The 144179-nt window shown below is 37.3% G+C and overlaps 1 protein-coding gene across 5 annotated transcripts; it reads left to right on the top strand.

Annotated features, from left to right (window-relative positions):
• Positions 1–32538: 32538 nt before the first annotated feature.
• On the top strand, positions 32539–137534 carry TET1 (tet methylcytosine dioxygenase 1). 5 transcript variants are annotated; one of them, XM_054572433.1, is made up of 12 exons: positions 32539–34422; positions 58272–58325; positions 97408–99733; positions 103468–103558; positions 104098–104191; positions 118688–118899; positions 122793–122943; positions 123276–123362; positions 127035–127124; positions 128543–128680; positions 131662–132010; positions 136525–137534. In XM_054572433.1, exons 1-12 carry the CDS (start codon positions 32539–32541, stop codon positions 137532–137534), a joined length of 6486 nt encoding a protein of 2161 aa, XP_054428408.1. The 5 variants fall into 5 exon arrangements, with proteins under 5 accessions (XP_054428408.1, XP_054428411.1, XP_054428412.1 ...); XM_054572436.1 differs by lacking the exon at positions 58272–58325; XM_054572437.1 differs by lacking the exon at positions 123276–123362.
• The last annotated feature ends 6645 nt before the right edge of the window (positions 137535–144179 follow it).

The raw sequence follows: 144179 nt of genomic DNA, 5'->3' as shown, positions 1-144179 counted from the left end.
AAGGTTATATTATGAATACCTTTAAACTTGATCTAAAAGAGTTTATACTTAATTCAATGGATAATAAGGAGCTGGTGACAGCTGTGTTTTAGAAAAATTAATCTGGGAGAGATGAATAGGACAATTGGGAAATCAGACACTGACAGATCTGACAACAAGAAAGCCAGTCATGAAGTTTTAACAACAATCCACACAAGAGGGCTGGTGAGAACAGGAAAACATAGTCATCAGAAAGGAAATGGATGGAGATAGCCCCCGGTGGACTCACTAAGGAATTAGATGTGGAGGGGAAGGCAGAGGAAAATCCAAAGTCGCTGTAAAGTTTTTTGACATGGTGGTTAAGAGACTTGATTATAGTGTTAATGGAATAGGAAAGATGGAAAGAACAGGTTTACGGCACAGAAAGGGTTTAGGGATGTTGACACAAACTGTAAAGATGATGAAAACATACAAAAGCACAAAGAAAAAAGGTTTGGCAAAGGTGTTTTGTTTTTTTTTTTTTTAATATAGAGACTATGTGAATACTGTGTAGACCATATTTAATAATATCTACCTAAAAAGCCTTCATTGAAAGCTTCCCCGAACCCCACACATACCCTGACATTTCATTAAACAGAGAGGAATCAGTGTGCGATTTTAACATACATATCATGGACCTCTGATATCTTGAAGTCTTCCATTATTAGGGGGACCTCTTTTAGACCACAGATTATTAAATTCATTTACTTACATTTATAAGGAATAAGCATCATATATCACAAATGCTTTATTATTGAAATAAAATGTTTTGCTATTTATTTTTACAATTTATAATTCTAAAGGCTTAACTTCTTTGTTGGTATGACAGCTTTATTACTTCAAATCAAGACATTACATATTATAGTCCATTATGATGATGCAACATTTCACTGTTCTTTGCAGCTGGAACTCAGTAATTTGTTTCACCCAACATTTCCTATGACGTTCTTTGGACTCCAGTCCCTCCAGCTTGGCCATGATATGTTCTGTTTGAAACTTGCTATAAAATGATTTCGCAGTCCTCCCATCTCTTCAACACATTAATCAAAAGGATGGTCTCATGTTCAGCATATTATTGTTGTTGTTCTTCTTGCTGCTGGGTCAGACAAGCTGGGCATAGAGAGAGCTCTCTGACAACCTAGTTGCCCTACATGCCTCATGATAAAACCTTTCTTTAGAACTCAGACCACTAAGTTGATCACAGAACCATTCTACCTCACACGCTTGTCTTCTGGCTCACAATCCTCTGAATCATCAGGAAGCACAATGTTCAAGGTAGCATTCTTGTCCAAATATATCTCTTATGATTTAAGAATATACTCCAGGCCTGGTTTAGTTTCCTACTCCTGGGCTTTTCCCTCAATACCCTTGTTGTACAGTCTGGTCACGACCCTTCATTTACCAAGGGCATTTGCTCAGGGGACCTCTCCAGCTCTGCATCCTGCCACCAGCGCACATCACACCGGATGGCTTCATTGACTTTGTTAAACTGGGCCCATCAGACAGCAGACGGAAAGGCCCCCTCGGGGTAGCTATCCTCTCTCTGAATCCTTTTTCATATACTCTCTCTGTGGAGTAGTCTTCTGAGGGTTGTCAAGTACACTCCTACTTTCAGAGGAACTCTGTAAAATCCCATTTTGCTGAACCTGCTGAAATTCAGCTAGAGTCCATTTTGTTCTCATTCCCACCCCCAACCCCCCGCCCGAAGCCACTATAGAGCCAGAATTGTTCTGGATTATAGCACACAGGGAATATGTCTTTGGTTAGGTATAGTGGGCAAAGGTGATTGAGGTATAAGAAAGTCTGAATACTCATTGGGCACCACTGAGCATAGAAAAGACAGATTTCCATGTCTGCATCCTGCTCCAGGAATAGAGAATGGATTATAGTCAGGATTTTGGTACCAGAAATGTCGGCAATTCTGCTGGGCCTTCCTTCCATGTAGTACAAGGGTCATTTTCTAGGCTGGTCTAGTTTGAAGCTTGCAACTGGGAGAGTCTACAGTGGTGTATGTCAATTTGCTTCTGACCTGACCTCTGCAACCTGGAGTGTCTATAGTACCATCTTATTAATTTCAATAATTTTGTAATCATATATAATTTAACTCCTAGCCCTGAACTGTGTGTCTCAGTTGGCTGGGCATCATCCTGCTAAGAGAAAGCTTGTTGGTTCAATCCCTGGTCAGGGTACTTGCTCAGGTTGGGGATTCAGTCCCCAGTCAGGGCACGTGCAAGAGGCAGCTGATCGATGTTTCTCTCTTACATCAACTGTTTCTCTCTCTCTTTCTCCATCCCTTCCCCTCTCTCTAAAACTAAAAACTGAGCTACTCAGCCAGCTTTTGCTACATTAAATTGTTAGTCCACAGATATATCTGAAATTCATAATTATATAGATATATTTTTCATCTTTTTTAAAAAATTATATTTATTTTTAGAAAGAGGGGAAGGGAGGGAGAAGGAGAGGGAGAGAAACATCAATATGCAAGAGAAACATTGATTCACCACCTCCTGTATGCCCCCAGCCAGGGACTTGGCCTGCAACCCAGGCATGTACCCTGATTAGGAATCAAACTGGTGACCCTTTGGTTCGTGGGCTGATGCTCAATCCACTGAACCACACCAGTCAGGACTATTTTTCATCTTTTAAAATTTATGAATTCACAACATTATAAAGTGAGCAAGTGCAAGTAATTATTAAGAGGGGAAACCACTGCATTTTAAAGAATTATTAGTATTTAATTATTCAAAGCATTCTTCCAGTGCAAACTATACAGTCTCCTTTCAATTCTAATGTAGCTGCTATGTTTGGGCTTTACATTATACTACATTAAGCTAAAGAGAGTCAAAGCTTTATTTTATTTTAAGATCTTTTTAAAAAAATTTTATTTATTTACTTTTAGAGGGAGGAAGGGAAGGAGAAAGAGAGGAAGAGAAACATTGATGTACAATAGATACATCAATAGGTTGTCTCTCACAGGTCCCCAGCCAGGTGCCTGGCCCGCAACCCAGGCATGTGCCCTGACCAGAAATCGAACCAGTGATCTCTCAGTTTACAACACAATGCTCAACCCACTGAGCCACACTGGCCAGGGCATAGCTTTATTTTTAAGATAATTTGAAGTTTCCCTTCTATGTGGGAAGAATAGTTAGATTAAAATATAAAGGCAGGAGAAAAAAATAATTTGTAACGCAAGTTGTTTTCTTGGAAACAGTTTTTACAAGTTTGCACCCAAGGATGACTTTGTTACTTTATAACACAGCTTCCCATAAGAAAAATCCACTTAGCTCAAACAAAAAAAATTTTCTACTGCTACAATCATTACCTTAGAAATTAACAAATATCCAACTGAAACCACAAATCCTGATATCCTTAGGTTCCAGGACTGAAGTCAAATGAAATAGTCTCCAACAGCAATGACAAGAGAAATCAAGGTGATCTTGGGCCATGGAGAAAAGCAGAGCTGAGAAGAGGAGAGGTGATGTATCATGAGGTGAGGCCATCAGCCCCTTTCCCCACAAATATCTCTAAGGCTGGCCAGGTCCCCAGTAGGGGGCACTTGAGAGGCAACCACACACTGATGTTTCTGTCCCTCTCTTTCTCCCCCGCCCCCTTTCTAAAAATAAAAAAAATATTTTTAAAAAAATCTCTAAGGCAGCAGAGATCTGTTGCACACGCTGACTTGCTTCTCTCCTCTTGTTCCCTCACTCCGCTCCATAAAACTCTTTCAGACATCATCTACTTCCTCCAGAACTAACTGGGACTTCAGGAGACAAGTGGGGTATAAGTTGAGGGAGTCTGGCCTCAAACAAATATCCCTGAAAGTCACAACTTCTAAGTGGCAGAGCTGGGATTTGAATCTAGGCACCATGACTCTTAACCCTGCTTTGCAGGCAGGGCTCAGGGGACCCTCAGACATCTTTTTGTGATGTTTGCAGTGAGCACTGCAAAGTTCTGCCCATCGTCTTTGAAGTCGGAAGACATGGTGACTACTGAAGTGACAAGCCCAGCCTGGGGCCCAGGTTGGGTCAGGGGTCAAGCAGGATAGGGAAACACAGTGTAGAGACCCTGGGAGCTACCCCCTTACAGTTCTATTTTTACTTTTTTATCTTCAGTTTTTAATCTTTAAAGCGTCCCCAGATATGATGTGAACATCAAATAATATCATTTGGGCATAGTACCTACCACTGTGCTCAGTACACAGTAGGTGCTACATTTCTCTCACTTCCTTAGTATGTGTACCCATAGACTTGCAAAACAGATCATTATTTTTCAAAATACTTTATTTATTTCTAGAGAGAGGGGAAGAGAAGGAGAAAGAAAGGGAGAGAAGCATAGATATTAGAAAAACATTGATCAGAAACATCAATCAGTTGCCTCTTGCACACACCCCCACTGGGGACCCGACCCACAACCCAGGCAGGCGTGTGTCCTGACCAGGAATTAAACCAGCAACACTTGGACTTTGTGGGACTATGCTCAACCAACTGAGCCACTCCAGCCAAGACCAGAACATATCATTATTCATTCAGTCCATAAACATTTACTACCTACTATGTGTCAGACATTATGTTAGTCAAAATATAAAAATAAAAATGAATATAATAGCCCTGGTCAAGTAATTTAGAGTATCATCCCCACATGCCAAAGTTGTGGGTTTGATCCCCAATCAGGGCACATACAAGAATCAACCAATGAATACATAAATAAGTGGAACAACAAATATCTGTCTCTCTCCCTGCCCCTGCTTTAAAAATCAATACATTTAAAAAATGAATATGATAAAATTCCAGTAAAAACTTTTGTAAAAGAGCAAGAAGCTACTAAAGAGTAAGTGCCACTTATCAGTTATCTATCCTGTTCGGTGTGTGCATGGAGTACTGTAAAGTGCAAAGGGGGAGACACCAGTCCTTTGGGAGGGCTTGAGAGTTTAGAAAAAGCTCAAGATTTGAGCTGAACCTTAACATATGAGTAAGAATTTTCCAGGCAGTTGTAGGAGAAAGAATGTTTCAGAAGAGGAATTGCATTACCTCAATGTAGTTAAAATTAGATATAGCAATGAACTAAAAATTTAGAGAATTGACCTAATTTGTTCTTTCATTTGTCCAATAGGTATTTCTTTCTCAGAGATACAATAGTAAATAAAAACGTAGTCCCAGCCTTTTAGGGAGCTTATATTCTAGTGAGAGAGACAGATCTTAATTGTGTACAATTGAAACTGGGCAAGCACTTCTGAGAGGAGGCTTTGTGCACAATGATGTAAGACCATAAAACAGGCATGTGACCTACACAAGGTTAGAGAAGGCTTCCTTAAGGAAGTGGTGATTGAACCCAAAGGTGAAGGACAACTAAGCCTTACCTGAGGAAAGGAGAAAGAAAAAGCACTCCAGGAAAAGGAAATAGCACCTATGGTGAGCGAGTTCAGCTTCTTCAATGGTTTGGTCATAACCTAGGGTGCCTTACCACACTCAGTCATTCAAGGCTCAAGAATTCTTCCAGGGATCAGGCAGGTCACTTACATTGAAAATTGTGTAGGACAATAGAGGGAGCTACTAGATCGAAGAACTATACAAGTTCTTGACTGTCTAAAATGGAACTTGTCTGCAAATCAAACTCATTGGTTTACAAGAGCAGAATTATTGGTTTGCAAGTACAGAAAAAAGCCACTGTGGCTAGAGTGGGAAGAACTAGGCTTGTGATACGAGATAGAGAAATAGGTCAAACCTTACAGTCAGTGATAGCCACTGTAGAAGTCTTCCCATTTTCCTAAAAGTAACAGGAAACCAGAGTGTGAAGGTGTGGCTGTCATGGTCAGGTATGTTTCAAAAAGGTCATTGTATTTATGGTTTGGATAATGGAATAGGGACAAAAGTGAACATGAGTAGACTATTGTAAAATGTGGCACTTGGTTTAGAGCAAAGACCATGGAAATGGAGGGAAATTGATGGATTTGTGACACACCGAAGGGATAAAATGGATTGGACTTGGTAATGGATTCCATAAGGGGGCAGGAGAGACTCCCTAGGTTCCTGGTTAACATAACTGGATGGATTCACTGAGGCAGGGATCCTGGAAGAGGATTAGCTTTTTGGTTCATTTACGATGAGGTGGAGACACAGGAGAGAGGATGAGTGGTTGGTTGGGACATACTGAATATGCAGAGGCCTTGGAGACATCCATTAGGAGATAGTATAGATGGAACATATGAGAAGCAGCCCGGGCTGAAGAGACCGTGTATAACATTACTAAATCAAAGCTAAGGAGAGAGAAGCTAGAACTCTGCCTTGAGCGTCTGCAATACTAAATGGTTAGTTAGAGAATGATGAGCTGGCAAAGGAGACAGAGAGGGGTGGCTAGAGATGTAGGGGAAACAGGAGCTATAAAAGCCAATTTAAAAAAAAAAAAGAGTGTTTTAAGAATAAGGTGGCATCAGAAATTTTAAGTTTAAAAGGTCTGTAAAGGATCTAAGCTGAAATAGTATGGAGCTCAAAAATGGGCTTTAGGCTAGAGAGAAAACTTGGAAGTTTGGAGTATTTAAGTTGCAACTCAAGCCGTACTTAATGTATAAAGATGGTACTCAATCAACAGTAGCAATTATTATTCACAGAGGAACAATAACAACACTGATAGATTTACTTAGCATTTTTCTCCCAGAAGACAACATTTTGGAAGCCTGACCAGGTAGCTCAGTTGATTAGAGTGTCATCCTGATACACCAAGGTTGCTGGTTCCATCCCCAGTCAGGGCACATACAAGGAGCAACCAATGAATGCATAAATAAGTGGACCAACAAATCCATGTCTCTCTCTTTTTTCACCCCCCCCCGTTAATACATTTTAAAAAATTAAAAGAAAATAATATTTTGGAGATATTATCCAATTGTATTTGTCAATATTTGGACTGCCATCAATATTTATTGAGGATATTGCAGTATGTGGTCCCATAGAAAGATGCAAAAGAAATAGAAGCCCTGGCTGGCATGGTTCAGTTGGTTGGACCATTGGCCCATAACTAAAAGGTTGCAGGTTCAATTTCAGGTCAGGGCACACACCTAGGTTATGGGTTTGGTCCCCATCTGGGTGCATGCAATCCCTGGTCCTGGCGCACACAAAGGTACCAGTTGCTGTACGCACAGTGGAGCCAACCAATGGATGCTTCTCTCTCACATTGACATTCCTCTCTCTCCATCCCTCTCTCTAAAAAAGCAATGAGAAAATGTCCTGGGGTGAGGATTTTTAAAAAAATTTTAATAGAAATATGTCTTATCTTAAAGCTTTCAATAAAACATGGACAGATGTAATACCAATAAATCATGTCAAAATTACGTATCAGTGGGTACAAATTAATAAAGTTCAATGGTATTTTTTCATGAATGCTGAAAGAGGGGTGATAATTCAGAGCTTATCTACACTTGGTGGGGTTGTTCAAGAACAATTTCCTGGAGGAACTGAGTCATCAGTGGATTCCAGAGATAGTAAAGGCCCTAGAAACCTTTAAATCAATGACAAATATTTTTCAAATTATTCTTAAATATTAGGGAAGGGGATTGAAAATGGATCAAGAGCCCCTGGGTAAGCCTATAGCAGGTGCTTTACATTTGTTATGTTTAAAGTACTGTGATACTGTAAAGTTTACCAAGAAATTAAACTCATTTGTACAAACATTGAATTGCATAACTGTGGTTTTATTGTTTAGTTAGGACCTCAGAGAGGCATTTAACAAAAATTTCTTGAGTTATTAGGTGTCTCCTCTGTGCCAAGTTCTGAATTAAGCCCTGGGAATATAAAAATGAAAAATAAGCCTTTTGAGGGACGTGGGATTTGGTAACTGTTACAGAAACAGCCCCACTCTACCACTGATGGTCTTGTTACTTACAATGCTTTTTTATGCCCACCCCCCCAATTAAGAACTGTGGCTTTTAATGCCAGATTTTGGTAAAAAGGAAAGGAATTATTTATTTAAAAGTAATATAGCTTCAGAGTAATGGCAGAATGTTGCTGTTAAATTCCAAAGTTCTTTTAAAACACCCACAAACACACACAGCCCTGCCTTTCCTTGCCAAACCAGGCCTGTCAGGGGTACCATATCTCAAAAAAAGAAATAGAAGTCTGTAACTTGGCTAGACTCCCATTCTTAATTCAAAACCATATCCTCGTGGTGGGCTGGTGGGAGTCCTTCAGCATTCTTTCAAACCGTATGGCAAAGAAAGAGAGCTCCATGTAGCAACTACATCCTTCTTTCCTGCTTCTTTCTAAGCTGCATGGTCAAGAGAGCCCCCTCTTCACTCTCAAACCATGTGGTTAAGCCCTATCATGGTTGCTGTGCCTGGGTTTAAATCTCGGCATGGATTTTCCTTGGTAACCCCATTTCTGTCTTCTCCCACACTGGGTGACATCTGCCAGCAGTATGGTTCTTTCTGTCTTTCTTGGCCGTCATTGTTAGTCCAGGTAAGCTTGGCTCCATGAAGCAGAGGCCACCTCCAAGCCACTCTCAAAGGTGCAGGAAGTCCCTCCAGCTACATTGCCTCATGGGTTAGAGTCATACCTATCTCCCTGGCTCTGCGCAGGCACAGGTTTTAATATTATTAAAATACCAGCTAACACCCTGGCTGGTGTGGCTCAGTGGATTGAATGCCACCTGTGAACCAAAGGGTCGGCTGCTTCGATTCCCAGTCAGGGCACATGCCTGGGTTGCAGGCCATGTACCCAGTAGGGGGCACATGAGAGGCAACTACATATTGATGTTTCTCTGTCTCTTTCTCCCTCCCTTCCCCACTCTCTAAAAAATTTAATAAATAAAATCTTAAAAAACAACCCAGCCAAGTTCTTTAGATATGCAAAGTAGCTCTCGATGTCCCTGATCCCCTTCCCTCTTTCCCCAAATGATACCTATGGGGGTTTTCTCCACTTTGGGGACCTTCAGCTCAGTACCCCATTACAATCCCTCCTCTTAGGTTAAATCCTTTATAATCTTATAAAGGAGAGTGGGTGAAGATCTTATCATCTTTTTGCAGTTACTTCCTGCTGAACATGGCTGCTGTCCTACCTACCCTTGGGTCCGGGGGCCCCTAAGAAAGTGGGGAGATGTGGTGTAGAGGGTGGCCTTCCTGTAAGGGGAAGGACCTAGCAGAGTCCAGATCAGTTGGCTGTTACCGGGGAGTGGCAGTGATGTCCAAAGGCTGTCATTACTGGATGGTTGGCATCCTTGCTGTATTCTGGAGGTGACAGATTTGGCAAGAGGGTTAGAAGGCACAATTAAACTATAACCACTGAAGGACAAAGGCAGGGATTAATTCTTCAATGTCTTACATTAGGCAAAGACCAGTTTATCTGGAAGAAGGTATGCAAGGCACCCTGCACCTGCCCAAAGCCCTTTTGCCCACTATACTTAGCTTGGGCTGTGAGAGAGTATTTTAGGATTTCCTCTCTTTCAGATTTCTGGGCCCTGTGTGTCCGAGCCATCAAGGCAGAAAAGGAAAACCAGTTTTAAAGCGAAACCCACAGACTGCCCCCAAAACTTCACCAATCCAACCACTTAGTTCAGCCAAACCTTTGAGTCTCACGGGTGATGATGAAGATAGGTTCCTTAAGTGAGGTGTAATATTGCAACCACTCACTCAGGTAATGAGGTCATAGGCATTGGTCCTATGAAAACAGAAGGAAGAACATACATGTTAATTCACACAACAACCCACAAACCAGTCTTTGTGCCTGTGAGACTGTCCTTTGGGAAGACATCCATTTGCAATGTCTTTGCTGAAGTGTCTTTGCATGAACACACCAAGAGCAGACATGGACCATACATGATTTTTAAGTCTGCTTTGCTAGAGTTAAAGCAAGAAACCTTTGGACTGACTTCCTAGTCCGCCCTTCAGGGCGCAGAAGCTGAGCCACACGCCTGCCATCTCGCTTTGCCTGTACCAGTTGTTTCACTCAAGTCTTTGAGGCTCCATTGCCTTCAGGTTCCTTTTTAGCCATTTTCCTGACAAGCAACCTTTGTTCCTTCCCTGGAAAGGCAGCCATGAACCACACAACCTACCAAGGTACCAGGCTATTTCTTGTGGACTTTTGCTAGTTTTGCAAGTCAATCCCAGTTCCTCAGGACTTTCTGGTGACACCAAGAACCCAGGCATGCCTCCTTCAGGCGTGACATTTCAGTTAGAATCTTGGTTGGCAAAACCAACATTAACCACTGGTCTTATGGGTTTTATGCAAAGAAACCTTATGTCATTACTTCTTCAGAATGCCAAATTCTTGAGGGATTAGGCAGGGAGAAAAATACAAAGTGCGAAGGAAAATCCTTGTCTTTCTGATATTCACTAAGATTGCATTTCTATGTCTTATACTTTCCCTGGTTCACCATCCTGAATAGCGTGAAGTTTTAATTTTCCCTGGGAAAATGCAATGGCTTTTCTGAGTAGATACAGAGCAAAATTCAAAACACAGACAGCATTCTGGAGGAACAATACTCAGGTAGAGGCATTCTCTTCCACCTGTGTGTCCATTGGTCTGCTGGCAGAGACGTGCCCTTTTAAATCTGTTTAGAGGCACTTTCTTACCTCCACCAGAGTGTCCACTTACCTCCTGGCAGAGAGGTGTCCTTTCAGCGTGAGGCAAATAGAGAGACCCTTTTGCCTCATGCCGAAATACTCATTAGCCCTGAAAGGCTGTTCCTGGGTCCCAGGCGGCAAAGGCATGTTGCCCAACCAGTTACAGGTGACCTTTCCTAGGTCTTCAGATACAGAGGATCTCCAATCAGAAACAGAGCAAACTTGAAATCACACACGCATAAAATCAGAAAAACAAGTAGTTGAGGTTTTCTTTTCTCCAGGTTTGAAACTTCCATACCCTTTCCATACATTTTTAAAACTTTCCACAGACTTCTGCATATTTTTACCCATTGAGATTTAAGTATAATACACTTTCAATCCTTGTTCTTTCCTACTGGGAAGGATCGAACTTAAACCTATCTTGACATAAATAAGTTTACTAAAATTTAGTACCTGGCAGCTAAGAGTCCATATCTTTACAGCCACTTGCATCTTCCACTAAATATCCCGATATGCAGGGGCATTCTGCAGCTTTCTGAAGCCTAGACCTTGCAAACACCCTGAAACTCAGACGGTCACCCTTGGATCCCAGCTCATGACCTTCAGAACCAGTGCCATTGCTATCAGAACTAGTTGCACAGAGAGCCCCGCTGGCGCAGTGCCCACCTAGCAGCAACACAAAGCACATGATCCCAAGAGCACCCTTAGCCCACCACCTGGCCCAGGTCCAAGATGGCGGAACGCCCACATGACCCATTAGCCAGATGGCAGAGGGGCCACGTGCCACATCCAACATGGCGGCACCCACACGTGCTGAGTCGTCCAAGACGGCAGAGCCCCTGGACGCCGCCGCCTCCTCCACGGTGGAGCCCTCATGTGACTCATCCTCCATTTTACCCCAAAGGGCAGTGCACCCACGTGGCTTGCGGTAAAGTCCCCGACGTGCTTGCAGGCTCAACTTACAGAGCCTAGGGCTTCCCTACCCCCACCAAGCTGCTCCTTTACATCATTCTGGCATTCCTGGCGACTGGCTGGCTGGCGCCTGGAGCAGGGTGCAGGGCAGATGCCTGAGACTGAAGTTTGCCCCGGGTGGTTGGAACCTCAGTACAGGTGCCTTTAGTCCCATCTGGGCTCCCCAAAACTGTGGGTGCGCAGACCAGAGCAACCTGGAAGCAGCATGTTAATCAAACTATTATTCACGACTCCATTATTCCAAATCAATGCTTAGAAACAAATTTTCGGCCACACCTAACTTCTCCAATCCCGTCCCAGATCCATGTCTTATGTACATACCAGGTGTGTTTTGGTGGTCCATGCCCTCAGGAGGGGTGCGGAGACAGGGAAATTCCACAGCCTTACTCTGCCACTCCTTAGGGAGTGGGTCTGCCACAGGCAATTCTCAGCCCGGCCATTGGGCGCCAGGTACTATTACAGAAACATGCCCTCCTGCCCTTGGGGGTCTTGTGGAAACCAGAAAAGCCAGTGTTCCTGCGGCCTACCAGACCCACCTACCAGGCCCAAAAAGCAGAGACAAGGATTGAATCCTCACGGGCGCTTTATTCAGATGGCTTTCTACCTGAGAAGATGGCGGGTTTGTACCCTAATAAACCATCTTAAGTTTCATTTTAAACTGGCTCTTTTTTTATAAGGAGAAGAAAAGTATAGGTAAAGGGATTAGAATTCCAGGGGAAAAGGTAATCAGATAAAAGCTGCAGCATTCTTTCATCTGTGCCCTGGGCGGTGGTCTTTATCTGTGTCCTGGGCTGCGGGTGGTGGTGGTTGGCGCCTCGCCCTGGAGTACAATGGCTCAGATACCATCTTGATGGCTTGCAGTCCTCAGGCACAAAGGTGGAACTGCTTTTGGTCTCCTGGAGTCAGGGTGGGTCCTACCTTCAGTTCCTGAAACAATAGCTTTTTACATACATTGATTACTAAGCTTATTAGCTAGTACCTGAAATTAAAATTTTTCCAACATTTGAGTTCCCCATCATTCCTCCACTGTTAGTTTAAACTATCTTATTTCTATTAAATCAGTTTCATACGGAAGTACTCATTTTGTTGTTGAGCATGTATCTTAGCATTAGACAGTCTGGCGGGGGGCTTAGGAATACATTTAATTGCAGATCCACATAAGGGGGCACATTGTATGCAACAACAAGCTATGATAAAGTACAAAACAGTGTTTAGCACAATTGACAAAAGTTGCACACTCTCCAGCCAGGGCTACATTAGTGACTTTTAAGGAAAACATTTCTCTGTCCTTAAGAATTACCACAGGTTCCCAATTATAAACATCAGAGTAGGTTATTTTCTATTATTTCTATTATTTTCTATTATATTAATTGATATGCTTTAACAAAGTATAATTTCAAAGGCTTTCCAGGGGAGTGCAAACACCCGTAAGACAAGCAGTGAAAGTTTGTTCAACATAAGTTCCTCCTGCAAGACAAAGTTCAGAGATGTTTAGAACATTTTTACTAAATATATCCAAATACTTTTATCTCATTTGCAAGGAACAGATTCTCCATAACATGGGGTTAAATAAAAGTGATGAAAAGAATATAAGTCATTGTTTTCAAAAGATGACTTTCAGGTCTTCTTGAGGCTTGGTGGCCCATTGTTCCTTCAGTGATTTCTTTACTCTGGTATGGTGGCTCCCAGATTTTATTTCTTCCAGTTTCACCACAGTGGAGGTGGTGAGGAGTACACCCCAAGGTTCAGTCCACTTTTGCTCTAGTTGGCTTTCTGGAGATGCTATCACCCAAGTCTTGAATACACCTTATCTCCAGGCTCAAAGGAATGCAGCAAACCTGTAGAGGGGAGGTCTCTAATACAAGCAAGGGCGTTCATTACAGCTAAGGTCTGACTTAACTGTGGTACATTTTCTTTTTCTTTACCTTCACTTTTTGATCTATATATATATAGATCACACCCCAATCATACCCTGAAATGGTTGCCCATACACAATTTGATAAGGATTCAGTTGAATCCCACTTTGCGGAGCCACCCTTATCCTGAGCAGGGCAATAGGTAAAACTTGTTCCCAATGGAGATGAGTTTCTTGGCACAGCTTTGCTATATTTTTCTTCAAGTTGTGATTCATCTTCTCTACCTTCCCAGAAATCTGAGGTCTCCATGACATGTGGATTTTCCACTTGATTCCTAAAAATTTACTAACCGTCTATGTAATTTCTGAAACAAAAGTGGTCAATTATTGCACTGGATATTGCTGGGTAGGCCAAAGCGAGGAATTATTTCTTTCAGTAAGTCTTTTACTACTTCAAGGATTTCTCTGATCTAGGAGGATAGGCTTCTACTCATCCTGAAAAGGCGTCAACAAAGACTAGCAAATATTTCCACACTTGAACCCTTAGCATCTGGGTAAATTCTATTTGCCAATCCTCAAATGGCCTCTGTCCTTAGTATTGTTTCCCTACTTTCCTCTGATGAGGATCTGTCTTGGAGTTGTTCTTTTGGCACCTAACACATCTAGCAATTACTATTTGTATGGCTTTAGAAATGCCAGGACCTGTGAGCCACAGTTTAATATATGCAGTTTATTTTTAGAGAGAGGGGAAGGGAAAGAGAAAAAGAGGGAGAGAAACATCAATGTGTGAGAGATACATGGATTGGTTGCCTCTCGCACGCCCCATCTGGGGACCTGGCCTGCAACCCAGGCATGTGCCCTGACTAGAAATTAATTGAACCAGCAACCTTTCCGATCTCAGGCCAGCACTCAGTCCACTGAGCCACAGCAGCCAGGGCTTAAGTTAAAGTTTTGAGGGAGATGTTGGGATTGTCAGTAAGAACGTCTTGGTACCTGCCCATTCTTCCAGCAGTGAGCAACAAATTTCTCTTTTGCTCCAGCAGGCTCAATACTTGGCGGGGTGCATAAATGGTGATAGGCTGTCTTGAGGAAAATTTCTAGTTTCCTGTAAGAGCTCACAGGTGGCTGTCACAGCTCTCAAGCAGGCTGGCCACCCCTGGGCAGTTTTCTTGACAAGGATGCAGTGGGTTGTGAAATGTCACTAAACATTTGGGTGAGGACACCTGGGGCGATGCCCTGCCTTTCATGAACACATCACTGAGAGAACTTGAGTAGGTTTGGAGGCTCCAAAGCTAGTGTGGAAACCAGGTGCACCTTCAGGGACTCAAAAGCCTGGGCACACTCCTTCGTCCATTCTAAAGGGAGATACTCTGGTCCTTCCAGAGTTTCTCCGGTTTAACAAGATCTGATGTAGAAAACGCAGCATCAATAATATCCAGCAGGCTGGCCTTCTGGCCCTACTCCCACTGGAAGCTTTTGCAAAGGATATTGCCCTGCCCTGGTAGGGGTTTTTCTTTCACCAAAATTGTTTTCCTAATGGGTCTGAGACAGAGAGACCAGTTCAGACTCACTTTCCCCAGTTCCCTCCGCAGGGTAAAGAGGAAGATCCCCCAGGGCTGGAGGGGCGCTGGGAATTCTGACCATGCTCGCAGCAACCATAACATCTAGATCTTCCTGGGCCCTCTCCTCTGAGCTGCTTCTGTCTTTCACAGGCAAATTCCTTTTTCTCTGGACCATTAATCTATTTCCTTTCAAGCCTGCATTCTGATTATATAAACTCATGAAAGTTTCTAGGTAAGGCATTTTGTCCCACTTCCTCAATCTCTGACAAAGCAACTCTAGGTACAGTCTAATACAGCAATTTAAAGACCCATTCAGTGGCCAGCACTCTCCTGAGTCTAGATGATACACTACCTAAGCCAAACAGTATTACAATAAAAACGACTTTCTTTTTAGTCACAGGTTTATAAGCATAGGTCGACCAATTAGGCAAAATTTGTGCCAAAGGGTTGTTTCCTGGAACGGAGGATTTTCCCCCCATTCCACCAGGCAGAGCTCTGTAATGTCACAAAAACCAGAAGGCACCTTAATTAAACCAGAAGACACCTTTCCAGCTACATTACATCACGGGATAGAGTCACGCCCATCTTCCTGGCTCCTCAGGCACAGGTTTTAATATTATTAAAACACCAGCCAACTTCTTTAGATGTGCAAAGTAGCTCTCAATGGCATTGCTCTGCTTCCCTCATTCCCCAAGTGACAGTTATGGGGGTTTTCTCCATTTTGGGGGACCTTCAGCTCAGAACCCCTTTACAACTGGAGTAGAGTGTTTGAGAAGTATTCAAAACTATGGCAGAGATACGGGAATGCTGCAGAAGCAGTACTGAGAGAGCTATAAAGCTCCTGATTCTGCCTAGGTAATTATGTGAGGCTTTATAGAAAAGGAGCTCTGTGAGCTGGGTTTTGAGAAATGAGGATAAGGTTGCCAGGTTCACAAGACTGAGAGTGACACAGAGGAAAGAGGACAGAACAAGCGGAAGGAGGACATTCCAGGCAGACCTGTATCTATTCCCTCTATTCATAAATCTGGAGAAAATATGTTTGTTAGGAAAAACTCACCTGGTAGTTTAAATAGCTTTAAATGAATTCTCAATGAGGAGGAAGAAAATGTTCAGAAATAATTCAGTCAGTTGCTTTTTTCCCCCATTTTTTAGTATATTTTATTGATTATTCTATTACAATTGTCCCATTTTTCTCCCCCTTTATCCCCCTCTGCCCTGCACTCTCCCACCATCCAGCATTCCCTCCCCTCTTAGTTCATGTCCATGGGTCCTACATATAAGTTCTTTGGCTTCTCCATTTCCTATACTACTCTTAACCTCCTCCTGTCTATTTTGTACCTACCATTTATGCTTCTTATTCCCTGTACCTTTTCCCTCATTCTCCCCACTCCCTGCTGATAACCCTCCATGTGATCTTCATTTCTGTGATTTTGTTCCTGTCCTAGTTGTTTGCTTTGTTTTTAAGTTCAGTTGTTGATAGTTGTGAGTTTGTTGTCATTTTACTGCTCATAATTTTGATCTTCTTTTTCTCAGATAAGTCCCTTTAACATTTTATATAATAAAGCCTTGGTGATGATGAACTCCTTTAACTTGACCTTATCGGGAAAGCACTTTATCTGCTCTGCCCTTCTAAATAAAAGCTTTGCTGGACAGAGTAAACTTGGCTGTAGGTCCTTGGCTTTCATGACTTTGAATACTTCTTGCCAGTCCCTTCTTGCCTGCAAGGTTTCTTTAGAGAAATCAGCTGACAGTCATACGGGAACTCCTTGTAGGTAACAGGGTTGTTTTTTTTTTTTGTTTTTTGTTTTTTTGCTGCTCTTAAGCATTCTCTCCTTATCTTTAATCTTGGGTAATGTAATTATGATGTTGCCTTGGTGTGTGCTTCCTTGGGTCCAATTCTTTGGGACTCTGAGCTTCCTGGATCTCCTGGAAGTCTATTTCCTTTGCCAGATTGGGGAAGTTCTCCATCATTTTTTCAAATAAGTTTTCAATTTTTTGCTCTTCCTCTTCTCTGCCTGGCACCCCTATGATTTGGATGTTGGATCATTTAAAGTTGTCCCAGAGGTTCCTAAGCCTCTCCTCATTTTTTTGAATTCTTGTTTCTTCATTCTGTTCCGGTTGGATGTTTATTTCTGCCTTATATTCCAAACCGTTGATTTGAGTCCATGTTTCCATCCCTTCAGTGTTGGTTCCCTGCATATTTTCCTTTATTTCATTTTGTGTAGCCTTTACTTCTTCCTCTATTTTGTGTCCATACTGTATCATTTCTGTCAGCATCCTGATTATCAGTGTTTTGAACTGTGCCTCTGATAGGTTGGCTGTCTCTTCATTGCTTAGTTTTTTTTTCTGGAGTTTTGACCTATTCTTTCATTTGAGCCATACCTCTTTGTCTCAGTGCACCTGTTACTTTGTGAAGGGCAGAGCCTTAGGTATTAGCCAGGGGAGGGCAATGCACTTCTTAGCTGTTGCATCCCTATATGTCTGGGAGGGGTCAGAGAGGGAACTGGGCCCCTTGCTCAGCTCTCTCCCAGCTTTCAGTCACTTCCCCCACTACCCACAAGTGAATTGGGCCCTTTTGGTCCTGATTCCCGGGTGGGTGGGTTTCTGTACGCTCTAGAGTTTCTTCCACCACCACAACCCCCACAGGTTCTTACAGCTAGAGTTTTGAGGCTTTAGTTTCCTGCGCCAGAACCCTGGGTTACGCAGCCTGTCTCACTCCCTATTTGTTCCTCCTGGTTTATCCACACGCAAATGCGGGTCTGCCTGCCAGCTGCCACCTTGCCCACCTGGCCCACCGCCTTGCCCTGAGTCCTCTCTGCCCCGGCTGCCCAACTCTGCCCCTCCTATCGGTCTGGATGAGTGTTTTTTCTTTAACTCCTTGGTTGTCAGACTTCCATACAGTTTTATTTTCTGGCTGTTCTGGTTGTTTTTTTGTTTTTAGATTTGTTGTTGTCCTTCTTTTGGTTGTGTGAGCAGGCAAAGTGTATCTACCTACACCTCCATCTTGGTCGGAAGTCTCAGTCAGTTGTTTTTAAAGTGCCTATTACGTGGAGGTTACCATATGTGATAGAAAAAGAAGCTTCAGACTTGAGCAGGCCCCAGCATGTCTCAGGTGAAAATGGAAAGAAACAATTCAGGAACAAAGCATATAGCTTGGGAGGCTGAAGATAATGTGCTGGAGTTATAGAGCAAAACCCTCGGGGCTGGAGACTCAGCCTTTGAAGTTTTCGGCTGAATCAAGGGGCCTGAAGTTGTTGTAGTACCAAGAGTGTTTTGAGAAGGGAGCAACCAGAAAGAGAAGACAGTAAAGGAATTCTGGTTGGATACATAGAAGGGGAACTAGGTGGCCTATAGGTGTCACAGAATTCCAGGGAGGAGGCATTTCAAAATGAAGAGGGGCCCTGGCTGGGCTGCTCAGTTGGTTGGAGCACCATCCTATAGACCTAAGGGTTGTGGGTTCGATTGCTGGTCAGGGCACATGTCTGGGTTGAGGATTTGTTCCCCATTTGGGGCATGTGAAAGAGACAGCAATTGATGTTGATGTTTCTCTCTCACATTGATGTTTCCCTCCCTACCTCTCTTCCTCCTTTCCGCTCTCTGTAAAATCAATAAGCATGTCCTCAGGTAAGGATTTAAAAAGCAAAAAAGATGAAGAGGGGAAAAAGGAGAATGAAGCTGTGCTATCAATGTAACCTCAGGGGAGTGGGTGAGTGGACTCAGGGATAAAGAGATGTTATGGGAACAAGAAAAAGCTAGAAATATAATTTGTTATAGAGAGAAATAGGGCCAAACTTAGATGGGAGAGCAAGGTCAAAAAAGGGGGTTATCTGGGTACGATAAATATAAAAGACTTTTAGACAGCAAAGAAGAAGGAACTAATGAAGAAGAGACTGAAGATGCTAGAAAGAAAATCTCATTAATGAAGTAAAAGTTGTTTAAATAAAGAAGCATGGAGGTTGTGGGCTCAAGGGTACAAGTTAATGCACAGCCATATAACAGGGAAGAAAGTTCAGGTAAAGAAGAAAACAGTACTGCTGAAGAAGGGAGGAAAAGGTAAGTAAGTTTATCACTTGAAGGTCTAGGTTATGGGCAGGTTTGTAGGTGAGCAAAATGAAAATTTAGGACAGGTCCCATGTAAGGAAGAGGCTAAGAAGCTCCCAAAGTAAGGATTGCTAAGAAGCAGTAAAGACAGGGAGGGGCGGAAGCCTCAGGCAGATTTAGGTCTTAAGATTTTGAAGCTGGTTAAGACTCCAACAGAATTCCGCTACTTGCAAGCAGTTGAGAAAATGGATAATAGATGTAGAGGTCAAATATGGGTACTTCCCAGTTGAGTTTGGGAGAGGTTGGAAATGTTACCATTGAAATTACTAGATAAGGCACAAATGGAGAGAATGGCCTAATCTTGTTATAGGAAGTGTGTGTGCCTGTGTGTTTGTGTGTGTGTGTTGGGGGTGGGGAGGGATGGAGGGACGGAGCTTGCACTGAAACAGGCTCACTTTGCATACTCAGTTCTTGATTTGGAATCTGCTCCTTTTGGAAATGGGCTATAATATAAAATACATTGTTTCATCACGATAGCTAAAAATTTATCTTCATGCTCTACAGTCATTGTGAAGATAGGCTGATTTTTCCCCTTCCTTCTAAAAACAATCATATTTTTTTTTCTCCCTTAGAATATCAATTTGATTTCCTCTTTCTTCCACCTCCTCTGAGGTATTTTTTGGTTTGTACATACCACTGTGTTGTATGTATCCTGTGTATTTTTGACAATCCTCATATTCAGTTTAGAAACCTGAGAAAAAGGTTTCAGGTCTGTGTCTGTTGGTTAATTGACCGGTAAGTGCCAATTCCTGCACACCTGCTCAGTGCAAAAATCTCTGGTAATTCCCTTGGGGTTTTAAAAAATTTTTATTTTATTGATTATGCTAGCAATGTTGTTCTTAGTTTCCCCCCTTAGTCCCCCTCCACCCAGCACCCCCTACTCCCTCAGGCAGTCCTCCCACCCTTGTTCATGCCCACGGGTCCTGCATGTAAGTTCTTTGGCTGCTCCCTTTTCTATACTGTTCTTTACATCCCCATGGCTATTCTGTAACTACCTATTTGTATTACTTAATCCCCTCACCTCTCACCCATTCTCCCATACACCCCTCCCATCTCTTTATCTTTACCCTTTGATATTTTAATTATCAAAGACGCCAGTGGGCCTCTTGGCGTCCATCTTGTTTGGGACTCCCTGTGCTTCCTGCACTTGCACATCTATTTCCTTCACCAAGTTAGGGAAGTTTTCTTTCATTATTCTTTCAAATAGATTTCCAATTTCTTGCTCTTTCTCTTCTCTTTCTGGTACCCCCATGAAGTGAATTTTGGGTTGCTTAAAGTTGACCCACAGGCTGTTTACACTATCCTCATTTTGGGGGGTCCTCTTTTCTTCTTTTTGTTCTGATTAGTTGTTGTTTTTTTTTTTTTTGCTTCCTTATGTTCCAAATCATTGGCTTGCTTCTTGGCTTTATCCATGCTCCCGTTGTTTCCCTGTAAATTGTTCTTTATTTCAATTAATGTATCCTTTGTTTCTGACTGCATCTTTTTTATGATGCTACGGTCCTCACTAAATTCCTTGAGCATCCTTATAACCAGTGTTTTGAACTCTGCATCTGATAGATTGCTTATCTCCATTTCATTTAACTCTTTTTCTGGAGTCTTGATCCGTTCTTTCATTTGGGCCATGTTTCTTTGTCTGTTCATTGTGGCAGTCTCCCTGTGTTTGTTTCTGTGTATTAGGCAGAGCTACTTTGACTCTGTGTCTTGGTAGTGTGGCCTAATGTAGTAGATGTCCTGTAGGGTCCAGTGGCACAACCTCCCCTATCACCCAACTTGGGTACTCGAGGTGTCCCCTTTGTGTGGGCTGAGTATACCTTCCTCTTATAGTTGAGACTTGGTTGCTGTTGGCAGATCAGTTGGGAAGGATTTACCCAGGCCAGTCAGCTGCAAGGACTGGTTGTGACCACTGACCACCAACCTCCACTGTCCATGGAGGATCATCTGTACAGGGACAGGGTGGTGCTGCTCTGATGTGGTTTGTAGCTGTCCACTGGGTGCACTGACGCTGGGGTTTCTCGGGGGGTGCAGGTCAAGATCAAACCCCATCTATGTTTTTCCTGGGGCCACCTTACCTGAGTTATAAAGTGATCTAAGATGGCTGCTACTAGTGCTGGTCTTGGAGTTTTCCAGGTGAAATGAAGCTGTGAATCTAGGTTGCTAGATCCGGGCCTGGTGCTCACTGAGGCCAGCTGCCGCTTGTTTGAGAGGATTTAGGTTGTTGTGAAGCTTGAGCTAACACCAGCCATTAATATGGAAAAGCAGCTTGGGTGTGGCAGAGTCTCTGGGGATCTCCAAGGCCGGTGAAATGGTGTTAGCCAGCTTGATGGAATCTGGAATAGGATACCAGTCTACTGTGTTAGTCTGGACGAATGTGGTTTCTTTAATTCCATAGTTGTCAGTCTTCCATTTAACTTGATTTATGTCAGTTCTGAGTGATGGTTGTTTTATATTTTAGTTGCACTTTTGTTGTGGTTGTGCAAAGAGGTGAGCCATGTCTGCCTATGCCACCATCATGATCAGAAGTCCTGGGTTTGTTTTTACTCTAAGTTTTTCTTGCGTTCCTAGACTACTAGCCGAAATGACAGCATTAAATATTTTCCAATACTAAACTATTACTGCAAATTTCTATTGCCCAGCCTCCCCTGTTGTCCCCCAGGACGATGCAGATTGTGCTGTGCCAGGTCACCAAGGGACAACTAATTCTTTCCTACTTACTAATATATTATCATTTTTCTACCTATCCATCTCTGATCTCCTTTTTAAACATTTTTTAAAATTACAGTTTACATTCAGTATTATTTTGTGTTAGTTTTAGGTGTACAGCATAGTGGTTAGACAAGCACACATACTTTGTAAAGTGTTCTTCTTGATATTTCTAGTGCCCACCTGTCACCATGCATAGATATTGCAATATTACAACCTCTATCTCTTTATGGAGAATGGGTCAGTGTTCCTTTGTTTTTGTACCATTTATACTTCTAGGATGTATAAGAGTTTCTCACCAATACTTAGTATTGCCAAATTTTTAAATGTTTGACAATAGAGATTATATTCTTTAGAAAATAAATACTGTGTGTGCGTGTATGTGTGTGTGTTTGAGGGGAGGATATCTACTTTTTCCTAGGGCAGTGCCCCATGTAATTAGTAAGCAGGGCAGCCAAGATAAAATTAGAGTTACATCCTTATGAAGTTTGATAAGCACTCTTCCAATACCCATGTTATGTATATTTCACATCTCTTTTCTAGACAGGTGATTGGAAATAAGACAGGAATTCTTGCTTTGTTATTAAGCAAGAAAGATAGTTGTAAGGATAGTGGGAAATTGCTTTAACATTTATTTTTTGATATTGAAGTCTGGAAAGAATTGTACTTTCCTCTCTTCTGCTTGAGTAGACACCTCATTTTATTGTTTAGTTTCCCATCACTTGTTCAAACTTTCCATTTCTATTACAAATATCAGACCCGTATTCTAACAGGTTCAGATGGACCTGATGTTGCTAGTTGCTTTGTTTAAGACTCAGATACGAAGGTGGCTTTAATTATCTACACACTGATGACTGCTGAATTTTGTTTTTCCAAGCTAAATTTTTTTTCCAGACTCCAAACTGTCCCAAATTGGCCAGTGGGAGCAATCTATCCATTTTTTACTGATGGACAGTTTCAATTTTTTACTGTTGTGAAATAGTTGTGTTGCCACAGCACAATCCTACCTTCAGGGCCTTTGCCCTTGCTCTTTTCTACGCATAGAAAACTCCCAGCTTGAGATCAACTCAAAATGTTTATTGCTATATTTAAAATTGCAACCTGCCCCAGCACTCTCGTCCCCTTTCTTGCTTTTCCCCCCTTTCCCCTAACCACAGAGATTTGACATATTTGCTGTCTTTATTTTCTGCCCCCTCATTCCCACTCCAACCACAGAGGTTTCAGTTTCTTCATTACTGTTTCCTCAGAGTTTAGAACAGTGCCTGGTACATAGCACAGACTTAATTTATATTTATGGAATGAAGAGAATGAGTATTACCAAGGACAGTTTTCTAAGTTTTTGTGTGATTTTACTATTTCAGTACTTAAAAATTGAATCATTTTAATTTATTGACATAAGCCAGGACATTGCTGTTTCATGATAGTCTTTTCCCTTTTGTTCTTTATGAAAATCAAGTTTTGACTATAACTCTCCCCACATTCTTTTCATCTAAATCCAAGGGAATTGCTTCTAACAAGGTATTTACAATCAGGCTTTTGGAAACAGTGATTGAGAAGAGTCCATTTTTTGCAGGTAAGATTTATTTCAAATGCCACATTTCTGACTTTTCCAACCAAGGTATTTATCTGACTGTAGCACTGAAAACACGGTAGTGCAGTTAGTTTGTTTTGCTTGCAAACCTGGAATGCGTGTTCCTCCCGGGTAGGAGGCAAATTTTATTTTGTGCTGTATGCCTAGTTCCTAGCTCAAGAACATATTTGGCCCTGACCAGGTAGTTCAGTTGGTTAGAGCGTCTACTCGATGATACACCAAGGTCGCAGAGTTCCATTTCTGGTCACGCCGCCGCGTATAGGAATCACCCAATGAGCCCTGGCCAGTAGAGCTCAGCTGGTGGGAGTGTCTATCCTGCAAACTGAAAAGTCGCGGGGTTCCCAGGTTGCTGGTCCAGTCAGGGGGTGGGGTGGGGGGCACGTTCTCAGGTCCTGTCGGCACATTCTAGGTAGGGTCTAGTAGGGGCAAGTTCTGGGATAGGCAACCAATCAATGTTTCTCCCCTACTTCCCTTCTCTCTAAAATCACTAAGTATATCTTTGGGTGAGGATAAATTGATGTTTCTAATCTTTCTCTCTCTCTCCTCTCCTTTCTCTTTCTAAAATCAATAATAAATATATATTTAAATGAATCAGTGACAAAGGTTGAAAATCTAGGATTTTTTTCAGAAAATTAATTAAAGGAAGTATAACCAAGAATAAAATTTATGTGCAGAATGGGGGTAAAATGATGTGGAAGGCAATGATAGAATGACTCTCTTCAGCGGAAGTTCGACCTGAGAAGAATGATAGACAGGTCTTTGAACAGAATTTTCCTTACCACTGTGACCCCATTACAGACCTGGATTCCCGTGTCTGTGTAATGACTGACTGCTTGAAGAAGCAGCAGCCATCACATGCTTCGGGAGAAATTCAGATGCTCTAGTCTTAATTTTGGCATAATGCCAGTGGCTATACCTCCTAATGCTAAAAACTTACTTCTTCCTGTACCTTAATTTCTTCATCCATAAAGACTACCGCCAAGGTACAGGGCCAAAGAACTAACAAAAATGTTATGATGACCTTTGCAGACATCCAGCGTTGAGTCAAGAGAACACAGCCTTCTTCTGGCGTCTCTCTCTTTGGTGTTGAGGGCAGTTTTCCATTGCTAGTGGCCCAGATAATTGCTCAATAGTGTCATCTCTGACCTGACACCCCTTTATATATCTACAAACATTCAGTTTAGAGACCCTGAAACTTTTCTCCCAGCCCAAGAGCCCTTCAAAAAAAGATAATGGCTAGGCACCGCTCTCCCTCTCCAATACTCTGCTTTGACCTCAAAAAAAAAAAAAAAAAAAAAAAGGGTTGGAAGAGGGGAGGAGGGCAAAAGGGAAGGGGCAGAGGAAGGGTCGAGGGGGGGAGTCCAACTCCAGTTTGGGGAAATCCAGCTCGCGTTTTGTCTCTTGCACAGCGTTGCGGGGTCCAGGGAAGGCAGAGCCCCAGCTTTTCTCCCTGAGGTCTGTCCTGGGGAGACACTACAGCTCCGGGGGGCTGACCTGGCGGGGAGGGGCCGCGCAGACCGCTCTAGCGACGCTTTGTGCGCGCAGCCGCTGGCCTCTCAGCTCCTGGGTCTGCCCCCCCGGGACGCGCCCCTGCCCCGCCCCAGTCATGCAACTCTACCTGCCTCTTCTTCACTGTGGACCTTTGGGAGGCAGTCATCCACCCCGGGGGCTCGAGCTCTGACCGTGCAGGGATCCGGTAGGTGTCCGTCCCGGCCCGCCCGCGTCCCTCGTGCCGCTCGCGCCCACCAGGGCCCCGGGCTCCAAAGTTGTGGGGACCAGCGCGAGTTGGAAAGTTTGCCCGAGGGCTGGTGCAGGGTTGGAGCTGGGGAGACGCGCGGTGCTCCCGGAGCCCGAGCCCGTCAGTGGTGAGTCGGACTCAGGCAGAGGGTAGGGGCACGCCGAGGCCGGAAGGGGGTGCGGGGGCGGCGTCCCCCTGCGCTGGACGTGGGCTGGGGCTCCGAGTCTGCGGGTCCTCTGGGGCCGTGGAGGGGGGCGGCCGGCTCCCAGCGGCGACCCCCCCACTCCTGGCCTTTTGGGGACCTTTTGTTGAGGGTGGGAAACAATGCCCCCCGAGGCCCGGCTGCGGGCCGGGTGGGGGGAGTCGGGATGCCTTGGGCTCGGACCCTGGGCTCGGACGGAAACCGGGCTGGGGCGGGGAGGGCAAGTGTGGCCTGCAGGGGTCCCTGAACTCGCTGGCAGATGAGGCGCCTAAGAGGCGAGCGGGAGGTCGGGGTGCCTCGGGGTAAGACGAGAAAAGATTTAGGGTAAGTTTCGGGTGGGCAACCCGGGGTGTCCTGTGCTCAAGCGTACCCCCGAGTAAGTTTCCTCCCTCCTCATGCCGCTATAGGGAACGAGCTCGTTGGGAAAACGTTTTGGCGCTTGCCTTCCCTCCGCGTTTCGGAGAGGGGGCTTCAGAGACAAAACTTTGGCCAGGGTTTGACCTGGAGTGCGGATCCGGGAAAAGGGAATAGGGGATGGAATTAGTGTTTTGTCAAAATGGCTTAAAAAAAAAAACCCAACTTTTTTTAAGCGCCACCTGGTCGGCGAACGCAGGGGCGTTGCCATCGCTCCGGTCCCCTCGGGCACCACCCCGGCGCGGGGCCCCCGGGGTGGAAGGTGCGCCGGGCGCTGCGACCCGCCGAGCTGCACGTGACGGCCCGTCCGGACGCACCGGGGCGGCGGCGGCGTCCTGGCTGGGACCCGGCCACATCCCTCTCTCGCTCTCCCCCTTTTCCCTTCATCCCCTTTCCCCTCTGCCCGTCCCCTCTCGCCTCCCCCTCCCCTCCGTCTCTCGCCCACCCTCCCCACCGATTTAGCTTCCTGAGCGGCTGTGTGCGGACCCTCTATTTCTACAAAAAGTGATCGGGGAGTACCTGGCGGGCGCAGTGACCGTCCCACGTGAGTGGGAGAGCGAAATTGGGCATTTCTGACCCAATAGAAATTAATAGATCACCAAGAGAACAGATGTGCTTGATCTAGGAATCTTTCCCCCGCCCCCCAACTCTTCGTCCTCTCAAATTAACCATCTCGCGTAGGTCACTCCTGTGCCTCCACCCCGTCTCCGCGGTTCCACTCTCGGGCACCGTGTGAGCTGCCTAATCCATGATCCATTTATGAAGATATGTTTGAAAAATGCTTCAAGATCTTGAACAAGGAAAAGAGGAGGTGCACAAGCTAGTGTCAGCGGGGTGCGCCGCGCCGCCGCCGCACGCGAACGGGTTGAAGGGCGGCGCTGCAGGACAGCGGCTGGGGTCGCCCGGGACCGGAGTGTGCGCATCCTCCGCCCCTCCCCCTCCCGACAATCGCCAGTGAAATAAAAGTGTTGCCTTCCTTATGCCTCGGGAGGTTAAAAGGAATATGGAAAAGGCGCTTGTTAGCCAGTTTGGGTGCGTGTTATCCAGCGCGTACTAGGAATGTCTGACTACAATTAAACGGGGCTGGAGTGCGTGCCCATACGGAGGTGCCTAGATGAGGAGGTATTTGGAGATGAGTCCGTATTCCTCCCAAGAACTGGGGACGACTCCCCAGATTAAAAAAACAAGTCCCTTGCCTCCCCTATTAAAGAACTTGAATAAGGTCGGTTGTCAATCTCTGACAGTGTTTAATGCCCCGTTTAGATTTCAGTTAAACTTCAGAATCAAGTTATGTGGGAATTAGCCTACAGTGTTCCTTTTTCATTGAGAAGACGAGGAGCTCAGACTTACAACTCGGCGTCCACCAGGGACCGTTTTAACGAGAGTTAACTCTGGCTCTCCCGCTCCGGGCTACCAGAATTGATGGGTCGGAGGTTTGGATCACCATGGTCTCTGCCCTTTGTTCCTTTTCTCTTATCTGGTTTGTCTCTCCCCTCCCCCACCCTCTTCTTTGCGTACTTAAATTTCTCTTTTCTCCATGCTTACATTTCTCTTTTCCCCCTCTGTTTTTCTACCTTTAGTCTTTAGTGTTTTGTTTTTGACCCCAGTTGTCTTTTTAATATCCTAATTTCGTGACCAAAAATTTCTTCCCCTTCCTCTGTCTTTTGGCCCTTTTTTTTTCTTTTTAGACATTTTCTTATGCTTTTCCCTCTTCTTCCTAATGTGTTTTATGCTTTTCTTGTTTCTAGAAGGGTCATTCTGCCTCCATTTTTTCCTCCCTTTCCTCTTCTGTGGTCCTTTCTGGCCTTTTTTCTTGCTCTCTGCAGGGCAGCAGGATTGTTTTACATATGGAAGGAGCCTTTGACTAAATCTGCTGGCCTTCTAGTGAGTTTCCTTGAACAGCCTTTCCATGTGCTGAAGGCTCTCACACTTCCTGTGGTAGAAAACTATCTAGGAACAGCAAGCAACCCGCCGGCCTCCTCTTCCTTTAGATGTAGAACTTAGTTACTGGAGGAAACTAAGCCAGGTGGTGCCTTTTAAAAAGAAATATTTTAAGCCTTGTGTTTCTCAGTCAAGGGCAGCAGTCTTTAAATTCCCAGTAGCTGAATGGAGTGACTATGAATCAGCCTTACTTTTGCAACTAGCTCTATGTATGCAAATACTCACCACTTTTTTGGCCGCTGCTTGTAATGAGAAGGATTGCAATATAATTTTAAATTGACGTGCGGGCTGGGTGGTTACATCATTTCAGCCATGTCCTGTCCAGGAAACTTTGGGAGTTCCAGAAGGAGGGAGGAATTTAAGCAGAAGAGGACTTTTTGGCTGGTGCTGTCAATATTGTCCTTTACAGACAACTGCTACAATTTAGGAAGTCAGTTTTTCATTGTCTAGGCAAGGTGATTACTTCAATAATTGTTAAAAAACAAAAAAAAAAAGGCTCGGTTTAGGGAAAGGCTGTGATTACTTAACCTAAATAATGTTGAGGCAAAAATCTGATCCTATTTATTTGGTTAGGTAAGTTTAAATAATGTTTCAATAATGAGCAGATCCTTGCACAGGCCATTTATATTATATTTACACTGGGGCCTGTTCTTTCCACCTCTCCAGTCTTATATTCTCTACTTTGGGCTAGCGTTATCGGTTATCCTTATTTGAAATTATGATAAACATTGTGAGTGGCTTCTTATTGCTTGGCCTATAATGTTTGGATTTCATACATTCCAGTCCCCTATTTCACAAGGACATATGAGACAAAAAACTTTTCATTGTGGGTTGGGGTCTTGGTGCCCTCTGGTACAAAAGATTGGTTAAATAAGTGATATTTTACACTCACAATCTTTTTTGTTTGTTTCATTTTGTTTCCAGAAAAATAAGAACTCAGGATAGTGTCAATTACTTAGATGCAGTTCCCTGCCATGGGCCTACTATATGAGTTTAATAACAGGGACACTATTCTCTTTTTTTCTGCTTTGATCATGTTATCCTGTAGCTATCTGTAGCACTCAGGCTCTCAAGTATATTCTGGGGTAGAATAAGACTGATTTTGGGAAATAATTGAAATGTCACTTTTCATCAGAAATGAAAAATGGAATTAGTATTCAATTGTAAATGTACTTTTTTGTAGGACTTAAAATACTCTGTAATAAATAAAAGCACCAAAAAAGGAAATAGAACATTTAATAATGTTTACAAGTTATTAAGGAGATCTGTGGGGATAATTCCATATTTAAATATGGACCTATTTAACAGAATAAACTACATTTTTTCCCCTAAAATTAAAAACAAAACAAAAACAAAAACAAAACTTGCTGCTGCTTCTCCCAGAGTTCAGCTCTGGGGATAACTTGGTTTATCATTAAAGAAGAATATGTTTCATTAGTGGAGCCAAGCGTGATAAAATTTGAATCTTATAGGAGCCCTTATTTTTGTGTCTGATCGTCTGTTTCTTTGGCTGGGTGGTACCCAGTGGTTTTTCCCCTGCAGTTGGGTTTTTCAGGGGTCATTGGCCTCTTTAATGATCTCATAAAAAGGCTGTTACCATTTAAAGAGGCCACATCTTCCAATCCATGTTGCTCATACCTTTTCCATTTCCTTGCCAGGCTCTTTTTCAGGAGATAAGGTTTGAATGGTAAACATTATCTTAATTACAAGTCTGAATATCTAAAGCACTTCAGTTTAAAAATATAAAAGAATATGTAAGAGACAAAGATTGATTTATAAAGTATTTTCAAAACCAAATTCCATGATACCCTCTGGCATATCCAGATTACTTGCCTTCATATAGGAATTTTAATTTTCATGGCTGATTACAATACCTAGATTATATATTCCTAATAATTTTTAGCAATGTGATCTTGATATAAGAGATAAAGAAAGCTAATACGGATGTTGAATTTCTAGAGAATGGAATGGATTGCTTTTCATTATCTGCAAAAAAAAAAAAGATTGCTAACTTTCTGGAGATTGCATTTGGAATGGCTTTTGTTTTCTAAAAATGTTGGTACAAAAAGCAGTGGTCTTTAGAGAAAATATCTGATAATTTTTCACAGCCAAAGAGTTAGTGTGAGCCAAAACACTTTTTTTTTTAAAGAAAAGAGAAAAACAGTAAGCTTAGATGCCAAGAACTCAAGTGAAGTATTCTCTGGCTTAGTGTTTGTATTTGGCACAGATATATCAAAATGTTATTTTTCTTGTGGTTAATGTTATTGTTACTGTCTGTTTAAAAAGTCTTTCTTACAGGCAAAATGCTTTGACTCAAATGTCATACCTTGGGATCTTACAGTGTATGGTCTGCAGTGCGTAAGGTGGGAACCAGAAACAAAAGAACTAGATTTTGCTTCGGAAGATATGGCAGACTGTGTGTTAAACTGGTTCTGTAATAATAACTACCAGTTAGCGTATTTTCTCTTACTATAATTATATTTTTTAAAGATTTTATTTATTTTTAGAGAGAGGAAGGGAGGGAGAAAGAGAAACTCAAATACTTGGGTGCCTCTTGTGCACCCTCTACTGGGGACCTGGCCCACAACCTACGCATGCACCCTGACTGGGAATTGAACCGGTGACCATTTGGTTCGCAGGCCGGTGCTCAATCCACTGAGCCACACCAGCCAAGGCTTTTTTTTTTTTTTTTTTTTTTTAAAGCTCCCATTTATTAAACACCCTGTGGTAGTAGCCTTTATAAGTAACATCTTACATTCTTATGGTAACCCAGTGAGGCCGGTACTATTATGCTTCCTATTCTATTACACATAAGAAAACTGAAGTTAAAGAGAGACCAAGGAATTTTTTTTAGAATCACATAGGTAGTAATGTTTCTGAGCTGGAAACTGAAACCAGGTCTGCATACTTCCAAAGATCTTCTTACCCTAACTTCCCCTACTCTGCCCTTTATCACAAGGGTAAAACCAGTGCCTCTCGGCTTTCCCTGTAAAAGCCCATTGATATCTCAAAGCAACTTCATTTCAGATGCAGAAATCTTGACTCAGTTTAGTGGTTTGCTGAAGGACAAAGCTGGTGATCACATGTTCAAATTCAGGGCTTTTGTGACACTGCTCTAACTACTAAACCAACCAAGTGAATCCCAGGGTTACCTGGACCAGATCGGTACAGCAAAAAAAAAAAAAAAAAAAAAAGCAAAATTTGAGAATGATAGCTGTCAAAATTTTGCTTTGCCAAGTAATAAAAAAAAAACCCCAAAAAACACAAGCCTATCCCATGCCTTTTCACAAAAGAAAGGACTTTTATTGCATTTTTAAGAAAGGACATTTCAATGGGAGAAAACAGGAAGGCATAATTTCAGAATAGAGTTGATTAGAATGAACCAATTCAACTTTATGAAAAACTTTGTACTGACTTATTTTTTCCTCTCATTTTGCCACAAACTGCTGATCACTTGGTTGCAGACCCGTTTTTGGTATCCATTCTCCTACACCATGTTTTCTCACAAATCTAACAACCTGTCACCTGTTAATGAATTATCACCTAGTCTGTTCTCAGAGTGTTGATTCTGTGATCTTTGTAGAGTCTAATGATATATTTTGTGTGGTGAGCTTCATTCTTGTCATAACTTCATCTTATTTTGGGGCAGGGTAGGCAATCTGAAGAGGAGAAGAGACAATTGAAGATGATTCTTGGTCAGCCCCTTTCATTTTCACTTTTTTGGTGTATCTTGCTTGCCTAGTATCCTTTGCTGTTCAATTATTTCATTTTCTCTTATTTTCCAATATCCTTACCTTGGCATTCATCATGAAACTTATGGGACCACTGGTAGAAGGGATTTTAGAACCAACAGTCTTTGGATTAAATCAAGTGAAAGGGAAAAGAGGGACATCATTTCTGGGTGTGGGCAGTGCCCGCTACAATGCCTTCCTTATACATAGTAGGTACTCAACAGATACTTGTTGGACCAGTGAGTCTTACTTGTAACCTATTCAGACAATGCTAACTCTTAGACTTTATGCTATTTTTGTGTGCATGGGAAAAGCTCAGAATTTGTTAGTTGGAAAAGTTTTAATAATACTAGATTTCTAAGAAGTAGAGCTTCTTGGATTATATAAGCCTCTTCTTTCTCTTGCTTTAGACCAGCTTTGCTGTCAAACAAATGATACCTCTGCCTGTGTGGTGATATGCTGAGGAAAGAGATTAAGAATTTATTTATTTATTTATTTATTTACCCTGGCTGTTGTGGCTCAGTGGACTGAATCACCAGCCTGCGAACCAAAGGGTTGCCAGTTAGATTCCCAGGGCAGGGTACATGCCTGGGTTGTGGGCCAGGTCCCCCACGGGGGCGCATGAGATACAACCACACATTGATGTTTCCCTTTATCCCTCCCTTCCCCTCTATAAATATAAATTAGTAAAATCTTTAAAAAAAAGAAATACTTTTTTAACTATCCAAATTTGTGAAGATTGGGATTTGAGCTTTAAATTCCATGTAACAACAAGAGTGGTTTCTGATGGCAAGAACCCCCTCTGCTTACTTTATTCAAAGAGCTTCATCAACTTAATCAGTTGTTACAGTAACTAAAGGAGCTTTATTGTGAATGTAGAATTTAAAGAATACTTTAGGTTTTTTCTATTTATTATATTTTTCTTTTGCAGTAAAAATTTTCAGCTCCCTAACAGTAAATAATAATTGGTGGTAAATAATTCTGTTTCAAATGAGAAAATGCACTGGAGAAAGGCTCATTTCCAATGTTTTTGTTATTATTTCAGACCAAAACCTTGTGCAAGCAAGCCCAATCATGGTGCATCCAGATTCTCCTCAAAAGTGAGACTCTCCAAAGGACCAATGACTCTGTTCTCCGTGCCCTTTCATATTTTCCTACTCTGTAGCCATGTCTCGACCCCGCCGTGCAAAGCCTTCCAGATTAGTCAGGAAGGAAGATTTAAACAAAAAGAAAAACTGCCAACTGAAGAAGACATGCAAACCAGCCAAAAAAAATGTAGCATCAGTCAAGACAATGAACCCTGGAAAATTAAAGCAATTAACCCAAGAAAGAGATGTTAAGAAGAAAACAGAACCCAAACCACCCATGCCAGTCAGAAGCCTTCTGACGAGAGCTGGAGCAGCACGAATGAATTTGGAGAGTACTGAGGTTCTTTTTCAGAACCCAGAGTCCTTAACTTGCAATGGGTTTACAATGGCTCTCCGAAGGTCCTCTCTTAGCAGGCGACTCTCCCAACCCCCTGCGGTCATAGCCAAACCCAAGAAAGTTTCAGCTCCTAAGAATTTAGAAAAGCAACGTGAGTGTGATGACAAGATACTTACTAACACGGAAGTAAAGCACTCAGCAAATGATTCTGTCCCAGCGCAAGACCCTTTAAACCCTCCTGATACAGAGAATCTAATTGGCACACAAAATACATCTTTAATTAAAAGTGAGAGCCAAGGGACAACCCAATCTCAGTCCCAAAAGGTTGAGGATTCCAAAATAAATTTTCCTACTCATAGTGACCCTGCAGCAGAGATCCTTTCTGGGGCACTGGAAGGGACACGTGGTGGTGAAGGACTACCCTCTGAAGAGATGTTAAACGATATCAGTGACTCCCCTAGAATATTTTCTCAGGACACTCTGTGTGCTCCTTTGCTCCAAAGAGCAGCTCTCAAGGTTACCTCTGAAGGAAAGAATAGCATTCAGTTAGAAGATGTGGGTTCACGAGTAGACTCTGTTAAGCTCTCTGATTCTTGCCTGAATCCTGTCAAAAGTGAACATGATTGCTGCCCCACCTCCAGCTTTAATAAGGTTATATCTGAACTGGACCTAAGAAACTATGTGTCTTTTGGTGGGTCAATATATCCTACCTCATTATTAAAATTCCTCTTGGCAGGCTCAGAACAAGGAACCATTGCTGCTAAACCAGGTGATGTAGAGGTACTCAGAGCTACCCCCGATCAGCAGGAAGTTCCTAAAAATATCCCTGTCATAGGACAGGCCTTTAGTGCTGTCCCATGTCAATGGAAAGTTCCTGGTGCTAAACCAGTTCATGGAGAAGCTCTGGGCGAGACCACAGGCCCACCTGAGACCTCTGGTGCTATTTCAGTCCAAGGACAGGTCTTTGGTGCTATCCTAAATCAGCAAATCCTTGGTAAGGGTGGTGGTACTGCCTCAGACCCACCTGTCTTTCTTCCTGCTCCTCTACACCGAATTGCTACCTATAATGCTCTCCCAAAATGGCCTGTTCCCCAGAGCACTGTTTCATATGGGCTTGAGGTCCAGGGCACTATGCAGATTCTGTCTTTGGGCTCAGGTCAGACTCCTCAACCATTAAAAAACTCAGAGATAAATTCAGTACCTCCAGTAATGGCCATAAGCAATACAGAAAATGAGAAGCAAGTTCATATAAGCTTTCTACCAGCTAACGCTCAGGGGTTCACATTAGCCCCTGAGAGAGGACTTGACCATGCTTCACAGGGAATTGTCCAACACTCCCAGGCTGGTCCCAGTAAATTGGAAGGAGGGAGCTCCCAGATCAATACCACAGTGGTGTCGAGGCCAGTGTCACTTGCCAGTACCTCCTCTTCCGCTTCCTACACAACTTTGCTACCTACTTTGGAGAAGAAGAAACGAAAACCATGTGGAGTCTGTGAGCCCTGCCAGCAGAAGACCAACTGTGGTGAATGTACTTACTGCAAGAACAGAAAGAACAGCCACCAGATCTGTAAGAAGAGGAAATGTGAGGAACTGAAAAAAAGACCACGCGTCACCGTGCCTTTGGAGGTGAGTAAATAGCCAAGGGCCCAGGAGACACCTGTGGGACTTGGTAGAGTGATCTTTGTGGGGACAGTTTGCTTCAGTATCAATCATACCCTTTTACGGTGATGTGAAATATTGCTTAAAGTTATCTGTAAGAATTTGTGGACCTACTACCTGCAATATGTCTTGTGCAGTGACACATGCACTTATTTTTAGAATTTGCCTCAGAAACTGGAACTAACAGTTTTTTCATTATATAATATGATGGAGACATAAGTAAATTGTATGAAATGTGATTTTGCAAATATTTCCATCATGCCTCATTTTGGCTAAGTGTCTTTTTGGAAGTCACAGATTTAAAAAAAATTAAGAGTGGAACAAATTCATTAACTTCCTTGCAGCTTTCCTCTCAACTTCTGGCAGGTGATTTCTGTCTCCTTTACATATCTCACAGGGTTGTTGGGATTAAATGGTAATTAGAAGTTGAGCCTGGCACAGCTGGTGTGCCTGTAATTCCAGCTTCTCTGGATGCTGAGGCAGGAGAATCTCTTGTGCCCAGGAGTGCTGGGCTATAGTGCCTGCACTAAGTTTGGCATTTTAATATGGTGACTCCCAGGCGTGGGGGACCACCACATTGCCTAAGGAGAGGTGAATCAGTCCAGGGCAGGAGTAAGTAGGTCAAAACTCTGGTGCTGCTCAGTAGTGGGATTGCACCTGTGAATAGCCACTGCACACTAGCTTGGGCAACAAAGAGGGATACGATCTCTTGCCCCTCCCTGGTTTAGGGAATCCTATATCTCCCAATATTCCTTATGATATATAAACATTAGTTCTCATAATTATATTTTGTGAACCTAGGGTAATAAAAGTATTGGTTGGCTTAGACTTTATTTAAAGAATTTGATGGAGCTTGGTTAATGCTCAAATTTGCTTTTCAGACCTTTAAAACATCTGTCAATTATGGTGTTTTATGATTTTTAGCTCACTCACTTCAAGTTAATATTTATTTTGTGTCTATTATGACTACAGGTATGGTAGAAGAGACTAAAAGCGTTAAGGATTTAAATTCAATCAGCCGTTTCTATTTCATTCTTGACTTAAACTACCTGCCCCCAAATGCTGATTTTCTAAAGTATCAAGCCTTTGCAAACAAAAGATCAGACATTTAAACCAAATGTATTGATGGGAATTTAAGGTGTTTCTAAAACACTTAGTTATTGTAAATCTTATTTGCAATGAATAATCTTCCCTTACTCAAGTAAGTTCACAGTATGAGAAGTGATCACAATGTTGCTGGTAACTTAAGGGTTTATAAACATACATCTGGAACATGTAGTAGCAATGTCTTTAGCAGAAATACCTCCCTAGTAAGCTCTTGTTTTGTATTATTGCCAGTGACATCATTGCCGGAGATAGACTATATTTCTAACAAGTATAAACACATTTGTTCTGTTCCTTTCTAAACTTGCTATTCGTGCCCTGGCCAGGTGGCTCAGTTGGTCCTGATGTACCAAGGTTGCAGGTTCAGTCCCTGGTCTGGGCACATGCAGGAAGCAACCAATGAGTGCATGGATAAGTGGAACAACAAATCCATGTTTCTCTCCCTTAAAACAAAACAAAACAAAACAAAACAGAAAACCATGGCTATTCATCTGGCAGTACATACTTGGTTCAGTGGCTTACCTATAATCACATGGTCACCCAAAATGGAAAATCTACTCATCTTTCATGCCTTCTACTCATTCTTCTAGATTTTCTTGTTCTACAAGATCTGAGCATATCTACCTCTCCATTTTCCTGGCCACTACTACAGCTGAAGTCTTTATCTCTTACTGGTACAATTTTAGTGTTCTCTTTCTTACCAGCAAGTACTTACTGCACTTCTACTCTGCATTGTGCGCTGGGGACATAGTTTTGATTGAACCAGCCAGCAGGGAAGTGAGGATGTTGAACAAGCTTTCCTTAGTACAGTTCAACCTTTTTTTCTGAAAACCTGATTCCCCTACTTAAATACACTTAGTGTTCTCCTGTATGTGTGATACATCTCATGAAAGAATACAGATCAAAACTTTTAGTGCCTTTCAATTAGAGATGAAACCCAGATTTGTTAGCATGGAGCACAAGACCTTTAAGATCTTGGCACACTGACCTCCTCTTTCTCGTTTGCTGTCACTTCTCCCCACATTGTACTTGAAATTTCAGCAGTATTTGGCTTCTTGTAGTTACACAAGCTCACCATGCATCTTCCTTCCTCAGCACGTATGCTCATGGTACATCTTTCTTTCCCTATCTAACAAGACTCCACACATTCACTCAACCCCTCACTGTGCTACAACTATATATTGGTGTTCCCCAAGGGCTCTATGTTTTTCTAGTGCCTGTTTAGGCTGGTACAATGATAAGCACTCAAATACTTGTTAGTTAAATGAAAAGAGAATATATTTGCAATTCAAATAATCAGATTTATAAATGTAAATGTTGGTATGGGGGGTTTATTTATGTAAATTTGCTCTGGCAAGCAAGGTGGCCACTGTTGTCAAGTCCTGTCAGTGTGATGGATAAACGATGTTGGCTGTTGGTAATAATCTCCCAAGCATCATGTATTTTATTTTAAAAAGATCTTTAATTTTGACATAATTCAGACATATACAAGAGAGATACAGAGTTTGGTATGTCTTTCAGCCAAATGATAACATTTTAACGTTTTACTTTATCTCTTTTTATCTCACCTCTGTCTCACTATCTCAGCTCTCTATTTTTTCAGAACCAGTTGAGAGTAAGCCAAAGACATGATTTTCCATTATCACTATATACTAAAGAGTGTATTTCTTAAAAAAAAAACAAGGATATTCTCTGAAATTATTATCAAAATTAGGAAATTAACATTGAACCATTATTGTTATCTAACCATTAATCTTTATTTGTATTTCTTCTATAAGAAAAATGTCTTCTTGGCCTCCTTGTGGAACAGTTCCTTGAATTTTAAAAACTACCCTGGCTGGTGTGGCTCAGTGGATTGAGTGCCGGGCTGTGAAACAGGGTCACAGGTTTGATTCCCAGTCGGGGCACATGCCCAGTCGGGGTTGTGGGCTGGGTCCCCAGTAGGGGGCATGCGAGAGGCAACCATACATTGATGTTTCTCTCCCTCTCTTTCTCCTTCCCTTCCCCTCTCTGGAAGTAAATAAATAAAATCTTAAAAAAAAAAACTTTATTAAGCTATAACTGGCACAGAATAAACCACATATTTAAAGTATACATTTTGATAAGTATGGCATACATATACACTGTGCAACCATTACCACAATCGTAACAGTCATAACCTATCACTTCCAAAAGTTTCTTTGTGCCTACTCGCCTCCCTGCACCCTTTTTCCTCAGGCAAACACTGTCTTTCCATCACTGTAGATCAGTTTGCATTATCTAGAGTTTGATATAAATGGAACCATACAATGTATGTTTTAATTTTTATTTCTGGCCTAAAACAGTTCCTCAGTTTTTGTCTTTTATGACTTGGCTACTTTTGTCAAGTGCAGCTTACTAATTTTGCCCCTCAACTTTCACTCCCTAATTTTAGCATTTGCTGGTGATTTTTGCCTGATGGTTGCCAATAGTAATTCTCTATTTCCATTATTGCTTTTAAATGTATTAGCTTAAGGAAAAGCTTTTCCTTCTTATTTATTTCAGTGTGAACTTGAAGGTTTTTATAATAGTAAATAGGTTATAACCCTTTATTATCATTTATTTTGTTTATTTTTTATTTTAGAAAGGGAGAGAGAGGGAGGGAAGGAGAGAGGGAAGACGGGGCGGGGGGCGCGGGTAGAGAGAGATTTGTTCCACTTATTTACGCATTCGTTAGTTATTCTTATATGTGCCCTGATCAGGATTGAACCTACAACCTTGGGGTATAGTGACAATGCTCTAATCAACTGAGCTTCCTGGCCAGGGCTATTATTTATTTTGATGCTGAAATTGTCCCAGGGAGTTCCTCAACCATTTGTTGAATAAATCTTTATTTTCTGGCAGAAGTGTTCTAGGCTCTTCTGCCTTTTTGTCCTGCCCTAGACTTAAACTCAGCTACTTACAATGCAGCTACTTATCCAAGGAAACTTGGTTCCTTTTAGTGGAGAATGATGCTTAGAAAGCAAGACCTTTTTAAAAAAGATTTTATTTATTTATTTTTAGAGAGAGGGGAAGGGAGGCAGAGAGAGAGAGAAACATCAATGTGTGGTTACCTTTCATACACCCCAATCTGGGGACCTGGCTCACAACCAAGGCATGTTCCCAGACTGGGAACTGAACTGGAAACCCTTTGATTCATAGGTCGGCACTCAATCTACTGAGCCACACCAACCAGGGCAGAAAGCACGATCTTAATGATAGATGTGATCATGGTTACTCGAAGGTCAGAGCTGTGTTCAAAAGTTACTTAAGTTAGTTCTCAGTCTCTCTCACACTCACACCATTGTCACCCTTCAAAATGGTTATGTTCTTCATATCAAATACAATTTTAATATATTTCTGTTTATTTTCTACTTCAGGGTTTCCCTATACTTGATGATAGTCATATTCTCTCTGTTTTGATCTCTCGCCCCACAAAGTTACCTTTATCATTGACAAAGTGGATTCTGAAGAATGTGCTAGGTTGTCCTTTTACTGAACTTTGACAGTAGATACGCTCATAGAGAGGCAGAGGCTAATACAGGCCCTCGGAGGGAGTTCCTTTGAGAAAGCAAGGAATAGTTGGTAGTCCTTTTTTTCCTTAATATTATGTTTATGAGATTTATCTATAATGTTGCTTATCATTGTAAATATTCATTGTCATTGCAGTATAGGATTCCATTGTATGTATATAGCACAGTACATACTGTTAATAATAGTGCTACTATGAACACTATCATAAATGTCTTTGGTGAATATATGTATGCATTCTATTGAGTATTTTCCTAGGAGTAGAATTTCCAGGTCATAGAATATGCATAGTTTAGCTTTTGTAGATGTTAGCAAACAGCTGTAGTTTGTGTTCCAATTATGACTCTCATCGAGGTTTTGAGAGTTCCATTGCTTCATATCCTTACCAACACTATTTTTTTTTTCTTGTTGTATTTTAATAATTTTGTTGGGTGTATAGTAGCATCACTATATTGTATTTCCTTGATGTCTAACGACACTGAGCTACTTCTCATATATCTGAACTATTTCGATTTCATCTTTGAAGTGCCTGTTAAGTCTTTTGTCTGTTTTTAAGCTCATTCTTCTGCCTTTTGTTTTCTTTTTAATATATTTATTTATTTATTTATTTATTTATTTTCTTTTCAAACCCTTGTGTCGAGGGCTGGCTTTCAAAAGATCACAGTGAGGGATGCCTTTTTATGTTTGATCTATGAATTCACTATGATTTATTCCTATAAATCCTTTGTTGAATATGTAATTACTGCTATCTTTACCTATTTCACTCTTAATTATGCTTTTTAATGAACAGAAATTCTTAACTTTAGTCCAATTTACCAGTCCTCTCCCTTCTGATGTCTTTTTATGTCCTGTTTAAGAAAAATTTGTCTTTTTTTGCCAATTTCAGTGTCATGAAGATGTCCTCTTTTTTTTTTTTTAATTACCTTTCATAACTTTTCACATTTAGATGCACAATATATCTGGAATTGACTTTTGTGTATGGTGTGAGGTAGGAGGCAAGATTCATTCTTTTTTATATGTATATTGACCTGACCAGTACTGTTACTGAAATTACCATCCTTTCCCTGATACTACAATGTCAACTTTGTCATAAATCAGGTGATTCATTATTTCTGGATCTGTTTCTAGATTCTGTTTCACTGATCTTTTTGCCTACTCTCATGTCTAAATTGTCTTTATTTATCAGGCTTTATAACTGGTCTTACAAACTGGTCCTCCAGCTTTATTCTTCCATATTGATTTGGAGGTTTGGTGTTTTTATTTTGGTTCTTTGCATTTTAATTAAAAATATTCAGTTTGTAAACTTCCACCAAAATACCCTGCTAAGGTATTTATTGTAATTATGTTGAATTTATGCATTAATTTGGAGAGTTTGACATTTTCACAACATTGAATCTTCCAGTTGATGACTATAGTATACATATATTTTTAAATTTTTGAATTAATTAATTAATTTTAAATTCAAGTATAGTTGATATACAAATCATGCTATATTTTTATTTATGTAAGTCTTATTTAATTTTTTTCAATAATGTTTTTTAATTTCCAAATGGAGTAATTTCATTAGTTTTATTCCTACGTATTTGATACTTTTATATCATTTTAAGAGGTTTATTTGATGCTATTATTAATGATTGAAGACCCTTTGCTTTGATACCTAAGGATATTGATAAGCAAATATATTTTATGTATTTGTTTTTCACATTAGAATTATTTTACTTATGGAGAGTTGGAGTGAGAAAGAGAAAATACACTTATAGTTTTAAAATGCTAATATTTGGTTAGTTTTTTGTTAGTGGTTAGATGAAACAGAACTCTTAGAATTTTTTTTCTGTAAAACGTACTTAGTCCCTTAAGGCATATGCCGTTTCTCAAAATGTTAACTACTAATCTCTGGGAGAAGTAAAAACAGTTTTGACTTATTTTTTGGGTCATGAATTGCATTTTTGTCTCTCATAATAAGATTGAATTTCTTTTAATTGTACAACAAGGTGCTTAGATAGTCTTTCCAGAGATATCTTTTGACCAGGAGATAAAATGTTATTTTTCTGCCAAGCTTATTTCAACGTTCTCCACATTTAGAAATGCAGATAATTAAAACACTATATAACTCCTAGTCATCTAGGAACTTGCTCTTGGCTATGTATTCCTCATGTGTATTTTTAATTTAGCATTTTGAGACATATATTACCCTATTTTTTAAGTAGTGATAGAAGTAAAGCAGGAGGGAGGTACTTTTTAAAGACATGGAGAGTAGGTCATAGGTGTTTTGACCAGGCTACACATACACAAATAATTTTTAGTATGTAATATTAGAAGAAAACAAAAATCTAGTTTTTTTGTAGCTATGCTTCTGAGGGTGAGGTATTGCGTTATATATCTTTAGGTTTATGTCTTGGTATAGTATAACACATTTAATTAACATTAATTGAATGACTAAATGAGCAGTGTGTTGCCAAAATGAAACAGCTTCTCTTATATGTATTCTAGTTAATTTGATTCCCTCCCCAAAATATTAAAGAGTTGTTATATGTTTGGGTAGGTTAAATAGCAGTGTACTAGGTAACACTGTAAAGTATGCTGTGTATTACCATGCTACTTCTTACCTAATGCAAATGCCACCTGGAAAAATAGTAGTAGCTACTTATGTTGTGCTTGGAAATCTGAAAGTAATATTATGTGACTCTCCACTATCTTATGGAAAATGTATGTGTTAACAGTCTAGTTCCAAATATGTAATTTCAGAATTGGTTGACACACCTTTTATTTTATCCATTTTAGTGGGAGTGGGGCTGGGACAAGCCTCTCCTAGCCACTGCTTTTCTTAATGTTTTCCAGCAGCCGGATCTCATTTTGGTGTATGTTGTATATGACATATGGAACAAATTTTTGCTACCAACTCCTTCAATTGAGGGCAGATGTTATATGTCCTTAAATATGCCTTTAAGGAATCTCTTTGGATACTACTGAGACTTCAGTAGCATACCTAACCACAGAGCTGACCATAAAGAAAAAAAAAAAACCTTTGGGGTCTGGGGTCTCTGCATCTTTAAATCCCAAGCATGTCAACAATAATTTATATGCTGGTGTTGATTGATTTTTACCTGTGGGTGTTAATTTCTGGAATCTTATTACTATGGTTCTAATCCTACCTTGCCATTTTATGTATTATCATTTCATTCAGGAAATAAATGTGTGAAATGGGCTAACACCTTTATCTAGCATTGGCATAATCCAAGTTATACTATTATGTAATAGTCAGCACCATAGTGTGTTACATGTTTATTTTGCTATGGAATTTAATTCCACATCTCTTTTTGCTGGTCATTCTCTTGGTTTTTCATTCCCAAGTAGTATTCAAGAGTGGTTTTCAAGCTTCAAAACTCATTTTCCGTATAAAGTAGTCAGCCATTGTAGCTCTATGATGGATGTAGCACAATTGTTACTAGGAAGGGGAGAAGGAGGGATCTTGTCTTTTTATGTTATTATCATAATAAGAGAACTAGCAAATAAGTCAAACTAATTTAGGCAATTCATATCATTACCTTGACAATGAGACTCAGTGGTCAAGTGAATATCCAGAAAGTCTTGGCAAGGTATCTGCTTTTCATGTCTGTTACGAAAGCAGCAAAAGAGAAAACTTGCTCTTTTCTGATTTAATTATGTCCCATTAACAGTGAGTCACTGTTTTTAAAAGAAGCACATAGTATTCTACAGAGAAAGCAGTAATTAGAAATGAGATGTTTCATTTGCTCCTAAAGCCCAATCCCAGGATTTACAGGATGCTAGCACATACTGTAGTCTCAACAAATGTTTGCTGAAGGAATGACTGACTGAATGTGTGAATGAAATCCGATCAAAAACATAAGATGCAGTCTATTTCCCATATACCAATGTCTCTTTAAAAAACTGTATCCCAGCTCTGGCTGGTGTGGCTCAGTGGATTGAGCCCTGGTTTGCAAACCAAAGGGCTGCTGGTTTGATTCCCAGTCAAGGCACCTGCCTGGGTTGCGGGCCATGTCCCCAGTAGGGTGTGTGTGAGAGGCAACCACACATTAATATTTCTCTCCCTCTCTTTCTACCTCCCTTCCCCTCTCTCTAAAAATAAATAAATAAATAAAAATCTTTTTTTTTAATATTAAAAAAAAATTGTATTCCAGTCCTGACGTGTCTCAGTGGTTTGGGTGTCATCCCACAAACTGAAAGGTCACTGGTTTGATTCCCAGTCAGGGCACATGCCAGGGTTGAGGGCCAGGTCCCTGTTTGGGAGATTGCGAGAGGCAAGCAGTTGCTATTTCTCTCTTATATCAATGTTTCTCTCCCTCTCTTTTTTCTTCCCTTCTTCTGTCTCTAAAAAATAAATAAATATGATCTTAAAAATATTGTATCCCATATGTAGTTAATTTTTCATCTTAGCAGCTAGTACCCTAAAACATTTTGGGGTTCAGTTTGTACATGTCATTTTCAAGTACTAAATATATTAGATCATGCGATATCTGTAATAGAAATTCAAATAGAAGATTTGAGCACAAGGTTTTAAGGAAGGTGTAGAGTACTTTAAAAATGTGTTTTAGAAAAGTTGCTGCTTATGTTGTTTAAAATTACTGTCATATGCATTTGTGATTGAGTTATCCCAAGAAGCAAAGTTTGGACAACTCAAAATTCTAAAGGAGAAGGAACATGAAAACTCTAAATTATGTATTTTTCTAATTGTAAATGGAATTTATTTAAAAAATTCTATAAAGATATCTACCAAACCAAACTGTTACAGTGTTTACCTCTGAGGATTAGATTTTTTTTTTTAATGGAGGAGGGGTGTATTAGAAAATATGTGACTTTAACTTTTTGCTTAAATTTTTCTTTTTTAAAAATTTTTATTTATTGGCTTTTAGAGAGAGAGGAAGTGTGGGGTGTGGGAGAAACATCTATATGTTGTTCACTTATTTATGCACTCATTGGTTGATTCTTTTATGTACCTTGACTGGGAATCTAACACGCAACCTTGGAATGTCTGTATGACGCTCTAGCTAACTGAGCTATGCAGGCAGGGCTTAAATTTTTCTATGTGGTTTGAATTTTTACATAAAAAAATAATGAAACATATTAAATCTAAGCAATATAATCTGCATTTTGAAAGTTTGGAAACAAGGAAAGAAAGTATAATCCTACTACCAAGAGGTAACTACTATGAATATATTGGTATATTTGTTTCCAGTATTTTTTCTGCATTAAAAAAATAATATAGTTGAAATCAATTGGGTACATTTTTTTCTTTTCCTTTTTTCATTCAGTATATCATCAGCATTTTTCTTTGTAGTAAAAAACTTGTAAGGATTTTGAAAATATGTGCATATATAAACATAACCTACTAATTTTTTTTCTGGATGCTTCAAGTTTCCTAAAATTTTTCATATCATAGTGGACTTTATTTGTATAAATCTTGGTTCCCGTTTCATATTATTTCCTTGACACTGGAATCATTAGTCTTTTATTCTAAACTAAAAGTATTAGCATAACCACATTTAGCATTTTGCTAATGAGTTACTGCCTAATGATTTCTTAATCTTGACCACTTTTAGAAACCAGATATTTTAGAAAGTCAGGTAGGTCACTTTCCTTCTTCCAAAATTAGAAACTAAACTTGCAGTTACATTCTTTTTGGTAAACACATCTTAATACTCTCTCAAAGATTGTGATTGAGCTGGCATTTTAGCACATCTTCTAATTAATGACTGGATACTGTCCCCATCAGATTAGATACTTGGTGTATTTTTAGCTGCTATGGAAAAAAACAATTTTAAATTTTCTATTATTATATGAGTACTTTAGTCTTACTAAACTTGCCACATATTTTTGGTTACCAGTCAAGAATTCTTAAGACTGGATCCCAACATTCATCTTTCATATGTTTCAGAAATCATAAAAATAGAACTTCTGCATCAGAGGGTTGTAATCTGGATGGGCTGCAGTGCTCCGTTGATCCCATCCCCTCGTAATTTATATGCAACATATTGTTTTTATATTCTTTTTTCTGGAAAGATGGTCCATAGCTGATCTCATCTCCTCAGAATTATAAGCAACATATTTTTATATGCATTTTTCTGGAGAGCTGGTCTATCGCTTGTGTTAGATTTCACGGAAATGTAAGTCAGATCTACTCTCCAAAAGAAAAACAAGGAAATTAATCACCACTTTTTGAAGATGTGGAAAGAATGAAATTGACAACTGGCTAAGTAAAAAACTGTTACACTAAAGACTTTTGGTATTCCCCGATGTGGTTATCAATATAAAAATGGGTCTGTTTGTAACATTGTGGTAATCAGACCAGTGAAGCAAGAGGGCCATGACCAGAAGAGACACCATACAGGGTCAGGCAGAGTTCCTGCTACATGGTATATACTTAAACATGGCAGTTACTGTTAACATCCTTTTAGAGATTTGCATATTACTTTTATCTGTTTCCCTCCTGCCACTTGATTCCTGTTATTTAGAGGAAAGTAACTAAAGTCCTTGGAAGTGGCCATCAAAATGCAAAAGCAGTTTTTCCTGCTGGAGAATTAAGATGCATTATTAATGAGTTTGTTCCACTGTTCCCATATCCTAAAGAATTATATTTGTGGTTTCCAGCAACACAACAATGCCAGTTATTTTCTTGTCCTTGTGTAATGAGAGGTTTCGGTGTTTCTGTTGTATTCTGCACATTTACACTATATAGCTTATTTTCATATCATATTTCATATGCGGCACCATTCTGTGGCAAATTTTCCCTTAAAAAGAGAGATAAAGGCAAGAGGAAGTGGGAGGACAAGACAGTGCAAACCCACAGTCCAAGCCATGGAATTTTGGATGGAGTTGATATATAATAGTTCAGATTTAGAGAGAAAATTGTGTGTTAGTTTCTTCAGTTGTAGGAGTAAAAAACTTATTTAGAAGTTAATACAGATTGCAGGGAGATTTGTCTACTGGACAACAGAGAAATTAAATTACCTTCTTCACCTAATTTTCTAGGGACGCTTCTAGTGTACTACGAGATATTAAACAAAAATGTATAAAATCAGGAAAACAAGATAATGTTTAATTTATCTCTCAAAGAACCGACAACCAGGAAACTATGTCTTCATTGTTAATTGAGTCCATAAACTTTTAACAAAATTTAAACTTGAACTTGAAATATAGGAATCTAGCAAAGAAAAGAAATTAATATTTAGTGTGGGTCTGCAATGGACCAGACACTGTGCTAAAGGGCTTAATGTTACCGTATTTGATTCTGACAGTGATCCATGGTGTGGAAGTAATTAGGACTCTCATTTTGCAGACTAGGAAATAGAAACCACTTAAAAAAAAAAAGAAATTTTATTTATTTATTTTTAGAGAGAGGGGAAGGAAGGGAGAAAAACAGTGATGTGAAAGAGAAACATTGATCAGTTGTCTCTCGCACATGCCCTGACCAGGGACTGAACCCACAGCTCAAGCATGTGCCTGACCTGGAATCAATTGGCAACCTTTTGCTTTGCGGGATGGCGCCCAACCCACTGAGCCATACTGGTTGGGCCAGAAACCCTCTTTTAAAAATGTGTTTAAAAGGTGAAGGGCTTAAGCAAAAATGAAACAAAACAAAACAACCTTTACAGATGCAGACAACAGCATGGTGATACCAGAGGGAAAGGGAGGTAGGGGGAGGTAAAAGAGAGTATCGGGGGGTAAATGGTGATGGACAGAGACTTGATTTGGGGTGGTGAACACATGATCCAATATACAGATGATGTGTTACAGAATTGTACACCTGAAACCTATATAATTTTATTAACCAGTGTCACCCCAATAAATTCGATTAAAAATATGGTAAAAAATTAAATACAAATGTGTTTAATTCTCCATAGCTAACAAGTAGTAGAAACACTCTTTCCACTATGATAAAGGATAATTAAACAATCTTTTCTTGAAAAATGATTTCAAATTTGATTCACATATCATAAAACACTTTTAAAAAAATAGCTTTAATTTATTTATTTTTAGAGGGAGGAGAAGGGAATGAAAAAGAGGGTGAGAAACATCGATTGGTTGCCTCCTGTACAAGCCCAAATCAGGGACTGAACCCACAGCCCAGGCATATGCCCTGACCACGGATTGAACCTGCGACCTTTCACTTTGTGGGACAATGCCCAACTGACTGAACCTCAGGGATCAGGGCATAAAACACTTTTTGAAAGTATATAGTTCAGTGGTCTTTAGTATATTATGTGGTTGTACAACCATGACCACTAATTCTAGAACATTTTCTTTTGCTTTTTGTTTTTTTGTTTTTTAATACTCATCCAAGGATGTTTTTTGATTTTAGAGTGAGAAGAAGGGAGAAGGGGGAGGGAGGAAGGGGGAGAGACAGACAGACAGACAGACAGACATAGACATTGATTAGTTGCTCCTTTACGTGCCCCTACTGGGGATCAAATCCACAGCCTATTTCGGTGTAAGGGATGATGCTCCAACTAACCAAGCCACCGGGCCAGGGCCTAGAACATTTTCATCACCCCCAAAAGAAACACAGTACGTTACGCAGCCACTCTTCGTCATTGCTCCTCTAGTTCCTGGCAACCACTAATCTGCTTTTGTATTTATGGATTTGCCTTTTCTGGACATTTCATATAAATGAAATCATACAATAATTGGTCTTTTGTGTTTGGCTTACTTAGCATAATGTTTTCAAAGCTAATCCCTGTTGTGGCATGTATCAGTACTTGGTTCAAAGTTCTGGAGTCTGGGAAGTCCAAGATCAAAATGCCAGCATGGTCAAGACTTTCTCCCATGGCCTGCTTCTCCTCACAGTGTCCTTAAGTGATGAAAGAATCTAGGGATCTGAAACTGTTTTTTATAAGGCACTAATCCCATTCAGCAGGGTTCCATCCTCATGACTTAAGCGGATTGAAAGGTCCCTCCTTATTAATAGCATTACATTGGGCGTTAGAATTTTAACATGAATTTTGGGGGGACACACTCAGACCTCAGCAAAGTCCTTTGCTCATTTCAAAATTTGGTTAAATGTCTTTTTGTTCTTTATATATTCTGGATACTAGACCCCTAACAAATGTGTTTTACAAACATTTTCTAAGAGTTGTCTTTTCACTCTTGTAATCTCCTTTAAAACAACTTTTCAATTTCAATGGATTCTGTTTTATCTATTCTTTGGTTGCTGTGTTTAATCTTTTTTTTTTTAATTTTGTTTTTCAAAGGTACAAGTGAACTTTACATTTTACTATGTATAACTTCACTGGCTTGCCTAAAGAAGCTAGAGTTGTTTTTTTTTTTCTTACCTTTCATTTCTCTTTCTATGTAGTGCCTGTCACTTGGTAGACACCAAACAAATATTGGTTGAATTGAATAATCTTGATCATCATAAATATGGAACTGGTATATAATAGACACTGACAACTGAAGGAGATAATAACAACTGTCATGTACTGAGTACTTACTTGATTACCCAGTACTGCATTAAGCACAGACATACTCATTGTCTCATTTAATCCTTACAACAATCCCATGAAATGTATATTCTTTCCCCAATGTATAAAGTAAGACAATGAGGGTTAGAGAGGCCAAGTAACTTGTCTAAGAACAAACACAGTTGATCTGGGATTAGAACCCTTGGCTTGGATGATATGCGCTCATTTTAACCACCACGTCTCAGAGCTGGGGCAAGAGCAAAATGTGAAGTACCTGAATGATGGAAGGGTGCGGGGCTAGGAGGTAGATTGAGGATAGTCATGCTAAGGTTATTGTTGCTATCTTTCATCTATGCAAAACTTGGAAAGAAATGTGTAAGAATTTTATAGGTTTGTTTTGAAAATGAATCAAATATTTAAATACACTTTTGAGTATGCCAATTTCACTGCTTCTGCATTTTAATTTCAAGGTTACATTTTTCTTTAGCCATCTTTTTAACTCTTCCTCTCTATTTTTAATTTTTACTTAAAACATCTTCACCACCCCTGGACCTCATTCTGCTCTGAATCCTGCTCTGGTAATTCTACACTATCATGGTAATTGTTCACTCTTCTATGCCTGCCTCCAAGATATTTTTATATTTTGTGTAGCTTTTCTAATTGTCTTCAGTAGGATGGTTGTTCCAAATTATTGTTTCTTGTATGACTGGAAGTGAAAATTTCATATTCTTTTTAACTAATAAATGTAAAATTATGTTATGATGATATGGTGGAAATAACATGCCCCAACTCTAGCAGGTAATATATTTATCTAGGAGAGGTTCCAATATCCCAAAATAGTGTGTGCTTGAATACCTCCACTTTTTATAGTAAATGAGTTTTAATTGCTCATTACATTGTTTATTTGTATATAGTTTTCTCAGTTATGGACAGCCATGATTCTCCATTGCTGCAATAAACCACCTGGAGGTCAGGTGCCATAACACGCTCTTTACATAGCTGTTAGAGTATTAACCTACTGTCAGCATTGTTCCTCATTGAGGCTTCCGCTGGTTGACTTGCTCAAGGTCCTACACCTATAGTTAATAACAGCATTGGAATTTGGATGCCACTGGGGACATACTGATTTTGTAGAAGATAATAACTTGATATTATATAATATACTGTATTGAGGTGGACAGGTGAAGAGGAAATAATATTTTTTCAAACATCTAAAGTAATTTTATTACAAGCATAGTTAGTGATTAAGAGAATTGTTGGGTACAGTGATTCTTCATCTTCCCAAAACCCAGGAACACTTCATTTATGGTGATGATTAGCAAAAGTAGCCCTGTAAAAATAGGGTCATATGTTCATAAAGTTAAAAACTTAATCACAGCGTTAATGAATGCAGTTTGACATATTCTCAAATGATGTGCTTGAAGGAACTGATGTTACGGGCAAGGAAAATATCAATTCATAGTTTATAAATATCTAGTAAAAAAATTTATTTATATAATTTTAAACATTAAGAGCTAAAGTCCTTACTTAATAAGTATTTGGAAGTAAGGTAAATCAAACAGATTGTGGGGAGAATTGAGTTTTATTAACCAGCCATTAAGAGCACCTATGGAAACCCCATTATAATTATTTATGCTAAAACATTTGTAATAAAGATAGGCAAGTTTTTCATTTAAACCTGAACAGTTAATAAAATTAGGAGCTTCAGCTCCTTATCTATTGATTTCTAAGAAGGACTGTGGTGAAAATAACGTTTTTGTTTTCTTGTTACAGCAAGTGTATCTCCTCCCTACCCCACAAGGTACTCCTAAAGGGCTTTCCATTTGACAGCTCAAAGGATCCCCTTCAAACACAGAAAAGTCTCTAGTTATAACATCGAGGACCATTTACCTCGATGACAGTTAATTTTAAACAAGAACTAATTTTATTTTAAACAAGAGCTAATGTGCCCATTAAATAATTATTTAGATAGCAGGAAAAGCAAATAGACTTTGGAAAAAAATTAATTGTAGGCATTCCATTATAAATGGTAGGGCTCACTGGCAAGTTAAGCCCCATGGAAAAAGAGTTATTCATTAAGTCAGAGATCCCACTGGTGTTAAGCAGTGCTTCTAATATAGTTGGTATTCTCTGTTCTTCAAGAATGAAGGAAGGAAGGGCATCCCTTACTCCAAACATAGAAGCACCTGCCCAGTACACTTACCCAGGTGAAATAGTAACTTCTTTCTGGGCAGACAAGTCTTGCTTCTCTATAGATTGTGTGAGACTCTAGTAAATGAGTTTTAAAAAAATGAGGGAATTTTATGCTTCTTGAATAATTAATGTCACCTCAACAAAAACATCTTATATACATACACGAATTCTCTGATTAGGAGATTTAGTTACTCGGGATGTTTTCTGTCTTAAAAGCAAGGCTTTTGAACCCTGGGGCAAACTTATCACCTCTCCTTAGTTCTTCCCTTGAAAAGATGGCTAATATTTATAATGGTCAGCTTAACAGGAGCATCAGTGTTAGCTTTTGAAAGGACCAAAAAAGGTAACATTTCAAACTGGAATGGTAGAGAATTAAAGGCTGATTCTATCCTCTCATATGCATGTGCAGTGAACCATACCTTCCTACCTAAGTGGTATTACGTCTGTTTGTATGCTTTTCTCCCTCGCACACCAGACTGGTCTGTGAACTCACAGTAGCCACAATGCTTCCAGTGTCCTTGCACATGTTACCTCAGTCAGGACCCCATACCTTTCTCTCTCCCTCTATATTTCACCAGCTCCTACTTACTCATCCTTAGGTTTCAGTGGAAATGTCACTTCCTCTCAGGAGCCATCTGTGTCCATTGTGGCTTTCTGGGCTCATCCCCATTCTGCAGCACATTGTGACTGTGTGTGTGTTTCTGTTTATCCTGAGACGGTAGCTTCCAGCGGACAGGCCCAGAATTATGTCTGCATGTTGGAGGTGCCCAACATTTATTAAGTTGTTGTAAGGGTTTTTGCTTATTAGTTGGGGGAGGTTCATTGTAAAGAAATGAATTAACATTTTAAGGAACAAATTTTTGGATATAGAAGAGTGTTTTAAGGTTTGTTCAATAATTTTAAGTTTGATTTTGCTAAATTTAGGAGATACCTAGATCTGACTTTCTCAGAAAGAAATTTGTGTGTGTGTGTGTGTGTGTGTGTGTAAAATACTTTGAGCTTCTCAGAGAAACAATAAATTTTTATGATGAGACCATTAAATTATCCAAGAATTGAGGGTACAATGGATATTAAATCTAAGTTTATCTGTCAGTGTTCTGGCATGAAAGACATAGAGAAGGAGTCTGAAGGTACAGAACTTTTTTTTTAAAAAGCATATTGATTATAAAATACCTGGGACAGACTAACAATAATGAGAAGTGAATTTTAATATGTTATTCACAAAAGGGGAAATTTTTCTAAACAGTGTACTCTGTGATTTCTTTGTTTTTGACAAAAGCTCATAGATGCCGTTATTGGATTTCTCTCCAAATTAATAGATATAGGCTCTAAATTGAGGGATTAGGCCTGTCAATTTCAAGTTAGTACTAAGAATTGTTTTGAAACTGGGGAGAGGTGGTATTTTAGTCCCATTAGTCTCTGGCGTTATTTATGTTTCATCTCATTGTCAATGAGTTGCACTTGGCAACTGTTGAGGATCTTCCGTTAATTGTTCCTTAACTCTTGCTCCTGAAGAGCGGTTCTTTTTACCTGCAGTAAAGCAGGACTGGTAGAGGGAGCGGGGTGGGCAGTAGGTGGACCTGGCCCCCAGGGGGCAAAGGGGCTGCTGTGGATAAGCCTTGGGGAAGAAATGGGGTGGGGAGCCAGGGAAAGGCTGTGCGAGGGGATTAGCTGCCTATCTATACCCAGCCTATGATTACCATATTTTGCCATCTATAATGTGTACAAAATTGCCCAAATTTTTGAGGAAAAAATAAGGATGCACATTATACATGGGTAGAACCTGAAATACCTTGTACCTGTTCTTATGTTTTCTAATTATTTGTTACATAAAATTTCTTGTACCATAATATGTTCAAAAATAAATGCTCAAATTCTTTTATAATACAAAAAAGCAAGTATCTAAATATAAATAATTTAAAAATTAAATTAAAAAATTAAAATGAAAGATTTTTTTTCCCCCTCAAAGTTTGGGCCAAAAATGTGGGAGCACATTATATATGGCAAAATATGGCACTTGACTAAATCAACCAGGAATATTTCTAGTGTTCGTATTCCAGGTTCCTAAATCTCAGAAGAAAAAATGTGAACTAACTTTCCGTATTCTTTTTTTTTTAGATTTATTTTTTTTTAGAGAAAAGGGAAGGGAGGGAGAGAAACATCAATGTTTGGTTGCCTCTTGTGTGCCCCCTACCTGGGACCTGGCCCACAACTCAGGCATGTGTCCTGACTGGGAATTAAACCAACGACCCTTAGGTTTGCAGGCCGGTACTCAATCCACTGAGCCACACCAGCCAGGGCTCCTTATTCTTATTGATCAGAAGTTTACAAAAGATTCTATGTAGTCTTAGAATATCTTCATGCATTTATCACCGCAAAAATCTATGACTCCTCCGCCCCGTCCACCAATAGACAAGAAGAGAAGAGAAATAGACAAGATTTCATGGGAGAGTATGGCTAATACTGGAAGAATTTTGTGCTGCAGAGATGTCAGTTTTGAGGAAGAGTGAATTATTTGAGATGAATTTAGAAGACTCCACCTAGGCACTGTTTGTATGTCTAGTTTTTTGTGTGTACATAATTTCTTATGCTTAGGAAGTAGAATTTTGAAATTATCCATAAATTTATCTCTGAAGCCACAAAACGTATTTTTTTTCAAAAGCATACCTAATGTAATGTTGATTTAAAATAACAATCTTGCCCTGACTGGTGTGGCTCAGTTGGGCAGCGTCATGCAGGGCAAAAAGTCATCAGCTCAATTCTGGGTCAGGGTACAGGTCTGGGTTGCAAGTTCATCCTGGTTGGAGTTCGGATGGGAGGCCGCCGATCAGTGTTTCTCTGTTGCATCAAAACCTTTAGGAAAAAAAGTAAAATAAAACACCAATTTTCTTACCCTGTCCCTTCTAGCTCAGTAGGTTGGGGCGTGGTCCCTTACACCAAAAGGTTGCAGTCAGGGCACATACCCAGGCTGCAGGTTTGATCCTCAGACAAGGGGCCTACTGATTGATACTTCTTACATTGATGTTTTTCTCTCTCTCCTTTCCTCTCTCTCTAAAAATCAGTAAAAACATATCCTCAGATCTTTGGGTGAGAATTAAAATAAAATACCAGTCTTCTCTATATCTGAGTTATTTCTCTATCCTAAGAATTAGGCATGTGGTTTTGAAGACTTTTTTTTAATTAAAAATTTTTTCAATTACAGTTTATATTCAATATTATTTTGTATTAGTTTCAAATGTACAACACAGTGGTTAGATAATCATATACTTTACAAAGTGTTCCCCCTAAAAACATTTCTTGTAAGATTATTTTGGGATATTTACAAATGTCTATTGTTGGGTATTGAAAATGAAGAGAAATTGTAGAGAGAACAGCTTAGATGGTTAGAACTAGGCTCAAGTCAAGTTTTAACTTGCTGTATAGCCTGAGATAATTAATATTACTTCTTTAGGGCTTAGTTTGTTTATGAAATAAAGTAGTAGTTGGACTAAATATTCTGATTTTATTAATTTCTATTATAATCATGTGATTTTTTTAAGAGAAAAGATTTCATTTTATAATATGACTCATTTTAAAGAACGTAATATACCTGTGTTATTACAAAATTGAATATCAATGCATGTAATTTAATAATCATGATCCATTGTGGGAAAAACAGATTTAAGTGACAAACATAAGTTCTGAATACGTAGGACTATAACATAAGGTTTCTTAATTTATAATTGCTCATACTTGCCACAGGATCTAGTTGTATGTACTTTACCCTAAATAATAAGAAAATGGTTTTCTTGACCTTCAATTTCTCTGCTAGAATTCTCTCCATCAAAGTTCTTTTCACCTAAACCCTGAGCTGAGACTGTCAAATCTTAAAGTATACGACAGATGGTCACAGTCAATAGAGGTTATCAATCTATTCTGTGTTCAGACAAGTGCAGAGCTTCATGGTGTAGCACCAGTTGGATATTTGGAGTTAATGTTAGTTCTGGTCATTTTCATTAATTCTCATATTTAGCTTGGATGAGTTTTGGCTTGAGGCAGGGAAAAGTGGTGGCGGGAAAATGGAGACAACTGTACTTGAACAACAATTTAAAAAGAGTTTTGGCTTTATACATTTTACGGAACACTGCACGCAGACCCTTGATGTTTGCTTAGGTTGCTAAGGGTAGTGTTGTATGGCTCCGTGAGTATCTCAAGCAATGGAAATGCCTGTTCATGAGGCTCTAAAAAATGAACTTTTCACCAATGTAGATGCTCAGGCAAACACATGGATCACTTAGGTAATAGATTAATTTTAAATATGTAAATATATCAATAGATCATGGCCACTCTGCTAAATATTGAGCAACAAACCTGGGAAAATGTTGATGCTTTTAAAAAATTATATTTAGGCCCTGGCCAGGTAGCTCCGTTGGTTAGAGCGATGTCACAACATGCCAAGGTTGGGAGTTCGATTCCCTGTCAGGGCGCATACAAGAAGCAACCAATGAATACATAGATAAGTGGAACAACAAATCTCTCTCTCTCTTCCTCTCCCTCTAAACTCAATTATTTAAAAAAAAAATTAAGAAAAAAACACTAATGAATGCATAAATAAATGGAACAATGTATTGATGTTTCTCTTTCTCCCCTCTTCTCTCTCTCTGAAGTCAATAAATAAATAAATGATGATCTAACACTTCCATTTCAAGATATATACTCAAAAAAATTTAAAGCAGGGACTCAAATAGATACTTCATCCAAGGATATGTTTATCGATTTGAGAGAGAGAAAAAAAAAAACCCCACCCTGACACGGTATTGAACCCACAGCCTAAGGTCTGTGCCCTGACCTGGAAGGAATCCGCAATCTTTAGATGTGCACGTTGCCTTTCCAACCACCTGAGCCACCTTCCAGGACTGTACACCCCTTATCATAGCAGTACTTAACAATAGCCAAAGGGTGGAAACAACTGAAATGTATATCAACGGAAGAATGGATAAATGAAATGTGGTGCATATACACCCAATGAAATATTATTCAGCCTTAAAAAAGAGTGAAATCCTGATACATCTTGCAACATAGATGAGCCTTGAAAGTATTATGCTAATGTTAAGCCAGACACAAAAGGAAAAATATTGTGTGTGATACCACTTATATGAGGTACCTAGAATAGGCAAATTGATATAGATGAAAAGTAGAATATAAGTTAGCAGTGGCTAGGAGAAGACAAATGAGGAGTTGTTTGTTGGGAAGGATAAAAAGGTTCTGGAAATGGTGAATGGTGGTAGTTGTACAACATTGTGAATGTACTTAATACTACTAAATTGTATGCTTAAAAATGGCAAAATAACAAATTTTCTGTTAGAATATTTTATCACAAAAGTAACTTCAAAGAAAAAGAAATGTAGAGTTTACACCTATTTTTAAGAAAATATCTTGCACTCATTTTCAAATCTTGTTGTGTTTGACCCTGTTTTCCTACCCATTTCGTGGTTGCTTCATTCCCTAGAGAGCTTCTTAGTGCAGGCTCAGTGTGTGCTGGTGGATGTGGTTAGGTCAGAATCCACTGGTTTTGCTACAGTCGGCTTGCTTCTTATATTTATTAAAAATTTTGAGGGTATTTATTAAAAATTTTGGGTGGGTGAGGGAGAGGTAGTTTAAAGAGAAAAACAACGCGTGTTGGAGTTCCCATTCTAAAATGGAAAACATGCTTTTGGGGCAAACTGAAAGGCTAGGAATCAAGGGTGATGAAATACAGGCTGTCTGGCCGGCCCGATTTCTGGTTGTGGGAATCTGTTCTGAATCCAAGTGCAAGCGGAAAACCCATCTTTGGCTGAGCAGCCAGGGAGACCCTCCCACCAATCCCCAAATGCGCTGCTGAAAGTTTGGTCCTGTGAGGAGGGAGCTGAGGCTGTCCTCCCAAGCTCTGTGTAACTGTCAAGGTGGCTATGATGGGGCTGAGACCTGCCTCAGTCCTGAACGTTGGCAGTGACCTTGAGACTTGCCAGCTCACAGCAGCTGTACTGGTTCTTGCTCTACTGCCACTATTGCATCGCCAGAGAGCTACAGGGAGGGAGGTAGAGTCCTCCGGGTCTGTCATTCCTAGGAACTGGCAAGTTCCAGCTATGGTGCCAAGCTCTTCCAGCACCTACCACCCACTGGGCATGGGGACAGTCCAGGTGTGTAAGTGTGGGTGGCTGTTCACCTCTGGCTCAGGTCTCAGTCCTTGGGGAGTATGTAGCTCTCTGACCATCCGCCTGGCATGCAGACCGGCTCCATGTGGGGCTAACCTGCTTAGCATCTCCATGGAGGGATGCTCAGCGACAGTTCCTCTTGGTAGACAGAGGGACCAAAGCCAAAGGTGCTTCTTTGTCCCAAAGATATGAGGGAGAGATTTCTTTGGGAAATGAAGGTCACCAGAAGTGTCCAGAGCAAGAGGGAGAGAGATTTTCTCACCAGCCAGAGTGGCAAGTGTATTTTAAAAACTCCTCCCCCGACTTCATGTCTTTATCCTGTCCTTTTTCTTTTAAGTGGCTTTATTTTTTTTTTTTAAACCCGCCTTTGTCATTGGACATTTATTGACAGAAATCAAATTGCTGTGTTTCTGGGCAAAGCGCCTGCTGCAGAGAGGTGTGGTTCCGGAGGAATGAGACACGCAGCCCAACAGCTGAGCCTACACTGTCCTCACATAACCTCCCTGCCTTAAATATCGCCAATATTTAGCCTTGCCTTATAAAGTAAAAATGCACAATACCTTCCAGAATTTCATCAAGTCCAAATACTGCCCCCGGCACCACAGCTCAGTTATATCTTCTGTATGTTGGAGGCAGTGCTGCACAGCCCCCCCTTCTCCTCCCACCGTAGACCTGCCCTCCGAGCCACCAAGAGGTTACTAATCAGGGAGACTCCGCCATCGATCCGATGGTGGAGACCTGGGGGATTTGTGTGCATTGTTTTTGCTGAAGCCTCCTGTGAATTCATTGCGACCAGATCCTCTGCAGAGAACTCCATGTCGCAGCTTGTGGCTGCCTGTGTCCTGTGGTGAGAGCAGAGCTGCACAGGAGATCCTTTGTCTAGGAAGGCTAGGCAGAGAAGATCACTTTGGAGTTGCTAAGCTCTGCATTGCCATTGGCTGCACTCTTTGTGGGGCTGTTTTTGCAAAAGGCATGCCCAGCACTTCTACAGTGCTGGCAGGCCAGGGCTGCCTTTAAACACCATGATAATAATACCAAAAAGCAGTTTGCAGAACTGTTCCACTGTAGAGGCTTCCTCTGCAGAAGCAAGCAAGATGGCTACCTCGTGGGCTTCGCCGTGAAGAATGCAGAGGCTAATTAAGACAGACTTTAAGGGGAAAAAAGGGTATTTCCCTACTTCATCTTTATGCAAGGCTTTTTTTTTTTCAGTGACTTTTAAAGTATACATTTTACATAAGCTCTTTAGGTTCTGCTTAGAAAACATGTTGATGATTTTAAATGGTATAACTAGTTTTATAGAGAAATAGCCAAAATTTTTTAGGGGGTGGGAGTTCATTTTTTTCTTAAACGGAGGTTCATTTTGCAATTTGATTTTTTTTAGGTTATAAAGGAAAACAAGAGGCCCCAGAGGGAAAAGAAGCCCCAAGTTTTAAAGGTAATCAGCTATTGATTAAATCATATTTAATTTTTTTCCATTTCATATAGTATTTTTGTCACTTAGAAGTAAATTTGGAGTACAGTGGATATGCATTTTCCCAGATATTCAGTAAATGAATTTTCACTCAAGTAAAGTGTTTTCTCTTTTTTAGATGTGCTGCACAATGTGCATGTTAGCATCCTTTATTTTCAACTCCACACAGATTGGCAGAAGGAAAAGTTTATGTGCAAAGTGCTGTGAATAAAATATATATTTTTTCGTAGCTCCCTTTGTAGCATCTGCATTTGTGGTGTTGCTCCAGTGTGTAAACTTAAGCTGTTAAGAAGAAAGAACACTATTTGAAGTTGACAGCTATGATCCATTATGATTTAAATAGACTTTCCATTAGATACTATTTTAAAATGTGTTATTTTTTTCTTTCCAAAGGAATAGGTCCTTAGAGATTTTAGTTCATTTTAAAATGTGTAAGCCATTGAAATCTTACAGCCAAATTACAATTGCTGAATCCCAAATTTTTATTATATCATCTTTAATTTTGGCATTTATAGAGCTGTAGGAATATGCATGTTTTCTTTATTTTCAATAGTTTGCCTAATGAGTATTTAGTAGTAATCTAATTTGATTATAAGCTAGCAATTCATGTTATGAGCTTTGTACAGTATATAAAAGGGTTAATTTAAAAGCATATGGCATTGCTAAAAGTTAGAGGCTAGCTTTAGTCTAGCAAATAAGTGCTTATGTGTTAAAGGTTTCAAGTGGCATATTGCTATTATAAATGTAAGCAACCTGAGCAAGCAAGCTTTCTAATTCAAGAAGATATATTAAGCAATAAAACTACTGGCCTTGAAAATTTTATTGTGTACCTATAATTTAATATTTTAACCTACAGCTCTTCTTTTGCAAAAAAAGTTTTAGCATTCAGAGAGAAACATGTTGAACTAAGAAAGTGGCAGATTTTTATTTCACATGTTTCCCAGTGTGTATCTTGAAAATGTTATTGACATGGAGAACCAAGCCTTGCATTGCTTTCTGATTTGTCTGATCTCCTCAAGTTTCTGTTTCCCCTGTGTACACAACATTGCCATGTATAATGTTCATCAACCAACAAGTATTTATTTAATATTTATCACATAGTCATCTGTGGGCTCGGCACTGTAAATGAATGTAATTGCTCGGCACAAATTCTCACTTGGCCTGGACAAATAGAATACTGATTATTTTCAGGGTAAATTAAACCTCTTCTGTTTTTTTTTTCCTGCATATTGATCTACCCACCCTCTATTACTGCCCCCCCCCCGACTATAGAAGTATATCATCTAAAGTCCTTTTTAGGTGTTTTATCTTAAAACCTTCAAGAGAGAAATAGTTTCAGTTCTGCTGTTAAAAATGTCTCCAATTTGTTGGAGACAGGGATGAGGGTGTAAGATAAAAGGATAGACCTCATGGACAAACTTGGTTGCTTAAATCACCCGCCTTTGCTAGGAAGTAGAATTGGACTTTGGGAGTATTATTTAATTCTGTATTTATTTTGTTAGTCCATAGGTGTCCTGTCACCTGAAATAAATTTCAGAAATAAATATACTGTGTGTTGCATTTTTGAATCATGGCAGTAGACTCTGACTTTTTATAAGAATAAGTGCCTGTGGGTGGTTGAATTTCATGTACCACAGCAAGCAGAACCAACTTCTTGCTCACTCTCCTCTGTAGTTATTGACTGTTGTACAAGAGTAGGAAAATACACCCAGACTGGTGTGGCTCAGTTGGATGAGCATCATCCCGCAAAGCCAAAGGTCACCGGTTCACTTCCTGGTCAGTGCACATTTCTGGGTTGCAGGATGGTCCCCAGTTGGGGTGTGTGCATGAAGCAATTAATTAATGTTTCTCTTCCTCTCTCTAAAAATAAATAAATAAAATCTTTTTTTTAAGAGTAGGAAAATGCTCTAAAATGAAAAAAAAAAACATTTCCCCCGATGTTGGCATTTCAAAACATTTTATTTAATGTCCTGTTGGACATCACATCTTTTGTTCTTCTAAGATAGCTTTATTTCTCTGCTCCTAGAGGACATGCTAAAATACTTGGAGATTTTATCTTGATTGTGAAAGAGACAGTTAGAACAAATGTAGAATATTATGTAACCCTGAAGGAGATGTTAAGAAAACTAAATCCACATAGTGAGAGAGTGGGAGAAGAGTACAGCCTGCAGTTTAAGGTTTTATGAATGAGGACTTACTATGCAGCTGGCTGCTATTCAGGGAATCAGTGATAGGATCTACAGGTTATAACTCCGTGTCCTTTCGTAATTCTCTTTTTGTCTTTGGCATTGTACCAGAGACCTAGTCTGCTTCCTCTGACTCCGGCCTCTTAAATCTTCAAATATCCTGGGTTCTTGCTCTTTGTCAGGATAGATGCTAATAAGTATCTTGACTAACTTTCATCCTCATCTAATAGGAAGTAGTTGGATAGATAAAGAGTCTGATCAAGGAAATATGGTATAGAATTGAAGCTTGTCTTATCCAATTCAACCTGCTAACAAATACTGAATCCAATTGTGGAGCTGAAATTGCCTGGTGTATCTCAAACTTTTTTTTTTTAGATTTTCTTTATTTTTAGAGAAGGGAAGGGAGGGAGGAAAAGAGGGAGGGAAACATCAATGTGTGGTTGCCTCTCACGTGCCCCCTACTGAGGACCTGGCCTGCAACCCAGGCATGTGCCCTACACTGGGAATCAAACCAGTGACCCTTTGGTTCACAGGCCGGCACTCAGTCCACTGAGCCACACCCGTTAGGATTCAAACTTCTTATCTTTGAACAATTTATTGTCTGCCAATAACCTATATTCATTCTACTATAATTCAAACTTTAAAACAATAAATAGTGATCTTAAATTTCTGACCAAAAAAGATCACTTTCCTCTAGCTGAAATGACAGTTTCTGAGAATCAAGTGATTGAGGGGTGAGGGTGGCAGGTCGACACAACTTCTGCCCCACTGGTGCTCTAGGACCAGGTTCCTGCTCCAGCCCCGTTAATGACCAGTACAGTTATTTTCCTGTGTAGTTGGCGGCTTGTTCACTGTCCTGTAATTCCTTCCATGACTCTTGAATAAGGTAAAGGTGTGAAATGATTTCAGGCCTCAATTCTTGAAATTGTACTTCTAAGTGGCATTGTTTGGGACTTCTCTTGGTAAAAACATTTATCATTTATGTAAAATCTTTACTTTGTGCGTTGGGATAAAAGGATATATTCCCTTAGAGAAAACCAATTTTGCCATGATATCACTTTGGTTAGATTTTCAGTCTTTGTCTCTAGAGAAAATCAGATTGCACAGCCAACTGGGGGTATTGAGGAAAATTTAATAAAGGGATTGTTTGAAAGGTGTGGGCAGGCTAATGGAAAAATGACAAGTCTAATGATATCAGAGAGCTATTGCCACTCCTGGGCCTGAAGGGACAGGGATTGGGAGCAGAAACCCAGGTAGCAGAGTTACAGCTGAATAGAGGGAGCAGAGGCTTTTGTTGTAGCCCTTTGGTAAAAGGATCTTTCTGCAAAGAGAAGGTCATAGAGAAGGGGGTATGGAAATAAATACCCAGCCCTTCAGTTTCCTGTGCTTTCATTGGTTGATCCCAATGCTAAGTGAAAAGGAAAGGGAGCCTACTGATGAAATATGTCTTGGTCAGCCTTCTCTGGCATGCGAGAGGGTATAGAAGATGGAGTGTGATCCTGAAGAGGCAAACAACGTTCAGCATCACTAGGGACCACAGGGATAGTATGGTGGGGTCAGAATTAGTCCAAGGATCATGATAATGTAAGAAGGTAACACCAGGCAAGGCTTGGTGAAGTATATAGAATTCTATAATAGTTTTGCACCTAGTCTGTAAATCTAAAATCATTTCAAAATAAAAAGTGGGGGCATCCCTGAGAGGTGACCCCATTTATACATTCTGTAATTATATACTCTTTCTAGGATGGTCAGGGGCATTTTCTAGCTATTGGGTGATAAAATACCTTCAGAATAGTATTTGGAAGCCTGATTGAACCAATATAAAGTAATGTCAGTGAGTATTAAACCAGGAAACTGTCTACAGTTGATTTGGAAAAGAAAAAATGAAAACCAAGTGATCTTCCCACGAGCTTCTGCATTGGCAGCCCCGGTCTTCACTGCTTCCTTCCTTCCTTGATGGTGGTGATAGAGGAGAACACGGAGTGACGGTGGAGTGATGTGGAGTAGGGGGCATGCGATGTGGGTTTCACGCAACGAGAACAGACACCGGCATGCTGTTACGTCTTTTGGAAATACGTTTTGGGTGGAGGTGGAAGAGGGCATAAGGGTGATAAATGATAATGTAAAAAGATACAATGACATATTTTAAAATGGCAATCAAATCAAACATTAATCACATTCATGCATGGTCCTGATTTGCATGACATAGTTACACTCAAAATATTTAGTACTACCATCAGTGCCTGGCACATAGGAAATGCTAAAGAAATGTTCTTTCCTGAACATCATTATTATGAAGTCATTAAATACATTTTTTAACACATACTAAATGCTGGGGCTACAATGGTTTCTGCCTTCAAGGAGACTAAATTAAAGACAAATGGGTAAATTACAAATTACATGTATTTTGTGTCCTTCAATGTGTGTGTTTATATATGCACACACATTGAAGGAAACAAAAGTGCTGAGATAGGGAAAACATCTAAGGGAATTGGTATCTCTGAGAACTATTTCCTTCATTTATACATTGTTATACATACTAATGCTATTTAAAAGTACCAAATTGGCTGCCATTGAGTTACCTTGTTTATTTTTAAAATCCATTAAACTACCAAAAATGGAAGATAACAGTTATTAAAGATGTTTCTCTGTACACTTATCTACAATTTGTTTCAGTTATTAAAAGAAATCATTGGCAAAATGATAAACTTTTCTTAACTCTGGTTATAATGTAACATTCCATGACTTGTAGCAACATGTTGCAGGTTTAAGTGATAGGTCAAAAAATGCCATTTTGATAGAATCTTTCATAGTCTTAGGCAACAAATCTCAGATTTATGAATATAACAGACCAATGGGCAGAAAAATTCAGAGTTGGTAGTGAGAGTATTTAGAACGGGACACTAGTTTAATATATGTATAATGGAAGAAGATAATACAGGATGCTCACATAAATTTAATAATTTAGACTTATGATTCAACATATGGTCCTTATTTTCCTCATTATGTCATAAACTGGCAAAATCTATCAAAGCCGTGTGTTCATCCATCAGTGTTTATTCACACGATCAAAGGCACACATGGGGCTTCTGGTTTGCATACGCACAGATTGTAAGATAGCATTTTGCCCAGAGATGATCAGACTGATTTCAGGGCTGGGTTGTCACTAATCCAGCTCACACACAGTCAAATCATTCATTTATCATAGGAACACATACATTTCCAGTGACTCAAGACTCCTTTCTGTAATTTCTAGGAATGATCCCAAATAGAGAATTAGAATGAATGAAAGCCAAGTGGTGTGAATGGGCTTGAGGAAAATTTCATTTAGGCCACAAAAAAAGTCTGTTGAATTCTTTCTAGAGTGGAAAAGAACATATGCCTTACTTCTTGAATATTTGTGCTCATCTGATAGTGTGTGTATGTTTCGGTAGTGGAGGATTCTTACTGTTTTCTGAGGTCTGTCTTCCTTACTATATAACTCTTTATATACTTAGAAAATCTTGCTAGTATCTTAGTTCATTTTCAAATTATAATTCATTTAATAATGCTTTCCAGTGTTCAAAATGTCATGAAAATAGTATTTTTAAAGATTTGATGGCAAGATTTACTGACCATGACCTATGCAAAAGAATGAGATTATAGTATTTTTAAAATCTTACTCTGATGCTTTATTTTTTTTTCTTTTTTCTATTGTAATTTTTTTCCATTACCATTATCTCCCTATACCCTCTTCGACCTCTACCCTGCCCTGCACAATCACCACACTGTTGTTTGTGACCATGAGTCCTTTTTCTGTTTTGCTCAATCCCTCTACCCCCAAACCCCCAGTCCCCAGAGCTGTCACGGCTGCTCTCCATCTATGAGTCTGTCTCTATTTTGCTTGTTAGTTCAGTTTGTTCATTAGGGTCTACATATGAGTGAAATCATATGGTATTTGTCTTTGTTTGAGTGGCTTATTGCACTTCGCATAATGTTCTCCGAGTCCATCCGTGCTGTTGCAAAGGGTAAAATTTTCTTCTTTTTAATGGCTGAGCAGTATTCCATTGTGGAAAATGTTCCTGCTGCTTCTAAGTCTTGGCAATTGTAAATAATACTGCAGTGAATATTGAGGTGCTTATTTTCTTTCAAATTAATGTTTTGGGTTTCTTTGGATAAATTCCCAGAAGTGGAATCGCTGGGTTATAAGGCAGTTCCATTTTTAATTTTTTGAGGTAACCCCATACCGCTTTCCACAGCAACTGCACCAGTCTGCATTCCCACCAGCAGTGCAAAAGGGTTCCCCTTCTTCCACCTTCTCGCTAGAAGTTGTTGTTTGTTGACTTATTGATGATAGACATTCTGACTGGTATGAGGTGATAGATATCTCATTGTGGTTTTAATTTGCATTATAGTTTTAAATACTAACTCCTTGAGTCCTTTTTGAATGGAAAATAGGTCTTTCAGTGTGTGGCTTATTTTAAGGTAAGAGATGCTACAGTTTTATCAACTACGTTTAAAATTTAGTGATGTCATACAAATTTGATTAAAGCATAGATTCTTTTCATGCTCCTAAGGAACCAGATGTTAAACAATCAGCTTATTTTAGGAACTTAGTTTTAAATAACTAAATTATTTATTTTAAGTGTTAAGTTGTGTGAATTTTAAATGTAGTATACATACACACACAGCCACATAAGATCATGGGGTTGTTATGGAGTTAAATGAATTCATTACATGTAAAGTGCACCCTGATGGGTCTAGCCCAGTGGGTTGGGCATCATCTTGCTAACTGAGAGGCCACCTGTTTAATTCCCAGTCAGGGATCATGCCTGGATTGCAGACCAGGTCCCTGGTTGGGGGCATAGGAGAGATGACCTATTGGTGTTTCTCTTCGACACTGATGTTTCTCTCCCTCTTTTTCTCCTTCCCTCCTCTTCTCTCTAAAATAAATAAATAAATATATAAAATCTTTAAAAAAGTAAATGTAAAGTACATAGGACAGTAATTAGTTATATTATTATTTCAATTAGTTATTATATTTTTCGGTATAATATATATTACTAAAAATATTAAGTGAAGCTTTCAGAAAATGTATATTAGTGTATTCATAAAGACTAGAATATCACCAGGGTGAAAAAAGTTTCACAACTGATGGTTAGTTTGCATTCTAGAGCTCACAAAGATAACAATAGATTGGGATGAACACATTTGAAACAGGATACAAGATACAGTAATGTTTTTATACCTTAACCATGATTTTCAAGATAAGAATCACATAAGAAAATTCTCAAAAAAAATCGTAAGTATCTGAAGGTTTTTTTACTATCTTAGAAATGTTTTCACTTACTATCTTGTCCATTCTAGTTTAGAAAAGGAAAATAATTCATCTAAAAACTGAGTATTTCAATTCTTGAAATAAATTTAAAGTTACTTTAGATATAAATTTCCTCTGGAAAATTATATGAAAATTTCTGAACACTTAAATTTTGATATTACAGTGCTTTGATTACTTTTCATGTTTTAATTTTAACTGTGTGTGTCTCTTTGTGATATCAGCAGTACCCAAAGGAAGGTGCATGACCTTTAATGTCACACAGTTCTGGCTTTATGCCTTGCTTCTTCTATTAACTAACCATGACTTAAAGAAATTTAACTGAACTTTTTGAGCTCTATTTTCATTATCTGTAAAAGAAGAACAATAATTAATCCACAGGGTTGTTTGGTAGATTACATAATTTAAAAAATTTTAATTTATTAATTTTTGGGGAGAGAGAGAAAGAGCGGTTTGCTGCTCCACTTAATTATGCGTTTATTAGTTGCTTCTTGTATGTGCCCTTAACTGGGGATTGAACCCATATCCTTGGTGTATCAGAATGATGCTCTAACCAACTGAGCTACCCCAGTCAGGATACATAATTTTTAATTTACTGACTTTATTCCATTTATAGTAGATGTTCAATTAATGGTATCTATCATTTTCATCATTAATGTTTTTGTTATGATTGTTAATATAAAATCCTTTGTAAAATAATAATGTGTTTAGATTTAAGTTGTTTTCATTACTCTGTAACTAGGTTGTAATACTTTGCAGTTGAGAAGAACATTCACCTTTGTTCTGCATAGTATCTTAATGTCAATATCTTGTGCATATAACTTAATAAATGTCAATTTAATGAATAATTGAATTAATACATGTCATGGCCTAACTTTAGTCAGTTAGGTCTCGAATGTATAAATTACTATAATGACATCTGAGTATACAAGGAAACCTTATATACTTTCTTAAATCATCAGGCTAGCCTTGAATAGTCTCGGTAATAAATTGCTTTGGAAACCAGGACATATATCAGGACACATTTAATTTGCCTTTTTTTTTTTCTTACTATTTGAAAAAACCTACAGAGAAGTTGAAAAAACACCTTAAACATCTCTATATATATATATATATTTTTTTTACATACTTTTTATTTTTTTGTTGGACCACATGACATTTTAACTGTAACAACTTCAGCATACCCTTCCTAAGAAAAGAATATTCTGTGTAAGCACAGTGCAGTTATCGCATTGTAGAAATCTTACATTGATTAAACCTAATCTAACCTAAGACACTCTCAATTTAAAAGTCTTTTCAATTGTTCTTCCTTCTACTCCCACCCGTCCAAAAAATCCCTTCTAGCTGTTTTCCTCTTCATCTAGCATCCAGAACAATCTTAGATTATGTCTTGAATTTGGTTGTCATACTTTTTGGTCTCCTGTTACCTGGTCTTTCCACCATTGTGTGTGTGTCTGTTTCTTGACTGATGTTTTTGAACACTACTTGTTTTTTATTATGTTTTTGTAAAATCTTTTCATTTGAAGATCAAGAAATCTGAGTAATAGTAAAATTTCAGGTTTCAGGTAGATTGTCAAATCCACATTTAGTTGTTGGGGTTTTTGTTTGGGGATTGCCCTTTGCTTCCTGGATTGAATCCTAAATTCAGAGTTGGAGGAGGTTAGGAGACTGAAAAAAAAAAATGTAGTTGAATAGACTCAAATCCAACTATCTGCTACATACACCAGTTGGTAGTAGGGCATGGAAGAGAACAGGATACCTTAATTATTGCCTCACTGAAATAAAGAAATGAAAAAAAGATGAAATAAGTGGTGTTTATAGAGCTATGGGGAAACATAAAAGTATTGTTGGCTTAAAGTAAGTGTTTTGATGGGCCCTATAAAACTCTGAAGGTTATTTGCTGATTAAAATAATTAGAACCTAAACATATTTCAAAATGTTTATTTTGTCATTCCACCCATGAAATATAGTTTATGCCCTCAGTTAATGGATGGTATAAAATAGCGAGGTGCAGCCCTGGTAGAAGTGTTGGGTAGCCTAGTTGGTTAGAGTGTTGTCCCAATACACCAAGGTTGTAGATTTGATACCCAGTCAGGGCATGTACACGAAACAACCAATGAATGCATAAATAAGTGGAAGAACAAGTTGCTGTTTCCCTCTCTCTCTCAAACCACTCATTAAAAAATTTTAGAAAAAGCTGCACTGCAGGTTAGAACATTTTATCAAAAATTTAATCCAGCTTTCCAGGGTTTGTTTAAAGTCTTTGATATTTGATCAATTCACTAAACCAAGTTAGGACCATCAGGAAGCTAAGTTTCCTGGACCACATTTTCTAAGATACTTTGCATTATGACACATAATACAGTTATATAAGGCCTGATTATAATGTCTAGGGAAACTTTTCATTGAAAAATTAAAATTAATGTCTGTGAAGATTAAGTTATGTGCTGCCCATAGTCAGAAAAAAAAGACAATATAAACAATGTGTTTTATTATTTTGACTCAGTTAAAAAATGTAGCCAGATTTATTGGTCAAGCAGTATAATATGGTCAACTGTGAAATGAGAAAATACCTTTCTACTTATTTCTTCAGGGCTTCATTAAAATTTTTTTAAAAGAAACTACAATTTTAAACAATAGAAAAGCCATATAAGAGTAGTACATGGTATTGTCATATACCACTCACCCAATTTACCCAAATGTTAACATTTTATCTTGTGTGCTTCATCTCTGTCTCTCTAAATAGATCTTCCTCCTGAATTCTTTGAGAGTAAGTTGCAGACATGATGTCAAAAAGAATGCCATAGAAACAAGTTTGTGTTTTTTTAGTGAATCATATCTAGAGGTACATCCTGTCAATTTGTTCCATTAATATGATTTTAACATTGATCACTTTGTTAAGGTGGTATCTGCCAAGATTCTGCAGTACTTTTTCATTTTGTATTTAAGTATCTTTTATGAAGCTACTTAATATAACTTCTGTTACTTCTTGATTTTTAGTATCCATTAATGATTCTTACCTGAATGATATGCTATGATGGACTCCACTTTAACTTAAATTTTCTGTGTTGTTTTGTTACCTTTAAGGCACCTTGACTTTATTTTGCATAGAAATGGCCTATGTCTTAAGTTTCAAAGATTAAATGAATAAAACTTTTCAAGTAATAATGAAATAATTTCTATGGCTCTATTTAATATCCTGTTGCACAATACAGCAAAATGGTTAACTTTGGTTGAGAAAGTTGGACTCAGGTTACTATATGGTAAAATGTGAGTATAATACTTGGATGTTGAAAGAAAAAGCAGATAATTAAGATAATGAGGCTAACTAAGCATTGAATTCCAAGGGAATGTGGCATAGACTTCATTCCTTCTTTGTCTTGTCCTTTTTGGCTTTTATCTTCTACACAACCCACTGTTGCCAAGAATTTAACACAAAAGAAAGAAGCCCAACTCAGAGAAACTCAATAGAGACAAAGTAAAATGGAATAAAATCAGTAAGAAATTACTTCCTTAATTTAGGACCAAGCAGCTTCAAAAGAAAAAGATTTGTTTATGAATCTGATAAGTAACAAATTAAATTAAATATCTTTTAGGATAAATAAAAGAAACAAAACTCACAAAATTACCTTTGGGTGAAATTTGTAACTGATCATAAGTGCAGGGAAAGTATACTACAGTCCTATGTACAATGAGCAATGTGAGGGAAACATCAAAGTGTAGTCAAAATTAGTTTTGTTAAGGAAGAAAATGCAAGCATAAATATGATTTAAAAACAAATCCAATAAACTCATTTAACAAGTTTTAAATTTTAAAAAAGCCAATCTTGAACTTCATACAAATGTATGAAGAAGAGGTAAAAGTTCTCCTGTATACTCCTATATAGTTACTCTTTCAACTTCCGTTCTCTCACATCTGAGGTACTTAAAACTTTAGTGGATATTCTTTCAATAGTCTATTTATGTACAAGTGTATCTGTAATTACATAGGTTATGTGTGTACATACAGATGTATCAACTCACTTTTTTTAGTGAGTTTAGTGATTATTTTTTGAAACATTTTATATACAGTGAAATACTCAGATTTTAAATATATCATTCAACCAGTTTTGATAAATGTATAGGAAGACACCCTTCATTTCTGTCACCCTAGCAAGCTCCCTTGTGCCTCTTCCTAGTCAGTCTTCTCCCCCTCCAAGCAACTAATGATCTTACTTCTATAACTGTAGAATACATTGCCTTTGCTATAAATTTTTACATATGGAATTTTATATAGAATATATTTTTTAAAAATTCTGGCTTTCACTCACCTGAAGACATGCTTACCAGTTCAAGAAAGTGAGAGAGAGATTGCTCGCCGCTCACACCCTGCCCCCGCCCAGCAGGCACCAATATTGCAACCTAGGCATGTTCCCTGACTGGGAATCAAACCCATGACCTTCGGGTTCACACGGGATGACACTCCAACCAACTAAGCCACAGTGGCCAGGGGTGTGTCCAACTTTTGTAGGGATTGACAAACTTTTCTAAAGTAGCTGCATTATTTTAAATTCTCACTAACAATGTGAGAGAGAATTTTTCTACATTCTGGCCAACACTTTTTATGGTCTTTCTTATTTTAACCCTCCTTGCGGGTAGGTAAAGCAGTATCTCACATGGTCAGATATACCTATGTACCTATTGGCCACTTGTATATCCTTGGAGAATGGTCTATTCATTTTCTATTTGGGTTGACATTTTATTACTGACTTGTAGTAGTACTTTATGTATTCTACCACTAGTCCTTTCTCAATTGTATGATTTACAAATACTTTCTCCCATTCTATGTGTTCTCTTTTCACTTTCTTGATGTGTCCTTTGAAACACAAACTTTTTTAATCTTTAAATTAACTTTCACCAGAGGATATGTTTATTGATTTTGAGAGAGAGAGACAGAGAGAGAGAGAAGGGCATCAATGTAAGGAACATTGATTGGTTGCTTCCTGGAACCAGGAACTGAACTCTAGGGGATCACTCTCCAACCAACTAAGCCATCTGGCCAGGGCCAAGTTTTAATTTTGATGATGTTTAGTTTATCTGTCTTTTTCTTTGATAGCTTGCACTTTTGGTGGCATCTAAAAACCCAAGTTTACAAAGATTTACATCTATCTTTTCTTCAAAGAGACTTATGGTTGAGCTTTTATTTTAGGGCCTTCATTTTGAGGTAATTTTTATAGAAGGTGTGATGTAGGATCCAACTCCATTCTTTTGCATATGGATATCCAGTTTTCCCAATACTATTTGTTGAAAAGATTATTATTTTCCCAGTGAATTATCTTGGAACTCATCATGTTTTTTTAAAAAGTATATTTTATTGATTATACTATTACAGTTGTCCCATTTTTTCCCTCCCCTTTATCCCCATCCATGCTGCACCCCCCATCTCTCCAGCATCCCCCCCGCCCCCCCGCCGCCTTAGTTCATGTGCATGGGTCGCATATATAAGTTCTTTGGCTTCCATTTCCTACACTATTCTTAACCTCCCCTTCCTATTTTGTACCTACTATTTATTCTGTTTATTCCCTGTACCTTTTCCCCCATATGCCCCGCCCCCTTCTGATCTCCATTTCTATAATTCTCTTCCTGTTCTAGTTTGCTTAGTTTGTTTTTGTTTTTTATTTAGGGTCATTTCTTAATAGTTTGGAGTTTGTTGTCATTTTACTGTTCATCGTTTTTGATCTTCTTTTTCTTAGATAAGTCCCTTTAACATTTCACATAGTAAGGCCTTGGTGATGATGAACTCCTTTAACTTTAGCTTATCTGGGAAGCACTTTATCTGCCCTTCTATTCTAAATTATATCTTTGCTGGATAGAGTAATCTTGGATGTAGGTCCTTGTCTTTCATGACTTTGAATACTTCTTGCCAGCCCCTTCTTGCCTCCAAGGTTTCTTTTGAGAAATCAGTTGATAGTCTTATGGGAACTCCTTTGTAAGTAATTGTCTCCTTTTCTCTCGTTACTTTTAAGATTCTCTATCTTTAATCTTGGATAACTTAATTATGATGTGCCTTGGTGTGTGCTTCCTTGGGTCCAACATCTTTGGGACTATGTGAGCTTCCTGGATCTCCTGAAGTCTATTTCCTTTGCCAGACTGGGGAAGTTCTCCTTCATTATTTTTATAAATTAGTTTTCAGTTTCTTGCTTTTGCTCTTCACCTTCTGGCACTCCTATGATTCAGATGTCGGAACGTTTAAAGTTTTCCCAGAGGTTCCTAATCCTCTCCTCACTTTTTTTGAACTCTTGTTTCTTCATTCTCTTCTGGTTGAATGTTATCTCTTCCTTCTGCTCCCAATCATTGATTTGAGTCCTGGTTTCCTTCCCTTCATTGTTGATTCCTGATATATTTTTCTTCATTTCACTTCATATTGCCTTTCCTTCATCCTTTATTTTGTGGCTTTACTCTTTTTCTGTGAGCATCCTGATATACCAGTGTTTTGAACTCTGCGTGTGATAGGTTGGCTATCTCCTCGTTGCTTTGTTCTTTTTCTGGAGTTTTGGTCTGTCCTTTCATTTGGGTCATACTTCTTTGTCTTGGCATACCTGTTACGTTTCAAAGGGTGGAGACTTAGATATTCACCAGGTCAGGGCAACCCACAAGCAAATCGGGCTCTTCTGGTGCTGATTCCTAGGTAGGGGGGTTTGTGTATGTTCTAGGACCCTGTGGATCCCTCCAGTGGACTCTCCTGAGAGACTGGGAGTTTCTCCTACCACTGCAACTCCCACAGGTTTGTACAACCAAAGGTTTTGAGGCTGTAGTTTCCTGCACTGGAAACCTGGGTTGCACAGTCTGTTTAGCTCCCCTGTTGTTTCTCCCCATTTATCTGCGTACAAATCTGGGACCAGCTGGTCCATGAGCTGCCATCTTGCCGTCCTCTGCACCCTTGCTTCCCATCTCCACCCCTCCTACCAGTCTGGATGAATGTTTCTTCTTTAACTCCTTGGTTGTTGGACTTACATACAGTTCAGTTTTCTGGCAGTTTTCGTTGTTTTTGTTTTTAAATTGGTTTTTGTCCTTAAATTGGTTTTTGTCCTTTTGTTTGTGCAAAGAAGCAAAGTGTATGTACCTATGCCTCCATCTGGGCCAGGAGTCAGAGTTCATCACATTTTTTAGTTTTATGTTGTTGTGTATGTCAGTCCTTTGTTCCTTTTTATTGCTGAGTAGTATTCTATTGTAAGAATATGCAACACTTTGTTTATCCATTCTGTCAAGGAGATGTAAGGATTGTTTCCAGTTCTTGGCTATTATAAATAAAGCTGCTATGAACATTCTTATACAAGGTTGTTGTTATTGTTGGTTTTTTTTTTTTAATGGGCATGCATTTTCATTTCTCTTTTATAAATAGGAATTAAATCGCTGGGTCATAGAGTAGGTATATGTTTAATATTTTAAGAATCTGACAATGTTCACCCTGACTGGTGTGGCTCAGTGGACTGAGTGCCAGCCTGCAAACCAAAGGGTCACTGGTTTAATTCCCAGTCAAGGCACATGTGTTGGTTGCAGGCCAGGTCCCCAGTAGGGGGCACGTGAGAGGCAACCACACATTGATGTTTCTCTCCCTCTCTTTCTCCCTCCCTTCTCCTCTCTCTAAAAATAAATAAATAAAGTCTTTAAGGAAAAAAGAACCTGACAGTTTTCCAAAGTGGAGTACTATTTTATAACTTCACTAGTGTTATGAGAATTTCAGTTGCTCCACATCTTCAACATTTGGTTTGAAAGTTTTTCATTTAGTCATTCTAGTGTAAGCTACATTCTTGTTAACTGTTACCTATCATATGGTTGTACAATAACTGCTTTAATTTATTTTTGAATACTATATATCTTATGTAAAAATAGTAACATCATTAAACTGCAGTAAATTTTTGGAACAATAGTATTGTTCAGGAGAATTAATTGGTTTCTAGCTTTTCTTCATTATAATTGGTATTAAAGTAAACATACTTCAGTGAACACACATTTTGAAAAATGTCATATAATCTATGCTTGTGATGTAATATTGAGCCTGTAATAACAGTATTGAAAATAATAAAATTTACAAGTGATGTGGGGTGGGTTTTATTGCTCTTATTTATTTATTATATTGTTCTAGGGTTTGGTGGTGAATTTTAGTAACCATATAGAGGAAATAATATCTGTCTTGTAGTTTTACCATTTGCCTTTAATCTTTGGATTAATGGATGATAGACCATAAAGAGGAGGAATTGAATTTCAGGATGTTTAAGAATAGTGTACAAAATCTCCTAGTTGGTCTGAAGAGAAGTTCAGCTTTGTAATTAACATAATTAACATCCCATAATATTGACAGTACTTGGAAATAAGAGCATAAATAACATCAGTGATGTTTATGATGTCATCAAGAATAAAATAGGTGCCTGGAAATTTAAATAAAGGAAAAAGCTTACTAAGCCTGTTTCTAAGTGGTCAACTTCACAAAAGAATAAACAATTTTTAAATAGTCAGTCCCTATTTAAATTTGAAAAACATACATTCTATAATAATTTGGAAAACATACATTATTTTTTTTCCATATGAATTTGGAAAAGTAAAAGAACAAATTTAGTAAGTTGGGATATTTGAATTAAAATAAGACAGTATTAAGTGCTCTGAGAAACTAAGTTGGTACTATCTGGAGAGCAGTTTGGGTAGAGTCTTGAAAGTATTTTATGTGTGCCTACTACAGTCTAAATAAAGGAAGAGAGATTTAACAGTGTATTTTCAAGTGAAAAAATAGATTACAAAATGACATATGGTGTTGATCTCATTTTTGTTTTAAAACTACAATGAACCAAATATAATGTATTTATGTACATAAAAAGGCGTGTGGTAGACTATATTCTAGTTTTGCCTGATTAGATGACTTGGAGTTTTTCCTCTGGTTTTCCTAATATGTATCTGCTGTTTTCTTTTTTTCCTGTAAAATGAATGTAATAGAATTTTTAAAAATTGTAATTAAAATAAAAACCACAAATCCTAACATTATAATTAAAGAGCATAGTGAACAGAGTACCGCACAGGGAACACAGTCAAGAATCCTGTCATAACTACGTGTGGTGCCAGGTGGGTGCTGGAAGTATCGGGGGGATCACTTTATAGAGTATTGATTGACTAACCACTATTGCTGTACACCTGAAACTAATACAGAATCATATTGAATGTAAACTGTAATTGAAAAATAAAATAATATAAAATAAAAAAAGAGAAAATGAGCAGCACACTGAACATTGTGAAAACCATTCCTTTGGTGCGAAAGTTCCAGTTAAGGCTTGGAGCGGGGGAAGGGCCTCTGGGAAAAGGGAATGGGCTCTAGGCCATGATATATATAACTTTTTATTTGGGTATCATTTTAATTATAACTTATAAAAATATTCCAAAACTAATGCAAAGAATTTACATATACAGTTAACCTAACTCCTGAAATATTAACATTCTACATAACTGTTGTACCACAATCAAAATCAGGACATTAGCATTGAAGCTATACTAATTACTATTCTAATTCAAATTTGACCAATTTTCCCACTAAAATTCTTTGGGTGGGGGGTTGTGGCGTAGGATTCCATTTAGGATCCCTCATCACATTTAGCTGCGATGTCTCCTTAGTTTCCAAAATGCAGCCACTCTTCAGCGTTTCAATAATCTTTCATGACATTTGGACTTTTTAAAAATGCCTATAAAAATTTGTTTATTATTGATAATAGAGTGAGAAAGAGAGAGAACATCAATTTGTTGTTTCACTTATTTATGCATTCATGGGTTGGCTCTTATATGTGTCCTGACTTGTATTGGGACAATGTTCTAACCAACTGAGCTGCCCAGCCAGGGCAGCACTGGCACTTTTGAAGAATCCTGGTCAGCTGTTTTGTAGACTGTCTTAAGTTGAGTTCGTTTGATGCTCCCTTATGATAAATTTAAGGTATGCATGTCTGGCAAGAATCCACAGAAGCAATATGCCCTTCTCAGTGTATCATGTCAAGTCTATAACCTAATTAACCTTGATCACTTGCCGTAAGTATCTGCTGGATTCTTGTCTATAAAATGATTGTTTTCCTTTGTGATTAACAAGTACTTTATGGAGCAATACCTGGACACTATGTAAATACCCTGTTTTCATCATATTTTACCCACCAAGTTTAGCATACATAGACAATTCTTGCAATAATTATTATTATTTTTACTTCCAATAATTATTAATGTGGTGTTTACCAAATGGTCATTTTCTATTTCTACCATTTCTCTCTATCTACTAATGGGAATTCTACTATAAGTAGATACAGCCCCTCTTCTCCTATTCTTAATTATTTATTGTATCAGTTTGGATTCACAGCTGTTTCTATTCTTTTGTGGGCTATAACCCATCACTGATAGATAATTGAAGGGTAGAGGAAGACTTGTCATGTTAGTTCCAAGGATAAAAATAGGACTGATGGGTGAGGGGTAGGAAGATACAGCAATACTAGATTGCTTGGAGGTTGTGAGATTCTTGTTACTTTCGGTACCTAAGGAAAGGTTGATGAATCACTTTCAATATGGGTAATGCAGAGATAGTTCATGCCTTGATGGCAGTAGATGGACTCAATGCTTTTGAAGGTCTTTTTTAACCTTGAGATTCTCTCAGCAGCTTACGCAGAAAACACAGATGGCCACTTCATAACTTAGCTATGAAGCTTGTATAGGAAGGGTTTTATATCAGAGCATTGTTTAGCCTCTGGTGAGTCTGAGTCATGATTGGTAAAGCTAGCTGTTAAGGTATATGCAGTTTAAATGCAAATAATCCAAAAATGCCAGACCCGACAGATTGTACCAGTTTCAGATAGCTGGGCTCTTACTTCTTAAAACTAAACATAATGATGTATAAGTTTAGCTCTAGGTGACTTTTTCTTGGGATGTGCAAAGGAGATTGTTGCATTTGCTGATATAATTGTGTTGTTTTCTAGTACCATGTACATTGCTTTATGATTTTTTGCCTACTTCTGCTTCACTTTCTTTTCGCCATTTATCCTTACAATTTCAGCCTTGATTTATTTTCCCCCTAAAATCTTCATTTTTAAAATTGAATTTTATACTTGTTTTTATTTCCATTATTCCTGAAAAGTTAGCAATGAAGCTATATAATAGTTTTGACAAAATTTTTTTATGTTTTAAACTTTATTTTCATACACCAAAAATAGCAAAGTATTTTTATTGAAACTTTTTAAAATTTTCATTTTTTAAATATTTTTTTAGATTTTATTTATTTGTTTTTTAGAAACTGTGGAAGGGAGGGAAACATAGATGTGCAAGAGAAAGGTGGATCGTTTGTCTCTTATATGCCCCCAACCAGGGACCTGGCCTGGAACCCAGGCATGTACCCTGGCCAGGAATTGAACCAATGACCTTTCATTTCACAGGCTGGCACTTAAATTCACTGAGCCATACCAGCCAGGGCTTATTGAAACATTTTTAAAATGTATTTTTTTTCATAGTGTTACTTAGGATATAATTGATATATACGATCATGCTGTAAATTTAGGGTATAGAACATGCATGATCTGATATATGTATGTACTGTGAAATGATCACTACATATTTTTGTTCTTTTAGAATGTCACTGAAATTTTATCTCCTTTTAGTGGTTTGTAGCATTGGTCTCATTTATTATGGGTCCCCAAATTTCTCATTTCTGTGTTTTACAAATAATCGTTAGAGTTAGTAGGTTTTGGATGTTGCTTGAATCTCTGCTACCCAGTACTGCTCACCCTTGGCAAGGGTCCTGCGTGTGCCATGTTTAATCCACCCTTTAGTCCCTCTATTTTTTCTCACACTGATTTATTCAGATCAGTTTGCAAGTAAAATATCAATAGGCCTTGTAGGAACTGCTTCATTATTATTGTTCAAATGTATTAACATCTGCTCAGGCTTCTTCATGTCTGAGCCTTGTGTTCTCAAAACTCAGATTCCATGGCTGCCATCTCATTTGTTAGCAAGCATCAAAATAGGTTAGAAATAGGCCACATGAGTCTACCTGGCAACTTTTCAGAGAGGCGCAGAACAGAGGGATTCTAGGGTCAGGCTGCAACTTCTGTAATTCATAAAAGAGAAGTGAGAAAAATTCAAGCCATAGCTGAAAACTCTCAGCATTCACAGATTAGAAAACCATTTTTAGGTGTTATTTTTGTTGGTTTTTATTAAAAGCCTTACAGCTATGTTAGTCTCTCCCATGCTCAGTTGTATAATATTATAATTTGGTGATTTTTTCCCCCTATATTGTTGTATAATGACAATGGGAACTGTGGAATTCAGAATCTTGTTTCTTCTTTCTGATTTCTGTTTTTATTCTTGTCTTCCTTTTCCTTCATTGGCTTTATATTCCATGATACTTAAAATGTTCATGAGGAATTAAAAAGTAATATAGTCCCAGATTTGAAATTGTCTTCTTATAACACTCAGACATTCCTCAGTGTGGGAAAGTATAGTGCCCTCTTCTGTATGTTTGCAGTGACTTAACACCTTTAATCAATTTTTTAATTCAATATAATACTTTCATTTTTATCTTGCATATTTTTATGTGTACCAGGAAAATCATGAAACAAAGGCAGCTACATATGTGTTGGTGTTTTATTTCAACTAATGTGTGACTCCAAGCAGATACCATTGTAGACACTTATTATCTCTTTCTTTATTTGTAAAATTTTTTATAGTGGACAGTTTACTTCCCCTGCCTCACCCAGATAGACCTAGTATTAATAGTTTCCCTATATTTTTTTCAGACCATTTTTATTGAATGCAAGGACATGTACAAACTGGCATCATGCTACAATTGTGTTTGCCATATTCTTTTTAAACTTCTTTAAACTTCTAATACTTAAATAAGAGTTTTGTGTAAGACATTTGTATAGTTCAGAATTATTACAAATACAATCTGACCCACCAGTGAAATGGTTAAGAAATAGAACCCTGCCAGCACTGCAGACATCTGTGGACACCCCTGTGCTATCTCATTGTCCTCCCGGCCCCCAAGAGGAAATTTCTTTCCTGAAGTAACAATAATCATTTCCTTGCTCTTCTATATAAAGTTTTACCGCTTCCGTATGCATCCTTAATAATATAGTTGCTTTTTTTTTTTTAAATCCAACCAACAGGCCTTATCTAGATTTCCCCCATTGGCCTACTTATCCTTTGTAGTTAAGAATTTTTCAGGTCCAGTGTCTAATCCAAGATCACCTGTTGCATTTCAGTTGTCATGGCTCTTCAGCTTTTCTTCTTCTGGACCAGTCTTCTTAGTCTTTGTCCTCTCAACTTTGACATTTTGAAGAGATGGGGCCAGTTATTTGTAAAATGTCCCTCCATTTGGGTTTGTGTAGATACTTCATTAGACTCAGGTTTATACATTGGTAGTAGGAATATCCCAGAAGTGATGCTGTGTTCTTCAGTTGATCCTATCATGTTACAGGTGATTGTGACTCTGTTAACTTTTATCACCAAGTACTCGACATGCCCTCCTAGTGTCTCTACCATAGTTATATTTCCCCCTTTATAATAAGGAACTGACTTGTGGGGAGATTATTTAAAGTTTTGTGAATATTTTTTTCCTTATAGTACCTTGATGGCTCTTGCCTGAATCAAATTACTGTAATGGTTGCCAGACAGTGATTTTTTTTTTTTTTTTAACCCTCACCTGGGGATATATTTATTGACTTGAGAGAGAAGAAGGGAGAGAGAGAGAGGCGCGCACGCACGCGTGCATGGGCAAACGCCCATCAGTTGCCTCTCGCATGTGCCCCAACCAGGAACTAAACCTGCAGCCTTGGTTTGTGTCCTGACTGGAGTCAAACCTGCAACTTTTTGGTGTACGGGATGACATTCCAACCTGATAGTGATTTTTTAAAAATTCTATCACTTCTATATTTATTAGTAAATATTTTACTAACTTAATTTTTTTTACTTCTGTCAATATGGATCCAGGTATTCTTATTTTATTCAGTGAGTTATAATTCATTACTGTTCTTAGTTATTTTATTGCTCAGATTGTCCCAGGTTTGGTTAGTGGGAGCCCCTTCTAGCTGGCTTCTGTGCCTGTCATTTTTTGGGCATAAGATGGTCCAGGCTTATTCTCCTGAGCTCCAGCCCTGGACTCAGCCATTTTGCTAAAGACTTCTGGTTCTTTTTAGTGGGGAATGATATTAGAACATGACATCTGGAAGCTAACTATGCTTATATCACTAAGGTTATCATTGCTCATGCCTTTTCAGTGGACAGGCTGGTGAAAATCGCCATTTCATATCATTCTTTGCTTTCACCATTTTGTATTTGTAGCTCCTTTGTCTCACCATGTGAAGCTTGGTTCCCTGAAAAATCAATATAAACTGAGCAAGGAAAATAGAGACAGACTCATAGATAGAGAGTAGGCTAACAGCCTGGGGTGGCTGGGGGGAAAGCTGAGGAGGTGGAGGGACTGAGAAATAAGAAAAAAAAGGGAACTCATGGACACACACCAGTGTGGTGATTGCGGTGGGGTGGGGGGGGTGCATAGAGATGGAAGAGGGTATGGGAGGATAAATGGTGATGAAAAAAATAAAGAAAACAACTTTAACTTTAAAAAGATGTATATAGCCCTGACCTGGCTGGTGTGGCTCAGTGGACTGAGCACTGGCCTGTGAACTGAAAGGCCATTGGTTCGATTCCTAGTCAGGGCACATGCGTGGGTTGTGGGCCAGGTCCCTGGTTGGGGGCATGCAAGGGGCAACTGATTAAAATTTCTCTTGCACATTGATGTTTCTCTCCTCTTTTTCTCCCTTCCCCTCTCTCTGAAAATAAATAAGTTACTAAGTAAGTAAGTAAATAAATAAATAAATCTCTTTTAAAAGTATATATGTGCCCTGACTGGTGTGGTTCTGTAGGTTGGGCGTCGTCCCGAGAAGCAAAAAGTTGGTTCAGTTGTGGTCAGGGCACATGCCTGGGTTTGTGGGCCAGGTCCCCGGTTGGGGGCGTTTGAGAAGCAACTGGTTAAAGTTTCTCTCTCATCTTGATATTTCTCTCCCTCTTTCTTTTCCCCTCCCTCTCTCTAAAAGTAAATGCATAAAATCTACTTTAAAAATTAAAAAGTAAATATGTATATGGCTTTGCTCAATTCTGCAATACACATAAACTTGTTTTAGAATTACTATACCCACACTATTGTTAACAATAAGCCTACTAACATATTAAGTCATTTACGTTTTCTTTATAGCTTGATTTGGTCCTTGTATCTTTAGACTGAGAGAAGTGTGAAAGTATTGTAAAATACGTGCATTCTTTCTTTTCCATGTTACTTTAATATAGTTGTTACCCACTTGGTTTATAGGTAAGTTGATTTGCTTCTGTTTGTTTCCAGCTTTGAAGTTAAAAAAATCCTTTTTGATTTAATTTTTGGCATTTCGTTATGACGTGTCTTGGTTTGGGCCTCTTTGCTTTCATGTTGTCTGAGACTCTTCTGTGCTTCCTGAAACTGGATGTTTGTTTCCTTTACCAGGTTGGGGGAGTTTTGAGCCATTAGTTCCTTAAATAGGTTTTCTGTTCTTTTTCTCTCTCTCCTGCAACCCCTATGATTCAAATGTTGGTTGTGCTGACATAGGTCCCTTAAACTATACTAATTTTTAAAAATTCCTTTTTCTTTTTGTTGTTCCAACTGGGGGTTTTTGAATACCTTGTCTTCCAAATCACTAATTGGATTCTCTGCTTCATCTAATCTGCTATTGATTCCATCTAATGTAGTCTTAATTTCTGGTTGGTTCTTTTTTATGTTTTCTATTTCCTTTTTTGTTTCCTATTTCTTTGTTAAAGTTCTCACCGAGATGCGTGAGCATCTTATAACCAGTGTTTTGAACTTTTTATCTGGTAGATTGCTTGTGTCTGTTTCATTTAGTTCTTTTTCTGGGGTTTTGTTCTGGTCGTTCATTTTGGAAATATCTCTGCTTCCTCATTTTGGCTGTCTCTCTATGCTTGTTTACATGTATTAGGTGAAACAGCAACCTCTTCTGGTCTTAAAGGCATGACCTTGTGTAGTAGCTGTCCCTTTGTGACCTGGGTGTCTTTGGTAGGCGAGCTGAAGCTAGGGCTTGTGTGGGCCACAGGGAGTGGGGAGGGGCAAGCCTGGGCCTGTTGCTGAGTGGGGACGGTGCATGCTGGAGCCTAGAGCTGAAGCTGGAGCAGGTGTGAGCTGTAGGAATTCCCACAGGTGAGCCCCTGGTCCTGTAGCTAAAGCAGCGTGGTCTGCAGGAAGTCCTGGGGGCAAGCCACAGTGGGCTGGAGCTGTACCTTGGGCTCTGCAAGCTGAGGGAAGTACGGAGGGGAACCCCTGGGGCAAGCCTGACTGCTGGAAGCTGGGGCTGGAGCAAGCTGCGGGGAGACCTGTTTCTCTGTGGTCTCTCTCTCTGTTTCTCTCTCAGTCAGCCCTCAGTTCTTTTCAGGAGGAAGTGCTGTCTGTAGGTGTAGATTTGATGTGTTGCTAGGAGGTGGTGAGTTCGGGGTCTTCCTATGCTGCCATCTTTGACCGAAGCCATAATATAGTTCTTAAGGATAAATTCCTAGGAGATTCAGTGATGAGCATGTAGTTAAAACATTTTTCCTTTTGCATGAAAACTTTTGCCTTTTATTCTGATAAAAAATAATCATGATTATTATACAAGTATTTGAGCTCATTATACAAATTAATTAAACATTACAGAATTTATGATACCAAAAGTGAAAGTAACTAACCCCATACTAAATAACATACATTGCTTTATATTCCTATGACTACACTAACATTTATTATTTTATAAAAAATTAGATTGTGCTATCTTCTTTGCAGCTTGGTTCTTTTCATATTTTACTTCTTTTTGGATCAGTATTTGTGACTCTCCATTATGATTGAGAAATATTGTTTTAAGAATACTACTTAAAGACATAAAGGGAATCAGTAGTAAATTTAAAATAGACTGTCTTTTAAATTAATAGGAAAAGAGAATAAAAAAGAAAAATGACCCATTACCAAAAAGCTGCCAGCACCAAACATTTATTATTTTGATAAATGTCTATGAAATAGTCAACATCTAAAAGAAATGCCTCAGATTGTGTAACTAAAACAAAATCTAAATTAAATATTATGTTGTCCTAAATTACATACAGTTATTTACAGGGACAGCCCTAAAGCAAAAGGAATTAAAATGCAAAGAATGGGCAACAATATTCCAGAGAAATGCAAACAAAAATAAAATGTACTTCTATATGTGACATTTGTGATTTGTTATGTGTGTATGTGTACATTGTAAAGGATTCTCATCATTGAGTTAATTAACATCCATCACCTTACATATTTACCTTTCTTTTTTTAAAGAACATTTAAATTCTACTCTTTTAGCAAATTTCAATTATACAGTACAATGTTACCAACCATATTGTCACCATGTTATATATATATATTATATCCCCAGACTTTTTTCATCTTATAATTGAAAGTTTGTATGCACCATGTTACTTACCTCTCCCTCTTTCCCTCACTCACCTAGCAATCACTTTTCTACTCTCTGGTTCTATGAGTTTGATTTATATTTATTTTTTTAGATTGAACATATAGGTGAAACCATGCAATATTTATCTTTGTCTGATATATTTTACTTATCACAATGCTCATTAGGTGCATTCATCTTGTTGCAAATGAAAAGATTTCTTTTTTTTTAAAGCTGAATAATATTCCATTATATATCACATTTTAACCCATTTTTCTGTGGCACTTAGGTTTTCTTACCTCAGCTATTGAGAATAATGCTGCTACCTCTTTAAGATAATATCTCATTATGGTTTTGATTAGCATTTTTTGATGATTAATGATAATTAGCAACTTTTCAGGTACCTTTTGTCAATTCATTACATGATATTTTAATGGCTACTTAGAATTCCATTGTTCCAGACATTTATTCTCTATTTTAATTGCCTAATCCTGTATAATATTGAAACATTTGCTGTTACAATGAAGCACAAACAAACCTTCCATAAACATTCTTGTATATATTTTTATTCCTTTTTTATTAAAGAAAACTCTAACTCTAGAAATATTTTTAAAGTCTTACTTTTAATTAAAAAGGGAAAGATAAGGAGAAATTTCCATCATTGTAGTTATCCGTGGAAATAAAGGAGGAAAAAGGACTAAATCCATCATGGTATTGCATTGGTGTGTAGTGCATCTTTGCTTCATGACTGCCTGTTAGTGCTTATCTTGATTTCTCTTCCTGATTTCCCATGATTGAGTGATGCATTAAAAGGAGTTAGATTATAAAATAAAACAAATTAAAAAAAAAAAGACCAAAGCTCTGGTTAAGGGGAGGGCTTGTTGTGGGCTACAGAGTCAGTGATACTAGGTCCTGCAGACTGTTTTGCAGGAAGCAAGAAAATAATAATTCATTTAACATAACTTTCCTAACCAATCCTTACCAAAGAGACACCTGAAAGCAAGTATTGGAAAAATTAACACTTAGGAAGGATAGGACTCTATTACTTTATTCTAAAATAAGATTTAGAAATGGATACAACAGAGTTGGGAAATTTCTCCAGATTAATTCACCACGTAAGACCTGTGTTTCTTCTTTAAAAAAAAAAAAGATTTTATGTTTTTATTTTTAGAGAAAGGGCAATGGAGGGAGAAAGAGAGGGAGAGAAACATCAATGGGAGAGAAACCTGTTGGTTGCCTCTCCTATGCGCGGGATGATGACACCCAACAAACTGAGCCACACCGGTCAGGGTGACCTGTGGTGTTGTTTTTTTTAATGTACGTGTTTATTAATTTTTTATCCCTAAGATAAACCATCAACTTTTTAAATGAAAATTTTCAAACATGAAACAAGTTGAGAGAATAATGCAATGAACACAACTATACCTGTGATCTTAATTTAATAGTTGTCTTTTTTTTCATGTATATGGACCCTAGGAGAGCTGTAAGTTATCATCATTTAAGTTTTTTGTCTCTTAATAAGACAATCAAGACCATTCTACACAATCATAACACCATTATTATAATTCCCTAATATTGTCTAATACCTAGTCTATACTTAGATTTGCTCATTTGTCCCCAAAATAAAACACACATTTGAATCTAGAAGACAACCACTAAGACCAAAGTCCAGGATGAGGAGACAACATTGCAAACAAAGTGCAGTCCATTGATAGGATGAGTATCTGTGCAGAGATAGTAAAGGAAGAAATGTTCAGTTTTATCTGAGGGAGGCTGGGGGATAAGAAATGCTTGATTCTACCACCTGGGTGATTGTTAAGAAACACTGGGTTCCACAGGTTACCTTCCTTTTCGTTCTCGGTATTTTGGGGGCAGTTGAACGACCAAAAGCCATTCTTTGTTCAAGTTGCTTCTTGAGACCAAACTGGCTGCTTAAATTAGCCTAGGGGAAGCAAGGCTGGTGTGGGAATACTATTATTGCAAGAGACATTCTGTGCAATTTGGCCAAGGCTAGGAACTGGAGGACCTGCTTGATAGACTAAAAAATGTGATTTTGCTCTGGGGATTAATGATTCCCAGGTTTCCTTACCAGGCTGCTCTTTGAAACTTTATAGAATTTTTACCTTGAGACCTAGGTATGGGTTAGTATAGAATCTTGATTTTCCAAAACCTGCCTAAAGTGATGTTGATGTTTAGCCAGGTGCAGTATGGAATACTTAGAGCAATGAGATCCGCATTTAAAAAGAACACCTTAAATAACTGCATTGTTTAATACTTGAAATGTGGGTAGTGCAACTAGAAAATGACTTTGTGATTTTAGTTTAATTAATTTAAATTTTAAAACTAAAGTAAAATGGAATATTTTTAAATTAAATACAAATTTGATTTGGTATCACTGCCTTTTACATGGTTACCATCCAAAATTTAGCTTGAACTGAGATCTATTATGTGTGAAATATACATTGAATTTTACAGACTTTACTTAAAAAGTAAAATATCTCAGATACTTTTTTATATTAATTACATATTGAAATAATATTTTCATCATGGTGGCTTAAATAGAAATATGTTAAAATTTATTTCATCAGATTCTTTTTACTTTTAACAACCATTAGAATGTGTTCTCCATAAGAGCTGGTACCTTTTCTTGCCTGTTAACCATGCCTACAGCTTGTTATGGTATCTATAAATATTTGTTGAATGAATGCACTAAGGAAGAAGCCATAGGAATAGAGAATGCAGGATGAATGGGAGGTTTTCAGAAGACTCTGCTGAAGTCGGAGGCAGAATTTGGTTCTTGCATGTATGAAGCACCTCAGAAGACTTAGGGGTTACTAGGTAGGTATTGGGGTTAAAACAGGTTTGGAGAAGTAGTAACTAGTTAACTTTTGGACATGGCTGAGTTTTAATTGCCTAGAGAAGATGTCCAGTTGGCGGATGACTGAATTTGAAGTTTAAGAGAAGGATTGAAACTGGGAAAGCCGGGGTTCGTGCTGCCTGTCACCTACCAGACCCAAGAAGCAGAGACAGGGATTGAATCTTTATGGGCACTTTATTCAAATGGCCACCCATGTGAGAAGCTGGCAGGTTAGTACCCTAATAGACCATCTTAAATTCCATTTTAAACTGACCCTTTTTGTAAGGAGAAGAAAAGTGTAGGTAAGGGGTTTGGAATTCAGGGAAAAAGGTAATCAGATAAAAGCTGCAGCATTCTTTCATCTGTGCCCTGGGCGGTGGTCTTTATCTGTGTCTTGAGCTGCGGGTTGTGGTGGTTGGCGCCTCGCTCTGGAGTACAATGGCTCAGATACCATCTTGATGGCTTGCAGTCCTGTGGCACAAAGGTGGAACTGCTTTTGGTCTCCTGGAGTCAGGGTGGGTCTTACCTTCAGTTTCTGAAACAATAGCTTTTACATGCACTTATTACTAAGCTTATTAGTTATTACCTGAAACAAAAAATTTTTCCAAGTTTGAGTCCCCCATTAAGATCTTGTCCTACTGTGGGAGTCATCAGCAAATAGGTGTAGGCTGAAGGCAATTATGTATCCTGTGGGGAAGGAGCTAGAAGGAAAAAATTTATGTCTTTAAACTTTGTTGCTAGAATACTCTGTTTCATTTATGAATGTGTACATACTTATGTGCATATCACTACCAGCTAAGTGCTGAATAAAATATTCAGTGTTCTTGGAGCTTATGTTTTTGAAAGGCTAGACGGGGAAAACTGGAACAGACTAGTAACTAACCCAAGGCCAGTGGGCAATATGGAAGGTACCTGAAAGTCCAAACCTACTTGATGTTTTGCAGGATTGTGAGTGAACTAGTTATCTATTGCCTGCTGGATGGAGTTAGGTGAGGCAAGTTCCTTGAATATTATCTTTGATCATGATGAGGCAGCATTCCAGACATGTTGGCATGATAAACAGGATTTGTCATGGAACAAATGCTCTGAAATCTTTGAGTACTTAAATGTCATTTAAGGAAAAAAAAAACAACCCTCACATATTTAGAGCTTGCTCTCTATCATGTGCCTTGATGGTATAAGTGCACATAAACCACATTTGTAAAGCTAGTGTGATTGAATCTTCTCTGATTGTATTAGACAATCTACAATTTGTTTTTTCTTCTAATTTTTTTTTTATTAATGAGGCAATTCATACAGGGGTATTATTTAACACCAGTAAATTTTCACTGAATTGCAGTCTCCTAATTATATGAAATTGAAGTTTTTGAGGAAAAAGATGAAACATATCAAGGCTATCCAGAAGTTAGGTGTGTTAAAGTCCAACGAACATTTGGAGGGAAAATGTATAGTGACTTCTGACCACATGTTCAAGAAGTAGATTTTAAATTTGGTTCTAATTTTATCCACTTTCCTTAATAACTTTGTGTAAACCCAGGCAGTGTGCATATACTGAATTTGACATGAAGCGAAAATATTTTTAATAACAATACTGAGTTGCTACAAATCACAAACAAATAAATAAAAACAGGTCATTGGGTTCGTAAAGACAATAATTCCCACAATCAGAGAAAAGAAACTACCATAGGAATTGTGTTGTTTTTGTACATTCTAAGCATCTATGGTAATCTTAGTTCAGTAAATATTAGTAACTAATGGACTTTATTATAATGTTATTACTTACTTCTTCCTCAAATTATTATTTGTAGACCACTGCCTTGGGGTTAAAATTAGGATATTATTATACCTCTGATTTGAGTCCTGGCACTGAGAGAATTGATTTGATATTGACTAACCTTTCTCAAAACTTATCAGAAAATTTCTTACCAAAAAATGGAGATATTGATGCTACTAATCTCAGTAGTTAAAGAGATAGTTCCTATAAAGTGGTCATAATGATGTCTGGCAAGTAGTAGATACTCAGTACAAAAATAATAGCTATTAATAAATATTCTTTTCTTAATTGTGGATTTGAGCATGGAATGACTAGGTTTTCGTGATATGCTGGACAGGTAGAAAGAAGCTACCTAACATGTATTTTTACCTGATGATTCTTTTCCACACATATTAAAGTCCAATAATATATGTAAATACATGGTTTCATTTATCATTACAGGAAACCTGTTCAGTAAGTGCTATTACTACTCCTGATTTATCTTAAGGAAACTGGCGCAAAGAGGTTTCACAGAGTAAGGACTTGCTCTAGGCCACATGCTTGGTAAAATATGGAGCTGAGCAAGTAGCCAAAGTTTTCTGATGCCAGTAAAGCCCATGTTCTTTTTTTTTTTTTTTTTTAAGATTTTACTTATTTTTAGAGAGAGAGAGGACAGAAGGGAGAAAAAGGAGGAGAGAAACATGGAGTGAGAGAGATACATCAGTTTTCCCTCGCATGTCCCCCAGCAGGGGACCTGGCCTACAACTCAGGCATGTGCCCCAACTGGTCATTGAACCAGTGACCCTTCGACCCTTCAGTTTGCGGGACGCCGCCCAACCCATTGGGTCAAACCAGTCAGGGCAACACATATTCTTTAAAAAAAACATGAAACAATTAAGGTACACAAAAAGTATAAGGAATTATATACTGAACTCCAGAGCTGGTTATTAACTTTAAGCATGAATAGGATCATTCATGACAAGGCAGTGGGTTTCAATTTAGAATCCTTTAAGGGGTAGGCTTGGGGACACACCTATCAAGGGGGAGGGATGATGACATGTGAGAATGAAGATCCAGGACAGACGGAGCTCACAGACATTCACACGACAATCTTGAGGATCTATAAAAGAACAGATTAAATCTATGATATTTAGGGAATGATTTGAATTTGGCAACTGCAAACTCGTAACCCCAGGAGGGTAGACATTTAAGATATCTGAGTGAGGGGGGAATTCAATAGGATGATAGATAGCTTGAGCCAGATTTGGGGTCAGAAAGGTTTTTTCTTTTTGGCTGGGCTTACTCTGCAGTGTTTCAAAACTCCAGAGAAAAAGGTCCAAAGACAAGGACACCTCTGACCAGAGAGGTTTTGCTCTCAGGTCAGCCGTGCTTTCCACACAGTTGGAACCAACCTTTAATTTATGTGTTTTGATTAATTAGAAGTGGTTCTTCCCCCTACTAACTTATAGTCCCCTCCTTTTTTTCTCCACCCCAAGTTAAAAATTTTACTTGGGTTGTAAGATGCTTTGGCCAAACGAGAGTGGAGGTTTTGTTTAAGATAGGGGTTTAAAAATTAGAATAGAAAAAGAAATCTGGATCTGCTGTGGAGAAACGGGAAACTTCTGAAATCTCTGTCATGGCTTCTGTTAGGCCCAGGCTGGACAAAGACCTGAGGCCTTATGGCACGAAGTTAGCACAGGTGGGAAAGAGTACTGACCCAGCCCCTTAGACACCCCTTCTCCCTACTTCATGCCAATCAGGTCCTGCTTTTCTATGGCCTTTGAACCCCTTGCCAGGTGGCTGTAGGCAACTGGAGAAACAGAAATCATTGGCAAACCTCAAAGACTATCAGGGCTACAAAACTTAGTAGACTACATGACTTCTTTTTTATGCCTAAAAAGAGGAAAAAGAGAATTTAACGACTAGAATTCTGGAGTAGACAATTTCTAGGAAAACAAGGTAGCTGTTTTGCAGGTCCCCCTTGAAGGCGGAATTTTTTCGAGTGTGTGTTAAAATTTTATTTTAGAATCTCTTTAGGTAGATCCTTGGTGAGCAACTGGTTCATCTCTCCTGTTGAGGTAAATTTGGTTTTATTAGCAAGCTATTGTGGTGAACATTGCACTGTGGTTGGTCACAAAGCAGGGGCTTTCCTCCATGCTTCTTGTTCTGGGATGTGGGAGGTAAAATACAGTATTGGGAGAGATCTAAACATCATATCGGGCATGATTATGTCATTATTTAAAAGATTTTATTATTTTTAGAGAGAGGGAAAGGGTGGGAGAAAGAGGGAGAAATATATCAATGTGAGAGAGAAACATCGATCAGCTGCCTCTTGCACACCTGCAACCCGGGCACGTGCCCTGACCTGGAACTGAACCAGCAACCTTTCCATTTGTGGGATGATGCCCAGCCCGCTGAGCTCCACCAGTCAGGGCAATTGTGTCACCTTAAAGATTAAGCCAACGTTAATGGACACACCAGTGGTTCTACCTAATAGTTTTTCAAGCACTCAGTTTTCAGGCTGAGAACATAGATCTGAAGGTGTCACTTCTGAGTAGGCATGAACACTTTGTGGGCTGCTCTTTTGTGTTATACATGTTACTTTTTGAAATTGTTTTTTTCTCAAATGGATAAAAATTGTTTCTTGTTGGGGGTTTGTGAAACAATCTTAGGTATTATAAGGGGGCCACAGTACATAAACAAATACTATATCTGCTGTATGAAAATTTCATGGGGAAAACTATTAGCGGGAAAATATTTTAAAAGACTGGGATAGGAGTGAAAGAAAAAAGCAGATTGAGAAACACTGATGTAAAGGTCATAGTCTTGTTGGACCTTGTCTGTGAACATGTTTTGAAAGGCTTTATTTTTCCTTGTGATCAGAGCACCTGTTTCTTGAGACAGGAAATGCAGCACGTATGGAATGTAAGTGCGTGTTGGGAGAGGCTACAATGAGATCTGTCCACAGGGCAAAATCATTTCAGAATAAAATACCTCTTTGCTCGATGCCATTTTAGCTCCTTCTGGAGTGGTATAAGAGTATCATGGTGATGGGAATGCAGAGAAATGAGAAAATGGAGGGAGCTTGGGAACTATTGGATCCAGATCTGATCTGAGTTCAATATTCCCATCGGTTCAGAATGGGCAGGAGGAACCCTGAGCGACCTATAAGTCTAAGACGAGGCAAGAGAAGACAGAGAACTAGGGGACTTTGAATTACTCACTGTCTTTTAAACTGTACTCTTGAACTCTTCGGGGCATAGTAGAGGATGGGAGTGGGAAAAAAGATGGGGATGGGGCACAGAGGACAGGAAAAAATACAAAAGTATGCAGATGGCATGAGTTTGGTGTTCCTAGAGTGTACATGGGAACTGGAGATGTAAAAAAGCCACTTTCCAATAGTCTGAAAACATTTCCTTCAGAGAATTGGCTTCTCTTTAGAGATACTAGATGTTAAATATTTTGAGATTCAAGATGGATGTTTGGGAATACGCTGTATCTAAGCAGATAATATGCCAAGAAAATCTGCAGTTTAAAAAGAATTATAATGTAGTTAGAGGAGCCTATTTCAGGTAGTAGCTGGATTCCAGTTCACTGATTGTGCACATTTCTAACCAACTTTTGCACAGGTGGTCGGTCACATCGATAGTTTACAATCCACCATGGTAGGTATATTTACACCACAAAAATTGGCCAACACTACAGGACAGGGATCCCCCCACCTCACTTCCCAGGCTGATTGTTAAACATTTATCAGCACACCACTGAGTACAGTATCTATGAGGCAAATGTTGACAGTTGTACATAGCCTTCCTGAAATATTTCAAACTAGCAAGTGTGTGTGTGTGTGTGTGTGTGTGTGTGTTTTGCATCCCTTCTTCTATGCTCTACTCTGTTTGTAATTTGATACTACATGAACTGCATTTAGCTTTTTTTCCCTCTTAATATACCCTAGAAATCTTCCCACAAAGAGCTTCATCAATTTTGGCTTAATGTTAAAGAAAAACATCAAAATATCCAAACACTATTTAGTCAGATCTAGGTCTAATGTTTCTGTAGCCTTTTCCATTTCCTTAATGTTAAGTATTGTTTCTAACTTCTTCCTACCCACCCACTTGTATTGGTTTCTTTTGTATGCTTTCTGAGATTCTGTATACAAATATGAATATATATATTATATATGTATGTATAATTTTTCCATGATTTAAAATTTTTTTTAAAGATTTATTTTTTAGAGATGGGAAGAGAGGGAGAGAAATGTCAATGTGCAAGAGAAACCTTGATTAGTTGCTTTATGCATGCTCCAAACAGGGGTACCTGGTCAGCAACCCAGGCATGTGTCCTTACCTGGAATCGAAACTGCAGCCTCTCACTTTGTGGGTTGATACCCTAGCTTTGACCCTAACCCTAACCCTAACCCTTATTCTAACTGGCAGCCTTTTGGTTCCTAGGCTGGCTTTCAATCCACTGAACCACACCAGCCCCAGGGCTCCCTATACTTATTATACAAAAACAAACATTCCATATATAGGTTCTACATCATTTTTTACAATATTTTCTGGACACCCTGCCTATTAACAATGGAATTTTCTTCCATTCTTATAGCTACAAGGTATTATGTAATTGCGTCACAACTGGATTAGCGTATAGATGGGCATTTTGATATTTTCCGTTAATTGTTAAAACATACAAAGCTGTCAAAACATATGCAATTATGTACAGGTATAACTAGAATACATTCCCAAAAGTAAAAGTGTTATATCAAAGGATAGGTTATGTTTGTAATTTTTTTAATAGTTCATATCAATTATATTTTTTTCATTACCATTTATCCGTCTTATAACCTCTTATACTTCCACACTCATGCATTTTTATAATTTTGATAATTAATGCCAGATTGCCCTCCATAGGGGCTGCACCATTTTTCAATCCAACCAGTGTTAACTGTAGGGCCTAGGTAGCCAAACTTTTTGATGTTTATTATGATAAGTAAAAAATATTATTCTAGTTTCTTTTTAATTTGCCTTTTTCTTTAAGTTGAGCACCCTTCCACAGCACAACTCACGGTCGTAGAGAGGGTTGAATGTGAATGTACTGTAAACCAGCTAACATTCTTGAATTGTTAGGTCACTCGACCTCATTATAGTCATGTTATCTCATCTATTCCCCATCACTATTTATATGATCCCTTATAAAAAGGAAACACGTAGTACCATCTCCTAGGTAACATAATTCCTCAGGATTGCTCTCCTCTCTTCCCCATCTTAGTGTTCAAGATTAACCAGAGGTAGCAATTAGGTTGGTTTCTTTTCTTTACAACACTTTTATTAAAGATACACATTTATACATTATTTAGATATATTTTTAAATAAGATGGTGTTATCTCTTTTTTTTCAGATACAAGCAAATGTTTGTTTAGAAAGTCACAGGGGAGAAGAGTGAGTTGGGCTGCTGGGGTTCAAGAAACGAGGTAGAGGGAAAGGAAGGGCCTTGGCGTGAAGGAGAGTAACAGCGAAGGGACACGCCTAGAGGAGCAATGTGTGGGCTGCTGGAGAGAGCGCTGCACTGGGTCCTTTGTAGTAAGGGCTGTTAACCTATTTTTACAACTGCTTTTTTCATTCATCTGTGCTGATTCACTTCTGTGGGGAGGCAGTAACAGCTTTCTTAAGATACATTTCACATACCGTACAATTCATGTTTTCTCAGTTCATTTTTGACATGGCTGGAACGTGGATTTTTTCCCCCAATAGTGTTTACTCTGGCACTCAGTTTCACAATGAATGGCAAGTTTCACTATGAAAACTTCAGTTCCACTATGAGCAGTAATAACAAGAGTAGCCATTTTGTTAGTGCTCATGCACATATACACACACACTATTAAAGTTAATGGGACGTATTTGCAAGAGTTCAGGGCTGATTTATGAGGATACAGAACAGAGAATATCTTATTATCCTCTAATAAAATGTAATCTGTTAAATTTTTTTCTTAAAGTCTAGGTTTAGTATTTGGCAGTGTGTAGAGCATGTTTTCATGTAATTAGAGACCTGCGTTTTTAAGAGGCCATATGAGATGTAGCTAAATAATAAAGGTCAGTTATTTTTAATTAATCTCATTAATTAATGAGAATGTCTTATGATTTTGGCACATAAATCTTAAAAAACCTCAGGATCTTTTCTGTAAAGGAATGTATACGTCAAAGTTCCAGTGTACTTGGATATGTATATCTATAATATTTCAAGCATCAATTTAAGAAAAAAACAACTGTTTCATCGTGGTAAGTGCTATGAACATTGTAGGTTTATCAATCTGACTTTTTGTAGTGCTAGACATATATTTGTATATTTAAATGAAAATAACATCACACCTGAGCTTTGTTTACTTGGGTTGGTATATGGTGGGTATCTTGCCATCCAATCACTGAACTGATAAATAGAGTAATGGCTGCATATTATTTGAAAATAGGAATATACTAAGAATTTATTCATACTTTCTCCAGTATAAATGTTATGTTGCATTATAATTTGCTTGAATACATTTCTGCTTTTTTATTTTTGCATTTTGGATAGGTGAAAAAATGATTTGCTTGTCTTCTAGTAAAGTCAAATAGGTTTTGGTCCTTTCAATTTCCACTTAAGTGAATTGCATATTCCCATTCTTTACTCACTATTATATTGAGTAATTTTCCTTTTTTTAAATTAATTTGTTGGCACTCTTTTACATGGAGAATAGAAACTCTTAAATTGACATTGAAGGAGACATGTAATAACCTTTTGTTTGATGCTGATGTTCAGTATGTTGATTGTGCTAGTGGCTGCACAACTGTGTGCATTTGTTAAAAATTATAGAATTGTGCTTGGAAAAAGGGCGATTTTATATTTTTTTATGTATTTTTTAATAGTTTATTGATGGAGGAGAGACACGCACATATTGATATGTTGTTTCACTTATTTATTCATTCACTGGTTGATTCTTATATGTGTCCTGATCAGGCATGCATTTTACATCATGATTTGGTGCACAGATACATCTAAACACATACATGAAAGATTTACATGGTAGTTATCTTCACTAAATATAGTGTACTCATTTTTTTCTATTCTATTAAAAATAACTTGCCACAAGGCACTAAATTGATATTTGGATTTATGAATTGTGATCAGCAATTTGATAAACATTATATTATGGTGTCTGTATAAGCTGGATACTTGATTGAATGGACAAAAGTAGAAGAAAAAATAAAATTGTTGATATTAGCTAGCTATCTTTTCCTTTATGTCTCTCACTTTATATGGTTGCCTTGGAAGATTTTTACCTACATTCTGAATTTTCTTCATACATCTTTTTATATTTAAATTAATATATCTGGAATTTTTGTTGCATGATATGTGATAGGGATAAACTTCCCTCTTGTCATTATTAAGAAAATGAGACTCTCTTCATTGCTTAGAAATGAACATTTGAATAATAAATTATCTAATATTCTTGAGTCTAGTATGTTAATTTATCTACCCTGTATGTTAAAAAATTATTGCTTTATATGTTAATATTTTATACAATTGGTATATGCTTTTAAAAATTGGCCATTATACATTTATTTTTTAAAAGCTAGTGAAATGTAATATACATAGATAAAAATGTGTATGTGATAATTATATTTGGATAAGTTTTAATAAACTGAAAATAGCTGTGTAACCTGTACCCCAGTCAAGAAATTAGATAAAGTGTATTTGTACTAACATTGTTTAATGCTATATTATACAATTGGCTAATACTTACATATATTATATTCTAAAAATAAGTGTTCCCCTTCTGAATTCTGATACATTCTTTTAGTGAATACTGTTGGTTTTTCGTGGGAGTCAGTTATATCATCTTCATTCAACAAGAAGTCTACTAATTTTTGATATTTATCTCGTTGGCATTGACTAGAACATCCATTGCCATGTTTAAATGTTAGTAGTGTAGTATAGAAGTTATGTTTCTAATTGCTCCTGTCATTAGTGGAAATGTGCCTACTCTCTCAATTCTTGTGGTATAATTTTGGATGAGCTGTTTCAAGGTTTCAAAAAATAAGAATAAAAGCAGAGAGTAGAGAGTGATTGCTTAATGGGTACAAGGAAGGTTTCTCTTAGGATGATGAAAGAGTTCTGTAATTAGAGTTGGGTTTTGTACAACATTGTGAATATATTAAAAACCACTGAAATGTACAATTTTAAATGGTGACATCGAATTTTATGGGAATCTGATCTAACAATTTTTTAAAAAGGATTATATGGCTACCAACTCACCAGAATGGCCAAAATGAAAAGGCAGGAAATACTAATTGTTCATAGTAACGTAGTACAATTGGACCTGTCAATTACTGGTGGGAGTGTGTATTGATAACCACTTAAAAATTTTTTTTGCTCTACCTACTAAAGCTGAAGATGTATAGGCATATTCACACACTCTATGATCCAGCATTTTCACTCCGCTCAATGTATATGTATATGTTCACCAAAAGATAACAGTAATAGCAAAAGTATAGGTGTGCCCTGACTGGTATGTTTCAGCGGATTGTGGATCATCCTGCAAAGCGAGAGGTTGCAGGTTCGATTCCTCGTTAGGGCACATGCCTGGGTTGCTGGCTAGGTTCCCAGTTGGGGGCATGTGAAAGGCAACTGATTGGTGTTTCTCTCTCACACTGATGTTTCTCTCTCTTTCTCCCTTCCTTCCCCTCTCTAAAAATAAATAAATAACATAGGCATATTTAAAACTAGTATAGGCATATAAATATAATAGCCAAAAACTAGAAATAACTGAAATGTCCATCTACATACAGCAAGATAGATAAGTACATTGTAGAATTAATGCATTGCTCATATACTTAACAACATGGGTGAATCTCACAAATATGATTTTGAGTGAAAGGAAGTCAGTTGTATAAAATTCAAAAATAAGCGAAAGAAACCAATGATAGATGTCAAAGCACTGGGTACCCTTTTGCAGTGGAGTGATGACAGGATGGGAGTCTTGGTTGGAATCTAGGCACACAGGTGTTCATTTTGTGAAAATTCAACAAGCTATGTACTTACGACTTTACATTTTCTTTGTGTATGTTTTACTTCAGTACACTTTGCATTAAAATAATTAATATTGCCCATTGCATGGAAATTGCCCATTCAATTGCCATTGAATGGAAAACCAATTTAAAATTATTTTTAAAATTTATTTGGAATAACATACCAAATATACCCAGTTATTGACTAACAGTCATGCAATTATGATAGTTTCTATTTTTTTTCCTTTCTCTCTACACACCTCTTATTGGTATTTTATGATTTCTCTGAACATGTAAAAGCAATAATATATACTCTAGGGCTTTGCATTTAATTTCTCTTAAATTTTAAAATCCCTATGAATCTTATTCAAAAATTTAAATGGATAATATGAATATTTTCTGTGTTTGTTTTACAGGCAGATTTTAACAACAAACCAGTAAATGGCCCCAAGTCAGAATCCATGGAATACAGTAGATGTGGTCAGGGGGAAGAAAAAAGATTGGAATTGAACCCACATCCCCCTGAAAATGTAACTAAAAATGAAGAAGGTATGACAGGTATTGAAGTGGAGAAGTGGACACAGAACAAGAAATCACATTTAACTGATCAAGTCAAAGGAGAGTTTAAGGCAACTGTGACAGAAGCTGAAAAATTGAAAACCTCTGAAGATGACAGGAAAAAAGTCCTACTTACTGAATTCCTTGAACCTCAAAAATTGTTTGCACAAACTGTAAGAAATGGCATTAAATATGTACACTATTTACCAACTGAAACAAGTGTGTCTTTTAAAAAATTCAACATTGAAGAATTTGGCAAGGCATTTGAAAACAATTCCTATAAACTCCTGAAAGACACTGCAAACCATAACAATGCCATGAGCTCCATTGCTACTAATGCAAGCTGTGATCATCTGAAGGGGAGAAGTGATGTTTCAGTCTTCCAGAAGCCTGACTCTAACTCCAAGACTTTTCCAGATCCTACAAACTTCAACTTAAACAGTCATACCGGTACACCCAATGAAAGTGATCAATCAAAATATCTAGAAAATTTACCAAGAAAAGAACCAAAACTTGAACCTCCAATTCAACCAAGTCTTCTATCCCTAATAAAAGACAGGAGATTAACGCTAGAGCAAGTGGTTGCTATAGAAGCTTTGACTCAGCTTTCAGAAGCCCCTTCAGAAAATTCCTCACCATCAAAGTTAGAGAAGGATAAAGAAACAGAGCAGAGTACAGCTAGTCTGCTTAATAACTGTAAAGCTATCCTCCATTCTGTAAAAAAAGACCTCCAAGAACCAAATTTACAAGGGGAGCCTCAAAACCTTCACCACTGTCCATCTTTGGAAAAGCAAAGTGCATGTAGCACGGTGCTGTTCAATGGCCAAAATATTGTTTCCAAGTTGCACAACAGCTCAGCTACTAACCAGGCATCCACAAAGTTACAGGAAGATTCAAAAGTGAAAAATTCAATATCTCTTTTTACACCAAATTCAAATTCATCTGTAACTGAAACCAATAAAAATGTTGCTCCAAGTAGAATTAATCTTGATAGTTGTTCCAAGAATTTGCATCAGTTGCCACCAACAAGTAATAAATTGGGGTACTGCAACCAGTCACAGGACAGCAGTAAAACGTCGGACTCAAAGGATGATCCATTACGTCAAGATACAGTTCATAGCAAAATAGAGGAAGATGTTGCAACACAGTTAACACAACTTGCATCAATAATTAAATACAATGACATAAAACCAGATGAAAATAATATTGAAAGTACAACAAACCCTGTTGAGTATAATGCACAGCAAAAATACAGTCAGGAGAGGGGCACAATACAACAGAAACCACCTTCCAGTATACAAAATAATCATAGCTCATCATTAACAAAGCAAAAGAACACAACCCAGAAAAAGACTAAACCTACCCCATCAAGAGATAGGCGGAAAAAGAAGCCTGCAGTGCTAAGTTATCAAGAAAATGACCAGAAGAAGCAGGAACAGTTGTCACATGAATATAGTAAGTTGCATGACATTTGGATGGCATCTAAATTTCAAAGATTTGGTCAATTTTGTCCACATGATTTTCCTATTCTGTTGGGAAAAATTCCTCCTGTGACCAAAGAATGGAAACCACTGACTCAAACAAGTTCAGCATTAGAACACAAAAAATTATTTCCTCCACTTGCTCAGATAAAATTTGAACGATATTATCCTGAATTAAAACAGGAAAAAATGATGAAGGTTGATCCATTGGATTCTCTCCCTATTCCCCAGTTTCAAACAGAATCCAGTGGACAGGCGTTTACAGAAAAAGTTTATAATTCTCAGGTACAGCCAATAGTGAATGTCAATCAGAAAGCTCATCCTTTACTCCAACCCTCCTCTCCAACTACGTGTGCTAATATGATGGCTGAAAATGACCAAACACAGTTCCAGCAAGATGTTAAAGACCAACTCATGCATCAGAAACTGCCAACATTGCCTGGGATCTCTAATGTGACCCCCTTATTGGACCCAGCACAAATTCTCAGGAATGTAAATGTAGTATGTTCAGGTGGAATTGCAGTGGTTTCTACCAAAAGTGAAGAGGACATCTGTTTATCTAGTGTTGGAGCATCAGAATTTTCCCCTGCAGACAATGCACAGAAGAGTTTTAATGATTATGCCATGAACTTCTTTACTAATCCTACAAAAAACCTGGTATCCACAACGAAAGATTCTGAATTGCCAACCTGCAACTGTCTTGGTAAGTGCATGTGTATGGTGTGTGTGTTTCTTCATTACCTGCATGAACTGCCTTATGTCATGACCAAATCAAGTTTGGGTTCGTATTACACATATGGCATTTTTGCCCAACTCATATTCTAGCTAAGATGGACTACATAATTCTATACTCATTTTCCCATGGGACCTTTATTGATTCTGCTCAGATAAGTTGGAAATTCAACTCAAAATTATGAAAGTTTCTCAAGTGGAAAATTCGCCGAATTTCTCTCGAGGCTTAATGTCTCTCCAGTTTATTGTTGTGAGAGTAAATTCTTTCAATACTTTATTATTTATTCTTCCCATATTCAAAAGAATTTTAACCTGTAAGCACTTGCTTAAAAATATTTTTATTGTTAGATATAACATGCATACAGAAAATGTAAAATATATGTACAACTTAACAAATAACCATAGAAAGTATCTGTGCAATTGATACCTCAGCCGGGAACTAGAATTGGTTTATTTCTTTTTCAGTGCCTAGTGCTTTTATGATCTGCAATATAAAGGGTGTGCCTACATATTAAAACATTTATAATTCTGGCTAGTTGAAGAATTTGCAAACCTTTTGGAGTTTTTAAATGTTAAATTGTTAAATGAATAATTGATTTACTATTTCAAACAACAATAATAAATAGATTTGTGTGAACAGCTGCATCATGGACCAATTTCTAAATAATGTGTTTTTATATTTTATGCCTTAGGAGTCACTGAAAGAGAATATTTAGGAACTAACAATTAGTAGTTTTATCAGTGTTTTAAAAGCCCTGTAGATTTTTACCTGCTGGAGTAAAGATTTTCAGGCAGGTCTTATGAGAAATTTGCTCAGTATGTGAAACATGCAAGCTTAATGTTAAGCCTGTTCATTTTAAGTGTGCCTATGGTCAAGTTTCATGTAAGTGCTCAAATATGAGAAGAAATGTATTTACTTGAGTTTAGCTAGAAAGTATGGAGATTAAAGAGATTGTGTCAATAAAGTTTGTTAGGCTGCTTGAAGCCCATTATTCCTGCTTTTATGCAACTTGTGACAGGACAGAATTTGTAAAATAATCTATTTTGAACCCAGATAAGTTTAATGATAATGGTTTTTCTTAAAATAGGCCCCAAATCACAGACCCAGGCTATTATTAGAAACAGGTAGTTTATTCCAAATTGGGTAGTTAAAGGATTGTTTGGAAGGATTAAATATATTATTCTGAATATTTTTTAGCCACTGTAGAAAAAATTATGAAGTATAACGAAGACTTTTACTTCTTGATTATCTAAAGTACAATTGATATTATGAAATGAATCCTTCCATTTCTACACTCACCATTCAACACGCCGTTTTGACAGCCTCCCTTGTGCCAGGCACCGAGGATAGGCTCCTGTGTGACAGCTCGGTCTGACAGCTCGCACAGGGCTGTCTGAGCAGCATTGAATTGGGAGAATGAGAGGTTCTGGGATCAAGGACAGAAGAGTGTAATAATGATAATGGCACCCATTCCAGGTCATGTATTGCAAGTCTGATACTGTGCCATGCCCTTGCCTTGTGTTTGCAACAATCTTACAAAGAAAAGTCTTATTGACCCCATTTTACAAATGAGGAAACTGAGTCACAGAGAACTTTTCAGTAGTAAACAACTAAGCTGCAATTCAGAGGCAGGGAATCCCAACTCCAGAGCCTATGTTTGTAACTTTCACCATCTGTTGCTTCAAAAATCTGAAGTAAAAAAGTAAAAATGATTTTCTGAATATCATTATGAATGGAAAAAACATCTCTAATTTAAAATGCCACTAAAATTTATATACCTAAGGCAGCCTGCTTATACTGTATGCATAGTTGCAATAGAATGATTGTCTAGTCCTAAGATCCTTTCCTTACACATAGTAACTTGTCACATTGTAGGAATTCAGCAGCCAGTCATTCAAAGCTATTGAGTACCTGCAGTGGACACAGAAGTGTTTTTCTGTAATCATTACATGTGAGATTATTGTGCTCATTCTATGGAATAGGAACTTAAAGAAGAAAACAAAAAACAGGTTCACTCAGAAATCATCCCAAGTGGGACCATTACATCTAAGGGTGAAGAATTTCCATGGAGGTATTATGTTCTAGCTAAATAAGGATAATTAGCCTCTAGATCAGAGTTCCTCAGATTTACTACTATCAGCATTTTAGGTGGAATAATTCTTTATTGTAGGGAGATTGTCTTATGCATTGCAGGCTGCTTAGTGGCATCCCTGGCCTCTACACACACACACATGCACACACACACATGCGCGCATGCCCCCCTGGCGCCCCCCCCCGCCGCCCCAGGCCTCACAACCAAAAATACTGTCAAATGTCCCCTCAGCAAAAATCACCCGGTTAAGAACCACGGTTCTAGATCACCAGTAGTAAGTTAAAGTCTACTCAATATATCTTGCTTAAAGACCTACAGAACTTAATTCCCCGTTATATTTGATGTCCAATCAAAATGGTTCAATAATGACCTTTTGTGTAGGTGGATACACCATGGCCAGAAGTGTATTCCACAGTGATTCAAGTTAGATCTGACTCTTAAGAGACCAAGTTAAGAAATACTGTTTTCTAAGTTATATGTAATTCACATTCACAAAAATTAAAATTCAACTGGTACAGAACTATGATGCAAACACCTTTCTACTTTGTGTTTAGAGTCTCAGTCTCTAAACACAAAACCTGTTACAGTTTTTCCATATGAATTAACATTATACTGATTGTTAAAAAGATTTTATTTATTTATTTTTAGAGAGAGGGGAAGGGAAGGAGAGAGAGGGAGAGAAACATGTGCAAGAGAAACATCGATCCGTTGCTTCTCATACACCCTGGACTGGGGACTTGGCCCGCAGCCTAGGCATGTGTTTTGACTGGGAATCAAACCTGTGACCTTCCAGTTCATAGGCTAGCACCCAGTCCATTGAGCAACACCAGCCAGGGCAATATTATACTGATTTTAATTTTGTTTCAAATTTTACAAAGTATAAGTCTTTTAAAACATACTGTTTTTGCAATTTCCTTTTTTACCTTAAGAATTCTTAAATTTTTTTAGTACACCTGAAACTAACACAAAATAATACTGAATGTCAACTGTAATTGAAAAAAATTAAAAATAAAAAATGTTTACAAATTTCTTAGATTTTTTTCAATGTTTGTAAATATCATTGTTTTAATAGCTTCAATGTCTTCCAGTATATAAACATGTCCTAATTTAACTATGACTTATTGACAGATGTTAAGGGTGTTTCTCTCTCTCTTTTTTTTTGATATTTCAAATATTTGTAATTAGAAACATTCTCATGTACATTTGTCTTATAAATATATAATTGTGTGAGCAAAGAGTAGAATAAATTTTTAGCAGTGCAACTGTTGGGCTCAATTAATAGGATTCTGACCCCATGCTTTTAAAATATATTGCTCTTGGATAAATTTTAATTTTGTACTGTAACTATTAATAGGTTTTTTAAAGCAGGAGATAAAAGAATAAATATGACCCGCATTGTAAAAAATTTTCACCTCTCTGATTTTCAGGGGCAGAAAGGAACAGGAAGAAGATAAATTTTAGGTCCTGCTGCCCTAGACTTAAATTATGAAAGCTTACCAAAACCTTGTCAAGATTCATTGTTCTGAATGGAAAAAAAATAGTAAAAATAGCTCTTCCTTGCCCCTATACAGTTCTGTAAACTTTGGGTCTAATAATCTTATTCCTTCCACAGATCGAGTTATACAAAAAGAAAAAGGCCCATATTATACACACCTTGGGGCAGGACCAAGTGTTGCTGCTGTCAGGGAAATCATGGAGAATAGGTGAGGAAAAAAATTCTTCCCTGTTAAAGTCATTCATTATTGTGGTCCAGACTCAATGCAGAGAAATTATCTCTGGGAACAAGTATGAGGTGAATGGAGACTCTTCAGGAGTATGAGTTGAATGTTTCTTAGGGCCCAGGAAAGGAATAGTTTCCTGGTGTCCCTGCTGAATCACGTACCACATGAGCCATTGGGCACTCAGCAAGACACTCACAAAGCAAGGCTGTCTCTGTTAAATTTAAAAATATTCATTTTTATATTGTTGTATAATAATGGTAGAATAGTTCAAATGACCTCTGTTAATACCGTACACATTCTTTTTATCTATCTTGGAGCCAGGCTATTTTAAAAGAGTGATCTTAAAGGAGAAGTAAACAACTAGATAACAAAATATCTGCCACAGAAATCTAAATTTTTAACAAAAATAAGTTATGGGGAATGTTTGGTTTCTGTACTTCTGTAAATATGTATCTTATGCACATTAAGATGTTAAAAGTGTGTATTGCAATTATTATTTTTTCACTGTGTTTTGTACTCAGGTATGGGCAAAAAGGAAGCGCAGTAAGGATAGAAATAGTAGTGTATACCGGAAAAGAAGGGAAAAGCTCTCATGGGTGCCCCATTGCTAAGTGGGTAAGTATTTTGTATTCTGCATTTTTCAAAATGGATTGTTCCTCATATAAAATAAATAAATAATGTATTAATAAAATACATTAAAATATATGAAAATAATAAAATACATTATTTATAAAATTTATTTATGAAGAAAATCAATTAATTCTTTTCCATGAAAATATGGACTAGAAAAATATTTAGTTCCATTATTCCCAGGGAAATAATAAGAAAGCTATCTATCTTGGCCTGGGCTTTTTATATTAAATGAACAAAAGTATATAGCCCTTCCCAGTTGTTACCCAAAGATCTTTGTCTTCCCAAGGTCACCACTTTTACCAGTTTCTTGTGTACTTTTGGAAATCATTCAATGCATTTATAATTATATAACACAAATAAATGGTACTAACCTATGCATACTACTTTTATATCTTACTTTTATCAAATAGTGTATTTTGAAATTCTTTCCAATTCAGTTTTCAAAGGGCCATCTTAATGAGGATCGTATAATATTGAAAACAAAACTGAATTTTTTACAACATTCCCAAAATTGTTCCTATGACTCCTTTGAGTTTTGTGAAAATGTAGAGCTATAAATAGTAAGAACTGGATTCAGCTTCTTTAGGGAGTTCTCAGTCAAAAAACTGTTCATGGTCAAATGTATATTCTCAGTAGGATATTCACATTCATAAGGATATTAACCAGTTTATTTGGAAATTCTTGACCATAGAATCACTTAAGATCCCTATGCTCTCATTGGTTAATGATTATTATAATAATAATAAATAATAAAAATTACTACTACCGTATATTACATATCAGGCACTATGTTAAGAACATGACATTTGCCTCAAATCCTCACAGAGGGACTGTATTGTGAATGCGGAAAAGGAAAAAGCCATTATTGTTATACTCCTTTCAGAGAGAAAACAGTAAATGCACACTGGAGATAGGCTTTGAGCCCAAGTATTCCTAAAGTAAGATAATTGCCACATCCTTACCTACTCCAGCAGACTGTGATTTGGTTACTTTTCAACTTTTGTAGGTGAAAGCATCTTGGTAAAATACAGATATACTCAAAGAACTGAGATATGCCTTATTTAGTTAGTTATCTTACATTTGGTAAAGTGTAAAAATCTGAAGTGTACATACTGAGGGGTTCTTCATATGTATAACACTGCCCAGATGCTGATGTGTGTCATTCTAGCGTCCCAGCAGGCTTCTTTGTGTCCCCTTCCAGCCAATAACTCCATATAAAGATAACTACTATGTTGACTTGTATCATTGTAAAGAAAATTAAAAAAATTAACTCCATATAACAAGAATCATAGAGGACGTACTCTTGTGTGTATCTCCTTTCCCTCAACATTTATAGGATGTGGATTTAATGGCTTGAGATCCAATAGCCATTTGGAACCACAAAGTGACTTGATAGTGGCATATTTGGACTAGGATGGTGAGAAAAAGTTAGAAGCCTGATTGTCTGATGATACCAATGAAGCTGACCTACCACCCCTGGGTCTTGCTAAGTCTGGACTTCTCTATCATGAGAGAGGTTTTTGTTTTGTTTTGTTTTGTTTTGTTTTTTAATTGTTAGAAACCTGTTACTTGGGACTCGCTTTCCTTAGTCTGAACTAAGATACTTGCCTTCAATTGTTACAATGGATAAATCTTAAGTTCTCCCAGTCATTTCACTGTGTAGATGGGAAGAAACTGGCCAAGAGTCACATCAGCCATCACAAACACACTTTGAGAACTAGGCTTGGTGCCTAACATTCAAATTATTCTCTAGTAACATACATGTTTGCTGGAGTCACTTTTTGCTTTTAATAACTAAATAATATTACCTAAAATGCTCCCCTACAAGTCTAAAACTTCCCCTAAAATTTCTGTGAATGGTTGGGTTGGGGCTAGGGGTTGATGGCTGTGAACTATCATTTCCTCAGTTTGTGTGGATCAGCTTCTTGTCCTGCTATGCACTGATGTTCACACTATTTTCAGCTCAGCTATGAAAGTTGAGTACCTCTCTCAATTTCCACAAAACACTCACTCATACAGGTCAACCTCCACAAGTAAAGAGTTTTGGTGAATCCAAGTTCAAATAGTAGCTGGAGTGGTATTCATTTTATTTTATTCACTTTTTTACAAAAAAAAAAAAGTAACACAGTTGATTGAAAATATTTTATTTTATTATTTTAAAAAAGATTTTATTTATTTATTTTTAGAGAGAGGGGAACGGAGGGAGAAAAAAAGGGAGAGAAACATCAATAACTGGTTGCCTCTCACATGCCCCCTACCAGGGACCTGGCCCACAACCCAGACATGTGCCCTGACTGGGAATCAAACCAGCGACCCTTTGGTTCACAGGCCAGCGCTCAGTCCACTAAACCACTCCAGCCTGGGCTGATTGAAAATATTTTAAAGTAAGAAATAATATATAGACACCCCATTAGTCTTCCATTGATTTTAAAGGGACTCCTTTAGGAAACTGACCATTTGTGATAAAAGTTGCAAATATATTTCCTCAGTTGTCATTCTAATATCCATGTTATTCAAATGAAGTTTAAAAGATGAAAAAGTTGTTTCATCTTTTCTTCTATGGCTTTAGTTTATCGTATCTTAATTTTAAAAAATCTTTACCACTTCTACATTATAAATAATTCTCCCATTTTCTTTTTGTAGTATTTAATGACTTCATTTTTTCCAACATTTCACTATTTTATTCATTTTGTGCATGGATTGTTAGTTAACAACTTATATTTTTCCAGTTGACTATGTAGTTATCTTGTCCATCTTTTCCCTTATCGATTTATATTTGTTTGTATTAGGAGATTTCTTATTCTGTTACACCAGTGTTACGTCTCTCCTGTATCAACATCAAATTTCTCTAATTACTTAGGTTTTATAATATATTTTGATATGCGATAGAACTAATTCCTCCTTTTAAATTTTCAGAAATTTCTTGACTATTATTGCTTTGTTTATTTTTCCATATGAGTTTATAATCATCTTATTGGTATTTTAGGTATGTTTTGGTATTTCTATTGGGATCATGTTACACAGAGAATTTGGTGAATTTGTATTTTTTTGATGTTTAGTCTTCTTGTCCTGCCTATTATGCCTTTACATTTGCCAATGCCTGTTGTCCTTCAGGGTCTTTTAAAGTTTTGTCCCCATAGGGTTTACATATTTCTTGTTTTCCAATTTATTCTTTTTGTGTATCTGAGAGGTACAATCATGTAATGCATTTTCCTTTCCAAATTTTATACTTTTAATTTCTTTCATTTAATATACTTAGTCTACCAGACTAACTCCGATTTTATATTGCTTTAAATATGGCCTCCGTATCTTGTTCCTTTCTTTACTGGGAACCTTTCAGGGTTTTCTCATGATGAATGGATCCTCAGGGAAGGCCGTTCTGGGAAAGGGACATTTAAGCTGATATGTGAGTGATAAAAAGGAACTGAGTTTGCAAAGAATACCTCCAAGATTGTAGGGAAGAGCATTCCTGAGCAAAGGTCCTGGAAGAGAGTACATTCTTTCGTAATCTAAGAGGCCTCATGAAGTTGAGGTGGTAGAGAATGGAATTAGGTGAGGGTAAAAAGGTAGGTAGAAACCAGAGCATGAATTGTTTTCATAGGTCATTGTGAGGAGTTTGGGTTTTAGTTTACAAACGACATGAAGCCTTTGACCTATTTTAATTAGGGATGTGTTTTCTACTGATTTGTGATTTAAAAAGAGCATTCTAAGGAGGTAATTGATAAAACTTGTCTTATCTGTTGCTGCTGAACAAGATACTCCAAAATTTAGTAGCTTTAAGCAACAAACATTTATTATCTCACAGAGTTTTTATGGGTCAGGAATCTGAGAGTTGCTTAGCAGGGTGCTGCTGAAAGGTCTCTCATGAAGTTGTAGTCATTAGAAAATTTGGGGAGCCTGGGATGTGACTGGAGGCCCCACCTCCCTGTCATGTTCAGAAGCCCTTAGTTCCTTGATGGCTATTTGCTAGAGGCCTGACTCCCTTAAAAGATATCTTACAGTGCTTTCTCATGTCCTGGCAGCTTGGTTTTCTCCCAGAGGGATTCAATCAAAAGATAATATGGAGGACGCCACCATGTCTTTTGTGACATTTGCCTTGGAAGTTGCTACACACATAAGCCCTATTCAGTATAGGAGGGGACTATTCAAGGGCATATAAACCAGATGGTGGTGATCACTGGGGACATCTTGGACACTGGCTATATATGTATTCTTCACTAAATATCAACATGTGAAGGACACTACATTGGCCTGGTAAAATATTTCTATCTTAGTCCTATTCAATGTGTCTCATACCTACTACATCTAATCTATCTACCTTAGGCCTAGCTTCTTTAAAGAGGAAATCCTTGAATTTGTGAATCGTCACTTACAAAATAATGCTATTAAGTTTTAACATTGTTTTTTATAGACTATATTAACAGAACAGTTCATGAAATGTAAATGTAAAAGAACAAGGTAGTTGGATTAAGTTTTGGGTGATTGTTCCTTTTTTTTCAAACCTCCTCTAATGTATTAACAGTAATTACACTTAAAGAATTTTGGTTTACACTTCTATTTTTTTTATGGAAATATGTATGAAGTCTGGAGCTTAAAGATTTTGGTGACAGCTTTTTGTTATATTTGTCTTTTGGTTCAACTCTTCTTCAAGGGTCCATAGGTAAAAGGTAGAGTATTTAGCATTTTCCATGCAGCAACTGTAGCAAAATTACTTACTTATTTTCCTTTTTGCAATATTCAGATTAAATAGAATATTTTGATATAGTGATACATATCTAGCAGTTTTCACATATAAAACATAAGGAACGAAATGAAGCACAGTTGCTAAGCAACTTACTGGACGTTTTGGTCTCTACTAATGGCAATTCAAAAGTATAAACTTGATATCAAAACCAAAAATTGTTTCTGTATGTCTGTGAAAAAGAATGAAATGGGTCTCAAATGATTACATATGTTAGAAAAATCATAATGTTAATCAAAATTTACTCTCTACAGACTCTCTAAATTATCATTTAAAATACTTATATTGTTTGTTAGTGCCTAAACTAATCCCCATAACATAGCCAATATTTAATAAGTTTTTGATGAGTGAGTGAATATGGAACTTCAATAAGAATATTTTAGAATGTTTTAAATTTGAATTGGTATCCTGAAAGAGTATTGCTATGGTATTCGCTATTAGCTTTTTTTCTGAGGCATAAAAACTTTTGAGTATTAGAAGTAATAGTCTACTAAAATTGTTCACTCCAAACTTGAACTTTTGGTAGAAGTGAAAAAGCATGAAAAGATTAGATTTATCAATAATATAAACAGTTTTTAGGACTTCAGATGCAGATTATTTTGAACACCAGAGCAATTAGTCTTACATATGGATGCTTTATGCAGGAATGAAGTAAAAAAGGGGTAAGAGGAAATTAAGATCAATTATTTTAAACTAAGGAATCTAATAAATATTCAACTAGTAGATTACATTGCCCCAAATTTACTTTTCATCTTGCATAGTGTATGTTTGCTATGTATTTAATATTATACTAACTTAAATCAAACATTGTGTGATTTTTATGTACATTTTTCCTCTCTGTGTGCAGACTTATTTTTGTTAATAGTGATTGAATTATTTTCTATTTTTTATTGCACTGCACTGCCTTTTTTTCTTGATGGAGAGATTTATTGTTTCTCTTTATATTTATTTTTATTTATTGATTGGAGAGAGAGAGAGAGAGAAGACAGCAGGGGAGGGGGAAGAGATAGATTTGTTGTTCCACTTATTTACTCATTCACTGGTTGATTCTTGAATGCCCTGACCAGGGATCAAATCTGCAACTTTGACATGTCTGGACAACACTCTAACCAAGTGAGCTAGCCTGCCAGGGCTTGATTCTCTTTTTAAATGGTCATGCACAAAATGCCTTACAGCAAATTCTGACTGGGCACCACAACTTGCTGAGCCTTTCTCACATTGTTTTGCTCTTACTCTTAACATTGTTTTATTATTTTTCTGGAAATCTTTCTTGTAATTGTCAGGGTCTAGTTATCTTGTTACTCAGATTTTGGTGGAAAGGGAGATATAGTTTCTTGGATACATTATGCCCTATTAACTCTCCTCTCCCAAGTGGAGCCTTTTGAGCAATAGTAGGAGTAGGAAGGAGAATTCAAACAGGCTGCCCTATGCCAGAGCAGTTCACACCAGCACCAGCTGATGGTTCCTTTCTGTAGGAGTATATACAGGTGAATATGTTTTAGCCTGCCCTGGTCAGGTGTTAGACCAGAATTTTGGGGGAGGTGTAAATGAAGCCAAAGTATCCAAAAAGTTTCAAATCATCTGCCTGGATTTATACAATGTAATTTTCAAAGATGTTCCTGTTTTGTTTCCTTTGCTCCAAGGTTCTGCCTAATGGCTGTCTTCCTTGTCTTTGGCCTGGACCAAGGGGCTGCTTTTTTCTGGGCCTAAATTTGGCACCTGTTGTATGTTACCATATCAGTGTAATAAGGGGAGTGGCCGGTGTCCTGGTTTACTTGTTTGGTTTAGTGGCTGTGGAATCTTGCTGATGTGAGAAAAACCATTTTATGCTTCAGTGATAACGATTAGACAAAAGCCATGAAGTTGATGCTGTCAGTTGATGTTAAACTGACTTACATTTTTCATGGCCTGTTTTTGTTATAAAACATTTTTCTTCACGTAAGCCTATTGTCTACTAACGTACCCTTAGAACTACTTTTATGTTAGCTTCGTTCATTTTTAAGGGAATTTCTACCATAATATACACAAAGAAAAGTACACAAGTCATAAATGTTCGGCTCAGTGAAGCTTTACAAAGAGAACATACCCATGTAATCACCACCCAGGTCAAGAAATACATGATTACCCTCCTGCCAAAGGATGGAGTAACCTGCCTTTAGAGCTCTCGTGGGGAATTTAAATGGGTTGTCCAATCCAGACCAGGCTACCAGAAGTAGTTTACAGTATACTTTTCAGAGTTTTTCATATATAGGCTGTTGAAGCAGAATAATTTGTGACCCAGGATAAGGGGACTCCATCATAGAAATGCTAGGAAATTTTTCCCTTGTCTTTTATTTCCACCCCTTCACGTAAAGTGCTATCCCAAGGTTCACCAATAGCTTAAGTGCTAAAGAAAATTCAGGGTTCTCATAATTTTCCTTCTGGTGTTAAAACTATTTGTATATATTCTCTCTTCTGGGAAGTTCTTTCTTTGCTGGTCTACAGCAACATAGCTTTCCCACATCACTCCTTGGCCTTTTCAGTCAGCCAGTCTGTAATATGCCTTCTTGGGTGAGCTTATTCGTCACCACCCCTTAAGCAGTCACCGACCCGCTATAGTCACTATGAAATCCAAGGACTTCCCTGCTTGAAAAGGGAATGTAGGAGCAGCAGGGAGGAAACTAAGGATAACATTTGAAACTGAGGGTCAGGTTGACCCTTGAACTTTACTTTGAAAACAAAGCAAGTATTATCTTTATGTCAGAGATACCAGAATTAGAACCAACTATATATAATAGGTTTTAAAGGGGAGGTTTATAATCACAGAAGCCATATGGTAACAATACAATGGGTGGAATTCTTCCTTAAATAACATGCATGCCTCATAGGACTTATTTTCCAAAAATCTTAGAATTACCTTTATATTATCTTTTCTTTGATTGCAAACTCTTTTTAGTCCTTTGAGAAGGACCTCCTCCACAAAGCCTTCCCATTCTCCTCACAGAGAGTCTGGCTTCATTTTGTACCCTTATTCATACAAAAGCCTTACAAATGTCTTACACAACCCTTCCCTCTTATCCATGAGGGATACGATCTAAGACCTCCTTAGTGGACATCTGAAACTGCAGACAGTATTGATCCGGTTTTATACTGTATTTCCCCCTATATATTACTATACATTCCTTTACTTAAGGGGAGCCCTTTAGGGTTCCTCTTTAGCATATCTGAATTGCTAGCAACTCTTCTCTTGTTTTTTGGGGGGCCATTATTACATAAAATAAGGGTTACTTGAACATAAACATTGCAATAACTGAGATAGATACCCAGTGACTTGATGGGTGGGGAACTTTGATAGCTTGAAAATGCTGGACAAGGGGATGATCCACAATCCAAGCTGGATTAAGCCGGAGAGCCTGAGACTTTATCATGCCTCTCAAAATGGTGTGCAATTTAAAATTTTTGCATTGTTGATTTCTGGAATTTTCTATTTAATATTTTTAGACTGATGTTGTCCATAGGTAATGGAAATTGGAAAACGAAACTGTTGATGGGGGTATGTGGCTAATGTATTCCCCCCAACAAACAATATTATGATAGAAAACTCCATTCCTAATATTTCCCTATTATTAATAATATACACTCAATTTTGTGTTTCTATAATTACACTTGCACTGTTATTTAATCAGCTTTACAGGTAATTACAAACAATTCTCAATATATCATAATCAGACAAAATGACATCTCCCTAATCTAGATAATAGTTTGGACTAGGCTGCTAATTGCTTTATCTAAGTTCACATACTTTAGTAATTCACATCAATTTACTTAGGAGGTTGTCTCCACCTTAATATACATTGAATGTTCATTATTCCACAGATTGAATTTAACTGAAAATAGATTTTTTCCCCTATATATAAATTCCCCCATTGTTTATCCTCAGGTTACACAAAGACAAATACTTTGCTCTTCTTACATCTTTTCTGACAGAGGCCTGTTTTTCAAATCATATGAGTTGGTACTTTCCATCCAAAGATCTGCCTGTAGCTTTTCTTAACATTTTTTAAAAATAATTTCAGATTTACTAAAAAGTTGCAAGAATACTACAGAGAATTTCTAATATTCTTCATTGACATTTTCCAAATTTATTTTATTTTTATAAGGTTTTATTTATTTTTAGATGGAGGGGAAGGGAGGAAAAGAGAGAGGGAAACATCCATGTGCGAAACATTGATTGGTTGCCCTCACACTCCTCCAACTGGGGACTTTGGCCCGAATGTGCCTGACCAGGAATCAAACTGACAACATTTCAGTGCTCAAGACAATGCTTAACCCACTAAACCACACCAGTCGGAGCTAATTTATTGATTTGTGAGAGATAGAGAAATAACACTGACTTGTTAGTCGACTTATTTATGCTTTAATAGGTTGATTCTTTCATTAATTGGTTCCATGAATTTTGAAAGTTTTCTTCTTTGTAGAATAAAAGACTTTTCTACGAAGAGATTTACTGCTTCTCTTCAAATTGGAGCTCAAACTATGCTTTTCTAAAATTTTGTTAATTATAAGCTACTTTTCAAAGTTGCATAAGACCAAAGAGAGCATAAGGTCTTTATTTCTCCCTGCAAATTTAATTGCAGCAGTATTTTTTCCCTGATATTTGCTCTTGCTGTTTATGTCTCTAGAAATCAATAGGAGGAAGATAAGATTAGACATCACAATATCTACCCAGAACTCTCTTATTCAAATAATTTTAAAGATAGAGTGAAATAACAGATGCAGAGTATTTCTGAGTTGTGTTTTATTGATTATGCTATTAGAGATGTCCTGATTTTTCCTTCTTTACCCCTACCTCCACCTAGTAACCCCATTCCCTCAGGCAGTCCTCCAACCATTGTTCATGCCCGTGGGTCATCCATGTAAGGTCCATTTCCTATACTGTACTTTATATCCCCATGGTTGTTCTGTTACTACCTATTTGTACTTCTTAACCCCTTCGCCCATTCACCCATTCCCCTTCCCATCTGGTAACAGTCAAAATGCTCTCTATATCCACGATCATTCTCTGTTTCTCTAGTTTGCTTAGTTAGTTTTTTAGATCCAATTGTTCATAGATTTGTATTTTTGCCATTTTCTGTTCACAGTCTGGATCTTCTTTTTCTTAAATAGGTCCTTTTAAAATTTCATATAATAATGGTTTAGTGATGATGAACGTTTTTAGTTTTTTCTTGTAAAGGAAGCTCTTTATCTGCCCTTCGATTATAAATGATAGCTTTGCTGGATACAGCAATCTTGGCTCTAGATCCCTGCCATTCATGACTTAGAATATTTCCTGCCAATCCCTTCCATACTGCAAAGTTTCTCTTGAGAAATCAGTTGGCAGTTTTATGGGAACTCCCCTGTAGTTAACTGACTTCTTTTCTCTTGCTGCTTTTAAGGTTCTTTCTTTATCTTTAACCTTTGGCATTTTAATTATAATGTGCCTTGGTGTGTTCCTCTTTGGGTCCAACTTGTTTGTGATTCTCTGTTCTTTTAGTACCTTCATGTCTATTTCTTTTTAACAAATTAGGGAAGTTTTCTTTCATAATTTTTTCAACTAGATTTCCAATTTCTTGTTCTTTCTCTTCTCCATCTGGCAACCCTATGATGCAAATGATAGAACCCTTGAAATTGTCCCAGAGGCTGCTTACATCATCCTTGATTTTTGGATTATTTTTGTTGTTGTTCTGATTGGTTGCTTCCTTACATTCCAAATCATTGATTTGATTCTTGGTTTTATCCACTCTACTGTTATTTCCTTTTAAATTGTACTTAATTCAATTAGTGTATCCTTCATTTCTTACAGGATCTTTTTTTATGATGCTGAAGTCCTCACTAAGTTCCTTGAGCATCCTTATAACCAGTGTTTTGAACTCTGCATTTGCTAGATTGATTCTCTCCATTTCATTTAGCTCTTTTTCTGGAGTTTTGATCTGTTTTCTCATTTGGATCTTTTTTTTAGGGGGGGTCCCCTCATTTTGTTAGCCTCTCTGTGTTAATTTCTATGTATTAGGTAGAGCTGCTATGACTGACTCCTTGTCTTGATAACATGTCCTAATGTAGTAGATGTCCTGAAGGGTCCAGTGGCATAGCCTCCCCTATCACCCAAGGTGCGTACTAGAGGTGCAGCCTCTGTGTGGGCTGACTACACCCTTCTCTTATAGTTGAGCCTTGGTTGCTATTGGCAGGTCAATAAGAGGGATTTACCCAGGCCAGTCAGCTGCAAGGACTGTCTGTGACCGCTGACCACCAACCTTCACACTCCGTGGAGGATCAGCCGTATAGGGTCAGGGTGGCAGTGCTTCAGTGTGGTTTGTAGCTGTCCAGAGAGTGCATAAGACTTGGGGTTTCCCAGGTGGTGCAGGCCAAAATCAGCCCCACCTGTGTTTTTCCTGGGGGCAACCTGCCTGAGCTACAAAACAATCTGAGATGATTGCTACTTGTGCTGGGCTTGGAGATTACCAGGCAAAGCCAATCTGTGAATATAGGTTGGCTGCTGCTAGTGCCAAGCCTGGGGCCACTTACCAAGAGGTATGGGTGTGGGGGCTCAGTGAGGCCAGCTGTTGTTTGTTTGAGAGGATTTAGGAAGTTGTGAAGAATGAGCTAAGAATAGCCATTCATATGAAAAAGCCACTGTTAACAGCTGTAAGTTGAGTGGTACAGATTCCTAGGGATCTCCAGGGTGGGGCAGATAGTTTTAGTCAGGTTAATGGAGTCTCATATTTGGCACCTACCAGCTGGCTCTGTGGCTCTGTGGCTCTGTGGGGGCAGGCTTCAGAAAAGGACAGTGGCCTCTTCCCGCCTTTCTTCCTAGGAGAAAGCTATCCCCATCTCTTGTCTTGATTCCAGACTCTTTTGTTCCTCCGTTTAAGCCTTTGGTACCTTTCAAGCTGCTACACTAGTGCTGGAGCTTAGAGGGCTTGTGTCTAAATAAGTCCATGTGGGGGTTCTTTAAGGGGAGCTGCTTGGGACTTCAGTATTTTCTTTCACCAACTCAATCCCCGCTGGTTTTTGCAGCCAGAAGATTCCTGGCGCTGGAACTCTGGGCTGGCGGCCCTGGTGTGGGGCTGGGACTCCTTACTCCTGAGATATCCCTCCCAAATTTTTTCTACCACACGTGGATGTGGATGTGGGACCAGTCCATTTCGCATCTCCATCCTTCCTACCAGCCTGGATCAATATGTTTTCTTTAATTCCATAGTTGTCAGACTTCCATTCAACTTGATTTTTGACAGCTCTGGGTAATGGTTGTTCTATAATTTTGTTGTCATTTTGATGTAGTTGTGCAAGGAGTTGAGCTGTGTTTATCTGTGCTGCCATCGTTTGTCCTCTGCATTTTTATATAAACAAGATTGTGAATTATCACTAACCAAAACAAACTGATAACATTTTGATTGGGATTGCATCAAATGTAGAAATCACTTTGGGGAAAATTCACATCATTATAATAAAGATTATTCTATGAACATCCATTTACTTATCTCTCTCCATTTATTTAAATCTTCTTTAATTTCTTCCAATAAACATACAGTTTTCAGAGATCTCTTTTTTTAATATTTTATTTGTTTTTTAGAGACAGGTGAAGGTGGGAGAGGAACTTCAATGAGCCAGAGACACAGCGATTGATTGGTTGCTTCTTGCACACCCCCAGTGGGGACCTGGCCTAGAACCTAGGCATGTGCCGTGATTGGGAATTGAACTGGCGACCTTTTTGTTCACAGCCTGGGGCTCAATCCACCAAGCCACACCAGCCAGAGCGTCAGAGGTCTTTTACAGATCTTTTACTCAGTTCAGACTGTAAGGGAAAAAAAAAAAGAAAAACCCAAAAACACCAACTGAGTGGCTTAGAAACAACAAAAATTTATTTGTCACAGTTATGTGTTTGGAAGTCTGAGATCAGGGTGCCAGCATAGTTGAGTGAGGACTCTCTTCTCTTTGTCTTCACATGGTTGAAGCTCTGCTAAGAAGCTGGCTTAGAAGCTCTATGGGGTCTCTTCGTATAATAACACTAATCCCACCCTGGCTGGTGTGGCTAAGTGGATTGAATGCTGGTTCAACTCCCAGTCAGGGCACATGTCTGGGTCACAGGCCAGGTCACCGGTGGAGCGGGGGTGGGGGGGTGCACATGAGAGGCAATCACACATTGGTGTGTTTCCTTGTCCTTCTCCCTCCCTTCTCCTCTGTCTAAAAATAAGTAAATAACATCTTTAAAAAAACACACACACTAATCCCACTCTTGTAAGAAATCCACCTGTGACATAATCACCTCCCAAAGACCCCACCTTGTAATGTTTACAATCACATTGGAATTTAGGACTTAAGGTGTGAGGTTTGAGTAGACATGAATATCCATGTCATAGTAACACTTAAGCAATTTATTGAACTTAGATCTGAATTTAGATACTCATTTGCTTAATTTTCTATTGTTCTCTGAAGGAAATTTGAAAAAATTCTGGCAAAAGCACAAATACGATGGATGAATAAATAGCATTTTCCATACAAAGAATGGATCAATACACTTTGCTGTAGTCCTGACAACTTGAAAATTATCTTTTATAATTTTGTTTGGTACAATATTTGTCATTCTGTATTTAAGCTTTTTTTTTTAAAGCAAATATATTCTTATTTGCCTATAAAGGACATATAAATATAGAAAAAAATTTTAATAGAAATAATTGTGTTTAGGGGAAAGGTCCTAAAACCAACTCTACTCAAGGTATGTCATGGTCGCAACGGTTGTTAACCATCTAGAGTGACAGAAGATAGTGATATTGGGTAACTTAACACCTTAAGAATTTTCGCCTCAAGTTTAGATAATATTTTAGCAAAAAAAAGTGGAATGTTATGCTATTGTTTGCTCCATTTTGGTCACAGGGCTGGACAGTTTTATCCGTTATCTATTACATACTGATTAATGCGGTCAGTCTCCCGTGTAAATTTGTAATACATGGAGGGAGTTTTAAACAGAGGTGGATGATTTCATGTTGTGCCAACATTCTTGTGTGATTTTTTTTTATAACACTAGGACCACTGAGCAGTATTTTAAATACTTTTGTAGTCTTTTCAGCACCCTATGAATATGATATAACGAATGTTAAATGGATAAATACTCAAAATGGATTGTTTTGTTTTACGTTCACCATGTCAGCTGGTCACTTTAATCTTATGATGAAATGGGTATGGTAACTCCTAGTGATGGTGTGGAAAGGAGATTGGAAACATTCCTTTAAATAATAATTATTCTATTTAGGAAACCATTCACTCAAGGAGAAGGTCCATAACTTTCCTCAAATGTTAAAATTTGATTGTTCAGGTTTATTTTTAATGTTGGAAACCCTTGGTTATTTTCATCTAGCTAGATTTGTCCTGTTGGGACATTTGTGTAAAAGCAGTTAGGCTCTTTTCCACAGGATCCTCAGTTACCTCTTTTAGAAAACTGTTTCAGCAGTGAAATAAACACAGGCTGTTTTGGCCTGCTTTTACAAATAATAACCACATACCACAGATTTCTGTTCTGCCTGTTGTTTGTTAGTCAAGTAACCTGGGAAACTGCGGTGAGTTCTGAAGAGGAAACTAACGAAAGGTCCTATAGGCTTCAACCCTTTGGGATGTTGTAATTTTAAAAGATAAAATGCAGTATCACAGAGCTCTAAAAGCAATACACATTGTATTTGACTTTAGGTTTCCTGTTTTCCATAAACGAATGCATTCTGCTTCTGCAGGTTTTAAGAAGGAGCAGCGATGAAGAGAAAGTTCTCTGTTTGGTTCGGCAGCGGACAGGCCACCACTGTCCCACAGCCGTGATGGTGGTGCTCATCATGGTATGGGATGGCATTCCTCTTCCCATGGCAGACAGATTGTATACGGAGCTTACCGAAAACCTAAAGTCATACAATGGTCATCCCACAGACCGAAGATGCACTCTCAATGAAAAGTAATCATATCTGTTTTGTACTGTTTTAACACTCAGACCTCTATTTATAATGTTGAATTGTTAATTAAGTACAAGATTTTAAATACTGTGCAACTAAGAAGAGTGACCATTTCTTTTAAGAGACATGATTTCATTGTGAGTTAAGACCATTTTAGGATCTTTACCATTAGAATGTTCTTTTACTGCTTCTTTCTTTGATATCTTATCCCACTCACCCCAAGAATCCGGAGGAGAGCATTTTTTCCATAAAGAAAAAGCCTCCACCGCGAGTGGTACCACTCTGCGTTTCCTCTAGGCATGTCAGAGGGTATCTGTTTTCCTATGGTTTTGCCAATGAATATGTTGTCAAACTTGAGTTTTTACCCATTTAATAGGTGATAAATTACATCAGTTTATATTTGATTTTGCATTTTTCATATTATGAGTGAAAAAATTTTTTCATATTGTTAAGAGCTATTTGCCCTTTTTTGTTTGTTTTTTTCATCAACCATCTGATAATTATTCCAGCCCATATTTCTAAAGGATTGTCCACTTTACAGAAATCTACTTTTATATATTGGGGCTGTAAACTCTTTGCGATATAAATAGTGAATGGTTTTAACAGTTTACCACTTGTCTTTTTTAATTTTGTAGTGTCATATTTTGCTAAAGCTTTCTTTTTTTTAAACCTATCTTTAACTGTACTTGGGTCTCAATATTGAACGGTGTTCAAGGACCTTTTTTATCTCTGAACTTATAGAGTAATTCGCCCATGTTTTCTTTTAAAACATTGAAATCATATATATTTTAAAGCACAAATCTCTCATGCATTTAAAATTTATGCTATGTGATGGTAGGAAGAGGAGATTAATTTCTATCTTTTTTTTTCCATTTATCCCAACACTACTTTCTAAAAGTACTACTTTTCTTCTTGATTTCAAATGCTACTTAACTGTATTTGAATACTGTATCTTTGTCCTGCCTTTTCAGATACTGAGTGCCACATTTCTTAAATTATAGAGGCTTCATAATATATTTTAATATTTGATAGCGCCTCACCATTTTTACTCCTTTTCAAGGCTTTCTTTCTTAATTCTCTTTTTCTTCATGCTTCCAAATAAACTTCATAATAAATTGTATTATAGTTTTAAGATAAATCTAATGATATTTCTCATGGGATTGCATTAAATTATAAATGGACATCTTTATGATATTAAGTTTACTTGTGTGTCCTTCAAGAGTAGTTTATGTAGTTTTCCTCAAATAGGGCTCTTTTTTTAAAAAAAAAGAAATGTCATTATAGAAGCTATAAAAAATATAATGTCATTTCTTCTAATCCTCATGTAAGATTTGTACATGTACCAAAACATTCATTTATACTTAAATATATTTATTTAATTATTTTTTTTACCTTTTCAATGGCAACAACTATGTGTGCATTTTTTTTTATTGATTTTAGAGAGAGAGGAAGAGAGAGGGAAACATTGATTTTTGTTCCCCTAATTTATGCATTCATTGGTTGATTCTTGTATGTGCCCCGACCAGGGTTAGAACCCCCATCTTGGCTATCTGAAAGACACTCTGACTAACTGAGCTATCCAGTCAGGACCTGTGTACATCTTTGTTTTTTGTTTGTTTTTTTTTTCAATATTAGGAAAACATCAATGTGATTTTTTGTTTTAAATCCTCACATGAGGATATATTTAGTGATGGACAAGGGGAAATGGAGAGGTGGAGCAAGAAATGTCAATTTGTTGCCTTCTATATGTACCTCCACCAGGGATCTTTTGGTGTAAGGGACAATGTTCCAGTCGGCTGAGCCACCTGAACAGGGCATTAATGTCTAATTATTTTGTTATGTTGGGTACAAAGTAAAAATAACTTCTTATATGAAGACACTGCTATAAAGGATAAACATATATTGTCTTACTTAATATTTTCAAGAATTCAGTAATTCTGTTTTACCCAATGTAGATCTAGCATTTTTTATAGAAAATATCCAAGAATGCCTTAGGGATCACTTATATAGCCCTTATGTAATTGTTAAGAGTTTATGTGTGTCTTCATACACATAGGCACACATAAACACAAATTAATATATTATTTTTATTAATACTTTTTAAGATTTTTTTTGAGCTAGTTGCATACTTTATGCATTTTTCCTCTAAATAATACATCAGAGGGTATTTCCTAAGATGTTCTCTTATATAACCTCAGGATAATGATCAAAATCAGAAAATTTAACTTTGATTTTTTAAATTAGATAAACTTATCTAATTTATAGTTCATAGTCAAATATTACCTGTTTCCCAATATTATTTTTTATAGTAATTTTCCCTCACTCTACAGTGGATGGAATAAATTGTTTTGTGTTTTAGTCTCCTAATCCTTTAATCTCAGTTCTTCGTCTTTCACAGCATTGACAGTTTTAAAGGGAAAAAATAATTTATTTTGTAGATTGTTGCTCAATTTTGGTTTGCCTGATTGTTTTGCCTGATTTGATTCAGTTCAGGAATTATTGGCAAGAAAAGTATACTGGATCCATAATATTAGGGCATATAAGTCAATTTTTCCCATTTCAGTGTTGTCGACTGTTTCAGATATTTTGTACAAGCCCTTTTAGAACTTGCAGTCTTTCAAGTTCCTGTGTGTTTAACTTTTAAATAACTGTCAATAGTTTAAATGTATTTTTCTCTGCTTCCCATGTATTATTTCCATGATGTTTTAAATAAATAAGTTTTCTGTTTGGCAACTTTAATTTCCTCTGCAATTTCAAATTAATTCCTTTTATCCCATTTGCATCCCATTTTTTTCCCTTATCAAGTCATTGCAATATCTTGCCCCTTTAAAACATACTTCATCCTTGTAAGAAGATTTAGAGGAGGTGAGAATATTTGAACCATTCCTCCTCTTTTATTTTTCTTCATAGACTCTTGAATGATCCTTTTAGTATGCTTTCTTTTTATATTCAGTGTTATATTGGGCTTTTTCATGATGTTCACAATTTAAAAATACTAACAGTTTTGATTGAAATTTTTATAGTTTTTCATATATTTTTAAAATGTATTTTTTTTTATTGAGGTAACTTTGGCTAATAACATAAATTTCAAGTGTACAACATTATAATTTGATTATCTGCATACTCTGTGGAGTACTCACTTTCAGATGTCTAGTTTCCATGTTGTTTGTACTCTTAAGGCATTGCATAAGTGCTACGTATATACTATTGCAAGTTTCAAGCATTATGCAAATAGGAACCACTGAGTGTATATTACTTGGTTTCATATCTTTGTATGTGTATTCCAATCATTGTCATCCTTACTGTAGAATTTATTTTAAGGCTTCAGAAATGCTCCACAGTGATAAAATTACCAAGTTACCAAATGAAACAGGCTTTCTGTTTTTTCTGTTGTGACATTCATAAAGGCTTTCCTTAAGATTGATGAAGTGATCTCACATACAATATATACTATCCTTTTCCGCCTCAGAGGATTGCATCAATGTCATTTTATAGAAGGAGGAGCTAAATAAAGCCTAAATAGATCATGAGATGCTGTAGTTTTTATTTCTGATAGGGAGGAGATCTAGGATATAAAATCCAAGCCCTCTCTGTTCCCTCCTGAGACCATCTTCAAATCAAACAAGGTTATGAGTATTTCTGATCTCTACCTTTTAATATCATTTATTTGAATTTTTACAGTCTTCAACAAACATTGTAGTTAAAAAATTAGTTCTATTCACATACAGTTAGTTTTGTTATTAACAGTACTTTAGATATAATAAGCCTTAAAAGAGATGTGTTAAAATCAGTTTAGTAGCCATCTATACTTCAAAAGTTACATGGTCCTGAAATGTTCTGTCTGAAGTATTGGCCTGTTTTATCAGTTCATTCCCTTGCAATTACCATCTTACAGTCGTACCTGTACATGTCAAGGAATTGATCCAGAGACTTGTGGAGCTTCATTCTCTTTTGGCTGTTCATGGAGTATGTATTTCAATGGCTGCAAATTTGGTAGAAGCCCAAGCCCTAGAAGATTTAGAATTGATCCAAGCTCTCCCTTACATGTAAGTGTTTCTTTTAACCTTTTAATTTATACAGTGAATGTATAAGTGCATTTCTTTACAATGTTTTTAAATAGTAAAAAATTAAATATTAAAAAGTAGTGACAAAACAGTAAAAATATATACTTATGTAAATAGATTAAAATTCTACATACACTAGGTGAAGTCTTTATTAACCCAAATTCCAATTGTCCCTGGCTCCTTCCTCCTTCTCCCCTCACCCCAGAGAGAATTATTGCTAAAAGAATCTAGAATTTTATACCCAGCCTAAGTAGGAAGAATAAATAAAGCCATTTGCAAACATTTCAAAGACTCAGAAAGTTTACTACCCACAGAGCTACTATGAAAGAATTACTAAAGGACGTAATCCAGAAAGAAGATATATGAGACCGGAAGCAATCTGTCCGGGACACGAGGCCATGGTGAGCAAAGAAATTAGTCAACCTTACTGTTAAGTTTAAATAAGTTGAGTACTTACATTTTAAATTAAAAATAACAACCTATAAGTATAATTCCATTCTCTTAACAACTCAAGGGTGGGTAGGTAGTGGGAGGGGGTGGGGCACCTACAAGAACTAAGTGTGGTGATGTTTTATGCTTTGTTTGGAGTGGGAAGAACTTAGATACTGATTAACCCTAAGATCAGTGTTTTTCAAACTTTGAGCTGTGACCGAGAGTAAAAATATTTTCTATTACATACCACTCTACAGATACATAGAAGTAAATAATTTAAACAAAACTATCAGGATAGAAGACTTAGCCTTAATATATGTAACAAAGAAAAAATTTAAAAAATTAAAAGTTAATATCCAATATAGTCATTGTTAAGGATCTCTAGGATGCAGTATAATATTTTTTATAAAATTTCATTTCTTTTTGAAATACTAGTTGTGACCTACTGAACAGATTTTTTGGCCAACTAATTAGTCATGACCCACAGCTTGGAAAACACTGCTCTAGTCAGAAAAACATCTTTAATAAAGTGCATGTTTAAAATTTTTTTTAGATGAATAGAAATAGAATTTATAACTTTGAACTAGTTGTGGGGGAAAATTTAAAAGCGAGCAATCCATTTACAAAATCATTGGGATACAGGATAAATAGAAAAGAAAATAAAACAACAGGAATCAATCCAACTATATCCATAATACAACAAATATAACATCTTTTGAAAAAGCTTAGAATTAAATAGATAATGATCCCTTTAAACTGGTAATTAAAATTATTTAGCATTTTCTGGAGTTTCCACCTATTGCAATAAAACAAGAAAAAGACTTGAGAGAGAGAAGTATCATTTGCAGATAATGTGTTATACTATACCATGGAAGTCTAACAAGAAATGGGTTAGACCTTTAGGGAGAAAAGTACAAAAAATCAGTAAAGGACATATAAAACACCTGATAATGGAAAGCCGCTATGTTCAAAGGTCAGAACACTTGATAATGTGATGTCAGTTCGCCCTTAAAATTAACCCATTGTGTTTTCTTTCCAAATATTACATGATGAAACTGTTAACATGTAAATATATTACTAATACTGACATGACTTAAATTTTTATTCTATAGTGATACTATTATATAATTAATAAATGTCAGATCAGCTTTTGCTCATAGTTATTATTCATAATGATTAACATTTACATAGTGCTTACGATACGGGATAAAGCATTGATCATTCCAGGAACTGAGAGGAGGCTAGTATGAAGCTCAGTAGTCAAAGGAGAGTGAGGCGCATGCAGTGTCCTTGTAAGCCTTGTCAGGATTTTGGAAGATCATTGAAGGGTGTTAAGGAGGAGAGTAATATAATTACACTTGTCTTTTAAAGAGTTCTCTATGGCTGCCTTTTGAATAATGGATTGCAGTTGGCCAAGAGTGGGTTTAGCAAAATGAGCTAGCAAGAAAATAGTCCAGCAAAGGGATAATAGTAGCTTGGATTATGGTTGTGAGAGAGGAAATGATGAGCAGTGGTTGGTCTGGGAAGATTTTTAAAAATTAGATAGTGGTGCTGTTCCTTGACAAAAGGGTACACTGAAATAGTGCCAGGTTGGTAGAGGAGAAATTATGAATTCAGTTTTTTAACAATGTGTTGGAGATTCCCTTTGGGAATTCCAAATGGGGATTATCAGGTGAATAAAAATCTGAAGCTCAGATTTTCAATAAAAAGTCTGGGGTAATCTGTGGTCCAGGTGGTAATTGTAGCCATGGATGTGGATTTGATGATCCCTGAGATCACCTATAGGGTGAGAAGAGTAGAGGGATGTTGGCTTGAGCCCCAACAGGTAAAGATCTGGTAAGAAGCGTTTATATCTGAAATATACATTTATTCTAAAGAAGCAATTAGAAAGTCAATATTTTTATAATATAAACGAACTTTACATTCATAAAATGATTCCAGTCATCAGCTCTACAATCTTTGCTTAATTTGTTTCTATTTGCCTCCCTTTTTCCCCCAACAATTCCACTCAATAAATGTAATTTTTTATAAGATGACAGTCTGATTTGTGACACTGGATATTTGATAATATTTTACTTGCAGAAAAACACAATTAAACCATGCCACCCAGTATTTCAAGTGTTATGAAACAGTAAAAATCTTTCTTAACAGGTATTTAAGTCATAATTCTAAAGTTTTCCCCAAATAAATAAAATAATTAATGTTTGTATAGACGGGATGTCTTTTTAGAGTAGGATCCTAACTTTCCTCACTGTATTTATTAAACTATATTAAGTAACAGATAATGAAATACACAGACAAAAGGAATAGAGTAATTTAGATATAGACCCTATGCACATAAATGTCATTTTCAATGGAAGCATCAACATACATCAGTATGAAACCCAAAGAATTATCACTGATTCTTTACAGTTGCCACCACTGAGGCTTGTTAGAAGCAGTCAAGAATTAACTTCTTAGGTTTACATTGCTGTATGGCTTTGGCTTTTATAATAATCTAACGTGTATCAGAGGTGATCTGACCTGTATGAAAGTCTTCTTTCTGTGTTCTTGGTTGGTATCCACCAAATTTCAAATGAGACAGGAGGCTCAAAACTTCTTAAGTTCCTCCTTCATTCTTGTTCTTTGGTCCCCTTCAATTGTCTTCCTTTGATGTGACCGATCATTTTTACCAAGTCCTTGACTTGATTTAGGATTATAATTATCTCTGAAAAACTATCACAATGGTCTTTCAACTATTGTTTTCAAAATCTTTCTTCTCTGCCTCATACCTTGTACTGCCATCAGTGATGTAACATTTTGAACATTCTTGTCATAACCCTGTTCCTTTGAAGAAGCCTATGTTTCTACAATAATATTAGTAGCAATCCAGATTCTTTTAAGAAAAAAATTCTTTACTGATTTTAGAGAGAGAGGAAAGTAGAGAGAGAGACATCAATTTGTTGTTCCACTTATTTGTGCATTCATTGGTTGATATTTGTATGTGCCCTAACCAGGCGTTGAACCAGCAACCTTGGCTTATTGGGACAATATTCCAACTAACGGAGCTACCTGGCTGGGATTAGCAATCCAGATTTTAATGTTAAGGTTCCTCACAGTCCCACAGAATCTTCCTCAATTTGTAGACTTGATGGTGTAGAAAAGACAACACTGGTTGCCTACTTACTACATTTGAAGCTCTTAGCACAGGATCTGATACATGCTGTGCACCTTCTGTGCATTGTTCTCCTATCTCTGTTATAGAAAGTTCTTGCACTGTGTCAGAATTCTTTGCTTGGACGTCTCCCTGTGCCAGCAGCAACTTTGTCTTTATTTACTTAAAGTGCCTAGTATCATTGAGTAAATACATAAAATACAGTTCTCATTTTTAGCAGCATGAACAGTTTTGCAACTTACTACTAACACCATTTAGATTTCTAATTAACTTATAACATAGAATTTTAGTTTTAAAAGACTAAATTTAAGCCTAACAATCACTAATTGTATATATTTTCTTTAAAAATAACCCATGCTATTTTCTATGGTAGCTCTTTTATCAGGGTAAGTATGAATTGTGCATCAATTACATATCATTTTCATAACCTTAAATTCACCTTACATGTCATTGTGAAACAACTTTTATGGACTGTCTTTTCCTATAGGAAAAAAACCTTGAAGAAAATTTACAGAGTTTGGCCACACAATTAGCTCCAATTTATAAGCAGTATGCTCCAGTTGCTTACCAGAACCAGGTACGTTTTGGGACTTTATGGTATTCTTAGCCATGGTTGAAATTCCTATGTAAACAAAATTACTGTTACAGAAAACCTTTCCAATTTGAACTTTGAAGTACATTTATTTTAATTAAACAGCTTTAAAATTCTATCCAGTATTTTTTAAAGTACTGTTGTTAAATGAATTAAAAACTCATGACAGAATTATGATTACTTCTAAAAATAAAACTTATAAAAACGGGAATGTGTGATTAGTTCAACACATGAAAATTAACCAATATTTAGTAATATACCGTATTAGTGTAACAAAGGACAAAAACTACATGACACTTCTATGGATGTAGAAAAAGCAGGGAGCACTCAATCTTTCCTAATAAAAACACTCAACAAACTAACAATAGTTGCCAGTAGTATGATCCTGTATGTTGAAAATACTGAGGCACGTACACATATACACAATTAGAACTAATTATTGAGTTCAGGAAGGTTTCTGGATGAAAGATCAATATGCAAAGATCATTGTACCTCTATACACTAGCAGTGGACAATCAAGAGATCTTAAATGTTACTACTACACAAAAGGATTGAAATGTCAACTAACCTTATTGTAATAATCATTTTGCAATACATACATCTATTGAACACCTTAAACTACATGATATATGTCAGTGATATCTCACTAAAATTGTGGGAGGGGGTGAATTGTTTAAAAGATAACTATAGGATGGGAGGAAATATTTACAAATCATGTATCTGACAAATTAGAGAATAACTATAGTTGTTTTTTGTTGATTTTTTAAATTTTTTTAGAGAGGGAAAGGAAAATCAATTTGTTATTCTACTATGCATTGGTTTTTGCAAAAAAAAATTTCAATTATAAACATAAGTACAGGTTCCTATTTTTTAATCTTTTTTTAATAAAAAAATAAAAATTTTAAATTTTATTTAAAAATAAAAATATTTAATATTTTTAAATCTATTTGTATTATGAATAACATGCTCTGTTAAATTCCAGCTTTTCATTTAAAAATTTTATAAATTTACTTTCTGTACTGTTTCATAAATATGTATATATATTTACTTTTCATACACATTGAAAACTCTGCATATATGATTAATGCACTGCATTAGTCTTTCTTCCTAATGGCATGATTTAGGCTACTGTACTTATTGATGTATATAACCAGTGGGTATTAATGTTCTTACTCTGCCTTCAGTCATAGTAATTATCATTTTACCCATGTATTCTCAAACTCTTTACTTGAATGTCACTAAAACTACACAGTCATTGCAATAATACACTAGTTTCTGAAATCTCTCAAATTACAAACTGTAAGTAACTTTAGAATTTTGTCATGAAGTGGTTTTTACTCTTTACTGAAATTGATTCTTTCTGTCTCTTAAACTGTGTGTAATGCTTTTTTTTTTTTTTTAAGGTGGAATATGAACATGTCGCTCGAGAATGTCGGCTTGGCAGCAAAGAAGGTCGTCCTTTCTCTGGGGTCACTGCTTGCCTAGACTTCTGTGCCCATCCCCACAGGGACATTCACAACATGAATAACGGAAGCACCGTGGTATGTACCTGTCTGGCTTTTGATTCTGAAAGTTCCATTTCTGTGTGCTTAGGCTTAGGCCGAGGTCCTTAAATATGACTTGTAACAAATCATATTGTATGTTTTGTTCATATATATATGTATATTGTTAATATAAATTATTATTGAAGTACTTCCAAAAATGTTACAGAAGCACCCTGACTGGTATGGCTCATTGGGTGGGTCGTTGTCCAGCAAACGAGGCTTACTGTTTCGATTCCTGGTTAGTGCAGACGCCTGGATTGCTGGCCAGGCCCTGGGCGTGTGGGATACAACTGACCATTGTTCTCTCACATGTAGATGTTTCTCTTTCTCCCTCAATTCCCCTCTCTAAAATTAAATAAAATTCTATGTAAAAAAATTTCCTCTAGAACTAGCCTTCAACATATATATTGACTTATATATTTAATTACGGTATGTGTGCTGGTACGTAGAAATTATGTGATTATTCAAAGCAACAATTCTATGCCATCAAACTGATAGCCAGGAAGTTAAGTAACTTAATGCTTCTTCTTCTTCTTCTTTTTTTTTTTTTTTTGCCATCTATACTTCAACGTTTTTATGAGGGAACTGTGCCAAATTAATCTATCATCTCTTTAATGCACGTTGGTTCTTAATGTTAGTGTGTATAAAGTTTCATGAACATTTAAAAAAATATTAGAATATTTGCATTTATCTGTGCATCTAGTGTTTATAGCCATGAAAAGAATCACAGGCTTGTAGTGTGAAGTCAATCAAGAGATACTTAAATTTGGTAAAATATCCAGGGTAAAATCTTGCAATAGTCCTTTGGTGTGAGGGAAAGGAGTTTGCTTCAAGTAATTATTTTCTTCTAACCTTGTAAAACAGATTAATGGAAAATAATTGCTTCTGTTTTTGTGATATGCCAATATGTTTGGTTGGCCCAGTATAAGACAGAGCTACAGGCTTAACTGATTTGGAATGCACAATCGGATTCATCACTGTCCTGTGAAGTCTGTCAGTGATATACTAAGGAGACAAAATAAGTTTTTGCATATCATTCCTCTGCACTGATTATGACTATAGTATTTGAGACCGGTGTTATTTCCAAATGTTGGAATTTTTATCTGGACAGTCATCTCTCCAGATGACTCTGAGCCAGAGAGTGGCTTATCATCATCACTTGGCTAGTACATTTTACCTGAATTGCCTCATTCCGGAATATCTGTGATGAGGCTGTATTAGGTTCACAGTCAAACTAAATGAGAAACCAACTTTTGGTTGCTCTTTTCTTGTGCTTTTCATGTTATTATTCAGCACTTGCTCTTCTCCACTGCTTTCATTATTTATGCTATGAGCCTCACACCTAGACCTGACCTAATTCCAAATTTCCCCATCTTCAAACACCTGAATTCTTAAAATTCTACTGTCACCTTTTCTTCTACCCCCTTTCCCTAATTTTCTAATTATATTCCTCATGTCTAGTCCTTGTCCCCTTCTTAATATTCCTGTGGACAAAGAGATTGAAGTAAATTTTTACTAGTGAAAGATTCAAATTTTTAAGCTATTAAATTTTAAAATATTGAACTCAAGAGTTTGATATTTCAAGACATGCTGGTAAATGTAACCATCAACACTGAGAAAAGAGTAAGATTTTTAAAACTTTCAGCCTATTTGACTTTATCATTTGTATCCATCCAATCTGAGCAATCTTGGAAATCAAATCTGACAATTGAATTTATTTCTGGTTTTATAACATCTCTGCCATCTTAGAAAGAGTTTTTAACTCTAGGAAAATGTTTTCAATAAAAAATAATGAAACCACTGGCTGTGCTTTTAATGGATCTTTAATAACACTTGAAAATTATAAAAATAGTAGCATATGAAGAATATTATTAGGCATAAAGGTCAGGAATTTTCTGTATTTTCATTTCTCTACAATGAATAAAATAAAGGACAAGGACCAAGAGTTAGGTTATATAAAAGACAGAATTTTCTTAATTTGTCCTAATTAATGTCCTAAATAATGTCAGGTAAAGTTATTGATATGATCCTAACTATAATAGAAGCAAAATGGAACAGAAAGAGAAAATTTATCAAGATATGAAATACTTTAGCTATTTCTTTAAAACAAGTCGAATATATAAATTCCACTAGAAAAGGAAATCTTTTGTGATTCTTCTTTTGCTTCATTAATACCTGCCAATTTATTTATTGAAGAAATAAACTCACCCTGGCCCTGACCCGCATTGCTCAGTGGGTTGGTCGTCATTCCGCAAAGCTAAGGATCACCAGTTCAGTTCCCAGTCAGGGCACATGTCTGGGTTTCAGGTCAGGTCCCCAGTTGGAGGCATGCAAAGAGGCAACCATCAATGTTTCTCTCCCTCTCTCCCTCTCTTGCCCTCTCTAAAAATAAATAAATAAAATCTTTTGAAAAAATCATCCTGGAAAAAAGGTAGAGAAAATTATCTATAAATTTCACTTACAGATAAATGTGAAAATATCCTAGAGGAAAACACAGCAAATTAGAAAATTCCATAATTAAGCTCCCTCTACCCCAAGGAATGTGACATTCAAATATTAAGAAATAAGGTGTTTATAGACTCAAATAATATCTTCTCAGTAGTTAATATTTAATATGAAGGTAGTGAATAGTTCACTAACTGTTACTCAACTTAGGCAGTTAAGATGGAATAATGTAAAGAAGGCCTAATATTTAAAATACTATAAAATACATAAAATATACACTATTATTTACTTTAAAAATCAACTCAAAATTATAATGGTCTGCTTACAAACAATAAATTAGTTGCTAGAATTGAATAGCATTCAGTGGCTTTAATATAGAAGACCTTTATTCAAAATTAATATGCTAGTAGTAACCAATTAAAAATAGAACAAGAATACAGTTCCTTTGCATTATGGCAACAATAAGAAGGTAGAAATAATTATGATGAATGTTCAGGACCTATATTTTCCATTTCATGTTTTCTTCCTATCAGGTTTGTACTTTAACACGAGAAGATAACCGTTCTTTGGGTGTTATTCCTCAAGATGAGCAGCTGCATGTGCTACCCCTTTATAAACTTTCAGACACAGATGAATTTGGCTCAAGGGAAGGAATGGAAGCCAAGATCAAATCTGGGGCCATCGAGGTCCTCACGCCCCGCCCTAAAAAAAGGACACGTTTTACTCAGCCAGTTCCTCGTTCTGGGAAGAAAAGAGCAGCAATGATGACAGAGGTCCTCGCACATAAGATAAGGGTTGTGGAGAAGAAATTCATTCCTCGAATTAAGCGAAAGAATAATTCGACGACAAACAACAGTAAGGCTTCATCACTGTTGCTTTTAGGTGAGGTCTATACACTGTGCTAATTTTCTGTGCACAAATTGTCTTGGCAGAAGTTTGGAGTTTCCTTTGCCCTGTATTTTTCCTCTCCTTTATCTCCGCTGCTGTTAGGAATGAGGCAATTATAGGAAGAAAGTCTTTATGTCAGATATCAATTAATCAATTTAGGAAGCTAATTGTTCTGACATGTCATTTGTTTTTAATATAGCTTGTTTAGAGTTCAGACTATATATAACACACCAAATATATTTCAATATCTTTAACAAAACCAAAAGTCAACAAAAACAGTGACCCATGTGTATTTCATAATATTTTCTTCTGTTAATGTTAAAAAAAAAACAACACTTTTCTTGGTCCTCATCTATTCTGAAGACGTAGACTCCTTAGCATACATAAAATAACATCACTTTCTTGAAGTCTTCCTTGATCACCTTTAGCATCAATTTAAGTAACCTACTCAACAAATACTACTGAGCACCACTTTGAAGTGTGCTGGGTATTGGAAACATAGCCATAAAAAAGAGGGGAGATGGTGCTGTAAAAGAATTTCATTTAGATAGGGTTGTCAGAAGGATTCACAAAGAGTGAGGCATTTGTGTAAAGTCCTGCAGGAAATGAGAATCTGCAGTGCATTTATCTGGAGAGAGAGCATTCCAGTCAGAGAAAATGGCAAATATAAAAGTCAAGAGGCAGGAACTTCCCTTGAATACTTGATGGAAGCACGGAGGCCAGCGTGGCTGGAGCGAGTGTGAAATGAGACGAGCTGGAGATGAGATCAGAGCTGTAGGAGGGGATCTGAGCAGTTCATCTCAGGTTTTCTAGATTGCTGTATAGACTTTGCTCTTTATTGCCAGTGAGAGGAAGTTTCCTGGAGATTTCAGGATAGAAAAGCGTGATGATGTGACTCAAGCCTAACATTCTGGTTCCTGGGTTAAAACTAGACTCAAGTGGGGCAGGGACTAGAAAAGGACAATGATCATAAAGATGCTATCCTAACCACCCAGGAGAGAGATGAGATGATGCAGTTTGGATGAGAGTGGCTAATAAGGATATGAGAAATGTCTGATTCTGTATATGGTTTGAAGATACGAGTGAATGGGATTTCTGATAGGTTAAATTTGGAGTGTGGACCAAAAAATGTATCACTGTTTACCCTGATGTTATTGGCCTGGAGAAACTATCAACATGTCATGAGGAATGGGGAGAGAAAAAAAGAATTGGAAAGATATAGAGGGAGATCAGCTTACTTCTGTCAGACATTTGAGTCTAACATATTAGATGAGCAGTTGAAGAAGAATATAGTTCTGAGATAAGGTCAAGCTGGAGGTATAATTTAGGAAGTCAATTTTGTAGAGATAGTATTTCAAGCCATGAGAATGCATGAAATCACAGAGAAACTAAAGGAGATAGAAAAGAAGTTTAATCAAGGACAAATCCTGAGAATAGTTAATCTGTAGATACTTCAGAGATGAGGAAGAACCAGCAAGAGAGATGTGGTATGTCTGTCTGGTGAGGTAGGAATGAAACCACAAGAGTGTAGTGTTTCAAGGAGGGAGTAGTTAACTATGTCAAATGCTGCTGCTCGTATGTCAACTGAGATGAAGACTGAAATTATTTCACCGTTAGATTTGAAGGTTATTATTAGAGGTCCTGCTAGAGCCGATTTCATTTCAGTAGAGTGGGGTGAGAATGAAGTAGATTTATAGAAAAAAAATTAGGAGAAATTCTTGTAAGTTGGCTATAATGAAGATGAATTGAATGAAGTGAAGGTTATACAGTTGAGTTTCCTTAAGTAGAATTTTTTTTTAATGTATAAAGGGAATGAATTATATAATGAACCCCATGTCCCTCATATGCTCCCAGTTTTAAAATTTTTCAATATATAGGCATTTTAATTTCACCTGTACGCATACCCAGACCCCACCTCTTAAAATTTTTTTTATAATGAATTGCAGAAGTCATACCCCATTAACCATTGATTCTTCAGTATGTATCACTAAAAGGTAAGGCATTTTTATAACCACAATACCTAAAACAAACCATAAAAATCAAAGAATGCCTTAATACTGATCAGTGTTCAAATTGTTTCCTTTGTCTCTTGGTTGCTTTTTTTGTTTTTTACATTTGGTTGGTGTAAATCAGTAACCAAATGGTGACCAAGAAAGGTCACACATTATATTTAGTTGATATATCTCCTGTACCTTTTTTTTTTAATTTAAGGCTTACTTTTTTCCTCTTTTTCTCTTTTTTCTTTTTTCATTATAGTAGAAAATGTTGTCCTGTAGAGACAAATTCAACTTCAGTGTTTTTCTTTGAAAATTAATATGGCAAGAGCACCATCTGTAATTCTTACATTTTTGTTTCTTCACATCCAGATATGCATAGTGTCTGATGGTATATCTTTTTTTGATGTTAAGCCTGATTCATGAGTCAAGTGTTACCATCCTAATTCACTGATTATATTGTTCCCTATCAGCTTTTTACCTAATGATTTTAGATACATTTATATTCTGTATTGTTTATTTCATTAGGAGGAATAACATCTATTATTAATTTTTCATTTGTTGGTTCATCTTCTTTTAAAAAGAAGTATTGCCCTTATCAATACTTGTTGATTCTCAAGAATAGTTCATATAGGGAAATCAGAATAGATGCTTAGCTATTTGTTGTTATTTGTCAGTTTTCAGAATGCAAGTCAATTCCCAAGCATCTTCTACTGTGGTCAATTTTTTAAAAATTTACTATCATTTTGATCTTGTGGGTTTAAAAAAAAAGTTTCTATTACATTGCATTTAAATAGGGTTTTTTTCCTCCAACTAAGTTTGAAAATGCTTTTTGAAAACAATTCTCAAATTGTCCCATCTTTAGTCAGTAGAAACCCACCACGCTGCCTTCTGAATTTTTTTTTGTCATGACCCCAATTATCTTTGATAACATCTTTTCTGACAAGATGTTCCAGGCTCATCTTATGTAATCCCGCCCCATATCTAAAATCGGCCATTTCTCCAAGGAACCTAAAGGAAAAAATACACCATGAATTTATACTGATATTCAAACTTAGAGTTAGAGGGTATTCCTTAACTTCTTTGATCTTTATATTTGTAAGAGAGGTTGTCTTTTGTTTTTGTTTTTGTTCTATTTTTTATTTTTTTGAGATGAGAGAAATGACAGTGCAGACATTTATATAGTGATGGAAAAAATTCCATGAAGAGATAGTGAAGAGGGAAGGCAGAGAGAATTATCATTCCTTTTTGCCTGTAGTTTCATTTTGTGGGCAATATTTAAATCTTATTTTAAGATTCACATAACTGGTTACATGCTACTTGTAAATAACAATCATATCATTCCCCAATAACATCTTTACATGTAGTTTTTAAATAGTATATACCTTATTAGTAACCACATGTACAATATTTCGCATATAACCTTTTGATCCCTATATAATCTTATCCATATAATCTTTCTTTTACAAATTTTATTCAACTCCATGAATCACTATTTTAAACATTCCTTCCTATGATTTATATTTGTTGACAACTTAATCTCCATAATAATAGGTGTCGCAATAGATACTAGCTGGAGTCTTTTGACATACCCTCTTTGGGTCCTAGGTATAAGTTCTTCTCTAGAAATGAGAACCAATGTGTGTCTAGGTTGTATCACCTAGGAGGAAAATTGCAGATCTCCTGAATGAGATGTTTGCTATTATGTTGTTAATTATTTTAAAACATAGCCACTTTACTTTTTCTATTTTATCAGTCCTAAAATTCACTGTTTTTGCACTTCCAAAATGTTTTTGAAACTTCAAAACAGAGAATGTCGTCAGCAAGAGTATTTTCATTTCATGTAATGTTTGTGTGGGTATGTCAGAGCAGTTACCCACACTGAACGGTGTGATAACAATGTTCTACAGTACTTACGGAAAGAAACAAGGTTAAAGGCATGTGTTTTTAAGGGTTACAAATCACTTATTTTCAACTAACATTTTTCTCTCTGACTTCCCTTCACTAATAACAAACTTTGCCAGTTAGGAGGCTTTCCTTGCCCCAAAATACTTATAAACTATTACTTTTACTTTTCTAAAAATGAGATTATGCAATATGTAAAATCTATCTAAACACATCCTTGTGTAGTTAAATATGTCATCATATTATCACCTGCATTATATTCTAATGTATTTAATATTTACTTCATAGCCAATTAGGTCATTTGTAGTATCTTACTATTTTATACAGTGGCATCCTTCTGGTGAAATCTGTTTATTTATTTATGATTATTTAGAAGTAAAGAAATTCTTTAAGGAAAATTGTTGGGTGAAAAAGCTACCAACTACATCCCATTTTTAATGTACGCATGTGTGTTTGACTTAAAGAAAATAGAACAAAACTGGCCAACATTGCCATCACCAGTGTTTTTTTTTTTATTCTTTGTACTCTTTAAAAATACTCTTTAAAATCAGCGATTACCAAAAGTAGCTTGTACTTACCTTCACATTTGGTATCCTTTTCTCTGTTTAGGGAATAAAACGGAGACCTTGCAACCTGAAACAAAAAGTGAAGCTGAACCCAATTTTATCTTCAAAGGTTCAGACAACATTAAAACCTACTCACTGACCCCATCCATTCCTCACCCAGCGAGAGAGGCGAGCTTGTCTCCAGGTTTCTCTTGGCCCCCGAAGACTGCTTCGACCACCACATCTTTTAAAAGCAATGCGTCAGTTTCGTGCGGGTTTTCAGAAAGAAGTACCAATCCTCACTGCACGATGCCTTCTGCAGGACACAGTGGTGCTAGTGCTGCTGCTGGGGAAGGCACTGGAGTTGCACAGCCTCATGAGGTGAGTCCTCTTCCCACCTTGTCTACTCCCATGTCAGATTCCGGGGCTTATTCTGAGCCTCCCACTGGTCCATCTGAGCAGCTACCTTCTAATCAGCCAAACCAGCAGCTCCCACTCATCACCTCTCCTCCTGAACTTGCTTCCTCTCTGGTGGAAGAAGATGAGCAGCATTCTGAAGCGGATGAGCCTCTATCAGATGACCCCCTATCAGATGACCCCCTGTCACCCGCTGAGGAGAAATTGCCCCACATTGATGAGTATTGGTCAGATAGTGAGCACATCTTCTTGGATGCCAATATTGGTGGGGTGGCAATAGCACCTGCTCACGGCTCGGTTTTGATTGAGTGTGCCCGGCGAGAGCTTCATGCCACAACTCCTGTCGAACACCCAAACCGGAATCACCCTACGCGCCTGTCCCTTGTCTTCTACCAGCACAAAAACCTGAATAAGCCCCAACATGGTTTTGAACTAAACAAGATTAAGTTTGAAGCTAAAGAAGCTAAGAATAAGAAAATTAAGTCCTCAGAGCAGAAAGATCTGGCAGCTAATGAGGGTCCTCAACTGTCCTCTGAAGTTAATGAATTGAACCAAATTCCTTCTCATAAAGCGTTAACATTAACCCATGACAATGTTGTCACTGTGTCCCCTTATGCTCTCACACATGTTGCAGGGCCCTATAACCATTGGGTCTGAAGGCTTTTCTCCTCTTTTTAATGCCTTTGCTAGTGCAGTGTATTTTTTCAAGGTGCTGTTAAAAGAAAGTCATGTTGTCGTTTACTCTATCTTCATCTCACCCATTTGAAGGCTAAGGTGAAAAAAAAAAGGGTGGGTATCTCTTAACTGTGACTATATTTTGACAATTGGTAGAAGGTGCACATTTTAAGCGAAAATAAAAGTTTTATAGTTTTAAATACATAAAGAAATGTTTTGGTTAGGTGTTAACCTTGATAGAATCACTCAGTTTGGTGCTTTAAATTAAGTCTGTTTACTATGAAACAAGAGTCAGTTTTAGAGGATTTTAACAGGCAATGTGCTATGATGTAAAATCAAGATACACAGTATTAACTCTACACAGCTCCTGGTGCTTAACCACATCAACACAGTTAAAAATAAGCTGAATTATTATTTCATGGTGCCATTGTTCCAACATCTTCCAATCATTGCTAGAAAATAGGCATATTCCTTTGAAATAAACCAATGAAATATTTTATCTCTTAAAGTTATCTCTCCTGTATAAAATAATTCATTATTGTTAGTAATGGTTGGAGGCTGTTCGTAAAGTGTAAATATATATTTTAAAAGCACTTTCTATTTTTAAAAGTAACTTGAAATAGTATAGTATAAGAATCCTATTGTCTATTGTTTGTGCATATTTGCATACAAGAGAAATCATTTATTCTTGCTGTGTAGAGTTCCATCTTATTAACTGCAATATGTATTCTAATCATGTATATGGTTTGTGTTTTTAATGTGTTTTTCTCATGCAAATATTAGCTACTTACATAAAATAGATCATGCAAAAATTGTTAATTTTTCTAAAATTGGAATTTGAAAGCATATCACCAATATTGATTCACATTTTCTTGGGAACTAAGTAGTAATGGTCTCTTCTGATTTATTAAGCAACATTGGCCCAAGTTTACTTTCACTGTAGCTTTCTTAATATAATCCATGAGAGGTGTTTCCAAAAGGAGATGGGATATAGTAGGAATTAGGAGAGTCAAATGCTTCTAAAGTTTCAAGGTGATAAAATACAAAAATTAAGTTGTAAGAATCCTTCTTATCCCAAATTGCCTTATTTGTTCTGAAAGTCATTCTGGTACAGAATAAGAATAAAATTTATATAGAAATATTTTGAAAATAAATTACTTATTATCATCACTCACCCCCCAAAAACAGTAAGAATGGTACTATACATATAGTTCTATTCATAAAAGCTAATCCAAATTAGTTTAAGCATACTAGTTTTGGGAAAATGATAACTCATCTTCTGTGATAATTGCCTATGTTCTATGTAACAGGAAAATAGGCATTCCATTTATATTAGTCCTCCCATTATTTTTTGTTACTTTATTGATTTATAGCAAAACAAAAGGGATTGCCCAAAGCAAACATTTAGAACAAGGAGAAATTACAATGAAATACTTGATTCTGTTAAAATGCAGAGGTGCTATAACATTTAAAGTCTCAGATTCCTTGGGAGTATGGAAAACCTAATGGTGCTTCTCCCCTGGAAATGCCATAGGAAGCCCACAACCGCTAACACTCACAATTTTGGTGCAAAAGCAAACAGTTCCAGCAAGCTCTCTAAAGAAAAACAAATTATAACATATTAAAATAATATATGGTGCAAAGTATTAGTTTCAAGCTTTGACTAATCAAAGTAAAGGAATATGAAGGGATTGTAAATAACAAGGTGTTCATTGATAGACCATCATCTTGTACAAGTAGATTTCTGCTTTTGAATATGTGAAATAGGGTAATTCATTGACTTGTTTTAGTATTTTGTGTGCCTTAGATTTCTGTTTTAAAACATGTATATTTTTGTGAGCCTAAGGTTTCTTATACATATAAGTATATAAATAAGTGATTGTTCATTGTTTCAGCTGCTTAAATAAGATATTTACTAGTATTAGACTATCAAGAATACACCCTTGTGATACTTCGTTTTAGTTTTAGGCCTTAGCTCCCACTAGAAATTATTTTCTCACCATATTTAATGGATAAAGCTTTAAGATCCTTTATCCATCCACCCATCTATCCATTCTTCCACTCAACACGTATTGAATGTCTGCAAAATTTAAGTGTTAGCTTTTTTTTAAATCACCACCTGTGACAGTAAACTTGAAGAATTAAGATCTTAGAAAATACTCTTACACATATTTTTCAGAAAAGTAGCACATTTCCTTCAAAACAACCTATGTGATTCATCTGCAGCGATTCAGATCTGGTCACTAACTTTAAATAAGGTCCTAAACAATGTAAACTTGAAGCACCAATGTCGACATAGGGAATGTTGGGATTTTTTAAATTAGTTGCAGTTAACCAAAACAAGTACATGAAAATATCTAATCTCAACTGAAAATGTATCCACTCAATTGTAATTAGCACCATCAGTGGCCTGTTCAGCTGATAACCCCATGATGGGAATCACACATGATTCCTACATTGTTGGACTCTTTCATAAGTTTAACAGTTTACCGTCCCATTGTGTGCCCTGTAATTTCTTAATAGCCCGTGCTTATTTAATGTTCTGCAGCATTGTGATTGTATGCTGGCTACACTGCTGTTAGAATGCTCTTTTTCATGAAGCAAGGAAATAAATTTGTTTGAAATGACATTTTCACTCAGAAAACTGGTCATCTAACATTATTTCTATACCTCTATTTTACTGTAATGATCACTTTTGTTTTACCTTTTTTTGTAGCAGTCAAATTGGGTTTTCAATCTTCTGCCTTTGTTCATGGTATGATAACTGAATTCATTGATACATGACTCCCAGGTTAGCCCAACCTGTTCATAATATGTTACAAAATTAACCATGATGAATAACTCCTGCCCTTTGTAGAAGCCTACAAAATATGCTGCCTTTCAAACTCCCATTTCTAATGGCTCCTAGGCTATCATTGAAATTTTTCTTGTGCGTGTCAGCCTCTCAGATCCTCTTTCCAACTCATCCACAAAGTACCAAATATATCATGCCGTAAACCTAATTGAAATATATCAGCGATTTTCAACTGGTGTGCCACAGCAAGAATTTTTAAAACATTTAATACCTGACCTCTTTTCCCTTAACTTATCTAATTAAAAAATAGCAGCCAACACAACAATAGCCATCTGGTGTGAATGAATCAAAATTATACCTACTTTTTGTCACATTGGCAAAAATATATATTTTGGTGTGCCGCAGAATTTTAGTAATTAGTTTATATGTGACATAAGATGAAAAAAGCTGAAAATTGCTGAACTATTATTTATTATTGGAAAGTGACCCTAACTGAAAGTGTATAGCTGTAGGTTAATTTTTGCAACATATTAGCAAAATGTTTGCATCTTAAATAACCTTCCAACATCTTTATGCAATCTGCATGTGGATAAAATGATTTCATTTGTTAAATATAGAATTTTACTAGATTAGATCCATAAGCAATTTACTTAAGACATAACCCCAATACATACTTAATTGAATGCATACCCTTGTGTAAATGAGATACTGACTTAATTCATATGAAGTAACCTACTTTCTAATGTTAATACTTCATGGATTCCTACTGATTATCATTTATTTCACAATAGCATGTGTGAAAATAACCTCAAAGTATTTAAGTTTAGTCTTCTTTAAACATCATATTGAAATTTTTTATCTGGGACAAAGTTTTGACATTGCATGACAACATCTACCTATAGTAGGCACAGCATTTGTTTTGAATGTGCCAAGTAAATCAGTAGCTGTATGTGATCTTTAATAATATATAGCTACCTTCTATTTCACAACATTTTAATGCATGGAAATCTTTTTTTTATTTTTAGTTTTAGTACAATTGTGAATTTTGATCTTTTGTAGAAATTTATGACAAGAATTGTGAAATAAGGCTATATAGTAGTGGCCTCCCACAGCACTGGAAGACACCTTAGATATCATAAAGTTCAATCACTGGGCCCCAAAGAACAGATTTAAATGTCAGTTTTTTGTAATTAGAATTTAAAGAGTCAAATAAAGGTTACTTTGTGGTTAAAATGACCGAAGGAAAACACACTTGATTTGATCCACCTGTAAGGTATTTTATTAATGGGAAATAACCTTATTTTGATACAAGTCAAAAATAAAATGGCTTTGGGTTTTTTTTTTTTTTTTTTTTGAGAGGTTCAGAGAAAGACATTAAGTGAACTTGGATCAAGATTCCTCTCCCTTCACAGCTTCTTGGACCTTGTATGGAAAATTTAGCTGACATTTACCTATTAAATTAGCCTGTTAAGACATCCTACAAAGTATGGCAATAGTCTTGTTTGCTATTCCAATAAATACCAAGTATCGGCACAGTACAGGCTTTAATTCCTCCCTGGAACAAGTATTAGGCATATATGAGGAGTTATTAAAAAAAAATTGAATGGTTGAAATAATTGGGAGAAGTATATTTCTATTGTATATACTACCTAGCCATAGTTGTACAGTCTATCCATGTGTCTTGTCTACTTGGCCTCACAAGTAAGTCCCTGCATAGTCTATTTTGATGTGGCTGTCTACATATTAGAAAACTGTCTTATTGTGCACAGCTACTAAACTTGCCCGTAAGTGTACTGAACTTGTAACCTCAACATCAGTAGTATGTCACCCTTAACCAAGTGATAGAATCAGTGCCCTAATTCCTGAAAGAGTCTGGATTTATCCAAATCAGATTTTGCTCTTTATTGAGTTGTCATCTAACAGGTTTAGGAAATGATGCCACTCATGGCTCTGGAATGCAATTGAGAAAGAATCAGTGTGTTCTTTATCAGAAGCTGAATGTGTGTATTTTCTTAGAATGTATTGAGAATAATTGGCATCTTTTTGCTTTTCTCTTTATAATGTAGAGATTAAGTTCCTCTGTTAATTTTGGAGATGGTGAAACTGGCCTGGATCCATGACATCACTCTTTTTGTCCACGTTGAACTCTACAAACTTTAATTCTCTGCATTCCAGTAGCTAGATGAGTTTTTCTCAGTCCCTGCTTCTTAGGTACCTGGTCAAATACCTTTGGTTGCTTCAAAAAGCATGCATTTTTATTCCTTCACGTAATCCAAAGGTATCTTTTTTTTTTTTTTTTTTTTTTGCCATTCTCAATTTTCACTTTTTTAAGGGCCCTACAGTGCATTTCTTTTGTGGTAGTCTGCGATTTTTAGTATTTCTAGCTTTAAAAGTCCAACATATCATTCCTCTCTTCAGGGTAACTCTTCCCATTCTTACTGTGATATCCATCATGCTGCCTCGGTCACAAGATATTTTCTAGTTTGGTAGCCATAGGTGTCCCCTAAATTTTAGCAAAACTTAGTCTAAGGTAAGAATGTTTTCAGATGTTAAACATATTAGATGATTTATCCCATCCATGTCTCAATGCAACCTTGGAAACCCTTGATTAATACCACAGACATAGCTTTTCCTAAAAAATAGAAATTTTGTCCCTGCCTGCTGTTAGGAACGACATTTTCTCTTGTCTTGCTCAGCAGAACAAAATCTTTCAGCTGTCAGAAACATTTGCATTTTAGGAGAAACAACATTGGAAAGTAATTTGGTTTTTTCATTTGGCTAGATGTAAACTTATAAACTGACCAGAAACTCTGTTTGTGGTTATTTTTTTCTCATTTTATTGAAGGTGCAGTGCCACTAAATATACTTTAAATCTTTTTTTACGGTATGTATCCTTCTGATTTTCTTTAAAGCTATTGCTTCCCTTTTCTCTGTCCCCCATTTTCCAAGTCCGTTACACAAATGCACATGGTTCATTTTAAGAATAGCATGGGTTTTGGTCATTCGTCTTTTCCTGTCTTTTGAAATGTTTCTGAAATCTTTTTTGGAATAATAGCAAAAGGAATCAAGAGCTTTTATTCAGTGCTTTTTAGTTAGAGGCAAAATCAGTTTTTAAGAACAGATATGATCACAAGACCACAGGTTAACATCAGATGTTCTCTTTACCAATCCCAAAAATGTTTGACTCTAGACTTATTTACTAGTGTGGGCATATTTTACAAAAAGTTGCATTAGAAGTTAAATATTCTACCACTGCTTCAATATGGGTTTCTTATTTTCACATAATGCATCTTACCAATTGTCTGACCACTGACTTTCTTAGTAATGGATCTGATGTACAGAAGAGACAGTATTTCTTTTTGGTGGATATGTTTTTCTCTTTATCTCCCAGCCCAATTTTGTGAATGGTACTTATTTTCTAATGTAAATTTTCCCCTTTGGAATTTGGTTGTTGGCAATAATAGGAATTATTCTATAATCTGGATAAGAAAGATTAAAAAGTAAACTGAAAGTAATTTGAAGAGTTCTTTTTATATTTTATTTTTATTTTTAAACTTTATTGAATTTATTGGGGTGACATGTGTTAATAATTAAAGAATCCTGAAAGATGGGAAACGTCAGTCATTAGAAACTCTTTCAAATGCAGTGGGGGAAGTTAAGGGGCAGAAATGAGGGAGAATCTGTTTTTATCAGCAACCTCTGGGTTACCAGCTCAACACCAAAAAATACTTTAAATGTTTCTTCTCCCCACTCTATACCAGTTTTCTCTGAAAACATGGCAGCTCAAAATGAGTAACCATTTTGAAAACAAATATTATAGTTAGAAAATTATA

This window comes from Pteronotus mesoamericanus, unplaced genomic scaffold (genome assembly GCF_021234165.1).
Source record: "Pteronotus mesoamericanus isolate MK-2021 breed Mesoamerican mustached bat unplaced genomic scaffold, CSHL_Meso_final contig_24, whole genome shotgun sequence".
In the NCBI taxonomy this organism is placed as follows: Eukaryota; Metazoa; Chordata; class Mammalia; order Chiroptera; family Mormoopidae; genus Pteronotus; species Pteronotus mesoamericanus.
The sequence above is the reverse complement of the archived record's forward strand: the minus strand, read 5'-3'. Positions and strand labels throughout refer to the sequence as shown.

Bases quoted from the DNA above. Each gene is read 5' to 3' on its own strand.
- TET1 (XM_054572433.1), top strand. From the start codon at position 32,539: ATGTCTCGACCCCGCCGTGCAAAGCCTTCCAGATTAGTCAGGAAGGAA. The intron at 104,192-118,687 runs GTAAGTATTTTG...CTGCTTCTGCAG, and splicing joins GGTGCCCCATTGCTAAGTGG to GTTTTAAGAAGGAGCAGCGA. The intron at 128,681-131,661 runs GTATGTACCTGT...TCTTCCTATCAG, and splicing joins TGAATAACGGAAGCACCGTG to GTTTGTACTTTAACACGAGA.